General features: G+C 37.0%; 3 protein-coding genes and 1 pseudogene across 3 annotated transcripts; 2 read left to right on the top strand and 2 right to left on the bottom strand.

Moving 5' to 3' along the window:
- Nucleotides 1-17523: 17523 nt before the first annotated feature.
- Nucleotides 17524-57974, bottom strand: LOC127659799 (protein FAM149A-like; annotated as a pseudogene).
- Nucleotides 57975-60388: 2414 nt separating this feature from the next.
- Nucleotides 60389-119607, top strand: LOC127659837 (sorbin and SH3 domain-containing protein 2-like). The gene is made up of 30 exons (XM_052149789.1): nucleotides 60389-60756; nucleotides 66759-67020; nucleotides 78573-78626; nucleotides 80706-80801; nucleotides 82651-82677; nucleotides 83085-83206; nucleotides 84216-84488; nucleotides 85903-86256; nucleotides 87859-88000; nucleotides 89932-90086; nucleotides 90784-90850; nucleotides 93688-93750; nucleotides 94313-94514; nucleotides 95550-95664; nucleotides 96546-96629; nucleotides 97213-97269; nucleotides 99107-99156; nucleotides 100804-100982; nucleotides 101312-102757; nucleotides 104167-104252; nucleotides 104404-104450; nucleotides 104559-104673; nucleotides 104770-104898; nucleotides 105376-105558; nucleotides 107544-108407; nucleotides 110004-110204; nucleotides 110914-111027; nucleotides 112528-112577; nucleotides 112739-112845; nucleotides 117254-119607. The coding sequence occupies exons 2-30, from the start codon at nucleotides 67014-67016 to the stop codon at nucleotides 117313-117315; spliced, it is 5451 nt and encodes a 1816-aa protein (XP_052005749.1). The 5' UTR covers nucleotides 60389-60756; nucleotides 66759-67013; the 3' UTR covers nucleotides 117316-119607.
- Nucleotides 119608-125356: 5749 nt separating this feature from the next.
- LOC127660148 (PDZ and LIM domain protein 3-like) lies at nucleotides 125357-138312 on the top strand. Its single transcript, XM_052150243.1, has 7 exons — nucleotides 125357-125625; nucleotides 132035-132186; nucleotides 132700-132784; nucleotides 133553-133740; nucleotides 135824-135951; nucleotides 136817-136928; nucleotides 137073-138312. Exons 1-7 carry the CDS (start codon nucleotides 125533-125535, stop codon nucleotides 137260-137262), a joined length of 948 nt encoding a protein of 315 aa, XP_052006203.1. The 5' UTR covers nucleotides 125357-125532; the 3' UTR covers nucleotides 137263-138312.
- A 358-nt stretch (nucleotides 138313-138670) lies between these two features.
- Nucleotides 138671-143791, bottom strand: c19h4orf47 (chromosome 19 C4orf47 homolog). Its single transcript, XM_052150245.1, has 8 exons — nucleotides 143715-143791; nucleotides 143275-143404; nucleotides 141634-141853; nucleotides 139710-139847; nucleotides 139549-139624; nucleotides 139220-139399; nucleotides 138942-139114; nucleotides 138671-138802 (listed from the first exon to the last, which is right to left on the bottom strand). The coding sequence occupies exons 2-8, from the start codon at nucleotides 143369-143371 to the stop codon at nucleotides 138751-138753; spliced, it is 936 nt and encodes a 311-aa protein (XP_052006205.1). The 5' UTR covers nucleotides 143372-143404; nucleotides 143715-143791; the 3' UTR covers nucleotides 138671-138750.
- Nucleotides 143792-144179: the final 388 nt, after the last annotated feature.

Here is a 144179-nt window from a genome sequence, read left to right on the forward strand (position 1 = left end):
TCTAGTGCCTTTCCCCTCCACTGAGGCGATCACGTGTGCTCTTATCCCAGGAGATCCCACTAACTCGGCTCCCTGGATGACTCCTCCCTAGCCCTCTGGTCCACGAATTCAGCAGAGGATTCCCCGACCAGACCCATTACTAGAACTGAAACTACTCTTACTGGAATAGGGGCTCCACATGATGGGCCCCCATGTGGATTAATCCCCCTGTGTGTATTTTCCGCAGTACGGTCCCCTTGCGAGTGGACCCGCGTCGCCTTGGGCAGTCCCCGCTGCCCCCGTTCGTTGTGTTTGTAGCAACGCCTCCCTCTCAACAGGTAGGATCTACCACTATGCGAGAAACATAGAGAGAGAAAAGGACGAGGCTGGAGTTGCTTGCTCTCATGCTTGGCACGTCGCCTTGTTCCCCCCTTCGGAATGTCGGGAACCAGAAGGCTATGGGGCATTTTGGGGTATTGGGGAAGGGTACGTGCAGTCTGACGCGGCCTGTCATTTTGTCACGCAAATGCCTACCCGCACCTGCATCAGCAGTGCGTGTACAAGGTTCAGCTATGGACCCCTAGTGCCGCTTCTTCGACACAATGTCAGAAGAACTGCGACAGACGGGGAACGTCTAGGTTACTATTGTAACCTCCATTCCCTGATGGAGGGAACGAGACGTTTTGTCATCCCGGCCACGACGCTGAACTGAGCCACTGTTACCGAGCCTCATTCTTGGCTCCTCAGGGCAAAATCCTGAATGGACAGATGCATTTCCCTCCCCATACCCGTATGTCCGGGGGTGTGACATGCAAATTCTGTCTGCCAATTAATTATTTGCCTTTTCTCAAGTTCACAGATGCACGAGGATCTCAAGAGAGACCCCTAGTCTCGCTTCTTCGACACAACATCTCGTTCCCTCCATTGGGGAACGGAGGTTACAATAGGAACCTAGACGTTTATGTGTAGGGTCTAAACTTTCCTTAATGCTGACAGAGAGAGTTACTGTTGCACATATTGATTAATTATAAATAATTTTATCATCTCTACTTTCCTGGTAATTTATTATATAAATTAACAAACTCTCTACATCAGGGGTCAGTATTAAAAAAAAAAAAATAAAATAACAATATTATTAAAACATATCACTGTTTTATTCTATTACATTAATATTTTTAAAGCTACTCAAGTAATTCAGCCAAAAATAGTGAGTGGTTTTCTCGTTTCCTTGATATTTTTGTTTGATTAATAGCCTTTATATGACATAGTCTACTAGACAGTGCTCAATTTGGTTACACGTACACTTCAAGTCCAACATTTTTATGCAAATACAATTTTTAGTCCTACTGTTTACGCTCACTTTAGACAAAACCAACTCTGTTTACATTAATGCCTCATCAAGTTGGGCATTGGCAGAATTATAAAGTGTATTTGTTCATTTAGGCACACAAGCATTAGCGCACAAACATTAGCCGCCTGTCAATCAAACTGCACACAGCTACAGATGTCAGGAAATAAAAAGTCAATCTTTTATATTTTATCTAGATCAACCAACCAGTGGTTGTATTGCTATCGCAATTTATGTAATGAACACCCCTGTTCTAGATGTAAAACATAGGCTATATACAGAAAATTACTCAACATTTATCACTGATATCGATCTCTCTTTCTTTTTTTTCAGATAAACATCAAGATTGTTTTATCGCCCAGCCCTATTAATAACATTGCATTAATCTCTCACATCAAACAATAATCTCAGTGATAGAAAGTTAATTTACAGGCTACATTATAGGCACACAGAATATAGTAGGCAGAAATATGAAATTTACATTGATATGTTTCTTCAAATTAGAGGCAAGATTAATGCTGATATCTGGCTTGAGCAATTTAAAATCACAGTCAAGCTATTGGCCTTTTTCACTGCGAAAATCCCTTTCAGGTGCCGCCGTCTGAAGTAGCGAACACAGACGGTGGGAAAATAGCGCAGTAAAAGTACAGTTACAGCACTTAAAATATAATCAAGTAAACGTATGCAATTTTTAAACTACTTAAAAAAGTTACATTCCTGGGAAAATCTACTTAATTACAGTAATGTGAGTTTTTGTAATTCGTTACTTTACACCCTTGATTAAAGGTAAGTTTCCCTTGGATTCTAAAAGCAATTATGTCTGCTTTTATTCCAGTTTTACCTGTCAAGGCCTTAGGTCAGGAAGTAGATGAGAGAAGAAAGCAGAGTCGTGCACAAGCATGCATTACATTATAAATGTCCTGTGTTAAGAAATAGGCTTTCACAGGTCCATTTAACTGGATATATCTATTTAATAATGCTGTCTGCAATTACAGTAGTTTTCAGTTGGTAATGAAAGGTTTTGGTAAATATAAGGCTAAAGAGTCTACCATGTCTCCCTCAAGTTTTCTCAGGCCCCAGATAATTTAAAGGCTCAATTCTAGTTCGTTATTTGCAGGAGAAGGGATTTGACACTCTCCTTTATGTTTTGGATCGCATTGATCTCTCCCTTCTGCAGCAGCCAATGTAGGTAGAGGAGCTTGATGAGACATGTCCTTTGAAGATTGGAACGCTTAAGACTCATGTGTTATCTCCTGTAATCTCCCCAGTGCTATAAAGACTCTGCCAACCAGCTAAACCTGACACATGGATACGGTCACCTTCTTACTACATAGTTACAAGTATACAGTACCATGTGTTTCTGCATATGTTCAGAAGTACATCTTCAGAGATCACTTTTCATTTTCTCTTTTTCCACAGTGCTCTGTATTTTAATGTAATTTTAAATGTAAAATTTGGTATGTATTATATATTGCTTTTAAGTTTTAAGTTTTTGTCCAATACTTATTTGTAACCTCAGGAGTTTCTTTCTTGATGATTGATTTACTCTTAATAAAGTTACAATAGTGGTTTGGGGCTTGAAGGGGGCAACTGATAATTCCATCAATCTGATTGTCTAATGTGCCCTCCTCTTATCAGCCCTGCCCAGGGATGATGAGGAGCAATACTGCCTCTGTGGGGAGAAGTCCAGCTCTTTATTATCAGCCCTGAGTGCCTCTGAATGATTGGGCTCAAAGTGGACAAGGTGCAGGCTTTATTATTGAAAGCGTCATATGATAGAATACAATATTAGACTCAGAAGCAGTATGCCCCTTCATGAGCCCCTCAGATTTTTGAGCCAAGTGGATTTTTAAAGCAACTTTCAAAATAATTTGTGTCAGACAATTAAAAAATTACAAATCTGTTAACATTTACTCACACTCATGTTGTTTCAAACCCATATGAATTTCATTCTTTCCTACAACACAAAAGATCAGGCACAATGACAGCTTCAGTCACCCCATTCAGTTTCATTACATGGGAAAAATTAGCAATGAAATTGAATGATGTCTATTGCCCGTATCACACATAATCCATTTGCAGTACATATGCGGTGTATACGCGGTGCGGAAGCAGCACGCGCTGTGCTTTCACAGTCAAGCTTTTGTAGTGCGCAACTGATCCACGGCTTCTGTTTACAACAAATACAACAATGGTTAAGTAGTTCACCATTATTTAAATTTTAAACATTTAAACATGGTACTTCTCTTACGTGAAAAGATAGTATCACAAACATTATAAATTAACACTTACCATCTACACAAACAGCAGAGGAAATTGTCTCCCATGCCTTAATACAAGAAATCATGTGGGTCATAGAGAACTTCATGTTTTTTTAACTCCAGGATGAGACTACACTCTAGTGCCATCCATTATGTCTTGTTTTTCCAAATGTGAGGTAAGGTGTAGTTCTCACCAACAGCCTGTCACGTGATTGCCACTTCAGGATGAGACTACACTCTAGTGCCATCCATTATGTCTTGTTTTTCCAAATGTGAGGTAAGGTGTAGTTCTCACCAACAGCCTGTCACGTGATTGCCACTTTCTTCTGTCCCACACCCAATATAATTGTTGTTTATTGTAAATGGTACTGCTATGTTATTCGGAACTGCACACAAGACTTTCACCTACTGTTGCACTTGTGTACACTGTAGTGTGACAATAAAGTGATTTGATTTGATTTGATTTGATAACATGATGTGTAGTGTATTTCACATTAAAAAAATGTTAAGATATACTTCTGATCGCATTTGTTAATTTTGCAACTCCTGATTTTCTTTGCTTTACCCAGGGCTGAAAGTCACATGGTGACCTTGAAAAACAGTAGACTTTAATTATATGCATTTATGGTTAATTTGCTACATTTTCGTGTCAATCCATGTTAATTTTGACCATGAACAATGCGCTATCACTTTAATTCAGTGCGTGCAGCACAGCGAAAACAGACTCGGTGCTGAAACGATTGCTGCACTGCTGCTTCTGCAACGCTCCTGCGATTGTCATTGTCATGCTGTATCTGCGTGCAATCCGAATGCTCTAACCTGGTAACATGGGCACTGAAAAAAAATATGTACTGCAAAAGGATCATGTGTGAAACGGGTGTAAGGCTAGCATACTGCCTAACATCTCCATTTTGTGTTTCATGGAAGAAATAAAGAAGGAAATTCAGTACTGGACATCAATTTCACCACTAAAGAGCACGAGATAGACTGAGGATTGTGGAAACTTACTCATGCAAATTCATATAATTAGCAAACTCTGCATGTGTTTCATCTGCCCTGAGGATGAAAAGAATGGTTTGATTGTTGCTCATGCTCCAGAATAAACAAACAAATTCAAATGATTGCTCCAGTTAATATCAAGGACATGGCCTATTTTACATCATGTTGCCATTCCTGTGCTTACTGAATCTTTTTGATTAAAAATTACTTTGAGCTTCTTTTTAAAACATAAGTTGTAAGTTCACTGGGACAAAATACACATTGGGATTTAAATTTCTCATTTAATATATATTAATAAAAAACATTTCCAATAAATGAAAGCCCCTAGAAATTCCATTAAGATGAATGTCAGTTTGATTAAAGGTATCACTTATATTTAATCTGTGTATTTGAATAAGGTGCTTTTGCTTCTGGAATGGCTGGGTGGGCAGACAATATTTAGTCTGAAAATTACTTTGCCAAAGATTTGTTTTGACCCTGTGAATCTAATGAGGGCTTCAAATTGCAGTTATTTTAATGCTTTATATATCTGCAATAGATCCATGAATTTAAGATTAGCCAAATATTGAAAAAGTACAATACTTGGTGAATTTTATATAATTCTGCAATTTGTATAAAATAAATGACAAATGTTGTACATTGTCTTCCTTAAGTAATCAACACCAGATGTGTTAAACAATCAAGGAAAAAAATAAATAAATCTGATATCAGCTTTAATCTTAAATCCGATAACAGTTATTTACGTGGCCAGAATAAAAGTGTGCAAGCTTAATGTTTAAGGACAAACTGTAAGATTTTATCTGTTTGAGGTTAATTGGTATAAAATAATATATCTATATTTACAACTAAGGTATACAGTCTCATGTGTGAAAAATATTTTTGTCTCAATTGAATTGGTTCATACCACTATTTACACAGCTCTCTAAAAATACATGATTCTAATGGGTCAATTGCACCATTCTGCAGTCAAATAGTCCATAGTACCATACAACCCGACTTCATACATACAGTAACTGTGCTAGTTTCATCCATCCATTTTCAATAGCCACATGTCCTATGTAGGGTGTGAGGAGTTCTGGAGCCTATCCCAGTGGTCTCGTGCCAAAGTCAGGAAAACACCTTGTACAGGTGGACAGTCCATCTCAGGGCTGACACACAGACAAACACATTCACATTCACACTCTCACTTACACCTATAGAAATTAATTTTGCAGACAAAATATAATTGTGCCACCATATTAATTTATTTCATTAGAAAACTAAAATGTAACAAAAAAAAAGTTGGACCAAATTATAAAGAAAAGCAGCCAATAAGAGCCCAAAATAGATGGGAACTACTTCAATACTGTTTAAAAAGCATCCCAGGGTGATACCTCAATAAGTTGGTTGAGAAAATGTCAAGAGTACATGTCTGCAAATGGCAAAGGCTGACTACTTTGAAGATGCTAAAATATTACACAGTTTTAATTTATTATGGATTTTGTGTAGTCACAACAAAAAGTGTTTCAAAACTTTTGACCAGTAGTGTATTTGGATTGTGGGGGGAATCTGGAGTACCTGGAGGAAACCAACACAAACACTGAGAGAACATGCAAACTCCACACAGAAAGGTAAACCCGGGACCTCCTTGCTGTGAGGCAACAGTGGTACCCACTGAGCCACCATGCCGCACTGTGTGCTAGTTTCAATAAACTAAAATCAATATTTCATGTCTATTTATTTGCTCCTTAGAAGGCTGTGTAATAAGGGGATTAATATACAGTCAGTGAGTCATTATGACAAAATTAACCTCTTCAGGGGCATACAAGACCCCTCCACTTCAGGTTGGGGGTCACTGATCACCCTGTCATGATGTGTTGTGTGATAATGAGTAGCTTACTGTGCATTATCATTAACTTATAACTAGCGACACAAAAATGTAGGTTTGTCACTGATGTAAGAACAACTTTTATGGTGGTGGGAGTCATTTGGTCCTTCTTTGTAGTTTGATCCAAATGCCCTTCTCAGGATGCATAATGAGATCTCCCAGAGGCTGTAGTTCCTCATGGCTCTGGCATGCCTCTATTTCAAAGTGACGCAAGACTGTTGCAAGAACTAACTTCTCCACCATCATAAAGAAGCATTGGCCTGAAATCACATATGCAGAAAGAGGGAAAAGGAGAATAAGATCTCAAAATGCCAACAAGATTAAGAAAATTATACATTTATGAAACATATTTCTTCAAAATGCTCTAATTTGGAGCCTTCATTCCTGGATGACTAAAGAGTGCATACATAAATCCCCAAAGGTGTTTGGCTCAGTTTTGCTGTGTGTGGCCCGTGGCCTGTACCTGCGAGCCCCACTTGCTGAGATACAATCTGTCTTATTCAGTGGTGGGACAGAGGCCCAAACACTCTGGAGATGAGTGGGAGGATAAGTACATAACTTGGCTCATTGAGTCAGCCATGTTAAGCACATTGACTCTGGGGTAAGCAGACCTCCATGAAGCATAAAAATGTATAGAAATGACACTATAACAAGTTCTTATGATGTCATATGGCCTATCTAATAAAATGCAGTACATTTAAAAAAGGTAGCTCGCAGTTGATCTAACCCTGAAAATGTATTTTGTTGATGTAACCGAATATAGGTTGATTTAAGTTGATTCAGTGATATTAAATAATATTTTTGACTTTTTAGGTTAACATTTGTTTTGTCTACTTTGCGTCCTATTTTATAAAGTTATATTGTGAAACAGATTTTTAGATATGTATTATTTCAGTAATTTATTTGACTTTTATAGCATTTGAGGACTTTTACTGTGGTATTTCCTCTGTGAAGAATCTGGGGTGAATTGCGGCTACTGATGTAGAGGAGATACAGTCCAATTTTATTTTATTTTAATTTCTGGCCAATAACATTGGTTAATCATTTAAAGTTCAGTGACATTATTGGAATGTAGAGCTAAACAGAGTCCATGTACCATTTTTAAGCCCTCAGACAACTATAAACCCTACACTGAAATTTTTTTTAAGCTAAAGAAATTTGCTTGAAACATAAATTAACTGGTTTTATTAAGTCAGAAATGTAATTCAATCTGACCAAATCAACCAAACAAATTAGTTTACACCAATAAAAGTGATTTCTGTGGGTAAGATCAAGTAGAATCTTACCCACAGAAATCCTTAAAATAGATCCTTAAAAGTTAACAATTGCAGGTTTTTCGTGTATAAAGCCTCATATATTATATAACCTTACATTATAACATGTTAATGAAAGCTGTTTAAAGACAATTTCCTTTGAGTTTCTCTAAATTCCTCAGGTTCTGGAAAGTAGCATGGGTCCTGATGAAGTGCATAAGGTATGATGACAGTTTTAACTCCATTTGAGACTTTAAAACCATCTGTAATCAAGCAACACAAGAAAATAGCAGCAGTCTTTTAATTATTTTATACATGCCTCAGAGTTTTGAGAATTAAAAAAGGACATTGCACCACAACAGATGCTAGCACATGCAAAACAACTGCTGTTTAAGAGAAAGAGCAAAGCTTTAATAAATAATTGATAAACGGATGCATTTATTGCCTTTTGCAACATGTTCTGCCCTGAAAAGTTACTGTTTTCCACCCAGCTGCTCTTTTTTTAACTTTGGTGTGAGAGATTCTGAGCTTTGAGTAGAAATAAAGAATCAGGTTGCTTCATATATAACAATGGGAGATGGAAATAGAAGCTGTGACAGTGCTGGGATGCAAATAATGAGAGTGACATCAAACACTGCAGATCTTTGTGATCTGGCAGCATTTGGTGCACTGTTTGGCAACTTGACAAACTGCTGCCACCTACTGATGTGACAGGCCTTGCAGATGCTGCGTGCAAACAGAGGCACAGCAGGGAAGAGAGGCAGACTCTCCTTGATGACACACCAGGTAGCGCTACCTACCTACCTACCTACCTTGTTGCTTTAAAGCTCTTAAAATATTTAAGTACATAATGGCTATATAACCTCCAAACTTCTAGGCTTTCTCAGACATTTTTTTTACTTACAGGCAAGACTTTGTCTTGACAAACTTATCTTTTCTAGTTTTATTTGTACCTCAAATATGAAGGAGCCCACTTCCTACTGAATATCCTCATGACTCATGATTCTTTCCATTCTCATCAGTAGATTTTAAAAGCATGTCAAGGAAATCTTTTCTCTTCCAATGTCCCCGGTCAGAGTCGCTGTCAGATTCAGAGCTCATTAACTTTGCTCTATCCTTGATAACCTTCAGGTAAAACAAAACAATTTAAACAAATAAATAAACAAACAAAGAAAATTCAGTATTTCATAATTTGGTGGTTCGGGTGTAACTCTCGTCTATAACTCTTGTGCCATACAGAGACTGATGCAACATTACCTTGACAATACATTAGAGGTCATGACATCAGCAATCAAATTTTCCTTGATCTTTAGACATTTAAGAGATAATTTTACTATAAAAACATAATGTAACTTTGAGAACTCAAAACTCAAGTGGATTATTTGGAATTTGTGGATTTTGTGACATCACAAAGACCAATACGTCAGCAAAAGTCTGCCTCTACAGCAAGACATCAATGCCAACTTTTGCAGTGTTGCACCATTGGCCATGCCCACTGGTACTCCTCTTCACCTGGTCAGACAGGTGAAGAGGAAAGAGATGGGCATCATCTGTCATGGGATATTCGTCTACACCAAAGGAGACTTACAGTAAACAGGACACCTTCCTAAATGTTTTACCACATAAACATGCACTAGACAAACTGCTTTGACATTATCATGCATCTCGCCCTGCTTTTGAAGGGGTCATGAAATGGAGAATCTAATTTTTCTTGATACTTAGACATATAAGTGGTAACTGTACTATAAAAACATACTGTACATTTCAGAACTCAAAACATCCTCCCCAGTCTAAAAAGAGCATTTAAAATTGCCATCCTGCTGAAACGTCTCATTTTGAAATCTGTCTGTTCGTGATGTCACGAAAATATTGCTCATTTCTGTTTACACATCCCACAACATGCGTAATTGCACCCTTGGCCCCACCACTGGCATGCAGTTCAAGTCATGAGCACACCTTGTGTGGGTAGCTATTCCTAAAATAACACCAAAGGGGACCCATCTGGACTATTTTGAATTATTTTGAATATAAAATTGAACTACACAGACTTTTGACCACTGCTATGTATCTCGACACTTTTAAGACACAGTGTCAATTTACAACTCTGAAAGGGAGAAGCAATTGCCTTTCATTGAGCTGCTACCCATTTTTTCAGCACAAGCGTATCATAGACGTGTTCTTTCGCACATCTGCATTATTGTATGTTGGAGTATGTAAACAAGTACTAAGATGGACGTCTTTGACCATTTTTATGTTTCTTGCCATGTGTGCTGCAGTGCAGGATGATAATGTATCCAGCGCAGGAACTCATTTTTAAGTGGGGTGGCCGCAAACTGGGCTGCTTGTGATGTCATCACAACAACATTCTGCAATCAATTTGGACAATTAAAAAAAGCAACAACAAGTAATTAAAAAAAAATGATATGGTCAATTTATACCAGACCAGCTTCCAAGATTGTCAAAATCACAGTGACTGACTAGATATTTATCAACGTACATAGTAAGAGTGCTGACGTAATCTAAGGAAAGAGATTCAAATCTGCTTCTGCGGTGACAGAGAGAGAGAGAGACTGGCTATAAAGTTGTCACTGCATAGTTCACACATACCTTTGATGAGGCAGCTGTTTTCGGTTTCTGATACATCTGGAACGCTGTATTGGTTCAACTTCGTGTTCTTATGTATGGGTCCCTCTCTATTATGTGTTTTATGTAATTTACTTTTACAGTTGTTTTATAGTTTGTGTCTGCATTCAACAACATTACACAAGCATAATATGCCCTGTGTTTTATACCTTTTAAAAGCAGCATATTACTTAGTATTACTTAGTATTAGTGTTAAGGGTTCAAGTTATTTCTTCATCCCCAATAATAGGATACAAAGCATTAATAGGATACAAAGCACACTTTGTCTAATTCTGCTGACTTTATGACTGATCTTCCATATCAATCTTCTCTTACTGCCAATTTAGACAAATTTCCCTCTTGAAAGAAGAATAACAGGAAACGCTGGTTACGTGGTGATGGAGCACGGTCGGTGCTGAATCAGCTGATCAGCAGGAGAGCGAGATAAGTGTCAGCCAGAGACGCAGGCTCGAGGGAGAGAGACACACGCGGCAGAGCTGCATGTTAGTTTATGTTTGTTTTAAGTTTACCATTAAACTTTATTTTTACTGTTCAGCCTGTTCCCGCTGCCTCCTTGGCCATTCCTTAACTGTTACAGTGGTGCCAAAACCCAGGAGGGAGGAGGGATCTTGCAGAAGTGCATAGGGAGGACCAGATGGTTGCAGCACAGATGTCCATAAGGGAAACACACCTCAAGCAAGAGTCATTGAACCTTCTTGTATGCCATGGTGATGACCTCCACAACCCACCATGACAGCCTCTGTTTGGATAGAGGGGTATATTAATGCTTTAATGCCCCCAAAACAGACAAACAACTGATCAGATCATCTTCACTGCTCAGTAGCCTCTACATAGCAAAGCCTGGTTGGGGCACATGGAAGAAAATGTCCATCATCACTGGACTCAAGTGCTGTTGGTTGGAACTGATGCAGAAGCACCTTAGGAAGGAAGGTCGGGTTGGGCCAGATGGTAACAACAGCACCTTCCGATTTCCATCTCATACAGGACTGACTCATGGACAATGCATGAAGCTCACTAACCCTCTTAGTGGAAGCAATGGCCAGGAGGAAGGCCACTTACAAAGACTTCCACTTAAGTTCTGCATTCTCCAAAGGGATGTAGACAAAGATATTCCAACACCAAAGGTAAGTCCCACACTGGGGAATGGGGAGTGCAAGCATGATTAAGATGCCTTGCACCCTTAAGGAAGCTGCAAATAAAACTGAAGGAATTCTGGAACAAGCCCCCAATGAAAGAGTGGTGCACCGAAATGGCTGCCACATGAACCTTCAGGGTGGCACAGTGTCAACTTGAACAAATAAGCTTCCAGCGATGTGCATAAAGCAGTCATGTAGAAGTAGTCCTCTCATTGAGAACAGTGTGAACAACCGAAGGCTCACGGTCTGTTAAGGGAATTGGTCCAAGAGTCCAAACCCATAACTGAAGATGGGCTGGTTCTGGGTGAAAAATATGGCAGCTCAGCTGGGATATCAGGCCCTTTCTGGGAGGAAGCCACCTCAGTCTGCCCACTAATAGAGTTAGAAGTAGGGGAGACCACGGTCTGGACCTCCACTGTACCAAACTCCTTCCAAATCCCATGGACTACATCTGGGTGAAGCCTCCATTCCCCTGGATGTAACCAGTTTCCATAGTGGGTGAAGCCTCCATTCCCCTGGATGTAACCAGTTTCCACAGTGGGCAGTGAGTTGTGTCCTCCGAGGCAAAGCAGTCCACCTCCGCTGTACTGAACTCCTTACAAATCCCCTGGACTACATCTGGGTGAAGCCTCCATTCCCCTGGATGTTACCAGTTAAGACATCTGCATTTTTTCACTTTTCTTGGTGCAAAGGGCACATTTACATATTTTAAATGAATATCAGATGCTAAAACTACAACGAATTATAGTCGGAATATACTTTAACGTCTGTTGTTGTTTATGCTTGATGAGTTGCTATTGGCTATTGTCATTGCATAATTAACAAGGTACATCTTTTCAGGATTTGGGGACTGTTCGAACCCCACGGCCACCACAATTGTGTCCTTGAGCAAGACACGTTGCTCCGGGGGGATTGTCACTGTAATTTGTGCTTTGGATAAAAGCGCCTGCCAAATGCGTAAATGTAGTTATGTTTTAAGTTCCATTTAATGATAATTATGTCGTTTTATGTTATGACATGTGTTTATTTTTTAGTTACCATGGGTGAGATAAGTGTTTGAGTTATGTGTGATACAATTCGAGTATTATTGGCTATAACAAAAACTTCTGTATTCAATAGTAGATGTATTACTTCTGTTATAGACTCATCAATTCTAGTTGTGTGCCTTGCCACACTCTGACTACACCTGCGGGTAAAATCATGTGATTATGGCAGTGCGATACTCTTTTATAAGCATTGATATGAAACAAATGATTCATTAAGGTGTCAAAGCTGTTAGAGGCATGTTCTTTAAGCACTCATCTCTTGTTCAATTTGCCGAAGCCTGACCTGTTGATTACTTGAGCAAGACATAAGTTTGATAATTTTTATCTCCCTGGAACAGGAAAGCAATGACACAAAGAGGCTAGTAGTCACTCCTTCTCAGTCAATTCCCATGCTATACTACTATTAAAGTGCCGAGGTTGCAACTTCAGCCGAAGTTCAGTTGAGGTGTAGGCTAAAAGTGCGTGGGCTGTGGTTTTAAAGAGGCGCTTAATGATCATATATTACTAAATTGTATTGTTTTGGTGCAAAATTAACATTATCATTGGAAAATAATAAAATAAAAATATAGCACTACACGACCCCTTTAAAAGAATCAATGTCAAGTTAAAAATCTTAAAAGAGGTCCCGATTCTGCTTCTTACTGTTTTGATTATAAACACGTCCAGAATGCATTTTTGCTCCCACCTGCACTAAATGTTGGTCTATGTAAACATTCACTAGATGGACATATTTGATCGTTTTGAGGAGTTTTCGGCAATGTGAACCACATTCTAATTGGTTCAAGTGGTACAATCAAAAATTTTAAAGGCACGTTGGTTCTACTCCTCCGCTGGTTGAGAGAATTGCATGCCGTCCTGTATGTAAACAGACATGGGAGATGTCGTGCCTGTGAAGACCATTGTCTCTGCTTTGACCTGCTGAAGCACATAAACATAAGAAAAAGAGTAAAAGAAGGCTAACAGTTTCTGATCGTGTCAGTGCAGGACTGTTTTACCATGGATTGTATTAAATTTGTGTGTTCAGAACATTTCAGCATGGATTGTATGTGTTTTTGGCTCATATCAGCATGTATTGCTTGTGAACCAGTCACAAAATTATTCAAGCTTTGCAAAGGAACTGTTATTGATGGACGGGTCAGTTAAAACAAACACTATTGGACCTGCTTGCAAAACCGGAAGTAACCTGTTTCATTCACAAATGTTTCAAATGTCATGACTGTTTGATAGTTTATGGTGCTGCTGCGCTTGAGTGAAGAGTGTAATGCATTTAAAGGCAATGTGTTGGGTATGTGTTATGTGTGAACCCTGACATTTAGTTTTGTATCATTGTGTTTTTGTATTGGTTCATTTCCTTCCAATTGAGTTTCAAATATATATGGCTGTATTCAAAGGGCTGTACAATGTTAGCCAATCATAAAATTGGGCATTAACATTGGAGTTTAAAGGAGATGCTGAGGGCCAAACTGAGCATATCAGACAGAGGGCCAGAGACAAGGTGGAAAATTATCATATATTACTAATTTATGACAGTTTTGGTGCAAAAAAAAACAAACAAAAAAAAAACTTTTCTAACATTATAAGTGGAATTTAGGTAAGATAAAAATATAAAAATAACGAAAAGCGTTTGTCATGAGCCCTTTAATTGTTAATTGATTACTCATACTTGCAGTAAAGGAGTGGAGAATATTCAGTATTCTGGAATGCTCTTTGCCTTCCTCTGTCATTTTGTAGATCCAGATGGAGCTCTCTGTCTCTTGGTGATGATGTCAATCATTCTGCAAGAGGAATATTAACACTCTCTAACACTCTATAACATGGCTCTTTTATTTAGTAGTAAGAAGCTTCAAAATACAGTATGCTCTAACATTGGAACTTGGTTACTTAAAGACATTTTGGACATACTCAGAGTCAGCATTGCTCTGTGCATAAGATTTTCTTGCCCATTGCAGTTTCTGTTGTAAAGAAACACATCCTATTTGTATTATTGGTAACACAGATGATTATTCATGCCCCCTTATTGAAGGCTGTTATCGTATTATCAATTAATATTGATAATATGATCATTGAATTTTGCATGCAAAAACATTAGTTGATTGATTAACAATATACAAATAACTAGAGATGCTTAGTTAAACAATTCTGTTGCTAATTCACAATATTTGTAATTCAGTGTATGTTCAGGAAATATTTTATGCAGCACTCACAACATATGATGTCCAAAGCACATAATGTGATGTGATGAAACAATAATTTATCAAAATATCTGTTTGTTCATTCATTACCTCCAGGAAGTCAGAGAGAATGGAGAACTGTAGGAAGGAGTCAGCATTTTTTACACCAGTTGTGCCAATTTTCACCTGTGCTGTTTCCAGTGGGAAGAAAAGTTGGGAATGACAAGTCTGTGATGTCAACATTAAATATAAACATTAGCTTTTTGTCCATGTCTATTAGCTTTAATGCTAGTGCAAAAAAGCTAATAGTCCAATAGTAAAATAGTCCAGAAACCAGGCAGCATCACTCCACAAGACACTGGTGGTTAAATCTGTATCTTCAGAATCGATATGATAGGTGTGGATGGGAAGCAGATCAATATTGTGGTCTTTTTTTACTATTAATTCTCCCCCCTGGCCAGTAAACAAAAACAAAACAAATGAAGTATACAAAAGAAGAAGAATGAGAAAGTTAAAGTGGAGACTACTTTAAGGGACTAAAATATTGATATGTTTCTCACCCACACCTTTCACTTCTGAAGACATGGATTTAACCACTGGAGTCTTATGGATTACTTTTATTCTACATTTATGTGCTTTTGTGCTTCCAAATTTAGGTACCCATTCACTTGCATTAAATGGGCTTAGAGAGCTCAAATATTCTTCTAAAAATATTTGTATGTGTTCTGCAGAAGAAAGAAAGTGATACACATCTGGGATGGCATGAGTATGAGTAAATTATTTGAGAGAATTTTCATTTTTGAGTGAACTATCCCTTTAAGTAAGAAACAATGTATGAACATCATTGCATAATATAATAAAAAAATTAAGCTAGTTTGAAACTTTTTAGCTAAATAATTAAATAAAACCTGTATCATTCAAAACTTAATGCAAAAACTGTTTAAAAGTCAGTAGTAAGGAAAAGTTAAGCATAAGAAAAGGCATTATATGTTTGTATAGTGTCCAAATACTTTCAGAGGTCACTGTAAATATGTGTATCAAAATGGAAATAGTGAGGGGAGATATTTGGGTTAAAGACACCTCAATATTTTTTGCATGATATGAGATCAGAAAGGGGACTGGTCCCACCCACGCTTTTGCCAGAGGAAGGTGACCGTTTTCATTCGTTCCTTCAATAATCTGGTTGAAATTTGAACAGAAACACACTTTTATAATGTTGCAATATCACTGTTATATTATACATACAAAATAATGACAACAAGATGAAAACACAGACCTTATGCTAGCTGAAAAGATCACAAACCTTACACCCCGCATTGGCTTTAAACTGCAGTGCATTGCCAAAGATTGGGTAAGCGCCCACCATTCCTGGAATTGGCCACATTTCATTCCATTTTTCAATGTAACCTTTAGGCGGATGATATGCAGTGGATGCCAGTAGTAGTATTAGTAGAATGGTTATAAATATGATCCCCAGAATGTATAATCCAAAAAGGATGCCCATTTTGTTGGATGAAGCTGGCCGTAGCTAAAGCTCTGAATGAAACACACAGGCTGCTTCACAGTGAACTTCAGACTTCATTATTTCAACTTGCTTCTTACAGATAGAGAAAAAAAAAAAAAACATTGGTCTGATCAAACAGATGGAGTTCTAAAAACTGGGAAGAATGAGGTTTATCTGTGGGTGAAGTGCTTCCTGCTTAAACATTAACAGACAGTGAAGTTAATTCAGGAATATATAAAGATCGGTCTGATTTATGGCTTGCATGTGTGTGTTTCTAGTTAGTTGTGTGTTGTAGTTGGCACAAATGTAGTGGTCAGTAGTGGTCTGCCAAGTCTTTTGATTCGATACAAAAAGAGCAGCAAATGGGGTTTAGGGGGATAACTCATTACCCTAAATGGCCAATACAAGTTATTTTTATTATTGTAGTCTTCTGTTTCATCAAAGAAGGTAAAAAGTGTGATTTTAATAATAATAGAAAGACAATATAAGCTTAGACGGGGAAATAAATATTCTGAAATATTTTATTGCAGGGATAGAATTGCCAGGGACCAAATAACTATAATATTCTCTACCAGTGTTGATACTTATATTACTGAACCTTTGCCAAATTATATAATAATTTTATTGCAAATTACTCTGCCAAGAAGGCAAAAGTTTCAATGAAATGTCTTTGATTCAAATATTGATCTTCAGTTTGGTAGGTCAAACCAAGAACATCTATATCTAAAAGAAATAAATATACTATATATTGAGTTTTGTATAATCCTGTTGGCCTCAGACACTTTTCTAAAAGCAGTAAAAACCTAAATTAATATTAAGCGTTACATGATGTATGTATTAACTTTTTAACAAAATGTTTTTGCATTCAACACTGACATTTAAAAAAATAAATCAACAGGGATACATCCAGTTGGAAAAGTCCAAAAAGCACATAAAGGCAGCATTAATGTAATCCACAAATTACTTAAAAAATTGACTGTTTCTCACCCACACCTATCTTATCGCTTTTTGAAGATATTAATTTAACCACTGGAGTCATATGGATTACTTTTATGCTGACTTTACATGCTTGTTGGACCTTCAAAGTTCTGGCCACCATTCACTTGCATTGAATGGACCTACAGAGATGACATATACTTCTAAAAATCTTTGTTTGTGTTCAGTAGAACAAAGAAAGTCATACACATCTGGGGTGGCATGAGGGTGAATAAATGATGAGAGAAATTCAATTTTTGGGTAAACAATCCTTTTTTAGCAGCAGTGTTTGCATTGTTCGATAATTGCAATTGTGTTCAATTACAAAATTAACTGGTCCGCTATGGCATGACTGGCTGAAATTTCTTCCTCGCATGCACTGGAAACCGGCTCAACTGTTTCCGATGACTCTGGCCACCTGAAAGCAGATTGTATTGATGGTTTATTTGAACTTCCTTTTCATTTTGTTTTCTCTTCCCTACATTTCCACATTTTCCTTTTATTTAAGCCCCATTTGTCACTGCTTATTGTTTTCATTTGTTGAACATACGTATCAAGACTATGCAGCACAGACTGCAAAGTTAATGGCTTTTAAGGCTGTAATTCTATTTGAAATAAACATCAACATTTGAAATACTCATCAACATTTAAACTTTGAACTGTTTGTGAATATAAGTATTCACATGCGTTTGTTGAGAATAAACATAAGTGCTTAGCAGCACATTTACCTATAGAGTTGAGCAGGGGCATGTTCCCTCCCTCCCCATCAGCACAGGTGGAGATTGCTATATGCCTTCTGCTGGGTGTGGGACACTCTAGGAACTCACTAGCTGTAGAAGAGGTGATACGCATACTGAACCCTGTCACTCCCATAGGTGTGCTCTCACCTACAGTACAAGACATCCAGATAAATCTATCAGTGACTGTAATAACATACACAAGATTACATACAGTCCGTGTACATACCATATATCATGTACATGTGTTAATGGATTGCCATATATTCAGGATAAAGCCAATATTCTGTTTTCCAAAATTAGAATAATGCAGCTGGTATATGTCTGTATTAATCAAAATTATATGTCATATAAACACCTTATTCGGAATATGCACTGTAATAGCGTTGGGAAATCCAATCATTTGAGCAGATTGTTAGAAATGACGGTTGATTCAACAAATTAAAAAAAAAAAAAAAAACAGATGCACAATCGAGTCCCTACTCAGCATTTTGAGCTTCATTTTTGTAGTACAATTGCTGTTTATCACTATGTTTGCACTATTTGTATATATAGATTGCCTCAATGTTGTTTTCCAAAATAATTTACAAGCATTAAAAGAACTGAACAGTATAAATATAGAGCTGGTTGAAACATTGCATGATTGTCATGGCCTACAGTATGTTCTGCACTCTTGTGTGCTGTTTTTAAGAAAAGGGATGAGAATTTATGACTTAAATAACATTATGTGAAGAATTCTAAAATGGATTATAATAAATGGCCATAACCAGTTTTTCCAGAGAATGTGCACGTAATTGTTTATTTGGTAAATGCTGTTTGCCATATTCACAAGAATATTGTCAGTTTGTTATCATATTGCTAATGGAAAACTGTATAAACTCCCATTCAGATGCAAAATTTTAAAGCCATGATGTGCTTGTGTTGTCTCTCTGACATCTGCCAAATCAGGCTTGTGTTTTGTAAAAGTGACCCACCTTTGCCAGGTCCTCGACCTGTCCTCATATTACAGGCAAAGTCCATATGTGTGAATGACCTTTTTATGGGTGTGTCTGACTGCAGAACAAAAACATGGCATGAGTTACACCTAACAAGAGACTCCATCATGTTTAGAACCTATTTCAAGCTCTGTTACCACAGCAGTTTCTGAGCCAGGAAAGTATCTATATCACTTCCTGGTAGGATATGGTATCAGGTTTCCACAAAGTTGTATAGAAACTCAGTTTTGGTATGTGGTTTTGTAGCACTTAAAACCCTTAACTTTAGTAATAACTAACAATTATCTGCCACAACACAATGACCCTGATAGCACGTATGTTACACGGAAGGAACCAAACTTTTTCTCTTAACATGCAGTGAAAGGAACTCAAAGCTTAAATTCAAATAGAGTCAAAGATTGAATTTGGTATTTTAAGAATCAATATTGTTCAACTGAAGGTTTCAATTAATCTAATGCCTACAATTTTCATGTACCCCCTGGAACCTGCTAACATACCCCTCGGGAAAAGTGTGCCCCGGTTGGAAATCACTGACCTAATACACACACATCCCTTTATACATTATAATACATTTCTAACAATGTTGATTAAATAAAAGTCCATGTGCATCTCAACTACCCATATCCAGTTAAAAGACATGCTTCACTGTAAACATTAGAATTGTAAGGGAGTATTACTCTAAATGTGTGAGTAGTATTGGGCCGGGATAGAGACTCCAGCATCAACGTGTGCTCTCTTAAAGGTGGGAGGTAGTTTCCTGGGTGCATGGCACTGGTAGCTCCACTTCTCAGGGTCCTCCCTCTGAACTAAGAGACACAGAGAAAGATCATAAAGACCCTGAAACCAAATTAAATATGTGCAGAGTTCATATCTTTTAAGAAGATGTTAAAATGATATTAGTTTAAGGTATTTTAACTTTCCACTGAAGTATGTAAACAAGCAAATGGCAACTATGCTTACTATTTCCAATGTCATGTTGACCAGACTATGCAGACAATAGTCCCTTTCTCTGTTTACAGAGTTCAAAGTCTGGACAGCTAGCTGTTTGTGTGTCGAATGATGCTGAAACCCATTTGTCCCAGTGGATTTAAAGATAGGCTGTTGATTGGTCTATGGGAGAGCCGGGGCTTAAAACCTTTACCAACCTAGGGCAAAGTCGGTAAGACTAACCTAGATTCTGTTTCTCCTAGTTGACATTAGGATTGTGGCGAATGTTAAAACCAAAAGAGTTTTACATTTTTTCCAAATTAAAGAACTGCAATGACCTGCAGTGTGGCATTAAAAATATAAATCCAGCAAGATAAGGCAGATCAATGGTCAACTGAACAGTGGATTGTTACCTGCACAAGCCTGGAAACAGGCATGCAGATCACCTGCTCTGGAGACTCGGAGTGAATGTGAGGAAGCCTGTGGTTCTGAATGGCACTCACAGGTGGAGAGGGCAGGCTCTCATTCACAGTGGATCTGCAAGAAACAGATCCAAGAACACACACACTCACGCTAATTAGCAGTCCACTTGTTTACTCATGCCTGATACCACTGCAGGAGCTCAGGGCTACTTTTGTGGTTTTTCCAAGTGAAGACAAGGTTAAAAGTGTTACAATTAATTAGGTGCAATGCAGCTTCGGGGACCAATTTAACAAGCGTTTTTTAAAGGAGCCTGCATTTCAAAAAAAGACCTTTGCCTGTTATTAACAGGACCCCAGAAGACCTTGCATTGAATAATCTGCAGCCACATATTTTGAAATAGTTGCATCATGATAAAAGAAGTTGCCGCAATCAAAACTCTTGTATCACATTCATTTTGTAAAACCTAATAGGATATGAAACAGTGAACTTAATTGGAATAATGTATTTTTTTATAGCAAACATTGGCTATTGGTAATTTTTCTGGCATAGAACATTAAATTGAATTCTAAGATAAAAAAAAGGGCCCAAATCAATTTCCAGCTTATTTGTGTTGGTCTAGGTCTGGATTTTCATACATGGGTTTATGGCCAATGAACACCATACAATTTGTCTCAAAACAAATGAATTCAAGAAATGTGTTACATTAGCTTATTTTAATTAACTGAATTAAACAAGCAGCCAAATAAATTTGTTAGTGTAAGCTATGCATGTCATGATTGCTGCGTTATATCTCACAGTCTTGTTCCTCGTAGGAGTTGGCTTCCATTTCCTGTGAGGCTATGGTACAACCGAACTCTGCCACTGAGTCTGGGGAGCCTGCGCTGGGCTGCGGGTTTTTGTGTGAGGATTCCAAACCCTCTCAGAGCCTGGGTCTTCACACACATCAACATGCTTGCTTCATAATCTGTGTCATATCTTAAAAGGATCAAAAAACAGATCAAGTTAATTTGTTTTCATGCTGATTTATCCGTAATCAAAATACCTTTTAATTATTTTCCTCATTAAATAAGCACTAATATCTTGAGAAAAACAAAACAAATAATGTTATTGGCCATCAACTACGCAAGTATATGCACTGCTCACATATCATTGGTTGTTGTTATGTAGAAATATCTGTCATAGCAGCACAAAAAGGTCAGACAAAACTTTCCAAAATCCAGCAGACTTACAGGGCTTTCTCACCAAATCCCTGATGTCTCTGTTGCAGTGGCTTTGCTTGGATTGTCATTACACCATTTAAATTGATCTTCAAGGCACTTGAGTCCTTAAAGAAGAAATTAAGTGGCAAATTCGTAATATGGAAACAAAGAAACAGACAGGTCTTTATCTTTATAACAAAGTTTATAACATGTTTGAGGTTGTCACCCATACATTGTTGCTGCAGGTTGACAGGATTGTGGTTCTACTACTGGAACCCCTGGACAACAGATTGTGATGTCCTTTAACAGGGAGCTGAGAGGAAGGTTCTTCACTGGAGCTCTCCAAAGTTCTCCTCTGCATCGCTTCATCTGATGCCAAAAGAGCTTTAGATATCAAAGGAATTCTCCAACAGCGCACTTCACTGCTGGCAAATTAACAACTCTGAATTTCATATGATACTCAATAATGCCATAAAAAACAGCAAGACACAAAGTAAGGTTCAAAGATGTCTGCCTAGAGCATGTTTACATTGAAAAACAAATTAAATGTATTTTATTTCATTAGAAATGCAATTTCTAGTTGGTCTCAAGTGGACACAATCTCACTGTAGAGAGCATTTGATTGGATGAAAAATTGGTTCTGTCCTCTGATTGTACGATGATAATAATTTTCATCAATTATCAGCAATAATTTTTGGTTTGTTTTTCTAAAAGAGAAAGGCTGAAATTTTAAATTGGTATATCTAATTAAACTTTATTTTGACCATTTATATAAGTACAATAGTATATATACACTCACTATAGTCCTAATAAAGTGCCCGATGTGGTCTTCTGCTGTTGTAGCCCATCCACCTCAAGGTTCGATGTGTAGTGTATTCTGAGATGCTATTCTGCTCATTACAATTGTATAGAGTGGTTAACTGAGTTATCTGCCGCTCACTGGATGTTTTTTTGCCACCAGTAAATTCAAGAGGCTGTTCTGCATGAAAATCCCAGGAGATCATCAGTTACAGAAATACTCAAATCAGCCGGTCAAGCACCAACAATCAAGCCATGGTTGAAATCACTGAGATCATGTTTTTTCCCATTCTGATGGTTGATGTGAACATTAACTGAAGCTCCTGAACCGTTTCTGCATTGCACTGCCGCCACATGTTTGGCTGATTAGATAATCTCATTAATAAATAAAGAGTACAAATGTTCCTAATAAAGTGCTCAGTAAGTATAGATGGACTCAATCCCAAATACATTTATTATAATATAAATGAAAGGGCCTATTGAGCTTTGATAAATATGAATGGTTTTATTGGTTTAAGTAATGCAGACAAACCTGGGAGTTGTTTCTCCCAGTACTTGTGTAAGAGCTCCTCCAGAAGACACACCACCACCCTCCATATGTCATCAAACAGCTCATCTGCAACTGCGTCACGGATGCATGCTTGGGGGGACACTGGCGGAACTCCACACTTGGGAACCACGTATGAGGACTTCCTCTGATCCACCTCCTCATCCTCCCTACGGTTAATGGAATAATGCAAGAGTTACAATATACTCATATTCTCTTCAAACAATCTGTTTAACAAAAACAAACATGCCATACAGATTGACCACCCAACCAGTTGATTAATAACAATTTACAACTAATAAAACTACAGGAAAGAGGATTTATAGAGAAGTGGTTCTCAAATGGTTGGTCATAACCAGTGTTGAGTGTAAGATAATGACCAAGCAATTTGTTACTGTAATCTGATTACTTTTTGGTAAAAAAGAAAAGTAGCGGAACACTTTACCTTTTAAGTTCTAGTAATCAGATTTGAACTATTGAACTATAGACATTATTTTGAATTCTATGAAATGTTTTAGAAAGTAATTTAAAAGCAAATTAATTAGAAATGTGAGTACTTTTTATATAATTAATTAGTCATTTGTTGTAGATTTACTTTTTAGTTACTTTTTAGTAACTTACCCAACACTGGTTACAACCCAAAAATAGGTTGCAGCTCTGTTCTGATTGGGTTGCGGACAACAGAGAAAAAATAATTCTAAATTCAAATAATAAAACACAGCTAATCATATAATTGTGTACATACGTTGGATAGTAAAAAATATAGGCTTATCAACTTTTAAAAGAGAGATGAAAATGCTTCCCATATATTTTGTTGTTCGCATCAAAGGCTGTACTTCCAATCAAATGCTGCAGTAACAAGAAAAAAAAAAAAAGTTTATTTTGCTTACCCCATTGGCAAATTTATTTTCTTGTTTTGAGTCTAAAGTTCACTAAATTTAGTCAGATTTATCTTAAAACAAGACTTAATATCTTATCCCATTTTGCTTGACAAGTAAATAAATCATGTTTTAAGAAAGTTTAGATAATTTGTCAGGAAAACAAGACAAAAACACTTTTTTATCATGTTTTGCAGTGCATAAGTTCACCTGCTAGAAGTGACAGGCTCAGACATGAGCCAAATACGGCCGATGCCAACATCGACATGGGCATTATAGAAAATATGGATTCTCTGGCAACAAGGATAAACATGGTTTGCACAGAACACAGCGTTTTGTGCAGTGAATTTTTGGCTACCAAGAGCATGAAACCATCAAATTAAAACATTTTAATATTTAAACACATTTCAAAAGGACATTTTCGTTTGTACAATAAACAGTTGTAATACTTAATTGGGTCACCATTTGATGTTAAATGTAAAATCTGGGTCCTCAAGGTAAACCAGTTGAGAACTACTGTTTTACTGTTTAACATTTGTACAGTTAAGATGTCCAGCTACTGAAGGATTTTTCTGTTTAATGAAATGTGAATGTGAGGAAATTACCAAATGAGTGAATATCAATGTTCTGCACATGAAAACAAAGGTAAACTGCTTTTTCTTTATATAATAAATAGATTATATAAATAGATATTAATGAGCTTGAATCTGGTAATTTACTGCAAGAATACCAGTTTTGATGCAATACCAATGGAAGGTTATGTAGATTGTGCAAAAGACAACTCGTGACCTACATTTCTTTTCCATCATACGCCAGAAACTCCTCTATATTGCCCTCTGCCTCATACACCTCCTCTTCCTCAGTGAGGTAGAGTGAATCCTCAGGCAGTGGAGAGCTGGAGCTGAGGACAGACGGTTCAGACCAAAGGCCTAGGGCCAGACTGTGGCCTTCTACATACAGCCTGCAGGCACAGAGAGGAGAGGGAGATGAAAAAAGCAAATTCCTGCCATAGCCAGACCAGACTGATAAATGCATTGCTTGTGGGTATGTTCAGTATTCTCATAGCTCCAAATAACATATTTTTTAATCAGGTGAGAGGTTTCATCCTTGAGGTTTGTTTTTATGTATTATATCAAATGTATAATGTATGATAGGCTTCAGTGCATATTTCAAAACAATAGATAAGTGCAGTCAAGCAAAAAGAAAGAGCAAGCCCAGAAACCAAACAATAGAGAGAGTCAATTAATCAAGAGATAAAGCACCCCTAACATTTATTTGTAAGATAAGACTGACCTTAAAAGTTCAGGAGTAACTCCAGAATTTAAACAACACCTTAATACATTAGTCTATATATAATATTGAGGGATTTTTAAAGAACAATTATTTAATTTATGAAACATATCTTGATGCTGAAGTCTTTCATATTGTACCAAAATAGGACTGCAACTAACGATTATTTCGATAATCAATTAATCTTACGATTATTTGAACAATTATTCGACTATTCAGGCAATTATTGCAATGATTAATCATTAGCTCTTAACTGACTATTCAGCTTGTGCCCCAACTTGTATTAAAAGTGCTTATTAACAATAAAGAAGACAAAATCATTTTAAATAAATGACATTCACTGAATTTATCGAAAAAAATACATTAAGTTTAATTCAGTAAAAAATTCACTACAAAAAATTATATTGTTATCAAGAGTTTTGTCTTGTTTTCCATTTACAAATATCTAAAATCCTCAAAACAAGATACACTTACTTGAGAAGCAACATACTATAAGATATTTAGACAAGCTTTCAGAGAATGTATTTTGAATATAAGTGTATTTTATATATAAGTATATTTTTCACTTGTTTTCACTTGCCAGCACAGTTAAGTGAAAATATACTTATATTCTCGGGATGTGCCTGAAGCCAAATGCCTTATTCGAAAAGGCACGAATACTGACTTAAAAAGGAATAACTGATTAATCTGAATAATTTAAAAAATATTTGTATGACTGATTATACAAGAAGTACATGGATGAAGTGACATTTTAAATAAACATCCAAAATGACACCTAATTTATGACTCTGTGCAGCCAATATTTCTAAATTGTAAACCTTATGAATGGAAATGTGCACCTTGATTTTTCAGATCGGATGGGCGTGGTCTCGACTCAGTTTGATGTCGCTGTTAATTGTGTGCATCTGGAGCTTGTCATATACATTTTTCACTTCTTGAAATGTCTATGTTAATGTATCACAGATCCACAAGTGATTCCCACATATTTATTTGTAGCCTAAACCTGAGCGCAATGTTAAATTACTGACCAGAAGTGATGATTTCACGTCGGAGCTTGTCTATCCGTCTCTTAAAGTTAACAACATTTATAGACACATCAGCTAAGGTAATTACCTGGTTAAGACTTGATTCCAATAAGTAAATTCTTACCACCTCAATAGAGTAGCCTATCCATCTATTAGGAATATTCCTCTTTATGTAAAATTAAGAAACTGAAACATACTCTGTCTTTTTCTTCTTCTTCTTTAAAACGGTGCTAAATTTGAGAATGTTAAGTGTTCTTGAAATCTGGAAAGCTGCTATATAAATGTAACATTCTTATTCTTCTTTTTATTATTATTATTTAAATAAATAATGGTGTCCTGTCTTAAAAAAATCGTGATAAAATTTGTAGGCTATATTGACTTTATTTTCATTTCTTTTAATGTTTGAATTTGTATTTATTATTCGCTGCAAATTCTCTGCTTGACATTTCACATTTTCCATGACACCTCCTGCCTCCAGAATAATGTTGCTATACATGTACAGACAAATGAAAATTCTGTTTCATGCAGATATTAATATCAGAAATACCAAGAGAAACCACAGTTAACAACATATTCCACAGTTAATGTTGTTATGGTTCTGGTGAATTCATCGGTTTGTTCTGTTATTTCTCTCCCTTATGTGTCTCAGGTGCTGCCGGCATGCATGATCAGTATTTCCATGGGAACACAGATTGTTCCCAGGGAAAGGCTGATCATGCCACTAATTAGCATGCTAGGTGCACCTGGTTCTCTGCTGATTCACTGCCTACTTAATCCCTTCATTGTGTCAGTATCTTTGCTAGATTTCTGTTTGGTGTGAAGTAACTTAGCTCACACTCTCTGCCTAGTAAGTCCTATCTCGTGTATCTCTTTGGTTATCCATCTCTGACCGGGCTCTGGAGATGATGGCGTCACAGCTCACTGAGCTCACCTCTGTCGTTCAACAACTCTGCCAACCTCCTGATGCTGGTCTCACTCAGTAAGCACCCTCACCGGCTCCGGTGGTTCCCCACATTTCTGGATGCTCAGAGGCTTGGATCTATCCTCCAACCCCGTTCTCAGGTGAGGCGGGATCCTGCAGTACATTCCTTTCACAATATTCCTTGTTCTTCACATTACAGCCCTCTGCTTTCCCATCAGACAATGAAGGTGCCTTGCATTATCACACTCCTCACCAGAAGGGCCAGTGAATGGGGGACTGCCATGTGGGACAACAGACATCCCAGTTGCGCATCATTTCATGCATTCTCCACGGAGTTCCGCCGAGTGTTCGATTGCACGGATCAAGGTCGGGAGGCGGTGAGGGTTTTATTTGGACTGTCTCAGGGATATTGGCAAGTTGCAGATTATGCTATCGAGTTCCACACACTAGCTACTTCTTCTGAGTGGAACGATCACACCATGTGGGACCGGTTTCTACATGGGCTTTCCGATGACATCCAGCCGTCACCACCGCTCTCCACCTACCCGGCAGCTTGCCATCCTACCCAGTCACCTTGTTCAAGGATTATGCTTTCATTGTGTCTGGTCTGGTCATTTCTCCACTTCCTGTCCAGTAAAAAGACACCACTCCTCAGTAGGCAGGGGGTTTCTGGCGAGCGCAACACCATTAGACAAAGCCCCCGGATTATGCACACTTCTCCCGGCCCGGCTGAAGGTATGGATCAACTAGTCACACGGGCTCTGCATTGGTGGTTTCTGGAGCCGAAGGGAACTTTTTTTGACATCGCCATTCCAAAGACAAGTCGGGTTCCTATGGTCCAGTTGGATGAACCTATCACTGCCCACACCCTCAGTGACATGCCCTGGACCGTTGTCACACAGTCCACCAAGCCAGTCACTTTTGTCTCTGGAAATCATACAGAGCAGTTGTCCTTTTACCTGATCCAAACTCCATCGGCACCAGTAGTATTGGGGCATCCTTTGTTGGTAATGCACAACCCAAACATAGACTGGTCAACCAGCACTGTTCTTGCTTGGAGTCTTATCTTTGCTGTCTCCCCTGTCCAGTCTGGTGTTTCATTGCAGGATGAACCAGAGTACCATTGACATATCATGACATGAGGGCACTTTTTTTTTTCTCCAGCAGAACAGAACAATGAAGTCAGTAACAGAATTGCTGGCTGTCCTGCTGGCGAGAGGTGTCATTGGTTAGAGGGTTCGGGGGTACTTTTCGTGGTCTGGACTGATCATAAGACCCTAGAATACATTTGTAGCGGCAAACATCTTATCTCTAGACAGGCTTGTTGGACACTAGGATACCATGGCCACTCAAGTGGTGGGCATGGTATCCTGAGAGGTGGAGGCTAATGTCCGCGCTGCACTACAAAATGCTGCATCTCCTGCTACGTGCCCATCAGGTCGGTTGTTTGTTCCGCGGTCAGTTCAGATGCACGTCCTACTATACCATCAATAAACACCCATCTCCTGCTTAAAGAAGCTGGTGCCAGGTTCTCCACTCTTCACCAGCCCAGTTGAAGTTACAATTTATTGTAAATAAATTATTTGAACTGTTCCTCTGCTCTTGGGTCTCTTTGTCTCACTTTCTGACAAATGTAGCCTACAAATTCAGCTTAATCTAGAATAAAGAATAAATTTAATACTTTTTACAATAATAATTGTATAATGATAATAATACTGCTAATAATATTCTTATTAGGCTATTGTTATGAAAATGTATATACAAGTCATATTTTATTAAAAGGAACTGTAAATGTGAGAGTAACATTTACAAATGGGCATTTCATTTAGTTTTGACCTACTTCCGGTTTAAGTCATGCCCACACCCTGTTCTGTCCGAATACAGAGACAGATAATTCTGAACAGTCATATGTACAGATTCAAATACAGATGGGGTGGGGGGGTTGTGAAATGTGTCGCTGTCCTTTTCTGCATATTGTGGGCCCCTTCGGCATATCATAGCACTGTTTTGAGGCCCTCTTCAGTCAGTCACAGCCGGTTCAGCTTATTGCCACCAATTCGGCCCGTTTCGTGGACGGCCAAACAGAAAAAATCTGTTTATCCATATGGCCAATGTGCCCCTGCCCCTATTATACTGTATTCAATATATATTCTCTAAAAAGCAAGTCTAAAAATATCTTATATGTTGCTTTTTAGGTAAATGCATCTTGTTTTGAGGATTTTTTTATGTTTAATATTATATTCAACATTCTCAGATAAAAAAATGACTTCTGCAGTATAGCTCAAAAAGTAAATATACGTTGTTTTAAAGGAGTTTTAGATATTTATATTGGAAAACAAGCCAAAATAGCAACAAATCAAAAACACATTTGGTGCAGTGAGGGTATAATGGGTGAAGACTACCCTCTCTCACCTTTTTGTTCACTTCTATCCATCTATAACTCACAAAAAAACTAACCCTCTCTTCTTAATAGAGCTGCGTATTGCAGATGTTTTTCAGGATAAGATACATTACACACAGCGTCACATATTTATTATGATTAACTTCTTTGCGAGCCACCACATTATAATTTAGCCGCATCAAGCGTGCAAGGTTACGAACGTCCCCTCGCCAAAGTGAGCATCAGCCGGGATGCAGTTTCAATCTCTCTCCCTTAGATCATGTCGCTTCACGTGACTCATAGTAGAGGCGCTGACAGCACACAGAAATGCCAGTTTTGGAGTTTGTACTTAATAACATGACCTGCCTCCTTATTATTTGGACTTTAATAAAGGATGCATTAAAGACATAACGCTGGGGTGTATTTTTGTATAATTTCCTGATACTTTGCTTTCTACATCACCTTAAGCTTTTTGGAATGTTTGGAGTGCCAAACACTGTGAGCTGTGTTTTCTTCCTCTCCTCAGTCATGTACTCGAGCTGCAGTGATCCTCTTGCTTGGCATCATTAGTTTCATATGATCTCATGTTACGTTAAATGAGATCAAACAATTATTCGACAACGAAACATTTTTGTCAACAATTTTTTATTGTCGACGTTGTCAATAACGCAGACTAATCGTTTCAGCCCTATACCAAAAGGAGTGAAATAAACAGCAAGTAACCAAATAATAAAAGGGAGTTGCTTGGAAACAAATAGTTTTTATTTGTACTTTTTTTTTTTTTTTTTACATGTGTTTTATGACCATCTGCACTGCACCTCTATCACGGCTCACTGAGTGGGAAACTAAACTTAAAAGTGGAAACTAAAGTGACACCAGCATTTTCAATCACTCATTAAAAATATAAACTATGAAAAAGAAACTTTAAAGTATTCAATGGAAAGGAGGAGGCGAGAACCGGCTTGAAAATATAAATCATAGTTTAATGGTAAACTTAAAAGACAACAAAAACACACATGACGGACATGTCCGCTAACTCTCTCTCTCTCCCGCACGGCCCTCTGCAGTCAGCCTTTAAACCTCACGGAGACATAATTAGCCTAATACGGGACCGGGTGTGTAGGATCACGACCCGGCCCTGCCCTCCGCCCTGCCACAGAAACAAATCAACTACAATTTCCTTATTTTAAACAACACTCGGTTTTCAATGGGAGGAATGCTATTTTATACACTAACATTTTTCAGAATTTTAACATAAACAATATAAAAATGTCACTGTGTGACCCATGACATTTTGTTAAACTAAATTGTACATGTAATTTAAAACTATTAGGTCACATGTGACGATCACTCTGTCCTTTTATTTCATGACCTGTGTTATTATGGTGGTTACCTGTACAATTTAAAGTATAAAGCAAATGTAAATAATTCATGTCACTTTGCATACTTATGTTATATCAGCTACATACAGTGCATCTGGAAAGTATTCACAGTGCTTCACTTTTTCCACATTTTGTTATGTTACAGCCTTATTCCAAAATGGATTAAATTCATTATTTTCCTCAAAATTCTACAAACAATACCCCATAATCACATCGTGAAAGAAGTTTGTTTGAAATCTTTGCAAATTTATTAAAAATAAAAATAAAAATCACATGTACATAAGTATTCACAGCCTTTGCTCAATACTTTGTTGAAGCACCTTTGGCACCAATTACAGCCTCAAGTCTTTTTGTGTATGATGCTACAAGCTTGGCACATCTATTTTTGAGGCAGTTTCTCCCATTCTTCTTTGCAAGACCTCTCAAGCTCCATCAGGTTGGATGAGGAGTGTCGGTGCACAGCCATTTTCAGATCTCTCCAGAGATGTTCAATCGGGTTCAAGTCTGGGCTCTGACTGGGCCACTCAAGGACATTCACAGAGTTGTCCTGTAGCCACTCCTTTGTTATCATGGCTGTGTGCTTAGGGTCGTTGTCCTGTTGGAAGATGAACCTTTGCCCCAGTCTGAGGTCCAGAGCGCTCTGGAGCAGGTTTTCATCAAGGATGTCTCTGTACATTGCTGCATTCATCTTTACCTCGATCCTGACTAGTCTCCCAGTCCCTGCCGCTGAAAAACATCCCCACAGCATGATGCTGCCACCACCATGCTTCACTGTAGGGATGGTATTGACCAGGTGATGAGCAGGTGCCTGGTTTCCTCGAGACATGATGCTTGCCATTCAAGCCAAAGAGTTCAATCTTTGTTTCTCATTGTGTGAGAGTCCTTCAGGTGCCTTTTGGGAAACTCCAGACAGGCTGTCATGTGCCGTTTACTGAGGAGTGGCTTCCGTCTGGCCACTCTACCATACAGGCCTGATTGGTGGAGTGCTGCAGAGATGGTTGTTCTTCTGGAAGATTATCTTCTCTCCACAGAGAAATGCTGGAGTTTTGTTAAAGTGACCATCGGGTTCTTGGTCACCTCCCTGAATAAAGCCATTCTACCCCGATCACTCAGTTTGGCCGGGCAGCCAGCTCTAAGAAGAGTCGTGGTGGTTCCAAACTTCTTCCATTTACTGATGATGGAGGCCACTCGTTTGGACCTTCATGCTGCAGAAAGTTTTCTGTACCCTTCCCCAGATGTGGATGTGCCTCGATACAAACCTGTCAACTGTGTTAATCAACTGAACTTACCACAGGTGGACTCCAATCAAGTTTTAGAAACATCTCAAGGATGATCAGTGCAAACATGATGCACCTGAGCTCAATTTTTAGTGTCATTTCAAAGGCTGTGAATACTTATGTACATGTGATTTTTAACAAATTTGCAAAGATTTCAAACAAACTTCTTTCACGTTGTCATTATGGGGTATTGTTTGTAGAATTTTGAGGAAAATAATGAATTTAATCCATTTTGGAATAAGGCTGTAACATAACAAAATGTGGAAAAAGTGAAGCGCTGTCAATACTTTCTGGATGCACTGTATATGAACCTTAAAATATGCAGGCACTTAAATGCTATTACATAATAACTGAAAAATTGTCACTATAGTTTTTTTTTATATATATTTAAATTTAATTACCTGTAAACTGAATGTGAATTTTTACAATGCTGTTTTAATAAAACAATTTAACAATTAATTTATTGGAAACATTTTATTTTATTATTTTTTGCTATTCTAACTGGTTGCTGATGGGAAGGATTGCCTGACAGGTTTGAGAGACTCATTGAGGAGCTTACTCGCTGTGGTCTTCTCTTTTGTCCAGGCAGGAGGTAGATGGAAACAATGAGGTTCAGGCACGGGATTCTCGCCTGCAGATGTACTGAACACCCTCCTGTTTGGGAGGCTCTAACTGATTCCCTAAAATTCTGTGGTCAGAGATGAAACTTGAGCAAAGTTTAAAAAACAGACAGTGTCAGCCACAGAACAGTCAAATTTCTCTTACAAATCTCACTTTGCTCAAAGGCTCTGAGACTATAGAAAGCAAAATGTACTTTTTTTCATTAGCAGGACATTGTTGATATCAATAATAAAATTTTCCCTAATAGAATTTCACAATGATCTGTCATTTAATTCTATTCAAAGCGCCATTACAAATATCTCAAATTAATTTCTTACTAGTTGAAATTCCAATTTCACATATCAGCGATGCACTTCTTACTAGTATAAAGTATAATTTTTTATATCATTCATTACATTGTTACTAGGACAAATATCCATTCCTGATATTAGCTATTAAATTACATCTAATGAAAATGCAATTTTTTTTTTAATAAATTACATTTTTATATCTGTACTTGCGTTTTGAATATGAGTAAAAGACAGATCATTTTGAAATTATACAAGTTAACATACAGTTACAGATATGAAGAGTTACAGTTTTTACTAGTTGAAAGTCAATTTTGGATATCAAGAAAGTGTATTTCTGCTTGTGATGATGTGATTTTTATATCAAGAATTAGCATTTTAACAATTGAACATTTAATTGTTGATGTCAATTATTCATCATGTGAATGATTAAAAATCAAATTTGCTTGCCATACTGAGACTGCAATATATAGTTAAATCCAAAAGTCTGAGACCACACTGAAAATCTGATATTCAAAAACAAATTTAAGCCTGGAAATAAACAGAAAGGGGCATAAATGAATAAGAAATATATACAATTCTAAGTCACTAATCATATAAACACATTTGTGACACTGACATTGTTAATTTCTTTGTACAAAATTGAAGCACACAAGATGCTTTTTGGAAAGTTTTCAAATCATGCTGGAATTATAAGGATTATCGTGATGTGGAGTCCATGTCAGCAAAAAAATTAAAAATAAATAAAAAAGGGGGCTTACCAAATAATATGAATGTCTGATATTCATGTATATTTTCACTAAATTTGTTATCATTTGGTGAAAAATTTATGTTAAATAAGAAATGTCAAATTAGAAGCATTGTCACTAGTGCTCTCAGATTTGTGGACCCCCTATAACTGTACAAAGGTGTACCTAAGATGAGGTGTGTGTCCATTCCACTCCTCACACTCTTCCTGTAGAGAGTCAAAACAGCTGCTGACTCTCCCCTCGTACAGAAGCTCATCCACAGAGTTAAAGAGCTGATGCACACGCTGCGTATTCACCCGCTCAAACTCCTGCACACAAGTCAGTCCACAAACTAAACCACTCAGTGCAAATACAGTAGACACTCAGATAGTACACTCTTACAAATCTGTAAATGTACAAAAGTGTTGATTAAGGATTCATAATGATTAAATATACTGTATAGTCAAATAATGATTCTTATTTTAATTCACATATCCATAATATTTTCTGGAAATAAAACAAAGACAAAATCCATGAATTCTTATGATCCAATGTTTGAAACCCTTAACACATTCTAGAAATGTTTCACCTGGCAACAAGAAACTATTTGAGTGTGGACGGCTCCCGGTATAATCCAGTTACTTTTGCTTCTCAAAAATGCTTAATTAATTCTTCTTTACATTGCTGTCATGATTCCCTTGTTGTCTGCCCTGTGTTTCACTAGTCTTTGTCTCAAACTCCTATTCCCTTTGTAAAACTACACTTCCCATGATTCCCGGCCCTCATCACTGCCAGCCCTGTGTCATTGTGCTCACCTGATCGTCGTTTGTCATCATCATGTCTCCTGTGTATTTAAACCCTGCTGTTTCTCCATTTCCCTGTTGATTGTTGATGTTTATGGATGCTTGTTTCCGTGCCCTTTGATGTTTATCCTGTCTGTTAAACCTTTGTATGTTTTCTGTGTTTTTGTTGTGTTTCCTTTGTTTTGGTTTTGTCTATTTAGTTTTTCACCCTGTCAAATAAATCTAACTCTGCAATTAGATCCTCGCCCCTCGTCTGCCTTCCAGCTCATCGTAACAATTGCAGGCTTGCAATATGTTATTAGTTTTATCATTATTATTTTCATAAACACATTGGTTCGGAGCACAGATAATTCTAGTGTAATTTGACTTTGCTTCCCTGTGCTTTTCAGTAGATTCAACAGTTTCAGGTAGTTAAAGTGGTGTTTGGGAAAGCATGTATTAATGTAACTTTGAATGAGAGATTGAAACACTGAAGCTTAAGGTACGTCTTCCACTCTGTTTGTGTATATAACACCTCTCTCTCCCCTCCTTCTCATGCATCCACAAGCTTTGTACAACCAACAGAGTCTCAGTACTCACAGACTAACTTTATTACATCAGCTTTCATTGCTGTTTCATCTTTGAAAAATAATAAACTCAGTATTCCCTCTTTTCTATGAATAGTCTCTCTTTCCTTACAGATGTATAGTCCATAGATCATAGGTTCACATGGAAGAGTCATTAAAATACAGGAGTGATACTGCATTGTCACGCTTTCCTTTTAAAAGTTTTAAAAACAAGAAGCAAGTAGTAGAGTATCATCATCTCTGATTTAGATTAATATTAACATATAGTGCTGCTGTACTGTACATACTGTTGTTTTGTGACAGATTAGAACACCAGACAACTACATTCTGGTACTTTTCTCATTCTAGTTACTTACCTCAGTAACTGGATATTTACATAGCAGCTAATGACAATGGAACTCCCTCACACTCATCAGAAGTACAAGTTACTTATAAGTATACTTATGTATTCCAAAATGAGGTAGGAGTTATTTTGTTTAAACCCTTACATGCTCACAGTCTTTAACATAATAAATAGGAATGTCTTGTTAAAGCAGATATCTCTTATTGGTTGTGGGTGTGTGCTAGTGTTTGTTACCTACCTAATTTGAATTCTGATTGGATGAGCCATGCTTGAAGTAGCTGAAAAATGTATATGAATGCACTTCTTGCATAGCACATTCTGTATTAATGCACCAAGCTGAGTAATGTGTTTTTCCCTAGGTTAGTGAAATGAACTATATAAATTGGTTTAAGAGTTGTTTATTTAGACAAATATTACGTATTATTTAGATTAAGTATTAATAATACACTGTTGTTGCCATTTTATAAAAGCAGTAGCCATTTGAATCCATGTGTTACAATGAACGTACCAAGGGTGAGGGTTACCCTAAAAACACCCCTTTCCCATGGTAAAATCACTGTACCACAGCCTTTAGTGGTTTTCGATTATCAGGGCATCATTCAGAATTGAACTGAGAATGGCATTTAAATTCCAATTCAGCCCACAAATTATCCTACATTTAATTTGATTTAATATCAATGCATTCATCATTAAATTATTAATTTATGGACCATGGTGATTGAACACATAATTTTGCTCAAAATGCTCTAATTATCAAAGTCAAAAAACAGGGGATCACTATTCACTGAATCCCTCTTATTATCATTTTAATTCAAATTTCAATTAAAAAACCTGTGGGGCATGGCTAATTTAATTCAAATTCCAATTCATGCATTGAAAGGGAGCCAACACTCAAATTCAGAATTTTGCCCAACACTGATAAATAGGCTACAAATCATCTGGAAGATAGATAACATAGAGGAATATTACATCATATCTCCAGGAGCAGATGGAGCTGTGCTCTGTGGAGAGACCGGGGCAGGTGCCTGGGCTGCCGGAGCGGGAAGGAAGGTGACTCACAGGGGTAGTGTCACCGGCAGATGACTGACCACATGATGAAATACTACCAATGCAGAAATTAGTCATTACATATTACTCTGAGGACATGTTTTCTTCTTTCAAAGGCCACAAATCCTTGGGTACTTACACTACATGCTCAAAATTATGGACACCCGAACAACACACCCATAGGTTTAATTTAAAAAAATCTTTCAGTCCTCTGGGAAGGCATCCCACTATTCCAAACCTGAGAGCATCAATGAAGGCGCTGATGTTGGCCGATGGAGTCTGGGTAGCAGTAGAATTTCTACTGTAATTCATCCTAAAGGTGTTCAATGTGGTTCAAGATTTTTCCAGCCCTCTTAATTAAAAAGAGGTATCCACACACTTTGGCCATGTAGTGTATATAAACATGGTCTGAATATGTGGAAATTAAAATAATGAAGTGTTACCTGAAGTCACTGGTTGGGACCCTGTTGACACTTCTGGTGAATGGTGCAGGCACTGCACTAAGGCTTTTGTCAGGTTCTTTGAACAGCTTTTTTCTAATGCAATATACAAGAAAATAAGCATTTATTTGATTTGTTCATTCAATTAATGGAAAGAAAGGCCAATTTGTCCAGTTCACAGAGCACATGCTGGAGTGATACAATCAGGTATACTTTTGAACTGAAATAAGATGCACGATAAGCTGCCTGGTGTAATTACACGCAATAACAGATCACTGAGTACAGAAATTCATGGGAATCAAAAGTTGAAGTGACTGATGGAAATGATTTAATAAATACCATGATTTATGGTAAATTAAAAAGCTAAGTAAAATAAGAATGTTTTAAACAACAATTTTAGAACAGATATAAAGGGGCGGTCCTGACATAATCTGGTAAAATGTTCCACAGTTTGGGGCCAGTGATACAAAAAGCATGATCACCTCTATGCTTTATCCTGGATCTAGGAACAGACAGAAGTCCACGATACCAAATCTGAGTGATATGCTTGGGTTATGCGGATGAACCAAATCACAGAGATAATGGGGTGCCTGATTGTTTAAGGATTTAAAGACAAATCTTAAAATCAATTAGAAATCTGATGCAACCAGATCAAGGAGATCAGGATGGAGTGATGTGTTCATGTTTACGAATGCCCGTTAAAAGTCGTGCCGCAGCATTTTGGACCATCTGCATGCATGATAATGCTGATTGGGGCAGGCCAGAGTACAGAGAATTACAGTAATCCAAGCATGAATAACTAAAAGCATGGATCACAACTTTTAAAATTTTTCCTGGATAGAAATGCTTTTGTTTTAGCTAGGCGACATAGGTGGAAAAAACTTGATCTAAGCACTTTGAAAATGTGTTTCCCAAACTTTAGGAAACTATCAAAGAAAAGTTCTTCTTAGCTTGAAAAGTGAGATGTTCACTGTTTTAAGTTTGTTTGGTCCAAACAGGATCATTTCTATTTTACTCTCATTAAGGTGTAGGGAATTATCTATCAGCCAGGTTTTGAGTTCCTGCAGATAAGCTAAGAGAGGGTCAAGAGCTTGTTTTTCATGACGTTTTATAGGTACATACTGTAGATATGTGTGTCGTCAGCATAACAGTGAAATGACACCCCATATTTGTTAAAGATAGCACCCATAGGAAGCATATAAAAAGAAAATAGGGCTGGAGCGAGGATCGAGCCCTGTGGAACACCACAGGTAAGCTGTGCCAAAGAGGAGGTGTGCTGGCCCACTGCACCAGAGAAGCTTCTTTCTGATAGATATGACCGGAAACAATTCAGACCCGTACCTCGAATACCAACACAATGCTCAAGGTGTGAAATAAGGATATTGTGGTCAATCAGATCAAATGCTGAGCTAAGATCTAAGAGGATCAGGGCCATGGCATTCCCAGAGTCTGTAGTCATTTAGTACTTTTAGAAGGGCAGATTCTGTACTATGCAAAGCCTTGAACCCCGACTGGAGAGGTTCAAGGATGGAGATAAATTCAGACTTTTACCATTTAATTTTTAATGTTGTATTATTCTAAAAGACTAAAATTTAACTGTACATTTAAATGTGTATAGCATGGCTGAGTGTAGTAGCCAACATACATTTAACTTGATAACCAGCATAAATGTGTCAGGAGTAATTAAACAAAATGTAAATTGTCATATTCAGCGTTATGTAAATTGATTTTGTCTTTAATTTGCTTGCTAGCTTGTAAACGTTGGCTGTTGATTAACTTTTGAGCTTTTTTCTATGCAGGAGTGGATAATGCTACCTAGCTAATTTGTAGTGAGCCATTTCCAAAGCTACCATGAAGCGCACACGTGCAGCTCAAAAGAGCATAGTTTATTTTTTCAAAAGATTTGACAAGGGATGTGGGAGGCTAAAAGATAATGTCAAGAATTAATTTTAAGTGACTTGAGGTGGGCAATATACCAATTACAATGTGTCAACTACAAGACATTTTAGTGTATCCTTGATATCACAGTGACACAAAGTGCCGCTGTTTGGTAGAGAATGTGCATTTGTAGCCATTGTTAGTTGGTTTTACGTTATTTTACATTTAAATGTGCACTTTTCTCAGCATACAGCATGGGGAGATTGAAGACACCTAAAGATGCTTAAAAAGAATACTTACTTAAATTTACAAATAGAAGCAGACATTAACCTATAGTTTCCATCCACTTTTCACGCTATTTTGTTATCGACAAAGTGAAATGCGTAAAAAAAATTGCGAAATTTGCCATCCTCTGCCAATTTCCATTCAAATGGCCTTTTATCGATAAAGATGTTGTTTATGATGACGTCATGCCTAAAAAAAGTTTTGGTTTATCATGAAATAAATCTGCCCTTAAGCCGTTTCCATTCAGAAATGTGTGTTTATCACTACTTCGCCTCCCAGATGTCCCTAATTTTTTTCCTCTGAAATTTTTGTAAAATGGGGAGAGCATTGAGACAATTAATTGAAATTAGCCAGCTTACTGTCATTTAATTTCACAAATAAAAGCAATCAGAAGAGGAGGAATTGCAATCATAAAGGAACAGTTGCCCTTCTGATAGGACTGTAATATTGGTCCTGATGTTGCGTCTATCGTCATCGAATTGTCATGGCCCTGTTCAAGCTGGCATCCTGCACCAAGTAATGGGGGCGCATTGCCATCACAACTGCATTATGTCCCACATATTTCTCCAGCAACTTTTAAAGACCAACTGAACTTGATTGTCATCTAAAATGTATTTTATTGTCATAATGCAAATTAAATTTTCTGAAGAAGCTCAGCAAATGCGATCCAAGGTAAAGAGGGTTAGATTTAAAATGTTAAACGTTTTGAAAATGTTCAAAATTTGTTTTCTGAAAGTGAACTCAGCATTGGACCAATAGTTCTGATAGGCTTGAAAAAAAGTGCAGATTTCAGCAGATTTTTTTGTCAACAGAACAGGGTAAAGCTAATTTAAGTTTGTGTAAAGAAAAGGCATTTATAGGTATAAAAATATAATTTTTTGCATAAAAATTTTGCAGTAATTTATTAATTTAATACAGCGAATTTTGCTGGCATTTTTTCATAAGTAACCTAAACAATATTTTAATAGAATTAGCCTGTTAGTGTTCCAAAAATGCACACTGATGTTTTTCTCTTAGTATTGTGTATTTATTTTAATTTAAAACATTGTTGTATACAGAAATTATATGTTTTTTGTATTGTGGGCTAATTCATTGACTGCGGTCTATTATTTTGAATGGTGTAGTAAAGCAACTTTAATAAATAAATGGATGTCTACCATGATTAAATTAATCGCAAAGAGTGGCCATTCATTTGTTCTCTGTGCACTTGTCGATGTGCATGATACTAAATATTTGTGTTCGCACTCCTGGAAGTGTCATGTTTTCAGCATCGGATCTGTGCTATGCCGTTAAGATCAATCCATAATAACGTATAATAAATTGGCTTTCAAGGATGTATACCTTGTCGTCATGATTAACACAGGCAAAAAGTGTTTCCAAACCAGTTTTTCGTGACACCTGAAGTATCGACAGAGTTTTATGCTCTAGAGTTAAACGGAAAAATATTGTGTCGACGTTTGTGAAATTTTAGCGATAATTTGCGGAATTCTACTGGAAGAGGTTTTAGGGGTGCTCTTCCTGCAGTCAGTGTGGGTCCTAATGCCCCAGTATAATGATGGGGACACTAAAGTGTAAAAAAAGGCACTGTCCTTTGGAGGAGATTTCAAACCAAGGTCCTGACTCTCTGTGGTCATTAAAAATCCCAGGGTACTTCTTGTAATGTGTAGGGGTGAAACCCTGATGTCTGGCAAAATTCCCCCCATTGGCCCTTTATAAGCATGGCCTCCTAATAATCTCCATCCATTAATTGGCTCTATAACTCTACTCTCTCCTCTCCACCAATAGCTGGTGTGTGGTGAGCATACTGATGCACTATGGCTGCTGCTGCACCATCCAAGTGGATGCTGCACACTGGTGGTGTTTGAGGAGAGTCCCCTGTTCACTGTGTAAAGCGCTTTGTGAAAATAATATATAAATGTAATGTTCATTCTACTCTAGACATTGTTTTACATAAAAAAGGAACTTGATTCTTTCAAAATTCATCTATGTTTCCATAAAAATGTGTGTATTGTGATATATGGTTAACCAAAATGTTACGAATTTCACAGTAAATTATTTGCTTATATCGCCCACCCCTAAAAGTGACAATTACAAACATCAAACTTAATGAGTGCAGTAAAATGTCCGGTTCAAATGAGTAAGTGGTGTTTTTGCAAACAGACAGAAGCAGAAGTAGAGACAGCTGGTATCTCATCACCCAGCAGTGAGAGTTTGAACAGGTTAGTAAATAGTTTAGTAAGTTAGATGAAGTAAATGTCCAAAACAAGTAAGTTAAGTGATGATTAGAATCATTCAACCTAGTGTGTGAACATGTTAGGTCCATGATAGTAGCCTAACTATATTTGAGCAATTTGTGTTTTTGTAAACAGACATGAGCAGCAAAAGAAGACAGATAGGATCTCATCACCCATCAGTGAGAGTTTGAACAGGTCAGTAAGTTGCGGAGTGGTGGTGGCGTAGTGGGCTAAAGCACTAAACTGTTAAGCAGAAGGTTATAGGTTTGATCCCCACAGCCACCACCATTGTGTCCTTGAGCAAGGTATTTAACTCTATGTTACTCTGGGGGGATTGTCCCTTGTAATAAGTGCACTGTAAGTCGCTTTGGATAAAAGAGTCTGCCAAATGCATAAATGTAAATGTTTAGTATGTTAAATAAGTAAGTGTTCAAAACAAGTAAGTTAAGTGATGAGTAGAATCATTAAACCTAAAAACACCTTAAAGTGAACAGCAGACAGTGAAAACAGTTTAAAAATGTGTCAATACTACTTTGTGGAATGTAATGGCACCCCTGGTTGTTGTCATGAAAAGCATATCCACCTGCAGGGAAAATAAGTTACATGATACTTTTGCCTCCAAGCTTCACTCTTTTTCTTAAATTGCCCCAATACAGCTGACAATTATGTCATGAATAATTTAAACAGTACTGTACCCAATCAAAGTACAATTTACAGTCATGCTGGAGTGCCACATTTATCACTAAGACAAAAAGAAGCTAGAATGCCTGTAACAGTCAAAGTAAAACAGAGTAGCAAGAGACTGTCAATTTATTTGAAACAAAATAAACTTTGTTTTGTGCTGCTGGTTTTACATTATTTTTATAATTTCAAGGTCACTATTGGTCTCTTAGGATTCATCAGTATTATTCATTATTAAATGGTAGCCTATTTCACAAGACCCCTGTTAATAAAACACATCTTGGTTGTGACTTTAGTAAAAACAATGTTTTCCTATTACTAAATATTTAATCAAATGATAATTCACAACGATGCCAATTGTAAGATTGTGAGAAGCGTTATTCACTAGTTCCCTAAAGTAATAAAAGAATGTCAAACTACAATAATGCATCATGTTTATTATCATGAGCATCAATTATCATAAGTTATCACTTAAAAAAGGAGCTTTAAAATACCATAACTGTACAAATAACATACCCAATCACAATAAGTCCAGCATCTATGTCCCAGTACTTTGTCTTGTAGCTAGTATAGTGAGCAAGCACAGGAGGCAGGGTGGCCAAACATGATGCCCAACCAAATCCCAGTGCACCATGCACAAAATACCCTTATCTATGGTGCCCTGTTATGGCAGTCAGGACAGAGAGCATTTCTTAGCATTGTCCTCATCCATAAATGCATTTCTAAGCCCAACAGCTCAAAAAAATAAAAAATAAAGACAGCAACATTCATATTCTCAGATCAGCCAAGAGCAATTTGTAATTGTATGTTTTCCTCCACAGGTCCATATGAAAATCCCTCTCTGCCTTGGGCCCTAACAGAGGCTTCTTGGATCTGTTCCTTTGTGCCCCATCAAGATGGTGTTTAGACACACTACAGTGGCACAGCACAGGTGCCAGATATCTCCCCACCCTCCCCTGAGTGACAGCCAGTCACTTGTAATGCATGCCTTTTCCCCAATTTCTTTTTTTTAATTGCTCTATGTCCATATGGGGGACATTCTTTAAAACCCTTTAGATAAGAAGACGTTCCAATAATAAGACAAACATAACATTTAAATATTTCTAAGAATATCCAGTAGCCTAAATATAAAAACAATTGATGATAAAAAAAAAAGTTAGGAAGTGGAAGGATGACACAAATAATTAGGTAAGCTCCTCCCTTTGAAAGGAAGGCTTTTTGGCTTGTGCTTGTAATGGTGGTGTATGTTTATACTGTTTGTGGCCAATACTGTAGGCATACAGGATGCACCAAGGGATGCACAAGCTAGTAACTCCAGTCCCTGGTCAAACTATGCTACATTTAATGTGAAAATATGCAGGCCCAATTGACCTGGTTTTAAATTAACTTTTGTTTGAGAAACCTAATGTAATATAATTGAAATAATTTTAGATAAAATAATCAGAATTAATCTGCTACCACATTAAGCAATAAAATAAAAAAATAATACATCATTTCTACAGTGCAGATTAAAGGGTTAGTTCAATGAAAAATTACAATTATCCCATAATTGACTCACCCTCAAGCCATCCTAGGTGTATATTACTTTTTCTTTCAGCCAAACACAATCTGAGTTATATTAAAAAAATATCCTGGCTCTTTTAAGCTTTCTAATGAGAGTGAATGGTACCTTAGATTTTGAAGCCCATAAAAGTAAGCCCCAGGGGGTTAATAAAGGCCTTCTGAACTGAAGAAATGTATTTTGTATGAAAAATATCCACATTTATAACTTTATAAACTATAATATCTGGCTTTCAGTAACAGCCGTCCATGCGTTCACGAGAGAATCGCGTTCCGCCGTATGACATAGGCGTAGTGTAAGCTCTGGTGAGAAGTGATGAACGTGGAAGTGCAGAGGATAGAGGAAGGCAGTGATTATAATTTTATAAAGTTATAAATATGGATATTTTTCTTACAAAACACATCGCTTTGCTTCAGAAGGCCATTATTAACCCCCTTGACCCATATGGATTACTTTTTTGATGGATGGATGCGCTTTTTTGGGCTTCAAAATCTAAAGTACCATACACTCCCATTATAAAGCTTGGAAGAGTCAGGATATTTTTTAATAAACTCAGATTGCGTTTGGCAGAAAGAAGAAAGTAATTTACAGGATGGCTTGAGGGTGAGTAAATTACGGGATCATTTTCATTTTTGGGTGAACTAACTCTTTAAGAAGACAACACGATTCCTGTAGAAGACAGCCATTGCAATAGTGAATGAAAATAAGAAAACAAATCAAACATAAACCACAAAGAAAGCTGATAAAAAGAAAAGTGGGGAGGGCAGAGGTGAAAAACTGTTTGTGCACACTTGAACACAAACTGACACCGCAGCTACACAAGATGTAGCCAAAAGAAAGGGGGAAAAACTAATTAGTCCAGGGTGAGGGCTTCAACGGTTGGTAGAGGTCAAAGAGGAAGCCCAGCATCAGTAACGGCTCATATATCTTTCACAAGGCAAACAGCAAATAATTTCAGCAGGTTGCCCAACAGCGCCTAATGAAACATGCATGAGCAGCATGGCTGCAGAAGGGCTCAGCTGACTAACAAGGATTCTTTCTCTTGTCTGCCTTTTAGCAGCAAGCACAAAGGGACAGTGATTTCACTTAGGTACGAGCTTGTCAAATATTACGCCATTCCAAGGAGAAGCTTCAAATAACATCAGACCTAACACATCAAATCTGTAGATTCCCATCAGGCATTTTCAAAATAATTATCTCTCAGAGTCAGTGGAACAGAATATCAAATTACTAAATAAAAACTTGAACTGCAAGTAGTTTAACTTGCTATATTTGTAAGTGAATTTCAGGGTGTTGGTTTGTAATATCTTTCTCTTTTATCAAAGTTTAGGTACATTACGGCTAGTATTGCATGTACTTGATGAACTAGAGCTTAAGTAAAGTTTATTATGTTCTGAAGTTTCAGTAAAACTAGACATCTTGTTAATGCATGTTGCATCTGTTGGTATGTAAGTGAGGTCAGGTCAGTGACAAGATGCTCATTTAAAAAATAAAAAAATCATAAAAAAAATGGAATTCACACAAAATTATTACTTGAATAAACATCTTCTGTGATGAACGTGTTTATTATTATTAATATTATTATTATTATTATTATTATTTATTTCTGAGTTTAACGTAATTTTGATATTTATTTCTGGGTCTTAAACTAAAAAAATAACATGTGGTGTAACCGTCCGCAGAGAAAAATAAAATAAAAGAATCAAAGTCTCATTAAAAGCTGATTTTTTTTTTTCAACAGCTGAAAATAGTTTTAAAAAAGGATTAATATTTGTAAAACTTTTGTCCACCACATCAAAATCATGTGGTGTAACCAACATGTACTGTGAGTACTATTTATTTTATTTTTTTTTGACAAAAACCATAAAATAGAGAGGACCCCTTTAGACCTGTGTGAAGTTTCAAGAATATTTTGACATTTTTACTCAAAATTCATGATATTTCTAAAATAATATATTTTTTTACCTTGAATGTGTTTGAAAACTTTTTAAATTAATGATTAAGTTGTATACACTTTCATGTATTCAAGATGCAAGATACCTTTGGCTTGATGGTTACAACAACATATTTTAAATTAATTGAATCCTTTTTACTTTTTTTTTTTTGTAGAAATGCTATACATGTTTTTATTTTTTTATTTTATTAAAACAATTTGGACACAAAGAATACATTTCTATGAACTTTAAAAAAAATGTAAGATATCTATTTTTTTTTTTTAATCACCTAGGACAATCTATTTTGTCATTGACCCAGTCGCAAGAAATACTGAATTGATCAAAGCCACAAAAGTAAAATAATGTAATAAGAGTAAAAGTAATAGTAAATAAATAAAAAGTAACTGATTGCGTATCAAATTGATATACACTGCACTTAAAACATATGAAGTGCATAAAAGTGTCATCATTTTCATAAATGATGTCATGAAACTTTTAAGTGGAAGCCTCAATATAGAACAAATACTTCAATTAAATGGTTATCTATAACCATATGTTAGATAACTACACAACAAATATATTCTTAAAGTTATAGTTCACCCAGAATGAAAATGAAAATCTGTCATCATTTACTCACCCTCATCTTGTTCCAAACTTGTTTGCCTTTCTTCCATAAAACATAAAAGGAGTCATTAGCCAATTTGCATTTTGTGTTCTGATGAAGTAAAAAGCCATACATTTTTGGAACAACATGAGGGTGAGTGAAAAAATGACAGAATTCTCATGTTTGAGTGAACTATCCCACAGTGCTTATTCAGTGTTCTGTTTCCAAGGTGTTGAATCTTTTTAAATACAAATAGAGAAAGACAACAATCACTTTTATTCTTGCAGTTGCCTTTAACTACATTATAAGTAAACTACAAATTCGTCTCCATCAGTTTTCAAAGCTCAGCTAATACACTCTCACGACTAAATCGTCAGGATTCCTACGACTTTTCTAAATGTGGCTAATTCCTATGATATGGTGCAGCTGCACTCGTTTGAATGCTTACGACTTTCACTACAGCCAATGACGTCACTGGACAGCGTTTCCATCTAATACACGACAGTTGGATAAGATAAAAAAAAAAAAAAAACACGACAGTTGGATCAGCTCTGAGAAGGGACTTCAGTCGTAACTAAATGCTGGTGTAGATTGGGCAATCAGATATGCTTGTGCCAAAGGAAAGACTATACCCTGATTCTATGACATTAGTCTTGTATTAATTAGTTATCTAAATGTGTAACACCAAACACTTTTCAATTAAATATTGAAGCTCTTAAAGCTCTTTAAGTTATGACTGGATTTCTAGTTGTAGTCCTTGTACACAGCTCTAAATATCCATTTTGCTGCATTATTACTCAAGTGCATGCATAGTGTATCATGAGAGTAGCAACATAAATCTGTAAATAAGAAGGCAATGCATACATATATGTTTCTTGATCTTCTTTACTTTTCAAAGAATCAACAGATTGCAGTTTCTTTTTAAAACGTCATTGTCTGTTTTGACATGAGGGCAGAAGAAAGAGAAAGGCTTACTTTAAGCTGTCCTCTCTGTCTTGTACTGGACTCATTTTGTCCTGAGCTCGTCTCAACCTCTTCCATTCAAGTGTTCGATCCGAGTTCTCCTCAGGAGTCTTATCGAAATCGCGATAACTTTTGTCCGTGGAGCCATATTTGGATCCGGTAGAATGCGCAATACGGTCACCTGCATTAATGAATGTGACTGACAGCTTCACCTTCTGCCAGTCAGATCGCGGAGATGATGAGAGCCGGCCAAGCAAGTGACGAGCTGTCAGTCCCCGTACGACACACTGTCTCACAGATCTTATTGTCAATGGAACCTAGTCCATGGCCATTTTACATAGGTCAAAGTAACACATCACAATTAAGATCTCACACTTAAAAGTAAATATCTGCTGACAAATAGTTGTGTCATGCTGTCCACAGTTAACCATTTTATCTGTGGCAAAGTTGTTCGTTAGGCTACTCTGTCAAAAAACTGAAAGGTCCAATTGTATGTTTTTGTTCTCCACCGAGGAAATGAAAGTTAAAGTGCCTATCATGGTTAATACTGATTTTATTCTTTGAGTTTAATCATGTAATCACAAAATCCTATAAAATAAATCGAAACTGACATCAAAAAGTTGCAACTTTCATGTAGTACACTAGGTGGAGCCATAGAACAGCAAATGCCACTGTAAAAGGAATATTCGGGGTTCAATACAAATTAAACTCAAATTAAGCAGCATTTGTGTCGTAATGTGGATTATCACAAACATTTATTTCGACGCGTCCCTCCTTTTCTTAAAAAAAATTACAAATTGAATTTACAGTGAGGCACTTACAATGGAAGTGAATGGGGGCAGATTTTGGAGGGTTTAAAGGCAGAAATATGTAGCCTATAATTTTTTAAAAGCACTTACATTAATTCTTCTGTTGAATCGCATGTATTATTTTAGCTGTTAAGTTGATTCAATAAAAAAAAAAAAATGTACAGTCATTTTAGGGTTTTAAGGTTTGTTTACCTTACATTGCCATGGCAATGAAGTTGATATTTATATTACTTTACACAGAAAAGGTTAGTAAGCAATTTTATCACACTTAAATCATGATAACTGCATATTGTTTACGTCTTGTGGTTATACTTCTAAAACAGTGAGTATTTTACAGATAGTTTTGTTTACAGATTGGCCCCATTCACTTCTATTGTAAATGCCTCACTGGAATCCTTTTTTTTTTTTGTGTGTGTGTGTGAAGTACAAATATTTATTTTTTTGTAATCAACATCATGCTACAAATGCTGTCGTTTGAGTTTAACTTGTATTGAACCCGGAATATTCCTTTAATCTCAACACAAGACTGCTTTGGTACTGTACATGAAAGCAAATAATAACTCTGCCTGTAGGAATTATTAATACATACATGAGCTGTATCATCAAAAATCACTCATTAATAATACATTAGTTATATACTTATACATTTAAACAAATACTTAGCAATGTCATTTCTTATATTTTACCTATCAAGGATCTTGTTTCAAGTAAATAAATACATATAATTTAATACTTAAATAAATATACCTGAATAAATAAGTAATTTCATAATATTACATCATACCGAACTTAACAGACCAGACGTTCATGTGGCATACAATCAGTTTCTATCAGAATGTGCATTTAGTCATGTTAAGGATCTGTAAAGCATTTCAATTAAATAATTTTTGTTCATGTTATTAATAATGTATTATAACGTGTTACCATCAATAAATAAATGAAGTAATACATATATGAAAAAAGAAAGAAAAAATACATTAGCTTTAGGTTTTATGCCATTGAACCTCCTGGGATTTTCTTAATTAGCTTGGTTTCGCTTCTGTTTAAATTGGTTTTGAGAAAATGGGACATGTATTTACAGATGAAAACGTATTTATTGAGATATACATGTACAAAATATATTAAAGATGCAGAGGGAAATGTTCCTTGTGTATAGATGCACATTACAGCAGACATTTTGTTATCTACTATTTCATACATCTCATTAGCTAAATATTTATAAATGAAATACAGAGGGGAATGAAAAATAATAGATTTATTTATCAATATACAGATCTGACAATAACTCAACATGTGGTGGAAATCTAGCTCCTGTACTTCAATAATTGGAAATATAACATTCTGACCCAACTGCAAATAGGCTAATATATATATATATATATATATTATAATTGTTTTTACTCAAATCTGAAGAGAAAGTGTAATCCACAGGGTCAAGTCCTCTGAGGACCAACACTGTGGGCTCGGGTGCTTCAGTGGCAAGTTTATTTATGAAAAGTGTGTATAAATAGTGCAAGTGGATACTGTGTGGTTGGGGTCGTCAGGTCGGGAGCTGTGAATCCTAGGAGGTGGATAGATGAATAGCTGGCGTCGTCTTGGGAGGGCCAGCGATGAGAGGTACTGAAAGGTCATGATGAAAATGATATACTCATAACTCAAGCCCCCTGGTCACCCTCCATTCACACTGTCCACTCACTTAAGGTGCCGCCAGCCCTAGCATTACGTCTTTGTTACGACTTTTCAGTAGCCAGTGGCGGAATGTCTAGTGTCCACTCTGACTTGATGGATTCCCTTTCCACCCTTGCATGTTTTGGTATTGATGACATAAATAGGCGTCACTGACTGGGATTGCTTGTAATAGACATTATTTTGGACTCCAGACATGAATGTACTGCAACGTGTGAAGTATTTTTAAACTGTACTTTAATATACAAAGTGGAGAAACATTGCTGGAAAAAAAACCTGTATATATATATATAGATTGAAAAAAGAAATGTATTTTTATTGAATATTGATGAAGCAACATAATTTGTAAAATAAATAATTATGAAAGGTTGTTTTGATTAAGATTTTTTATTTTATTTATTTTTTGGTGGTGGGGAGGTGGAGAGGGAGACTTTTATCTCACACTCAGGTTAAAAGGCTCCCAGAGGGGATTATATTGATATTGTGTAAATAAAGGGACAATATTTATAGGGCAAAATTTGTGAACTTGGGCAAGTGCTTTTGAGACATTAACATGCTTTTTTTTTTTTTTTAATAAGAACTTATGATAATGCTTATTAAATGAACCACTTCATGAAAAAAATTCTGTTAATTTCAGTCACATTTAGGATTTCATAACATCTCTAGTATTCTATAAACAAATTAATCTTCATTGTGATTGGATCAGTCAACATGAGACCACTTTGAAAAATTTTCATTGCAAATCTATTAGCCCCATTTAAGAAAAACAATGTGTTTTATGGGGGCCTTTAGTCCATGCAACAGAGTTGCTTTTTACCCCAAATGCTATCCTAACATATTGGATAGTTATTAAAAACTTTTGATTTAATGACCTTGAAGAAAACTGAAAATAAAAAATATGTTTTTTGTCTCAAAATAAATGTGATAATTTACAGGATTCTTATAGACAAGACAATGCAATCATCTCATGCATCAGGAATATTGTAGTCTATAGTGGCAAACAGGTGTTAAGGAAAGTACTGTGGTGTTTTTTGCTGCCGATTAGTAGAGAAAATAAAATGCAAAAGTGTCTTTTACCCGAGGGGTAATTTAGTCCATGGAAGATGTTTTGTCAGGTAATTTAAAATGTCCTTCAAGCAGTAACATCTAAACTAACTGGCTTACCTTAATTTAAAAATAGCATTTAATTTATGAGAGGCCATGCTATATTGTTAATATAGTTACAGCTGAAAGGCAAATATAAAGTAACTTAGGCACAACACGAAGCAGATTGCCTGCAACCCATTTAGCCGTGACTATATTCACAATATGGTACAGCCTTGACTGCCTTATTTATTTTATAAAACTATATAATATAAAACAAATATTAAGGACACAAGTGTTCATTATATGTTGCAAGTAAAATCATTGTATAGCAGTAAACATTAAACTGAACATTGCCAGGCAACAAGAACCCTGGCTATGGGTGCTGAGGACTGATACAAATAGAAGTTAGGTGAAGAGGTCAGAGCTGTGCTTTATCATGAATAAAGCATGGCTGTTGACCAATCAGCACCCAGGAATGGAACTTTCCATTTTAAAAATATCATGCTTGTTAATACAAAATAAATCTCTTGTACTGTACAGAACACTTAAGGCTTTTTTCAGGGTCAGTCTGGTTGAACTGGTAGAATATTATGGGATTTGTTCTACTATGCCTCTTACATAATGTCCCAATGATTCTGATTAGGTTGTGGGTCATGTAATTGCAACTACTCAGAATCCTGAACAATTTATTGCTCTATTGCTTTTTCTTTCTTTCTTTCTTTCTTTCTTTCTTTCTTTCTTTCTTTCTTTCTTTCTTTCTTTCTTTCTTTCTTTATAAAGAAGTTATACAAACGTGTCATATAAAATGACTCTTCAACTTTGAAACAGAAATAAACTGCAACAGAAATAACCTTGCAGGATAATAGGGCAGGTATGCACGTAAAAGCGTCAAAGGCAAAGGCTGCAGGGGTAAAATGGATTACTGCTGCCCGTTGCCACTGAGCAGCTCACTGCCACCACTAATAACCTTTCATGGTATATTCAGTCATTCCCATCTGCTTTGATTTAATGCCGATTACCCAGCCTCCTCCATAGCCTCTAAGCTCTAATTGGTCCACTGACGTGCTAAACCCAGGCAGCTTATAGCATTTGTAAAATGTGAGACACAAAGAATGCTTGGTCCATGGCTGAAAGCCGTGTGAATTTACCTGGAGTGACATGAGCTCTTACTAGCTCAGTAGCTCAGGGCCATGAGCTCAGTAGCTCAAACCCCCTACATACAGGTTGAGCATCACAGACTGGCTTTGCACAACCACTGACAGCGAAGTTGTCGGCATCCTGTGGAACCTAATTCTGCAGGGGAAGGTGAAGCACAAAGAAGGGCACTCTGGCAGCTGAGAGTAAAATAGAGGACATGCAGGAGTTTCGGATTGGATAGCTGGCACTCATTGAGAGGACCTGGAGTCTGGAGCTAAACGTGAACACTTTGGCTGGTTTGTGACTGACATATATGTTTTGGATAACAGCTGGGGAATGATAAGATCATGTGGAGGACGCAGGTGCTGAGAGCTTTATCAAGGAGCTTGTGCTCCTCTCTGTGAATCAAGAGACACAACCAACATCACTGCCAAGCAGAGCCAAAATGCCTTCACTTGAAGGTAATGTGTCTTTTTGCTTTGAGCAACATTCTTTTCTATTTATGTTTGTTTTGAATTAGACACAGTAATTAATTTAATTCTAATACTTATTTTCACAGATTTTATAACACTGATTTAGCATAAACTCTGACATTAGAGGGCTTTAACGAATCTGTATATATATATACAAACATTTATGCTAGGTAATGGGGATAGATGTATACGTCTTGAAATACTTATCACATTAATCCTTGTTGCAGTTAAGGTATTTATTAGAAACAACATTGACGTTTAACTCTCAACTGCTGCTTATGTAGACAGATATGAGCCATTTTGCCTTCTGGAAAGACATGAAATGACATGGGACATTGATGTTTAATCCCTGTCATGGGTATATAACAACATCATTTGCACACTTTTTGATCAGTCTTGGACAGTTTCATGCTAATTTTAATTGTTCATTTTTCTAAGCAGTAATAATCTATTTACAGATATATATAATTTAGAAACTAGTCTATTCTGATGCTGTTTTTTGCTTTGTCTATACCCAAATTGAAAGATTAGCCTATACATTGTACTTGCTTTAAAAATACTAAGTTTGACTGTACTCTAGTACTATAAGAGCTCCACTGTGCAGCATGTAGTTACATAGTAAGTTACTGTGACAGCTAAGGAACAAAGTAGGTATGAACCTAGTATTACATTTCCAGGAGGTGACAAAGTCAGACAACCATCACAGGGTATATTACAAGACCTCCGACACACAGCTGAGCCGGCTTTTAGCTTCTAAGGCCAGGCCACACGTCTGGTGCCAGGATCCTGTTGCTGCCAAAGTCTCCCAGGACTGCTTTGCTTAGTAACTATATAGCCAAAACTATTCTATAGTTGTGACTAGAACTACAACATGAACAATAAGACCATGAAGAATTGTCTGTCTGTATGTTTGTCTGTTTGTCTGTCTGTCTATTTACTGTATCTTCACAACTATGGCAACAGATAAGGTTTTACTTGTTTTATTGATTGACTGATTCAAGCTATTTTGGATATGTGGACACAGTATGACGTGTTGCTAAAGAGGGACAATGTGAAACAAGTTAAACAACATAAAATAAATCTAAAGATCAAATGTAAAGTAAACATTGATCTTCAGGTGCATTATCATGTTGCTTTTCAGTGAGTGTGCACTTTCAGTATGCCTACACCTGTTTTGTTTGATTCACAGGGGTAAATCACTGTTCAGAGAAACTATCAAATAAAATGATTAATCTGATCCGCTGTGCTGATTTACCCTTAAACAACACCCACCTGTAAAACTTGTACCTGTGCAGTAATGGAGTATTTTATAATTTTCATGAATTACAAAAACACCCCACAAAATGTAATTAAATGATAAAATGTGTAGTGATCAAATTTATTCACTTGTTTTTCTCCCTTTCACTATACAAAAACTTAATACATTATTTTGGCATTTAAGGGGACTGATCCTTTGGAAACAAATCTACTTCAGAGTTTTTTAATCTGTTAATTCCCGTTGTTCCTTATTCTCCTTGCGTAAAACAGGTGTTGTTAGCACTCATTTGCCTTAGGGGAAAGTGATTGTTAGCATTAATAATCACTTAACATGTAATTATTTGACCGATCATTTGAAATTTTGATGAATAATTCCAAATCCTGTCTGTCATTTTTACAGATAAAAAAGAAACAAAATTGTTTTTTTACCTAGTGCATCAGTTTTGACTACACTCTTTGTCCCTCACATTCCCTCTGTGGATGTTCACTGTTTATTCCCTGGTATTACTATGCGTATTAGATGCGTATTAACTGGCACCATCATCATTTACACCTGGTAATGTGCGGCTTTTTCGCCAGATCTCCGTTGATTAACATTGAGGATGAAGGGCTAGCCCCACGCAGAGCAAATAAGAATGATTAAATGGCTTTTACACAACAAACTTTAATAATAATAGAATTTATCAAAGAATATCCTTGTATAATGGAAATAAAATACTTTTAAAATACAGAAAATATGTTCTTTCTTGAAGGGGTAGTTCACCCAAAAATGAAAATTATCCCATAATTTACTCACCCTCAAGCCATCCTTGATATATATGACTTTATTCTTTCAGCTAAACACAATCTGAGATATATTTAAAAATATCCTGGCTCTTCCAAGCTTTATAATGGGAGTGAACGGTACCTTAGATTTTGAAGCCCAAAAAAGCACATCCATCCATCAAAAAAGTAATCCATACAGCTCCAGGGGGTTAATAAAGGCCTTCTGAAGTGAAGCGATACGTTTTTGTAAGAAACTATAATCACTGGCTTCCGGTAACAGCCATCCGCTTGTTCACGAGAGAGTCGAGTTCTGGGTTATGACATAGGTGTAGTGTAAGCTCTGGTGAGAAGTGACGAATGCGAAAGTGCAGAGAATAGATTAAGCCAGTGAACGTGGGGACGGCCATTACCTGAAGACTTTTTTAACCCCCTGGAGCCGTATGGATTACTTTTTTGATGGATGGATGCGCTTTTTTGTGCTTCAAAATCTAAGGTACCATTCATTCCGATTATAAAGCTTGGAAGAGCCAGGATATTTTTTTATATAACTCTGATTATGTTTGGCTGAAAGAAAAAAGTAATATACACCTAGGATGGCTTGAGGGGTGAACTAACCCTTTAAATTTATGATGATGCCATGAAATTTGCACAATAGTCCACCTCTGGTGTAGCTTAGCCCCACTTGCCCCTAATGTAGAGATGTGGCTGCTTATGTTAAATTTGCCATCAGCCATCGGAATGGGGAAAAAAATGTGATCTCAGTGATTTCGACCGTGGCATTATTTTTGGTGCCAGATGGGCTAGTTTGATTATTTATCTAACGGCTGTATCGCCTGTTATTTTCACACACAACAGTCTCTAGGGTTTACTCAGAATGGTGCCAAAGCTAAAAACATCCAGTGAGCGGTAGTTCTTAATATGGAAATGCCTTGTTGATAAGTGAGGTCAATGGAGAATGGGCAGACTGATTCGAGGTCACAGAAAGGCTACGGTAACTCAAATAACCACTCAATTGTAGTGAGTAAAATAGCATCTCAGAAAGCACACCACATTGAACCTCGAGGAAAATTGGCCACAACAGCAGAAGACCATGTCAAGCAATTTATTAGGACCATTGTGTTCCAAATAAAGTGATTAGTGAGTATATAACGATTCATGGTACAGTTTGCCACATGTATTTTACAAAAAAGAAGGCTGGTAAATTTTTTTTGTAGTCTGTGAGTCTCCCATATTGCATTACTAAGACTTCCCGGCAACATATAGATACTTCACGTTGATTTAAAATGTTCTTATGCGTTTAGGGCTCTTGTTTTCATATAAATGAGAGAAAATGAAAATTCACCATATAGCAAGCTACATTTCTAGTTTTCAGGCATATGTGCGGCAGCAACGTGTCTGTGAAACCTAAGAATCTCACAGTATTCTGTTACAGGAGATTTCACTGGTTTAAATTTCCTGTGAACTCCAGGCCTTGGTAGGGTTTTGTGGGTATTGTGTATAGGTGTAGGGAGGTATGACCTGCTTTTCCCAGCCTGTGGCTTCAGACTAGTTCCTCACCTCTCTTGAGTCATTGTGTAGGACTAGATTCCAATTACAGCCGGAGTTGCTGTATGAGCAGGCCAACAAAGGGAGAGCAACATGGAAGCCTCTGTAAAGTGGACAGAGGACTCTCTGTCTGCAGGTAAAACTATCCTTTTAGGGGTCTCACAGTAATCACAGGGCTAACAGGGCTCTGTTGCAGGGGGGAAGGGGTAATTTCTTCCATCCCTGATGAGGGAAACTTTAGTCACTATACCATCTAAAGAACAATGGAGGGAATCCTGTTCAGTATGTCAATTGATAAGCCATGGCAGGAACTTGCGGAAAATTTACTTTGGTATAAGTAAATTGTTATAAATTTTTTGGTGTAATGTTCATGAGGACTATCCTCTTGAGGAAGATTCACAAATACTGTTAATGTAAGATATTTTGAAATTCCCAAAGCATTCTCTTTGATTTCACAAAGTTTATCTGTGCCACAAAGTCTTGTTATTCCACTCAGAGGTCTTAATGTCTTGAATATGCCAAGATCCCCTTATTTACTGTAGACCTATTTGATTTAGTTACGACACTTGGATTGCACTACTGTTGTTTTTTGTTTGTTTTTTCTCCCAATTTGGTATGCTCAATTCCCAATGTGCTTTTAAGTCCTCGTGGACACGTAGTGACTTGCCTCAATCCGAGGGGCGGAGGACGAATTTCCTCCCATCAACCTGTGCATCTTATCACATGGCTCGTTGAGCGCATTGCCATGGAGACATAGTGTGTGTTGAGGCTTCACAACATCCACCGCTGCATCCATGCTCAACTCACCATGTGCCCCACCGAGAACTAACCACATTAAAGCAACCACGAGGAGGTTACCCCATGTGATTCTACCCTCCCTAGAACCCGGGCCAATTTGGTTGCATAGGAGACCTGGCTGGAGTGCACTACTGTTGTTAAATTTAATTTTATTAATCTAATATCACGATGTTAGATGAAAACATAATTTTGTTAAATTATATGAGCGTGACATGGAGGAGGGCGTGGTCATGCGTCCTCATCCTCCTCACAATGAGGGATGTAATAAAAGGCATTGATAAAAACAACATTTTCCCAGAGTCAACTCTGTCCTTCAGTGAAGGAAGAACTTCTAAAATATTTTAACTTGGCCTATGCAAGCAGCAAACTGAATGAGAGACATACACAGAGAGACTGTAAGAGCACTGAACAGAATCAAATTTGTGAAGCAAAGTTTGTAAGCAAAAGTTGCCAGTCCAATATTATTTGAACTTGTGTTAAACCAGGGAATTACAAAATTTTTGATTTTGTTACAATTTATCATTTTATAATTTTGACAATTCTTGTTGATTTTTTAATTGTCCTTTCCCTGTTAATGCCATTTTTAATTTTCTTTGTTATTAACTGTGCTGACCCACATGTTTGAGTCCTCTTTATTTGTATTTTTCTAATTTAATTCAGTTTATTTTTCATTCCCAATTACTTTAGAAGCATAACAGTTTATGTAAAAGTTTGTGTAAAACCCGAGTATGTTATATGAGTATGATGTATGAATGTTCCACAGGATCTTGTATGCTTCTTCAAAGCAATAAAACCTGACCTTTTGTACAAAAGTTAAGACTGTTAATATCACAAATTTGCTTGATTTTAGTGATCTACAAATTGTGGAATCCTAAATATTTCTAATTCATTCTATGTCATACATTTTTCAATATCTTGAAAATGTATTTCCATGTTTGATTTAGATTTTCAAACAGACATAGACTTTTGAACCCCACTTTGTGTGTTTGTGTTTGCTTGTTTCCCTTAATAGGCTAATGCATTTTTGAGAGTCCACATCATTGTGGTTTAAAAAGCGTGAATGTGAATTTTGTTCTTATTTGCATTGTGTTTTTTTTAAAAGCAAAAAGCAAAAGTCTACAACAAAGGCTGAAATGCGCTCAACTTCGCTGAATAGCTGACACGTTTAGAGTATCACCTAAATGCAAGCGCTGCACTCGTCTGTTGATTAGGGCATCTTTTAACTAATCTCATCACACTTTTATAGTTTAGCTTCTCATTCAGCACATAAATATATAAACGTGATCGCAAGGAAAAATTACATCAAGAGGTGGACGGGCATGCAGGTGCGAGAGGGATCTAAATAAAATCCATACTCCTCTCTCTCACTATTGCTCGTGTGCCTGTGATTACCCCTCAGTGTACCAGCTGATGTTGCACAACTTCTCTGCATCCTTATCAGAGTCTCCGCTGAAAGCCTCTACATTCGCCTTTATACGCATTCCTCCCACGATGTTTGGAGGTGGAGAATTTGGTAGCGGTAGACGTCACGAATGGGGGCCCCCTGTGAGTTCGGGGCCCTGGTCTTAAGCCCAGGTCAGCCCATGCATTAATTCGGCCCTGGATGGGATGCCAATTAATCTCTGCTCTCATTTCCTTTCTAAAATATAGCTATTATTTGTTGACCTTATAAAAGTGTTTCAAATTAGTGTGCATCCAAAGCCCTTGCAGCTAAGTATTTGTATAATATTTCTGATTAGTGGCTACTACCAAGCATTGCATAAAAATATATGCTCATACATGTAGTTTGCCATTGTATTCAGAGATAAGATGGGTGATTTGTGTCTCAGACATTACGTTTCCGAATTTTGAGGTGCCCTATATTTCTGGACCAGCTTATACTGAAACAACCCTATAAAGAAATCAAACATTTCCATGTGAAAAAGATTAACACAAGTGGAATTTAGCAATCCTTAAAAATCTGAATAAAGCCATTGACCTGTTTCCTGTGCTTTGAAATGCCGTTCTGCTTTGGTTGCTGTTAAATGGTACACAAGGTGCATTGAGACAGAGGTCAGGTCAAAATCTCAGGATGATCTGTTAAGAAAGTTGTATATTAAAATACACTGTGAGATTAATCATATACAGGACCAGTAAAATATGTTGATATACAGAGTACCTGCTGTTGATATAATCAACATTTTGTTATCCGAAATGCACTGACTATCTTCCATGTAATTTTTCTATCAGGCCCCGTCTCTTAAAGTGCAACATGTAGAGACAGTTTGCCAGTTAAATTTGTGAGCAAATGTATGACAGCATCAATCAATCCTATCAGGGACAAGGAAATACCCAAAATGGTACTTGATTAAAGATGTGGCACGTCTACAGGAGGACCTGCTTGGCACAATCAGAGTATAATAAAAGTTAATGAAGGTATCAGTTTATTTTATAGTGATTTTTGTCTCATTACACACTATTTTGGCACACAAATAATGGACAGTGCCAGGTAGGTAATTTTAACCAACCAACCTACTTTCTTTTTCACATGCCAGCATATTTCCCAAAGCACAAAAAGTTACAACTTCCTTGAAGAGATTGTTCATCCAAAAAAAAAAAAAAAGAAAAACCTCACTCACCCTTATGTCGTTACAAACTTCTATGGCTTTCTTTTGTTTGGAGCCCCTTAGAGGGAATTTTTGTTCTGAAAGTTTTGTGTTTCCTCTTAATACGTTTTGCATGCCTTAGCAATACTTTGCATTTCCTTTTTAAGGTTTTAATACAGTATAGTATAGTACATTATGGTGACCATGGTAATTATTGTGGTGTCTATAGTTTTACTACAAATAATAACCACAAAATAATGATTTTATTATCATAGTTTTCATTTTCGTGTATTGTTATTTTGGGTTTACTGCGAATTTCAAGGTAAAAAATATGGTTAGTAAAACCATTTTAGACTTATAGCGAGGGCACACAAAACAATTGCGATGACACGCAAAACCTATTACAAGGGAATACAAACTACCGGTAAAGGGCACGCAAAATGTGTTGCGAGGGAGTGCAAACTTTGCGAGGGAACATAAAACTTATTGTGAGGACACGCAAAATAATTTCCCACCTTGTAATTCTTTAAGGGGCTCTGTAATTTCGTCAGTGGAAAAATAAAGTATATGTTTTGAAGAATGCACTGGGACTGATGCTTTCAAACTTATATGACTCATGGGCTATAGTCTAAGTCTTCTGAGGCCATGCGATAGTTTTGTGTGAGAAAGAAAGACATTTGTTGTTATGACTTCAGAATACAGTGCACAAGCCACTATTAGGTTTATACATTTAGTAATACTTTTATTGTGCTTTTGCATCTTTTTATTAGACTTCAAAGTACAAGTCCCTATATAAAGAAATTGCATGGAAAAAAGCCACCAGCAAATTCCTCAGAATTTCTCCTTCTTTGTTCCATGGAGGAAAAAGTAGTACCGGATTTAGAATGACACAAGTGTGAATAAATGCTGACAACTGAACAGTTGAACTATTCCTTTAAGCATAGGAGATAACTCAGTTGATTGCAAAGTATAAGATCTGAGAGATTCATGGGCCATTAAATGCTAATATTCAAGACAATTATATACCATGCCATAATTAATAATTTTTAATAATGCCATAAAATTGTCTTGCACAGTCAGCCAAAGCACTGTCATTCACAAAAAATGTACTGCAATTACTAGAGGCATTGACACTTTAATTAAATATCCATTGTACTGTTTCACAATGAACTTCCACTAAACATCATCACATAACGTGTAACCTCCAGGAAAACATTCCTCAGTAAAAATCCACCACAAGGGAGGAGTACTGCGCTATTCATTACGGATGCCACGATAAAGCATGCTCTCTGTTGGCTGTTGCTATGACTACCAGGATCTTCTCCAAGAGCCCTTCACTTCTGTCGACCCAAAACAAGTGCAATTGAGAGGGTAGTCGGCATGTCTCGTCATTGATCCGTGTTTTCCATTTCTAGAGTCAAGAAAGCGCGTCTGAAACCAGAAAATTGAGTCTGGGCAGCCATATTGCTGTTAGTGCTTGTTGAGAAGGACAATATTAATAGATCGTTGCTCGCGCTGTTGTTGTTGTTGCTGCTTCGCCGCGCGAGACTACTGGCGCGAGAATGGATTCATGATTTTGATACAAACACACGTGTGTGATTTCGCTCTGCGGGACTAATGCATGAGGGAATTTAAAATCACTTTTGCTCAGTTTGCTGGACTGGATAGCATATTGGAGGTATGTGAATAAATCAAATAGCACTTAAGTAAAATTTCACCCCTTGCGTTTTTCATTTATCAATACACTATTGCATTTTGCTACTATGCAATATGGATACAAATTCGTGCTATTTTACACAACTGCTGCATTTGATGGTTATATAGTATCCTTTCACAAATAGGAAACTGACAGGCTCATGTACAGTATTATTATATGAAAACACACTGAGGTAGTAGAAGTGTCAAAGAGATTCGTACAGACCTACTTTAACACATATTGATTTGCACTCAGCACACAGATATACTGTCTGGTGCAAGGTCTCTCATTTGTAACAAGAGGGTGTGTTTTAATGATTAAAGTAAGTCAGGTCTCCACTGGCGCTTTAAATGACCACTTAGTCAATGGTTGCTGCGCAACTGTCAATACTATATCAAAATCTCTGATGTGGTTGAGCAGGCTCAAGGTCAGGGAGGTCATTACAGATGTGCACAACAACATTGACTAGATGTGCTATGCAATAATGGTCTGAATTTACATAGGAAACATGATATTATTGTGTCATCTTTTACAGAATGATACCATTTTTATTTTGTAATGTAATACACAACTTCCACCATTCTCATCATAGTGTCTTTTGTTGTGAATTGGAATATAATAATTTATACTAATTATTTATGGCAACCCAAAAGCTGGGTAGGGATAGAGCAGAGGCCTTTCCATTTGTGAGAGTAATAGGTCAAAAGGCCTTACTACTTATTATATAATATTGCTTATGTTTTAAAAAGACAAAATAATTTGTTTTCTTTTTTGGATACTTTTTTTTTTTTTTTAATACTCCAAAGTAAACTAGCCTGCATTCACAACACAACATCTTACTCATGGGTATGTCTTAATTAAAAAAAAGCCATTCGTGGTATACATTTATTTTATGTCTCAGTAACAGGGCTCTTGTAGGATATGATTCCATTAGTACATCTGTTCTATTAGCCTGGACATACCTAGAGATGCACAGAAGTATCGGCTGCTGGTATATTTATTGCCCAATTATGGACCAAATGAAAACATTTGGCATATCCGTTATTACCACGAAAACACCAATAAAAACCTTTTATTTTTTCATGATGTGCTTGACATTTCCTGGGAATCGCCCAATACATGCATGATAATTTTTTAATATTTAATCCAGTTTTTTATTTCCCAATTAGAAGCTTTGACATATTAATTTGCATGCACAACAACAAGAAACACTCAGGTGTCCCATCACTTATGTTTTCTCAGCGTAGATCTTTTTAATAAGCATTACAATATGGCTTCAATTTATGTATTTTATATCTGCTTTCAAACATTGTAGCATATAAGCTGTTTGATGAAGTTTATGGTTCACAGTTCCTCGTGGTGAAGCCAGATGACTTCACATGACTGCTGAGCAGGATGCAAAAATGTTGTCAGGCTGACCAAGTCCAAGGGTTAACAAACATGTTATTAGTTAACAGGAACATTTAACAAGGAGATTACTTGGTATTTGATTGTCTGTAGCGATGGATTGTTTGAACACTGCATCTCTGCTTGTTAGTTTTTTTCCAAATTGTCTTTAGATCTGATTGTAAATGTCAATTTGGTGAACTTTTGCCACCTTTGAAATCTTTCAACATTTATGCTTTCTTGTTAAATGATAGTTCACTCAAAATGTTGTATTTTGTCATAATTTACCCACCCTCTTTTTCTTCCTAACCCGAAAGCCTAGCAAAATGTTATCCTCAGTCACCATTCACTTTCATTGTCTATTTTTTTCCTTACAATGAAAGTGAATGGTGACTGAGGCTAATTTTGTCTAATATGCTTTTGTATTTCATGGAAGAAGGAAAGTCATGCGGGTTTGAAACAACATGAGGGCGAGTAAAGGCTGACATTTTTGAAGGATCCCTTTAAAAAAAAAAAAAAAAGGTTGTTTCACAAATATGTTGTGTAAGGAAATTGTTAACCCAGAATGTGTCATGGTTTTGGCTTTGATGAACAAACATAGGCGGAAATCGCAGGAGGTCGGGGGGGTCAGGACCCCCCCCCCCCCATCTGAGGGTTGTCCCCCCTAAAATATCATTAAAATATGTGTATTGTAAATAATATAATGATATATTCTTAAAATAATTGTTTAAGAAATAAAATAATACAAATGCAAATGGGGCAACAACAAAAAAAACCTTGGTGTCCCCTTCAAAAATTGCTCTTGAGAATTGTTATGTTTATTGTCCCCCCCAACATTTTGATGAAATTTTCGCCCCTGTGAACAAATGTCTTTTCCTTAAAGAAAAGCAACATCTAAAACATTTAAATAATGCCAGGAATTCTTGAAAGCCATGAAACTTTGTCAAAACAATTCATCTGCACTTCCTTCCTGTATTGTCAAAGACAATATGACTACACCTGGTAAGCTTGTAAGGCTTAATTCCTGACATGGAGCCAAAAAGGTTCATTACCAATTGCAGAACGTCTCGGTTATGTCAAGCATAACCCTGGTTCCCTGAGTGGGAATGCTGCGTAATCACATTGGGAGAAGCCCCGAGTGTCACGTGGTCTGAAGCTCTTATACAATCACACCAATTTATTGGCTAATGGTCCTTAAGTGACGCCCCTAGGTAGCTACGTCATGAGCTCCATAAAGGCGCTCACTTGACACCATTGAGTCAGATTTTCTGCATGAAGGCATGAGCCTATGCAGCTGCTAGAGTGTATGGCCGGTTTACGCAGCATCTTGTTCCCTCTCAGTGAACCAGGTTTACGTAACCGAGACATTCCCTTTTGTAGGAACTCGAGCTGTGTAATCGCATTGTGAACTATATACATTCATGCCATGCGAACAGTAGCTGCCAACTGTATATGGCCTTGTGGCAAGCATATTGCAGTGCACAAGTGATCTAAAGCATCTAAATAAAGTAAAGGGAATTATGAGATTATTCCTGTTCCAACAGAGAGAACCTGGGAAGCAGGAGTCAAACCCTCGTCCAGGTTATAAAATCTAACAAATGTATGTGAAGAGGACCATCCTGCCACCAAACAAATGTTGTCCTCAAAGGATGCACCTCTAGTCAAAGCCCATGAGGATGCCATAATTCTTGTATAATGCACTCAAATACCCAAAGGCAAAGGTAAACTGCACGCTTTGTAATAATTTGAAATTGCATCAACTAGCCAATGAGACAGTCTTTGCTTGGACATCGCTGCACCCGAACTTGGGCAAATCATATGCAATCTTTCAAGCTCCTCTGATTCAAATAGAGGATGATAGAAAGCCTGAAAATGTATAGTCTATGAGTCAAATTATGTAGAAACAATCTTGGGCAAATAGCCCAAGCAAGGTCTTAGCACTACCCTTGAACACCCTGGTGCAAAATCCATACAAAAGGGATTAATCGACAGGGCATGCAAATCACCTACCCTTTTAAATGACGCCAATGCCACCAGCAGGTCTGTTTTAAGAGACAGAAACGTATCAGCGACTGTTTCCAAGGGCTCGAACAGAGCACCTGAGAGCACCTCTAAAACAACAGATAAATTGCATTAAGGAACGCGGATGGGACGAAAAGGTCTAAGCCTGCATACCCCGTGCATAAAACAAGAGAGAAGAGAATGTCTACCGACAGAGACTCCATTAATAAGCACATGCTCATCCTCTATAGTGGCAACATTGCCAGGGCAACCCCGGCCCCAAAGTTCCAGCACGGTACTGAGTGAACTGTGAGCCGTGGTGGAAAAAATGAGGGAAATTCCAAATGAAGCCGATATTAGCTCAAAGTCATTCCTTAACGCGATGCACTTGGTTGGATCGCAAAACCATTGTGTGTACAGTAGATCCAACAGCTGACTGAAAAGAGTGACATACATGCCACCACTGAAAAATTGAGCAGAGATAGCAGTGCACATCTTTTGTCTCATCAGAATGCCCCGGTGGTCCACGAATGGGTGAAAGACAAAAATATTAAAATTAGTTAAAATACTTAGCATCTCTTGATAGCATCCCGAAAGAATAATGGTATAGATGAATCACTCGCGCGTTGGTTTGCCATCTCTCCGTTGGGGAATATTCTCTTATTCCAGTTCCCTCATTCTGTGGCCGGGCTCATGCATGATCCCCTCCGCTGTGAGCAGTTCGCTACGAACAGGGAGGGAAGAGACAGAAAGGCAGAGGTCACACCTCCATTGCCTTATTCATGTGCATTCTCCCAGAACGACACAGAAAAAACTATTGGAACAAAGGGGCCAATTTCTTTCCTTACCTTCGAATGACGAATTCTCTCATACAGCATTTTTAATAGCAACGCTCAAGACATATGGTAACTCTTTTGCATGCTCGTTCATCAGAAAATGCCCGCTGAGCTAGTCCTCAAAGCATGTCCAATAAGACTTGCACTTTCACTCAAGAGGAGGATGACAAACACAAGGAGAAATCAGAAGTCCATTTGCACTCCAATTTTCTCAGACACAATGCCAAATTCCCAAACTGTCCCCGCACACGGAGCTCAAATATGAAGGCCGTGGAACTGGAACAAGTGGGGATAACGCCTTGTGGTGAGAAATTGCGAGCCTCGAACAGTGCCACTGTGCCCGTCTGACCCTTGTAATATATATATAAAAAAAAACATAACATTTGCTCTGAAATTACACTGTATAAAATTGAATTGCTTCTTAAATTCCATCCTGTGTTGCCACTCAGATGGGAGAATAATAATGATCCCTGCTTCGACATGAGTCATTGATACAACATGGGCCAGATGAGATTGTGCACTGAAGAACAGAAAATCTGACTCGATAGTGCAAAATGTGCACATTTATGGAGCCCATGACGAAGCTCCCTTGGGGCATTGCTTATGTGCCATCAGCCAATAAATTGTCGTGATTGTATAAAGGCTTCAGACCACGTGACACTAATGGCGTGTCCCAATGCGATTACCCAGCTCAAGTTCCTTCGAATGGATACTTCACTCATCTCTGGGTTTTAAATGGCCTGCATTATAAAGCTACCTAATTCTAGGTAGTTTTGCTATTCATTGGTATTATATCACAGAAACAGGGCTCTTATAGGATCTCAGGATTCCATTATCTGTCCTATTAGTCTCAAAGGAACTGAGCTAAAAAAGCTTCAAAAGGAATGTATATCTAAGTCTTCAATCTCTCTAAAAGATTTTAGGGTCCATTAAATGTTTGGTAACTCTTGGATGATGATCTGATACCTTCCTTAAAGGCTTTAGTTGATGTAACACCTAAGCCATCCCAGGCACGGGCTTATGAGTGATGTTTAGTGGGTGGTTTTCTTTGGCTCAGGTTCGTGCTGACACCTTCATTCTCTGAGCTCCTGGGTGATGGCATCTCTCACAGTGGGAGGGGGCTGCCTTAGGGAGACAGGTTAGAAGGTGTCAGACCTTCTGTATAGATGTCACTCCCTTGATGCTAGAAATAAAAGTGAATCTCAGTATAGAAAAAATCTTTGCAGGGGCAATCAAGTGTGAAATTTGTCCTGATGTGGGATGTGATGTTTTACACAAAAGGCTGAGAAAAAAGTTGAAAGAGTGTAATTCTTTTGCCACCTCGTCACCTTGAGGTATTAGTAGAGTTCATTTGTTTTGTGTTATATTGAGTGCAAGTTAATTTGTCTTCATATTGTAGCAGCATGACTCCAGGATAACTTTCTTTACTCTAAACTTTAGTTTAGCCTCAATGATAAATGAGAACTGTCATCAGCATAAAGCTTCAGAGACGAAAATAGAGCCAGCATCATGAGGCTTGAATGGCCAAAATGCACATATTAAGTGTGCTTGGAAATTAAAATGCTGCATTTGTTAGTATCTGCATGAATGAGACCGAGAAATAGAAAAAAGTGGCTCTAGAAAACAAAAAGTGAATAAAGCAGTTTTATTTTCTTCTTTTGTCTTGATTTAAACTGACTTTAATTGTAATCAGACATGGCACATGGTAAGCAATGTATAGACATGATTTCTGACCACTCTCACAGATCTCCTTGTGCACAGATCTGGATATGTTGTCACTTTTCCACAGTGGCGTGGAGTAACTTTCCAGCCTGCAGACGTGCATGTCTCCATCTGAAAATAGCTCCAACTTCGGCACTTGCTCAGAGAGGGGGCTTGACTCTCACTTTCTTACATCGTTTACCTCCAGAATCAGACCGCAGTCTGGGACTTTAACCCTGAAACATAGTGGATCCTCTAGGCTGAAGAGAGTAGTGTGGACATAGAGCTCAGACCCAGCATCTGCCTTCAGTCCTAATGCCTGGTGAGGATTTTTCCTTTACCTTTTAATTTTGTTTACAGATGACAGTTTGTGAAAAATATTTTTTTACATAGCTGATTTTATCCAATTTTGTTCTTCTACAAAGCCAACTGTGAAATACGTTTTTCTCTGTTGATAAGTTTGAATTATTATTATTTTTTTTTTAATATATAGCAAATAGTAGCATTTTTGTAAATGCAATAAGTAATCTGAATCTTTTTACAGTCTGTTAATCTTTTTACAGTGCAGTTGTGAGTATATTTTGTGATGTATTATAATTATTTGTGATGACAAAGACAATGCACTCATTAGGGTTACTTTAAAGTTTGATTGGCATCCTGGTTGTGCCTCTACCTGACCAAAACCCATGTTACTAAAGCACCATAGGTAACAATGGGTCAGATACAGACTGATTTGACATGATACGGAACCAAAATATAGTGCATGTGCATGAAATTATTCATGTGGAAATGTTTAAACAAAGCATTTCAAAATATGTACATGAATTTGTCTTTTAGTACTTCTTTGAGAGTGCACGATTTGCATATTCACATAGCCCAACAACGACCTTTGTTTTTTCAACCCACACTCGCTTTATCACATAAGTTACCTCATACTTTCTTACAGTATATTGGAGTTTCTCATTAAATGTTTGAAATGAGACCTCGTTGTCATACTTAAAAAAGAGGCTTTGTTGTAATCGGCCATCTCTCTGACAACATTCATTAATATCAGCTAAATTCCATTTCCCCCTGTAATGTAAGGCATCCATTGATTAACTGTCCATCATAACACTAAAGTCCTTTCAACGTGACCTTATGTTCTTTTTCCTAATTTTAATTTAATAAAAATGGACATCTGTGCACTTTGATGATTTTTGCTCGAGAATGTTTGAGACATAATTGAAGCAGTATTCATTTGGTGCAAAATCATCACAGTACGATAAAAAAAAGACATCTTAAGGTAGGCACGCTAGCAGACTTTCAGCCAGCTCCTGTTTTTGTTACGGGGGAGGGCTCCTTTGTGACTGTGGTATTTTTAACTTTGTATAATAAAGGAGTGCCCAGTCCCTGTTTCCTGAAATTGAACTCTTGTCATGCTTGTAAAGAAACCCACGGTATATACCTGTTGAATGGGGCAACTGTTGAATAGTGTGAATCAAAATGTATAATTCCTTTAGATCTGCACAGAAATGTAGTGTGAGCCAATTAGTTGTCCTCTAAAAACATATACAGATCAAAAACTTAGATAGTTTTGACCAGTGTTGATATAATGCTAAAGATTTTCTAGTAGAATGCAAAACATTGCCTAGGCCCCTTTAACCTCTCTTTGATATCAGGTAGCTGTTTAAAACAGATTGTTTTTAATTATGGCTACTAGTTAGGATGTCAACCAGTTTGATACCATACACATGGTGATATCATGTCAGAGGTCTTCTCGTAGGACTGTTAGCTCTCATATTCTTAGCAGTCTGTCACTTTCAAAGCCCTCCAAAGGTTAAACACCTAATTAGCAGATGGATCTTCTAACCCAGGGGAGTGCTTCTCAGAGGAATGGGTCCAACTTTCTTTGTAAATGTCAGCCCATTTAGATATTTGTCAGATTGCTTCAAGAAGAAGTTGCTGGCATGCTGAGTGCTGGCTGCTTATCTTGGCTCTCTGGTTTGGGTCAGTATTTCTGTTGCTGGACATTGTGTGTATACATTATAAAGCCCTCTAAAAGCATCCCTTTCTTTAAAGATCACAGGGCTTCTTACTTGAAGATGAAAAAAAAGAAAAAAAATTCTGTTGTTTTGAAATACTTTTAATGTGATAGCTGTGATATTTATGTCTATATACATCAGCTCATGTATGCTTCATCAGACTAAACATTAAAATGGCAGAGCATGCTGAAGACCATAGATGGCAACTATACCAAAAAAGGAAAGGTGCCAGTGTGTTGTTGGACATTCTCTGGGATGTCTAATATGATGAAACTGACATGAGAAGTAATACGGATATGCTAACCATATCTCATTATTTCATTCATAGTCTTGTTGTTTTCCAAAGTAGTAATAATGTGCCTGAATATTTTCAGCACATGATTTACAGTCTGTTTGGTTTAATCGCATCCTTCCTCATGTCTATGGAACCAAAAATGCCCCCCTTTGATACTGCACAGTCTCTATTAAAAGAGTTAAATATATACGTATTCAGGGCTCAAATACATAAGATGCAATGTAGATAAGTGCTATTATACAAGAGTGTAAGGACTTTACATCAAGAAGGAAGGAGGACATGGGGATCCAGGTTTCTTCAGTCACCGGTAACTCTTTTCATTGCCAACTTTTCTAGTTTACAGCTTCACAATAATTCATCAGCTTCACAATAACTCGTCAGCTTTACAATAACTCATTAGCTTCACAAACAGATTTCTGGACCCAGGCTCTCTCTCTCTCTGCTGGGGGTGTGGCTGCTTATATGCCACTGTCCCCATGCTCACTGGAATTAGAGACAAGTGTTAGACATAATCTAGTTTAGGTGCTCGACCACGCCCCCGCTGCCACAAAGAGTATGAAAACTATTGGCACTAAACATAGGGCAATATTCTGAAAAGGTATTTTATTTAGCCTGATTTACGAGACAATGGCAGTATTTTTGCAAACCAAAATTATGTACTTCATTACACATTTTGCTGCAGTTTCCCAGTGAAATGTCCTGCAGGGGTGCCAAAAGTGAGTGAAATTTTTCCGTAATCAGACAAGGTTTTAAGGTGAATATTAGATGTTTGTTTTAATGAGTAAAACATACATTCCTAACCTAAAACTTTACCCTAAACATAACCAATTGTCAGGGTTGGGGAGTAACGGAATACATGTAACGGGAATACTTATTTAAAATACAAAATATAAGTAACTCTATTCCTCTACAGTTACTATTTAAATCAATGGTATTTGGAATACAGATACATTCAAAAAGTATTTTGATTACTGAAGAGATTACTTTGCATTTTATTGTAATTTAATTGTATCATTTAATATTTAGTCCTTTCAGATGGAAAGCATTTATTCATATAAATAATGTGATCTAAAGAGCATTTGAGCAGCGGTGAAACACTTTCTTATGACGTGTTACATTCATATGAGTAGACAGTGAAGTAAGTTTGGAGCAGAAGAAATAGTCAGCTTATGCTAAGCTAAAATGCTATTTCTAACCATTTTACATGCACGTTACCAGGCACGATCATATTTGTTTATCAAGAAAATTCACGTTGGATCATAATACATTTTTTCTAGTAAGACCTTTGATAATAGGGCAAAAATCATATTCTTGATAATAATTTTTGTATTGTTGTCCTGTAAAAGTATCTAAAAATCCTTAAAACTAGATCAATTTGATTGATCTTGTTTTAGAAACAACACTGAAAAAGATATTTAGGTTTTTCAGAGCATGTATTTTTAATGTGTATTTTGTCTTACTGTACTGGAAGAGTTTTTATAGTCAAAATAAGTGAAAAAAATCTACCAGTGCTGAAGAAGTATTCCAAAGTATTTAGAATACGTTACTGACCTTGAGTAATCAACGAAATACATTACAAATTACATTTTACAGCATGTATTCTGTAATCTGTAGTGGAATATATTTCAAAAGTACCTCCCAACCCTGCCAATAGTTTTCAAAAAGATAAATGAGAGGTGAACAAAACAGATTTTACAACTTTTAACCAACACCTAAACCTAACCGATAGTGTTTTAAAAGCAAATTCGACATGAAAATCACATTTACTGGAGCAACCGTCATACCTTGTCGCTTCTATGGCACTTTCGCTCCGAGCATCCTTGGCTGGGCTCGAGGCTTGGTCCACGAGTCCAACACTCTACCAGGTGAGCAACTGCGCAAACTAGTTAGAATTACTGTGTAAATGTAGGTGGGTCTTTAATACATACAAGTGTTAAATTGTACTGTATCGTTTTTCAAATGATGCATTAGACTAACATTTTTAATAGTGCTGTCAGTTGATTAAAATGTTTAATCGCTATAAATCGCATAATTTTTCATTAGCAATTAACAATTAATTGCAGATATTGAAAGAAATTAAATGAAATTGTATTATATATAGGCTTTACTTCTTTTCTTGTCAAAATACATTTATTTCCTTTTTAGGAAAGAAAGCAAAACAATATGTAACAATATAATACTTTATTAACATTTCCCAAACAAAGCCTTCCTTAGTATAAACAAAGAAATATGAAATAAAATAGGACCAATTCAAGTAACATTAAACGTTTCCCAAACGTTTCTAAGTGGGAGTTTGATTAATTGAAAGAACTAGTCCCCTCATAGTTTGCATATTCATTGCAATAAGCATTAAATCTCTTAAACTCTCATCCTCCACAATTTTAATCACCCGGCAGAATGTGTTTTCTAAATTTTCTGAATTCAGTTTGCTAAATTGTTGTTATAGTAGCATTAATTCAATGAGACTAGTTTGATTTTATTCACTGGGACGGAGATGTTTCCTTAACATTGTGCTTGTGTACAATGTCCTGTACTTTCTATGATGCTAGACATAGAAATTACCTGTACACTTTTATTTTGATTAAGTAATTAATTTATTGTGTAAATCCTCATAAGCTGCTGCAAGGGAATATAAAAGCAATGTTTTATCACGAAATATTTTGTCCTTGAGGATGAGAATGGAGCAAGGTAACATCTCACTTCTTTTGATTATGATACACAATAGTCTGATTGCCTACTTAAGAGGTTTTTAAATCCTTTGCATAGCTAATTATAGGCTTCCTAAAAAGAGTCTTATCTGACATTTTTGCAGACAGCATTTTACCGTAGTCCAAGCTTCCTTGCTTTGGCATGCTTTAAATTCAATAATGGAAAAAATAAAAAACATCATTTTACACTGTCCTTTCAACAACAAAATAAGGTTTAGTGAATGGTTGCACATAACTGTTAATCAGAAAGTCACTGGTTCGATCCCCACGGCCACCACCATTTTGTCCTTGAGCAAGGCACTTAACTCCAGGTGGCTCTGGGGGGGATTGTCCCTGTAATAAGTGCACTGTAAGTCGCTTTGGATAAATGCGTCTGCCAAATGCATAAATGTAAATGTTATTCAAAGCAACTCACATTTAAAGAATATATTTATCAGTATGTGTGTTTCCTGAGAATCAAAACCATGACCATGCTCTACCAGCTGAGCCACTGGAACACTGAAGCAATGTTACGATATCAGTGTCAACTTTGCTTTGAGCATTGGGACGCACTGTACATTTGGCTGAACATTTTGTATGTTGTGCCAATGTTTTTCTTTTTTTACATTAATTATGAAGCTCTTAAACTTTAAAGCGTTTGTGTTTGTGTGGAGCTCTCGAACTACTGCTGTTTATGTGTTAAGTGGTTGACTTAGATTTTGCAGATCACTGTTTTGACCGTACAGCCCCTCACAGACACCTTCTTATTCCACCAGCTTGAACACACAGGGACACCCATGTTTTGGCTTATGTCCCCATATTCTTCACTTACAGACTCCCAGCTGGGGCCCATATCTAACTTCTCAAACCCTCATAGGTGCCAATGAACCTTTCATTGACACACGTGCTGAATCACAAGGGGCTCTTTTAATTCAATCCCTTCTCTTGTGGTGAGATCATGTGCTATGCACTTTGCACAGTCATTTAACCTCTGTGGGGAACATGTAGACTCGCAGTCCCCAATCAGGAATGGCCCTTGCCATATTTGGATTGTGAGCCACAGTTGCATGTACCAAAAGTTTCAGCATGATCGGTTTCGAAAATAGCAGTTGTTTAATGATCATGCGCACAGTTCGAGCCTGCTATTCATAAAAACTTATTGGATCATGTATTAGCCGACAATGTTGTTATATAGCAGCAATGTTTCAAATGTTTTTTGGGGTACATAATTATATTTGGAGCAGTTATCAACATAATTTTAGGCTTTTGTGTATTGTTTGTTCTTCTAATTTCAATGCAACCATCTTTCTTATTTCAAAAGATAATAGAGCTGTCAATTGATAAAAAAATGTAAACTAATAAATACATTTATTTTTTGGGTGATTAAGCAATGGTTCATGGTACATTACATAAAAAAATATAATCATAAACATTGTATATTTACTTTATACTTTGTCTCAAGGAACTTGCATGAAATTGGTTAGCCATCGTTTATTTTAATTATTTACTTATGTACATGTTAAAATGTTTTTGTTTTTTCAGATATAGTTAATTAGACAAATATTTACAGGTATAAATCTCTGATACAAGTATATGTACTCATGCTATAAGATCACTGGACATGATGTAATTACAGTTTTTCTAAATTGATTTAATACATTTCTCAACTATAGTCAATGCTCTCAAATGATTCACACAGCCAACAAAACAGACACTCAATATTGCAGAACAATTCAATTTAACAGCATAATAAAGCAACGTATTCTTGTCTGATAACGCATTGATTAAAACTAAATATTTACATCAAATCTATAGAAATGTTCTCTGTTGAATTAATAACATTTTCAGCAATAGACACATAACTCTACTATTGAAATAACACATTTATCATAAAAATCCACAAAAAATATATGTTTCCACATATTTTCAAACATTTTCTCTACCTTTCCAGTTGTTCCTGTTCCTGCTCTTCCTCTGGAAAGAGGATGAGGAAGTATGCTGTATAAAAAATAAAATAAGATAGCAGTCCTGCTATATTGTATGGACCGACGTAAAACAGCACAGTACTGTAAATCACAGATGGTGATTGTGGGCAGTGATTGTGGCATGCAGACCAATTCCATTTCTTCCTCTTTTTTTGTTGTTGTTGTTGATATTGAAGTCATTGTATATCTGCTCGCATTAGGTTAAACTCTGTGTGTCAGAGTGACCGTGATTGATAACTTGATCAATTAGAGGGACTCTCAGATTATTTAAACAGCTTCTGTGTCTTCTTTATTCTTCTACCCTGCTGTCCTCTTTCACTCTGCTTATCGTCATTACACATCTCCATTTGGTCTTTCCTCCACTCTTTCAATGCTCACCCCTGAAAGAGTTGAAAAAATCCTTCTGTGATGGTTTACAAGCTCTCTCATTGAAGGAGGAAGTGGGAGCCGGATAAACAATTTAACGTCTTTATTTCCCATGCTTTCTCAGTCTTACACACACTTCTGGAGTTTCAGCCGAACATTCAACACACTCACAGGCCGCTTGTTTGTCGCTCTCTCTCCCCTCTGTCAGTATGGACTTTTCTTTTATCCCCCTGAGCTCTCACTGCAAACACAAACAGCTATTAGAGATAATTTCCCACAAGTGTCAGTCCTTACAGTTCTTCCTATTGTGGCCTCGCTCTCCACAGACTTCGCTGGGCCGTGCCCCATCACCACACCATCCTCTTTTCGAATCACCTTATCCTTCTATTTTCTCTTCCTTTACCCACTCTACCTCTTCTAAATTTGCAACTCTTCTTATTCATCCTCATTGTTTGTTTGCTCTGAACTTGGACCATAGTTTTTACAGGCAGGAAAGGCAGGAGCCTTCATGTAATCATTAAATTGTGGTACAGGACATCTATTTCAAGACATTCATAACTCATTTTTTAGCAGGTAGGACTTCACCGTTGATGAGCGTCAGCAGAATCTGTTGATATTAAAAGGAAATCTAATTACTGTTATCACATTATGTTCAGAGTAGTATCCAGAACATAAAATAGATGTCATCTGTAGAAGAATATTTATCATTCAGTCAGAAAATTTCAGCTTTTTTTTTTTTTTTAAGACATTTTTTGATTATGCTCTAAAACTTGTTGCTGAAATAACATCACTCAAACAATTACGAAACCTATGTTATTTATATTTGGATAACTCTAATTTTAGAAAAATAATCTTAACTGATTGTGTCATAAACACTTCTGGATTAGCAGTCTTTCTGGCCTCCAGCTACAATTTTAACTATGTAACTTGCATGTACAGTCTCTGCATAGATAAAGTATACCTGTATATTTTAATAGGTTTGCATAAACTGCATTAAAAGCATCCATAAATCTGCTTTAAAGATAGCAAAATATAGCCTCTTAAAACATGTACCTGTCTGGCCTTTGTGCTATGAATACTTCATTATAAACAAACAGAGTCAATTTTTTCTAAAGGATATTTCACCCAAAAATGTAATTGATTTCATAATTTACTTACCCTCATGCCATTCCAGATGTGTATGACCTTCTTTCTTCTGCTGAACACAAAGATTTTTTGAAAAATATCAGCTCTGTTATTCCATACAATGCAAGTGAAGGGTGACCAGAACTTTGAAGTTCCAAAAAGAGCTGCATAAAAGTGATCCATATTACTCCAGTGGTTAAATTAATATCTTCAGACGTGATATGATATGAAACAGATTAATATTTAAGTCCATTTTTACTACAAATCTCCACTTTAACTTTCAAATTCTTCTTTTTTGTTGATTTGCATTCTTTGTGCATATCAACACCTTCTGGGCAGGGAGGAGAATTTATAGTAAAAAAGGACTTAAATATTTATCTGTTACTTACCCATACGTGTCATTAAGAGGATATAGATTTAACCACTGGAGTCATATGGATTACTTGTAGGCTGCCTTTATGTGCTTTTTGGACCTTCAAAGTTCTGTCTAACATTCACTTACAGACCACAAATCTTTGTTTGTGTTCAGTAGAAGAAGAAAGTCATACACACCAGGGATGGAGAATTTCATTTATGGGTGTGCTATCTCTTTAAGACTGAATACATGAATGCATTTAGTTATCTGGTAGCCCTTGACCATGGACTAAATTGACAACATTGCTCTTTTTTTTTCTTTTTCTTGTCCTGGTACTTAAACAGTGCTTTTGGAGATGCATGACTTGGTTTCATCTCTAATTTTAGGCATTTAGGTTCTAGAGGTGAGAATAAATGCAGAAGTTTGGCCAATCTATCTATAAATAAGCCATTAAAACAGAACAACACTGATCACTATTGGACATGACATGTACAAGGCTGGGTATCCTGACAAGGTTGCAAATTACGCTCTTAAGATCATCTTGACTTATGCTGTATACTATTTTACATTAGAGCAATGCCCTGTTCACGTTTTTGTGCAATTATTTTAGTATTTATTTTTGTACTTATTTATTTTGATGCAATGTCTTATATTATTATTATTAAGTATATGTCACCCCTCTTATTGCATTTTGTTGATTATGCTTACTAAGAAGTTGCCCTTCATAAAGTTAAACCCTATATTATACCTATATTTAAATTTTTTTAATTCTCAAATATACAATTTACAATGGCTTTAGAATAATCAAAATGCAGTCAAATGCATTCATATATATATATATATATATATATATATATATTGCATTCTGTGAAAGCCTGGGAAAAGAATACATGTAAGTTGCATGTAATGGACTTATAAGTGATGTGGGGTTCTCAATTTAAAAAGCTTTTTTACATCAGCATATTACTTGGATATCAATATTGGAATTGAGATTAAGAAATTAAGTACTACATAGGTGCTGCTACTAACATTCTACTTAGTGCTTCGGGAAACCCAGCCAAAGTGTGTATTTTACAAACTGTCAATGCTTAAGTGGAGTGGTGTCATGGTGGATCTTTGTATTTGACGAGCACATTAAAATATTGGCGGTATGGTAATGAGTCGGCTTATTGTCTTGGCTGGCCAAATTTCCTCAGATAGAACGATTCCTAATGTTACGATAGATAAATAAATGACCAGTGTGGGCTCTGCTCATGAATATAAATGGGGAACTATGACCGAGTCTTAGGCTTGTGTCCAGCTCATTTCCCCTCCAGCTGTTCTGTCGCCACAAGTCTGCACCCTTGAAATCCAATATCATAAACTTTTCCTCATTCACTGCTGATGTCATTACAACTTGTGATTTACCCCAGTCCAGTGGTGTCACAACAAATGTGTCCCCTATGTTTTTAACCAGATTTACTGGCTGTAGTGTCTGAAGATTTACACAGCAAGGTGTAGTACTGTTTGGCTTAATGTTTAATAAGGGTTTAAGATTAATGTATGTTTACTATTGATTACTAAAAAATTATAATTGATTAAGAACAACAACACCTATTTTTCAAGTCTGTTGATTCTTAATTATTATAATGTAGAACATTAAAACTAATACTTAACCCAAAAATTACAATTTTGTCATCATTTACTGACTTTCATGTCTTTCCAAACCTGGATGTTTTGCTGTATTCAGTGGAATACAAAAAGAGATGTTTAGTAAAATATTGACACTCGTCTTTTCTAAACAGTGAAAGTGCATGATGACCAGGGGATGCCAAGTTCCAAAAATGCAGAAAAGCACCATAAATAGTTTTTTTCTCACCATAGACAGTTTATTCCAAGTATTCTGTAGCCATACAATGAAAATTAAAGTGAAATGTTTAAAATGTAAGTCATTATTTCCTCAGTGATTAATCTTGCAGCTGCTCTCAAAGCTCATTTACGTTCACATATATTCAAATATTGCACATCAAGATGTGTCATGCAAGGTTTTTGTCATTTTTGGAGTTTGACCCACTGGTCACCATTCACTTTCATTGTATGGAAAAGAGGAGCATGAACATCCTGCATAATATCTCTTTTTGTGTTCCACAAAAAAAGAACTTCATAGGGGTTTGGAATGACATGGTGGTGAGTAAATGATGACAGAATTATCATATTACTTAAGCTATACCTTTAAAATGTAATAGACAAAACTTTAGAATAGCAAATTTTAATGCCTCTCACTTGTTGTGACCTGTAAATGCATGTCATACTATTTCCAAATGATCCTCTTAGGTGAAGCATTTGTTGATGTTTGAACAACAGGGTGGTCTACATTTGTGACAAAATATACACGTGCCAGTCATGGCACTCTGAAAGGGCATGTGTGTAGCACATAAGAGTACATTATATGGTGTCACCTATGTCGCATATATTTGCACCGCTCTGCCCCTGCCAAAGAGTTAAGTAATGTAATTAAATGACAGTGTTCCTTTCATAGCCCATCCTTGAAATATTCAGCTCATGCTAAAATAAGTGAGATATTTTCGGAAAAGGGTCACATGGACTGTTAATCCATCACTGAAAAATTAGTAATCTAGGTCAAACTAAACTTGGGTTTCATTTGTTACAATAGCCGCCCAAGCAGTGTACGACTGCTGTATATTGCTTGTGAAGAACTCAAAAAGTTGTTAAGCTCTAACACACCAAACGTGGCAATGAATAAGATCTGAGAATGTGTCTGGATATATGTGTATCTATGGTGTGTATTTTGATACTGTGCTGCGTGTTTCCTTGCTGAAACGCCAGGCTTGTATCACCTTTCTCACCAGGGCCTCATGTCCCGAGAGCGATGTTAACCAGCCACATTAGACACTTGCTAGCATGCTGTTGCGCCATGCAGAGATTGGACGCCAATACCACACCACCTGCATACATACATGCTGTACACATGGATAAATCAGTGTTCTATTGACCTAGGAACAAGGGTTGCCGATTGATTCTCAATTATATGCTCTTACAGGACTGTGCAAAATCAAGAGACCACTACAAGGAGAGATCATCAACATGCACACAGGCAAGATAAAATCTTTTTAATTTCTCATAGTTTAAATAATTCAAGTAAAATCATCTACACTAAGAAAAATTACCACGGTATTACCATATTGTTTGGCCAAGGTAATATAATGGTTTTCAACCATGGTAGACATATGATAATCATTCAGTACCATGGAGTATATCAAACTGCCCTTTTATTTCTATCTGATACCATAATTTTACATTGTTAAAATAACTGAAGACAAATCATCTACATTACCAAATAGTACTATGGTACTATTGTAATACTATGGATTGTTGGAAATGTTCCCTGTGAATGCCATGGTATATGAATATGATAATCATACTTTATAGTGTTACTGTATATATCAAAGTACTATGGTATTACAATATGATACAGTCACTGTAATATGAAAGTACTATAACACTATTTTATAAGGGAGTAGTTAGACCATTAGCATACCAGCCACAACAAACTAAAGAATTCTCACAAAATTGACTTTAAATAAGATTTATGAAGCAGAAACGAGTCCATGAAAAAGTGTCTGACCGTATACCCACACAGCCCTAACACAAGCAGACCCGACAGGACTTGTTTTTGTAGTACAGAGCATGTGATTTTGTATTTATCTCAGGGATTCTAGGAAAGGCAGTGCAGGGGGTGTTTCTTGGCTGACTTTCTCTGAGAACTCTGTCTTTTCAGAGTCGGACAACGACTCCAGCATCCAAACTGCCTTATTGACATCCAGAAGTGTTGCAGTCAGTGTCTCATTGGGAAACCGCCAGGCTACGTCTGGCAACACCCCACCCTGCTTATCTGAAAGACAGTGTTGTACTCTTTTTAAGTTTATGTTCTGCTTGGATTGAGGCAACCTTGGTTGCCAGAATTTCTAAGAAATATTTTAGGCCAATATACTATTGTAGTTTCTTCCACAGATTGTGTTATGAAGGTATTCATTGCCAACCATGCACCCCCACCTCACCCATGTCAAGGAATTAAGCTGTACATTGCAAGATCTCACCCAGAAATTATAATTCTCTCATCATTTACTAATCCTCGTGCCATCTCAAACTCGTATGCCTTTCTTTCTTCTGCGGAATACAAATGGATGGAGATATGAAGTGAATATATGCAATGTCAAGATTTATAGTGAAAAAACAGTTACATTTTGGTGTGTTCTCACCCAAAACCAACCGTATTGCTTCAGAAGACATGGATTAAACCACACTAATCATATGGATTAACTTAATGTTGCCTTTATTTCCTTTTGGAGTTTGGAGGACTTGGAACCTATTGCCTTGCATTGTATGAATATATTAACATCATATCTCCATCAAAATAACTTTGTTTGTGTTCCACTGAAGAAATAAAGTCATACAAGTTAGAGACGGCACAAGTGTGAGTAAATGATGAGAACATTTTTATGTTTGGGTGAACTATTCCTTCAAGACTAAAAGCACATTTACTAATTTACTATATAGTCAACTTTGTTTATTGACTCTGTAACACCTTTTCATTGGCACCCTGTCTAATGAGAACACTGGGCTTGTGTGTTGTGCAGCAGCTTATCACTGTCAGCAATGGGCACAAATAAGTGCTAACAAATGATAACAGCATTTTAGGGCTCTCAGTCAGTGACAATTATGTGCATTCTCTTGTTATGCCACTGTAACCTGCTCATTACATTGTGTTCATAGTTATTGTCATGTTGCAGCCTACATTTCATGTTATATTTTATGCGCAAGAGAAGTTAAATATTTCATAAAGTATACAGGTCTAGCTTACAAAATGCTTATACTATGCTCTGTTTTATTTTAACGATAAACGCAGGTCAAATAATCTATATGATTTTTTGATAACCTCTGCAATAGATCATACATCTGTCCGTTCAGTTATATACAAAGCATGTTGTCACTCAAATCCAGTGTTTGCATGCATAATAATTTTTAAAGCATATTTATGTTGCTGAAGACTTGTGTTACATTACCCTGCTTGCATGTACTGTATGTAACTCACATTATCACACACTTCTTGCCCTGCAGCTTTGTTGATGCATGTGCATTTATGTGTCTGTACATACTGCTCCACTTTTCACAGACAGTGGAGGATATGTCCGCAAAAGCACCATGCTTTCACTCACTCTAACCCCTATGAAGAGAATCCAGAGCTCACCAAACCTATACACATTCACAGGTACAGGAAACTCAATTCATTCTTCAGCTCCAGTGGTTTATATAAATCCACGTATAACTTGAACTCAGACAGAGAGATTCAAGTAAACGTTCAACCAAAAATGTAAATGGATAGCTCAGCTCTGTAGGTCCATACAATGCAAGTATATTGTGACCAGACCTTTCAAGCTTCAAAAATAACATAATCCATACAGTCCAGTGGTTTAATATGCATTATGTCTTCTGAAGCGATGCAATCACTTTGCATGAGAAACAAATAAAACAATTATTATTATTTTATTTAATTTTTAAGATTATGAAAGTGAAAGTGGAGATTTATTGTAAAAAATATATATATATTGCTCTGTTTCTCACCCAAACCTATAATTTAGCTTCTAAAGATAGATTTAACCACTCAAGTCTTATGGATTACTCTTATGATGCCTTTATGTGTTTTTGGAGCTTGAAAGGTCTGGTCACCATTCACCTTCATTGTATGGATCTACAGAGCTGAGATTTTCTTCTAAAAATATTTGTTTGTGTTCTGCATAATGATAGTCATGCACATCTGGGATGGGATGAGGGTGAGTAAATGATGAGATAATTATAATTTTCAGTATTGGGTGAACTATACCTATAAATTCTGTCATAATTTACCCACCCTCATGTCATTTAAAAATAAATATGATTTTCTTTCTTTTGTGAAACACAAAAAGTATTTGCTACTTGCACAAAAAGTATGAGATGCTTCTCATCTCATACTTTCACTCTCACAAGCAGCTCTGTAAGGAATGCAGGAACGCTCCTCTCCTTTGCTTAAAAGGAAAAAGCAGCTCACAGTGTTCAGATTGTTGCCATAGTTGTACACTTCCATGGCAACAATTGTTTACTTCAGGCTTTTTTCTCCATCTCCTCTCAGCAATGTTTCCTCTGGGGGTGACCCTTTTTGTTTGAGCGGTCTCACAGACTATATGACCTCACACACATATTCTCCATTGTTTAATTACACAGCGGGTGGGCGAGGAGCTGTAGGAGTGAGCTAACAGGAAAAAAAATACACATGCCATTCAGGATGAAGTTTGAGCACTGTTCATTTACTGCTGTTAATGAGCAAGGGTTATTTTGTGACATTAAACTCAAAATAAATAAACTTAACAGTTGTGTTAGCCTTTCGACTCTAGTCAAGTTTTTATTTAAGACAGAAGTGCGTGTTTTTGAAATGAGCACTTAGTTTTGAGTGTTAGTGTTATTCGACTGCCACATTTCTTTTGTAAAATGTATAAAAAAGGGGAAACCTCCTCACTTCACCTGTCCAATTTTTTGCAAATAGTTATTGAAAGATATGACACAAAAACAATACATACTGTATACACTGTTTATATACTGTATAGATACACACTGTATATATATATATATATATATATATATATATATATATATATATAATCACATGCTCAGACAGAGTTTATTAAAAGTAACAATTTAATTCTAAGGATTGGAAGGAAGAAAATAGAAACAGGTTTTTAAACGTTGAATGACTGTTTAGCTGTTTTGACTTTACCAACATTATAAGTAGACCTCAAGGGAAAAAAAAGAACAATAATAAAAAAGAAATGTGTATGATATGACCATTTTAAATGCAAAAGCAGTGGTTTGGAATAAATTAAGAATGAAATGTAGTGCACTTGAGCCACACAGTCCCCTAAAAGCATTATACATGAGCATTATACTTTCAAACAAATCTATGGAGGAGTCATATGACCTCTACTTTGTGAATATATTATACATCATTTGCATTAATATACTGTGCAAAGTGGATCCCTTGCTACTGGTAAACGTTTTTTTTTCTTCTCTTTTTCACCTGTGCATAGACACTGAATCAGAGCCAAAAGATTCAGGTAAGCAACATTCTTTTTTTTTCTATTATTGCATGGCTCTATGGAATATTGGATTGAGGTCAACAGAGACTTTTTTGTTCTGCAGAACACAAAAGGAGATTTTTGGTAGAATGACAGACTCCGCCACCATTCACTTTCATTGTAATGAAAATCCTGCTTAACATCTCCATTTGTGTTTCACAGAAGAAAGGAAGTCATATGTTTGGAACTACATGAGATTAAGTAAATGATGAAAGAATTTTCATTTTTGGGTGAACTATCCCTTTAACTAAGAAATTATGATTGTAATTATTACTATTTTATGGTTAAATAATTGGTTATCCTCTTAGCAGATGAGTATAAAGCAAGGTTTAGAAGAGGCAAATGTTATGCTCATACATTCAGGTGCTTTGTTTTTGTCTTGTTAGATTTGTGGTCCAGCAGTACCAGTGATGATCTGAGAAACGGTGACTTGTGCTCTTCCTCTCTGGCAGCTAAAGGCTACAGAAGTGTCAAACTCAACTTTCAGGATAAAAAGTCTCCCAAACCAGTAAGTTCTGCTATGTTTAATTCACTCATTTGTTTTTCATATCCTTTCTGGAGCTTTTCCTTCCACAGGAAATGCCATTGGAAGTCCATTTGACAGGTTTTATTAATGACATTGTAACTGTACCCGTCACACCCTTTTCTAGCATACTGGCCAATTTGAAAGCTAAGAGCAAAGAAAATCTTTTAACTACTTTTAAAAACTTGGCCTATTATGGCTTTTAGTCCATTTATATTAGCTTTAATGAAATCTATATACTAATGCACTTCTTAAAGTTGACAAAATTAACTTTACACAGATATACAACATATTGAAATTTTACAGTTTTTCTCTTCCAGGAAAACAAACTATTTGTTAAACTTCTCCTTTATAAATATTGATGACTCATCTTGCACTTAACAGATTTTTATCCAATCAAAATGCTCTCTAGCATTACAGTAGAATGCCCCCATATGCACCTGAAACCAACTAACAAGTAGCAAATCACGTTTTATGGCTGTAACTAAAGCCTGTTGGCCTTTTTTTTTTCCTTTGGGGGAGCTCTTTGACACGTTCCCCAAAAACGTCTTGTGTCAATAGGAAAATATATTAATATAGGACAGAAAACTGCACTCGTCAAACCATTTTATGGGGTCTTTAAAACCGCATTGGACATTATAAATATGTGTTTATTAAAAAAAAGAGTTATATACAATTAACTTCTATAGATTCTAATATTATTTTAATCTACCTTCTCTCCTTCATTATTGAAATAAGTTTGTGTTCTCGTGATCAATTGATCAGCTCTTGAGACCTCTCAGTTGCACCCTGTTGAAGGCAATACAGCAAAATATTGCAATCATGATACATTTCCACAAGATAAAGGCCAACTGATTATTCTGAGAGTTCATTCCCCATTTAAACCATGTTCGCATACTCTTATTTAGTGAGAGTCTGACTGCAGAATAACTTTAGAGATCACTCAAGATCTGACCCACACTCTAATATCCCAAAACCCACTTTCCTTAATCAGGCACAAGCGCATAGTATCCATTCCCACAGACTGCTGTCCACCGAGAGCCAAATATTGTCTTCACAAGAAAAGGAGCCCTACCTGCACCCTCCGTTTAGGCAGATGGAGAAACATGTAGCTTCCTTCTCCATCCTCATTAACCCCAGGCCTTCGATATCAACGCGACACACCCAGGTGCTGTCTTTGAGACCCCCTACACCTCCTAAAAGGATGGGCCTCTTGAATAGCAGCTCACAGCCCTGCCTTCCACTTCCATCTGCAGCTCCGCCAGTGGTATATGTTATGGATTTTATAATGACTAATGTGGAATAATGTTCATTAGCTTAATAACACCCTCCCTTACATTTCCATGCTGTGCCTAAGCAAACATGACTAATCCTATTTCTCCATTTTTGCTAATGCACATTGAGGATTTCAAGGTCAGACAATGTATATGGTAAATCCTTTTTTTTGTTATTAGAAAACATAAATTACAATGTTTTGGCATTTGAGTTGTCATTATGTAACATTTAATTTTTGTTTTTCTAGTGACAGACCAATATATTGTCCAAGCTAATTAATCAGCCTATACTGTAGTTAGCTATTTTAAGATGATCAGTGTCCACCGTTAACCATTCCTGTTTGGTCAATCAACAGAAGGCTTTGTTTTCCTTTTTGCTATTTTTTTTTTCTTGCCATTTTTGTGAATTTTGTATAAACATTGTGTTTTTACACATCTAATTTTTCTCTCTAATCTCAATTTATTGCATTATTTTTGTATGTCTCTTTTGCTATTATTATATTGTATTAGATCAGAATTACATATTGTCATTTTTAGCCATTAAAAACTCACATCAGCTGACCACTAGTTTTTATTCCTCACGAGCCCTTTTAAAACCTTGCATATCACTAATGTTCATGTGAATTTAACAAATTTTCACTGTTGCTTTCACGTAGGGCTGCAAGATTATGACAAATTATTTTTGTTGATGATTTCTCTTGATATTGTAATTGCTATTATTTAATTAATTGTAATTCATAGAATTTACATTAAAATACTTGTTTTGTGAGGGGTATCTGCATTCTGTATTTTTTTAAGCAGGCTACACATTCAAAGTACACCAAGAACTGTTACTGATTTTTTTTGCTGTCAGTTTATTGTATTACTGCTTATTGATTATCAGTAAATCAAGACGCATTGGCACTATTAGCAGCATGACAAAAAAAACAGTTATTTTGATTTTTTTATTAAGTTACACAGTTACTTGTCCCACATGTCTGTAATTGGATAACATGCTCAACTGCTTCAAAAAACAGTTTGTAAATAGAAAGAGGGGGGTGGACCTAAAAAGAATGCTCTAATTGACACTTTTCATGATTTGTAAATTGAAGCGATTGTAATTTCGATTATTTGTGCAGCCCTTCTTTAATGCAGGTACATGACAAAGAGCAAACCTTTATAAAACTAGAATTTGTTGTCACTTTGTTTTAATCTCTATGCAGTTCTGAACTTTATGTTCAAGGCCATTTTCAAGAATTTGAAGAAGCATTGTGAATTTTTTTTATTGTATTTCTGTAATGCATCCACTTTTTCATCACCTCATCACGTTAACACAAAGCCGCCATCTGCGTCAAATCACTGCTGCTTTTACACAAGCTGTGCCAACTGCTGAGTCTCATGTGTGCCAATCTCCTCTCTGTCATTCAGCCTGAGGTGCCAACCCTTCTCAAACAAACCTATCCTGGAACAGCTTTGACTTTACCACCACCCCCTAACCGGCCACGAATCTCCCCTGATTTCACCATCTTCAGAGCACCAGACCTTCTGCCCACGGCCCCATCTCCAGGCCCTCCTTCTCCCGGCGGCTCGGAGCCTCTGCTGGGGCAGAGTCGCTGCTCTTCTCGCACTCACAGCGAAGCATCCACAGCAGTGCTGGAGGAGTTGAGGGCGTGTGGACTAAGCCAAGAGGGAGGCTCTCGTACCCCCTCTCCAACCCTCAGCCAGATGAGTGCGGTCACAGACTGCATTGGGCTACACTCCTCTGCAGTTAGTACTGCTAATGTAACTATTTTCCAGCAGTTCAACACTTTAATGTCCTGTTCTCTTCCTCTGTCCTACATTCTTTAAAGGGGTCATATTCTATAATTTTGTAGCAATTTATGGTAGTGTAACTCCGCCTATAATCCCTGCTGAAAGACACACTTAACCTGAATGCAATGTCCATGCTGGTCTTTAATGGTTTAGGCTGGCTAGTGCTGGTTCAGTGCTAATTTAATAGGTTGACCAGCATAATGATGTCATTCACAAGCAAATCTGAAAAAAAAAAAATTAGGTGGTCGACCAGTATGTTTTTTCTGTTAACGCTGGTTAACCATTTAGTTAACCGTAGATTTTTTTGTGGCACTGAGATGAAAGATGGGTGCTCAATAGGGTCTAGCTATGTTTATGCATTGGAACATGCACTTTAATTTCAGAATGGCAAGGAACATTGTGTTTTCCATTATATAATGTATGTCCCCTTTAATTGTATAAATACTTTTTTTTATTTATTACCTATTTTCTCCTCTCTTACTCTTTTGACACTTCCAGTCATTGTTTCTTATTCTTTTTAATTTCTCTGTGCATTTGTCAGGGGGCTGGTCAACAGAATTTGGTGTGTCACTTGTCCATTGTTATTCATGTTTAGCAGTTTTACCATTTCTTCTCAGTGGAACATCTAGCATAATAACTAAACTAACAGCACCTTTGCTCTAGATTCTCACCCAGGCTGTTTCTAGGTCTTCACTAACACATTTTGCTTTCTCTTGATGTTGTTGTGTCAGTGCTGGGTTCTCAATTACTTTATGTCTTTGTCGAAGACTTTGGGTACAGGATTAAACTTGGGTACATGGCTTTGTTGAGACTCCTCTCCTAACAGTACTGTTGTGTGTATGGGATGTCACACTGTCATGCTCTTGTCATATTGCTTTTTGTTGCTAAACCAATTTAAAGCTGAAGTGTGACATTTCTGTGCCATAGCATCAACAATTGAAATTACAAAATGAATAATTGTTTTCAGAAAGGTTTCTGTACACTCTCATTGTCTTCCATTGGTCAGTTAACAGATAGTCCCACCTTAATCTCACACATTGGTTGGCCAATGTTGCTGTGTTGAGCTGGATGGAATGCTCAAACAAACAGAGCAATGTTTTGACAGCGCCACAGTGTTTACAGTTTTCAGAAAATCAATGTAGAAATTTCTTACTTCTAGTTGTTTATAGTTAAGTTTAGAAAGGATTAAATATTGAAAAATGACATACTTTAGCTTTAATATGAACAATTATGTCCTGAAATATATATATATATATATATATATATATATATATATATACACATATATATTTTTTCTGTTTAAAGCCAAATGATTGAACACGCATTACTAAAATATACAATGTTGGTGTTTTTATCTTCCCTGTGGGAGGGATCTGTATTTTGTCCTCTTATGTTACTAGCCAATCCACCAGGCTGTTGGGTTTTTTTTTTTCATTTTTTTCTGTTCTATATTCTATACATTCATCAGGGGCAACAGATAATCATGACACACAAATCTGATTTCAACTACTTTTATTTACCATTTCAAAACATGGTTGTTCCATTAACATAATCTCTATGTTGTGTATTCAGGGCCAGATGACTGTGAATGGGGGTCTGAGTGGACCAACAAGTCCACATAGTCACCTCCAAAGAACTTTCTCCCCCTCAACATACCCCCCACCTCCATCCTTGAGCCCCAGTATTACAGCCATGCAGCAGGCTAAAACCACTGGTGAGTAACGAGGTGCATCTTACACTCCGCTATGTATCTGTTTGTTTCATGAACATGAGCATATGTTTGTTTGTTTGAGTAAAGTTTTCTGACATTCACTTTTTGGATTATTATTGATGAAAGCATTTATAACAACTACGGAATGGAACTGGCTAAATACAGTTTGCAACAAGTTTAACCACATTAAGCCTTTAATGTGTTGGGCCCTATGAAATCAGTTTTATTTTTTACAATTTCCTTTACATTTTTCACCAAATTATTTGTTTTCTGTTAAAAATTTTTATTCTGAGTTTTAAAGCTACACTGTAATGTATGGCTCTGTTGCGGTTGCAGCTTAAAACTGTAAGTTACTTGCGAAGGAAACTTTTGGTAATTATGTGAGTTGGGCTTTGACTCTGCTCATTGCATATATGAATCTGATGGTTTAAGGAGTGTCAGTGAAATCATGGTTACAGGTAATCATTTTATCAGAGCGAATGTCACTAACGACAACAAAACCCGCCCCTCCCCTAAAAAAAATAATAATAAAAGGAAGAAAAGATGGATATACAACTTTACACTTTCCCTTTAAAAGTGTGAAGTACATTCAAACTGTATATTTATTTAATTCAATCTCAGCCTTTGTAGTTTATTTAGCACATTAGGACATTAGGATATCTTGATTTAAATTTGATTAATTAAACATTAATACATTAATTTGATCCCAAAATGGGTATTTTTGATGTTTAAATAATTCTTAATGTTCTCCTTTACCTGGAGTATGAAGCTGCATTTAAGGCATGTCGAAATAATTGTTTTAGCACACATAAACACCACCATAAAGTTTTATTTATCACAGGGAAACTCTGGATTATCTTTAAGTGTACTTAACAAGTTGTAAATATAGTGGAAATAAAAACATTTTAATTTTGAATGTTGACGGCACAATTTGGTGTATACGCATTTTATGTTGATGAAGAATAGCAATAAAGTTAATTAAAATACTAATTTAGCCAGTTTATGAGATGACCGGATTGTGCACAAGAATGATAAAATACAGTTAAAACATAAAATGCACACCTAATGTGCATCCTTTGCTCAATGTTTTGTTGTAAAATACACAAGTGAAATTGTCCAGCGAATCCAGTTTCATTCCAACCAAAATTACGTTATAATTATTTCATTCTGTACAGCATGGTGCTAGCAACACCAAGGTCATGAGTTCAGTTTACAGAGAGCACACAAACTGATAAAACACCTTAAAAGCACTGTACAGTAAGTCACTTTTGGATAAAAGCATCTGTCAAATGCCTAAATGTATATGACTTTCAAAGTCGTAAGTAGGAGCTTCCCATTCGATTTGAATGCCGCATAACTATAATGCTAATTTAAGTTTATATGCTGTACTGCCGTGAAAATTTGGCCACCCTGGTCTCTGATAAGCCACTTGTGTGAGGTCCCAAGCTTAACTTGACTGCAGTTAAGCAGCGGTGTTTACCAGCCATGTGATGCTAAGTGTGTCACAACCGGTCCTCTCTTGAGTGCCCGCCCAGCGATCTCTCTAATCCCAAGTGACATTAAGTTCAAATCTGAATGATGGAGTGTTTGGGGATGAGGGCGGAGCTAAAACTCTGGGATTAGAGCGTCTGTGTTCATGCGTGATGCTGACCTTTGTCTCAGAATTACGGTTTTACCCTAAAAGGCTTCAGTTTGAATCTCTGGACATGCAGCCTGACTGTACCTGGAGAGCTGATTTCTGTGCTTATTCCATGCTAGAGTACTGTAATCAACATATTTATGGATTCTTTCTTCTGATTTGGATTTACAATCTGTGACGCCTCTGTATTCTTGACCTGGCTGTATTTCACAGTAACTGACGTGGGAACGTTGGTTAGTCCCAGGAGTAATTAAAACTCAAACACCCTAACCTGACCCTGTCTTCCTCACTTTAGCCTCTGGGTCTAGCACTCCGATCTACACCAACGTGGATCCTGTTTGCCCTGCACAAGCTGCACAGACTGACAGGAAAGGAACAACAGGGAAAGCTCCACTCTATACTGGCATCGGTCCTGTGGATGAATCTGGGATCCCAATTGCCATACGAACGGTGAGTGACTGCTGTTGCAGAATCTACTCCTTTGTTCCATAGTTATGCCATGGAATTTATAGTATTATTTTGAAAATTATTGTTAATCAAACACTTCATAGCACCTCACAACTACATTTCTATAGACATGGTTTTCTTAGAATTATTAAACATTCAATAGGGTTATTGAACTATTTATTGAAATCACTGTAACTCAAAGCCTCTTGTGGCCAATGGCTTTATTAATCAACAGTATGAAACTAAAAACTAAAACACTATTTGCCTAAAAGCATAGTTTACTGTACATTTGTTTTAGAGGGTTTGTCCCTCTGGTTCTTTATTGACAGGGGATGTGTCATCAGAAGTGAATACTTAAAATTGGCTATTCTAGAATTAATCCTCAATCGTTCTCAGGTCACATGGGACTGGCTGTTTTGATTTGTGCAGTAAATTGCATTTTCCCACACTGAGTTTAATTTAGCCCCAGGGAAACATGGGCAACTGTGCTCAGCATCCGTGATGGGCCAACAGACAGTGATGTGTCTCTCAGCTTAACATAGTGAGGCACAATGCATCAGCATTTTTATAGGAGCCTTTTGATGGCAGAGTTTTGCACATAAGGTCACTTAGGGTTTTTGGTTGTTATTTCTTTTTGAGACTATAATTAAATCTGGGGAGGCCTGCAATCTAAAAAGCACATGTTTTGTGTGTTGCTTAGACTGTTGACAGGCCAAAAGACTGGTACAAGACCATGTTCAAACAGATTCATGTGGTGCATAAACCAGGTAAGTTTGAATCTTTTAGATTGATCGACTAATTTTTACTAATATTTTATTTATTGCATTTATTATAAACACTTAAAGGTGCTGTAAGTGATTTATCATGGAAAGATATGCAAAAAATGTCCTACACCCTGAAAGATATAAATGAAATAAGTGGCTTAAGAAATCTCACCTGTCTCTGTGACAGCTCTAAACACTGTAAACATCAAATAAAAATGTGTTTATGGACTTTGGACAATGACGCTTTCAATCTGTCAATTCATTCTCATATTATTGTAATCGCAGCAAATTATTGAGGCTTACTGCCATTTTTAAGCCATTTTGATAATAAAAGTTGTCTGTTGAGGGCGCTATTTTGCTGCTGTTATTTTTGACAGCCGTTTCTTCTCAATAAAGCTCATTTGTTATCTTTGGAGTGCAGGGTTTTGGATAGAGGGGGCTTGACTAATTCAAAGGCTCAGTCTCGTCAAAGTAGAATAGCTAAAATCGCTTACAGCACCTTTAAGTACTTCCGGTCAAAGAATGTAAAGACAATAAGTAACTACGTTTCCATCCAAGGATTTTTTGCGCAAACATTTTTAGAGCATCAAAATAAAGCTGATGGAAACGCATATTATCGCTAAAATGTCACAAATATCGACATAATATTATTATAATATATTGTTCCGTTTAACTCAAGCGCATAAACTACTGTCATGAAAAAATGGTTTGGATACACTTTTTGTCTATAAAATTGGCATTAACGCAAAAAATGTAGTGTCACATGAGTTAGCACATAGAGCCGATCTGCAAACTTGACACTCCAGGAGTGCCAACACAAATATCTCATGCACATTGAACAAATGAATGGCCACTGATTAATTTAATCGCAGTATCCATTCGTTTATTTATTAAAGTTGCTTTTCCACACCATTCAAAATAATAGACGGCAGTCTATTATATATAGCCCACAGTACAAAAAACATATAATTTCTGTGCATAAAGATTTTTTAAATTAAGAAAAAATACACAATACTAGGTGAAAAGCTTCAGCGTGTTTTCTTGGGGGGAGTTTTTTTTTGGAACACTTACAGCCCAATTCTATTAAATTATTGTTTACTTTTTATAGTCTACTTTTGAAAAAATGTTGGCAAAATTCCCTGTATTAAATTACATAAATTACCAAACGAAAAAAGTATTAAATAAAAAAAAAAATTATTACCAAATGAAAAAAATGTTTTTTAGACCTATTTATGCCTTTTCTCAAACTTAAATTAGCTTTACCCTGTTCTGTTGATGAATAAAGTCGGCTGAATGATGTTCTCAGAATATTTTGCACTTTTTTCAAGACTATAAACTATCGGAACTATTGCGGAGTTCACTTTCAGAAAAAAAGCTTTTGAACATTTTAGAATGTTTAAATATTTTAAATCTAACCCTCTTTACCTCTGATCGTATTTAATGCTTCTTCAGAAAATACACATTTGCATTTTGAACCTAAAATCAATTTTAGATGATAATCAAGTTCAGTTGGTCGTTAAAAGTTGCTGGAGAAATATGCGGGACATAATGCAGTTGTGATGGCAATACTTTAGATTAGATGATTGTTCAAAATATTGAATATCAGAAATGTATCATATGTAAACTTTGATATTACACCTCATCAATGTTCTTTAATAGCTGTGCACACAGCATATACACATCGATGGATGGTGCTTATACTGAGACTGAAAGTTTCCACCAATATTTGGTACAGGTTGCCAGCTTGAACAGGGCCACGACGATTCGATGACGATAGGCGCAACATCAGGACCAATATTACAGTCCTATCAGAAGGGCAACTGTTCCTTTTTTATTGCAATTCCTCCTCTTCTGATTGCTTTTATTTGTGAAATTAATATGACAGTAAACTGGCTAATTTCAATGAATTGTCTCAATACTCTCCCAATTTGACCAAAACATCGGAGGAAAAAAATGTGGGACATCTGGGAGGCGAATTAGCAATAAACACATATTTCTGATTGGAAACGGATTCAGGGCAGATTTCTTTTTCACTAAAACAAAACTTATGCTACAAAGTGTTTTTTTAAGCCAGGACGTCATCACGCACACCCTTTTTATCAATAAAACAGCATTTGAATGGAAATGGGCAGAAGGCGGCAAATGTCGCAATTTTATTATTCGCATTTTCACTTTGTCGATAACAAAATAGCGCGAAAGGTCGATGGAAACTAGGCTTATGTTATGATAAATAGAAATTTGCTGGTCAAACTCCTGAAACTTTTTGATTTTTTTTGTTTTTGATGTTAAACTATAAATTGTCAATTTAGATCATATCTGATGCAGGAAATCACATTTTTTATGTGTCATTATTGATTTTCTTTTTTTTGTAGTTTGTGTACTTTTTATATTTTTATATAGATATGATTTATATTGTATGATAGATACTTCAGTTGTTCATTAAAATTTTGTCATTTTAAGGGGTATACAAAAACAACATTGCCTTCCTACTGTGGCTTTAATTAAGGCAGACATGATAAAGTACTGAATTTTCTGTATGATTATAGAACTGTCTACTGAGGGTTTAGTTTTTGCAGAGAAGGGCAACTTCGGGTCACCTAAAGAGGAGTGATAATAAAAGAGCTTTACTCAGCAGACTGAGGATTAGAACGGCATCATTACTGGAAATGGACTGTCAGGGGGTTGCTTCAGGGATTACAGGGGTCACCTTCCGTTTGCATTTTATTATGTCTTTCTAATTACCTTACTCCCAAGCTGTTCTTACAAATTAGTTTGTTAAAATTATCAACTATGTTATGTAATCTATGTTAATTATCATATTTGCTTATTTGTTTTCACAGAGAATGACTGGTCTGGGTCCCATACTGCCACAGATCCCATTACAAATCCCATTACAAATACTGGTACTATATATATAGATACTATTTCTTTTCACATTATAGTAATGCAAACTTAATGAAATGCCAAAAACTGAATACAAACAATAAAACTAGTGCAAATTCCAACCAACATGAAAAATAAATATTAATGCAAACTTGATGAAATGCCAAAAAGTATTTAACTGCAAAATCCTTTTGCAACATTAATTTATATATATATATATATGTATATATATATATATATATATATATATATATATATATATATATATATATATATATATATATACAGCTTTATAGCACTCAAGGTCAGCTTTACAAAAAAAAACACTGAACAAAACAAAACAGACAGATCAAATAACAACAATCAACAAACACTTAAAAGCATAATAAAGCATGAGAATTGCATGTGATTATTTAATCCCTGAACCAATATATATATATATATATATATATATATATATATATATATATATATATACACACACACACACACACACACACACACTTTATATATACACTTTATAATGTTTATGCTTGGTATCTTTACATTAATGTTGTTGTTGGCTGTTGTTTTTTGTTTCAGATAAGCATGGCCCATCCAATCCTGTTCAGGCCCATCCTGCACCTAAAACAAGCACCTACCAGCCCATCACCAAGCGTGTCTCTGATAACGGCATGTACAGTTTCAGAATGCCTACCACCTCAACCCTGCCCTCTTCAGCATCAGCACAGTACAGAGCCAATGACAAAAACACAACACAGAGAGGCAGGAGCACACCTGACATGTACGAATCATCCATCCATTCACATAGAGTGACAAATCTTTACTTTAGGTTTTCAGATTTTACAGATTACAGATTTACAGATATGATTATGCATTTTAAAGAAAAGTTCACCCGAAAATGAAAATTCGCTCATCATTTACTTACCCTCATGGCATCCCAGACGTGTATGACTTTATTACGTCTGCTGAACACAAACACAGGTTTTTTTTTAAATATTTCAGCTATGTAGGTCCATACAATGCAAGTGAATGGGTACCAATTTTTTTTAATTTAATCAATAAGACTCCAATGGTTAAATCCATATCTTAAGAAGTGATGTGATCAGTGTTGGTGAGAAACAAATCAATAATTAAGTCATTTTTTACTATCAATCTCGACTTTCACTTTCACATTCTTTTTCTTTTATTTTTGGCTATTCACATTTTTCATGCATATCACCACCTATTGTGCTCAGAGAAGAATTTATAATAAAAAAGGATTGTATCATATTGATCTATGTCTCACCCACATCTGTCATATCACTTATGAAAATATAGATTTATCCACCATATGGATTACTTTATGCTGGCTTTGTCATTTTTGGAGCGTCAAAATGTTGGTACCATTCACTTGCATTGTGAGGACCTACAGAGCTGAAATATTCTTCTTAAAATCTTTGTTTGAGTTCAGCAAAAGATAGAAAGTCTTACACACCTGGGATGGCACGAGGGTAAATATGTGATGGGAGAATTATCCCTTTAAAGCATAACAATTAAAGGCATAGTTCACCCAAAAATGATTGCTTTAGGCACAATGCTAGCCTTAGTCACAATTTACTTTCATTGCATATTTTTTCCATTCAATAAAAGTTAACAGTGACTGGGGCTGCCTAATATACCCATTTGTGTTCATTGAAAAAAGTAATTCAGGTTACTCAATATGGTTGAGTTAATGATGACATCATTTTCATTTTTAATTAAAGTCGTGATTACAGACATAGCCTATTAATTTTTCTTTGTAACACACATATCCATTTCAATATTTCATATTTTCAAGGAATGAGTGGGGGCCTCCCGATAGGAAGGTGGATACACGGAAATACAGAGCTGAGCCCAGGAGTATCTTTGACTATGAGCCGGGGAAGTCCTCTATTGTAGAGCAAGAGAGAGCGGTATGCCATATGTGTATTTTGGATGATATTTTCTGTGTTGTAATTTTGTGTGAAGCTTTTGAAAGACCATGATAGAATGGGGAAGAGTAAAATGCACTGTGAGCTTAGTTTTAAAAGTAATAATATTTTACTTATTGCTTGTTTAAAGTCAGCTACATAAAGTTTCAGAGACAATTCATAAAGTCTACGAGGTATTTCATACAGTATAACTGTACTTTGTATGAATATGTAAGATAAAATGCATTGATCTTACAGTTAATGCCACATGGCTTTAATGAAAGAGAAAATCCATGCACCAGGCATCAGTTTACATGTTCCAGCATAGCCACAGGCATTTAGATACACAGTGGGCAGCATTGACTAAACTGTTCTACTATAATAATAGAATTGAATTGAAAAAAACAGTTGCAAATGTTTTTACGTAATGGGGTTTCTGTAAATATTTAAAAAATTGTCCTCTAATGCTGCAAACGGAAGTGCTTCACTTTGCAGGGGAAAAAAGTTTTTGCTTAAACTTGCCTAAGATGTTTTAGCAGGGCAAGCCTCAGTAGTGTACCGTAACTCAATGAGAGAGGACAGCTAAATTACTGGTTCCTTAAAACATAATTTGGTCATGGTCACAAATAAGGTTGGGGAAACCAATTTGCTCCATTCTTCTGCTTTGAGAATTTTTGGTGTACTCTTGCCCTCTGCTGGATAGGAAGTGAAATTATAAACTTTATAAACTTAATAAAACTATTTTAGCAATGCTTTACATTTGTTTAAAATTCACATATCAATACACCCCCCCTCCCCCATTTTACATCTTATTGTTACATTTCCATGACTACCATTTTCATCCCTTTCTTCTTCTTCTTACTGCCTTCCATTCTCATCACCAGACAATTAACTTAAGACCAGAGGAGATAGATTTAGAGAATGAGCCGTGGTATAAGTTCTTTGCTGAACTGGAGTTTGGGCGGCCGGTAAGTGTGGCTAATCGTGTGTGTTTGGTTTGGTCCTGCTGGTATGCCGCTTGTGATTGGTGTGCGGGTGGAAAGGTCAGATACGTGCGGTACATGACATCGGCCCGTGGCAGTCACATATGAAATGACTGGATGGAATGAGCAGACAATTCCGGACACCGTAACTCAACATACGGTTCATTTTGATGAATAACCAAGATCAGGTTCTGTGTAAATGAGCCCTGTGTTCATCCACCAGCATTTTAATCTTGTGCTTGTTTTAGGCTTTGTCACCTTAGATTATTGCACTTTTTACACGCTATTGTAGGATTAATTTCACCAACATTATTTTGCATTGCTTCCACTGAATTTGTAGCATAACTCTTAATCCTTGTGCAAGGTGTGTGGAGTGTTTACTTTCATTGATAAGGCTTGGTGTGCAATAAGTTGTGATAATATAAAAACTACAGGGTTTCTGTTGCATGTGTATCTTAGTCGAAGGTCATCACATTGTTCCTCTCCTCAGTTATGTGACTTAACTCTCTTGTTATGTCACTCTCCCTCCATCTCTGCTTCTCCTCCTTTATCCCATCTTTGGGCGAAGCCTCCAAAAAAGCGTCTTGATTATAATCCAGAGAGCTCTCCTCGATTCCGAATGGAGGTAAAGAAAGAATGAATGAATGAACGAGCGAGTGAGTGAGTGAGTAACTGGTTCACTGACTAAGAGAGTGTGAGAGAGAGAGAAAGATGATTAGACATAGAATAATTTTGCATTCCTGGTGTCAGTTTTGTTTTCACTGAAAGTTTTTTTCTATCAACACTCCTACTTATTGTTAACATCATTGATTTTCTTTAAAGGCCCTACAAAATCGCTTGGATTGACTTATTTCCTATTGAAAAAGGCAGTTTGAGCAGGACATATCAAACTGTGTCATATTTTTAATAAATAGCCAAAAAGGTTTAGTTATGTCACAGCCTTGAACCATGATTTGCTACTTGCTAGTTGGTTACAGGTGGCATTAGGTGCAGGGATATTGTTATTATAGAATGCATTTGATTGGATAAAATCTGTGAGTGTACATGGGTAAATTCTTTGGTCAATTTTTCCCAAAAGGGAACGATAAGCAAGATGCGAATATCTGCAATAGGTTAATTTAGTAAACTTTTAGCAGTATAGTAGCATATAAATGGCTTCAAAGCTGATAGACATTGACTACAACAATAAAATTCAAATTTTGATTTAAACACAAAAACCAAGTGGAGCAATACGCTGAATATATTACCACATCAGCTTCACCATTCATAATAACAGTTTAATCTTTCTTATAGCATTATATATTTCATAATGAGACAAGAGCATTTCCGCCTGCTTGTCATTCTGTTAATTCTGATGTGCTTATAGTAGTTTAAGGATGGACAGTTCCCCTGCAGTGTCATATTACATATCCTGTTACAATCGGGGCTTTTTTGGCACTGTAAACACAGTTCACTGACACCTTTGGCAGATAACAATGTTCAGTTCCTTTGTTTATATATATCCCAAATTTACTCAAAATCCCTAGTTAATTTTTAATGATTTTATTTCAATGCATTCGTTTTATAAGACCATCACCAGAAATAGTATGTTTTGGTAAGATTTAAAAACAAGGTTTTATACGTTGAATTAAATTATTAGTTAATGATTAAAGTAACACTCTTGGTAAATTGGTAAAAATAACTATTGTTCATTTTTAGTTCATGTTAGTTAATTCATAATGCTTGTTAAATAATCTAAACACAACATTCAGCATTTAAAAAAAAAATATTTGTAGAAATTAACATTAACTTAGATTAAGAAATGTTGTATTGTTCATCATTAGTTCATACTACTGCTTTAACTCATTTTATCGCATAGAAGTTTAATTTAAAGTATTAGCAATGTTTAAATGGGTCTTTAAGAAGAAAGAGTTAAACCATTCTGTTGATCATAAGAACCAACATAACTTGTTTTGGTTTGAGGAATGCTGTAAATCCAAAAAGCTTGAGCTGGCCAGTGTGATGTATGTCACTCAGAGCTGTATTCATGTTGATTGGACGTACGTAAATGTGTCACACTGAGGATGCATTCCAGGTACCGCATGCTTGGGCTACTTATAAATAGGGTTAAAAAAACGTGAGGGGCATCTGCTGCTGGTCTATAGAGCAGCTCCAGATAACACTGCACAGAGTTCCGTCAAACAGGAAGATGATTATCTACTTCCGCCATTCATACAAGGAATTTCCTGCTTTGTTTGATATAGAAACGCTTGTAAGTGATCTATCGTATCTAGCGACTAATGGAATGGCACATCCATGGCGCATCATCCAGAGATAGGGAGTTTCACAGATTTCTAACCAATGTTGGATTTTGGAAGGAGAGCACTGAGTATCCAGAGACTTGTTCAAAGCTGTTTGCCATGTAATAAGTGTGGACATTAAATGATGAATTCACCCTGCTCTTTGTTCATCATCTGTTTCAGACCTCCCTTTATCAGCCATCTACAGAAAGAAGCCTTGAACTGCCATCATGGTAGGTCTATTCACTCAATGCTGTTATTTATTGTGTATACATTGACCCCAAAATGTATTTAGACATTTAAGCCACACTTAATACACTTTGAAATATATGCGTTTAATTCCATTAGATAACAAAATCTAAAACCAAGAAACATCTACTAACAAATTATGCTACACCTTTTCTCAAAACTAACTTCACTGTCCTTAGCCATTTTTGCAGTTGCTTTTAAGCAACTGTTTTCAAGGTCATTTAAAGTGGTGTTTGAGGTCAGTTACCTTTAAGTTCACACAGGTGTACTAGCAGAGTAATTACATGTGTAGTTCATCACATTTACTTTGGACATGTTCCACAAATTTTATCAAGCAGGTGTCCAAACTTTGAATCTCAAATCTTTTTTTTTCTGAAATGTTTTTCTTAAAAAGTGTGCTTGTGATATAACAAATGCTACTTGATTTTATATTTTGTTATTTAATGCAGTGATATTCATACAGTACATTACAAGTTTCCAAGAGTCAATAAGGCACAGCTCTACGCACAACGACTGTGCGCCACGTCTTATCCCATTTTCGTGAGGGTGCTAATTCTAAGAACAATTTTCATGCCAGTGCAAGTAGGCATAGGTGGGAAATTGTTGCACTTTCGGTGGGTGTATGCATGCAAATTGTGGGTGTATTCTATGTTAATACATTCTATGCACTAAAATGATTTAGAACCACATTGCAGTTTGGCAATTTCACTAGCAGATGGTATCAAAGAGCTATTGATCACTTTAAATACTAGCCATGTTTTGTGGGTCAGAATATCAATATGATTAATAATAATAATAATTATTATTTTATTTTGTATAGCACCTTTCCAAAGCTCAAGGGCGCTGTATAGAAATTAAACTAAACATTAAACAGAGAAACATAAAAAAAAAAAAATTTTAAAACAATGAACAATGGGAGAGAAGAAAAGCATTTTTCAAACAGGTGAGCATGACAAGAACACTCCCAGAGAGGCAAAATACAAAACACAAATCACGGTTTGGAGCAGCGCAGTCGACAATACAGTCACCAAGCGCAGCCCATTTACACTACCAAAATCTTATGACTGGGCTGTCTTCATTTTTATCTACTTTTCTTGACAGGAAATTATATATATAATAGGAAGCATATGGTGCATTAGATGAACCTCAGAATTAAATTGCCTCAGCTCATTAGTGATTTGCACATGCAGTTTTACCAACCCACTTGCGCCTAGACTTATGATTTTGTGCATTGACATATAGCAAAAAACTGTGCTTATGGCAAATGACATTAAAGGGACAGTTCACCAAAAGAGATACAATTTTGTTGTCATTTATTTACCCTAATTTTGTTTCAAACCCCCTATGACTTTATTTCAGAAAGTAAGCCTGTCACCATTCATGAAGGTTGACTTAGGCTGTTATTTTGTCTAACATCTTAATTTGTGTTGCCAGAAGAAATAAATACATATGGGTTTGGAACAAAATGTGGGTGAAACAATGATGACAGAATTTTCATGTTGGGATGAACTAATAAGTCACCATGTAACCGTTATGTCATTTTCTCATCAATTCTTGGTTTTATCTTTCTAAACCCCTTCCACTTAATTTTAACATGACAACTCAGTCTTTGTCACCCTAACACACTGCAGTTCTGCCAGTGATAACAAGAGAAGACGTAAATTAGAACCTGCAGTCACTCAGCCCTGGGCTCAGAGCAGTGTGGGCACAACACAGAGTTCAGTCAGACCACCAGAGCCCCCCAGGAGTAGCAATGTCCAGAGGAATCCCCTCACCAGCCCTAGCTCCCCTGCCTCCACCAGGACTAAAGGTAGGCATCAGAAACGCAGTCATACTTTATTTCATACCATTTTTGTTTTACACCTTGCAGTGCAGGAAGAATTTTAAAAGGATTTCTCTTTGCATGACTAAAGTTCACTGAATAATTTAGTGTTTACAATCTTGCCTCGGTGTTGTGTAGCATTTCAATTGCTGCTTCTATATTCAGAGAGGGCTTGTTGATCAAGATGTCTGATCTCTTTCCCCTTTTCTTCCAGGGTGTTGTATAAACACTACTGACTTTTCTCTCCTATGGGTCAATTACCTTTTAATGTATTTTTATGTCTCTTTTTACCATGCTGCTTGTGGTGGATTTCTAAGGTGGGGATATGAGCAATATGCACTCAGCACTTTTACATTTTCAAAGTCCAAACCATGCTACCTCAGATTGCACATATCAAAACAAAGGGAAAAATGAGGATTGTCTCACAGTCATCCCTGTCTCAGAGGGCTTCTCCAGCCTCCCGGATGGCTGGGGAACCATCCAACAGAACCCAGAAGACTGGATAAGCACAGAAGAGTCTTCTCCTAAGCTTAAATTCTGGAGCTGTGATGACCTCCTGTCTGAGGGCCAAGGCAGGGAAAAAGAAGTGCAGACTCGATCGGAAAGCACCGGCTCATTGTTGCATAATAGGGAACTAGAAGAATCACAATGCAGTGACACCCATGAGTCTGAGAAACATGGAGAAAGGACAAGGCATCGTTCAGCCCATGATACATCAGGATTTCTCAAACTGTACAAGAAGATGCATCACATCAACCGGCAAGAGCTGATAAACACTACTGTGATCTGCTCTGTCAAGGCCAGAATTCATAAGTTTGAGAGTGAACAGCGTAAGGACATGCCTACCAGCAACAGGGGCTGCAGCAAAGAGGTGCCTCGTGACATGGTGCACAACAGGATCTCTGAATTTGAGATTCTGATCCAGAAATCCAAATCCATGCCAAATCTTGGGGATGAGTGCTTGACCAGGAGTTCCTCTAGGAGGACCGATAGCTCCAAGCGTAGCCACTCCATTGAGTCATTACTGGATGAAGAAGCACAAGCCAGGAACCCACCTGAAGGACGACCTCAATATCCCAAGATAAATACTCATGTGCCAATCCACATTGAAGTCACCAGTGACCAATTACAAAACTCTTCCATGCACCTTGACTACTCGGACAGTGAGCATGATGGAGTCGTGTCTGATCTCAGTGACTTCATCCAGATAGAAGGCTCATCCTTTTGCAGTGAGAGAGACTTTGACCTATGTTCATTCGCTTCCTCAGAGAGCTTCTGCGGCTCTGGACACCATCATCATTATCAAAGGCAGCTTGTGAGTTCCTGTAAGGGTCGCTGCCCAGCCTCTTACACACGGTTTACCACCATGATTAAGCACGAGAGGGCCAATCAAGACCGAAGGAAACATTTGCGAGTGGAAGAATCCGAGTTCGATCTCAGCAAGCTTGCCTTCCTGGTTAGCCCAGTGCCTTTCCACCAGAAGAACCCATCTCCGTTGAGCTTCTCACAAATGCCAAAATCACGGAGCTGTATGTACGAGGCTCTAGATTCAGCTCTGAAAGACATCTATGAACACATCCATGCAGAAAAGCGCAGGGGTAGCCTGCCAGACAACAGCATTCTCCACAGGTTGCTGGCAGAGTTGCTGCCTGACATTCCCAAGAGGAATTCCTCCCAGCCTGAGAACTTGCGCATGTCCCACAGTGCCTCTCGCCACCATATAGACGGCAACAACAACCAGAGGAACCGCAACTGCGATCAAGGTGGATCCCATAGTCTCTGGTGTCCCAAATCCCCTGCTGTCCCCTGTGTTTGAATTCTCTCTTCATCTGCCCTCCATCTGCTCCTCAACAATTGCTATGCTCCATATGTGTTTGTGAATGTGCTTGTTTAGAACAAATCATTATGTTCAGAGGAATGTCAGAGATGCATGACTCATTCCCACATCGCCGGTTTATTTATTTATTTTTTTTCCACTTGTATTTTATATTCTCATTATGTCATCTTTTTTCTTACTGTCTATTTATTCATGTAATTATTGTCAAGTGAACATACTGTTATTTTACACACATGGTTTAGGGTTTTCCAAACTCTTTAAACCAAGACAAAATGATTAACCTTAAACTTCTCTAAGAGCATTCAAGCTAAATCCACCAAACTAGGCACAGACCTTCAGACTGTTCTGACTTAGTATGCTATATCTTTTCGAACTTTTAGAACTGTTTTCACACAGTGGACTATCAAAAATCTGTCTGTCTGTTACAGTGTGTCTGATCATTAATCTTACAGTCTGCCTGACAATCCAGCTAGCTAGCTGATTATTTGTCTACTTTAATCTGTATAACCAACAAACTTTTAAAACTACTTGAAGATTTCATACAAGGCTTGTCAAGCCAACATCAACATTTGTCTGGACAAACTTTATCCTATTTAGTTTGAATTTATTTTCCTTTGACAATATTTATGGTTAATTTTCATTTGGACTATTTGTGTGTGAACTCTCCACAAAATACTTTTTGTGTACAAAAATAGCTTTGGATAGATGACTTGAGCAGCTGCTGCATGCAATCTAAAAACAGATTTGAAATGTTATTGCCTTGGGATGAAACATACTCTCTTTTGCATGTTAACGCAGTCCACTCTCTGACAGACATTGGTGCATGGATCAGCCACGGGCAAACTATTTTGTGTGAACTTAAATCTTTTCATTGTGATGAATTTTAAACGAGTCATTTGATGTGTTATGCGTTTGCATGCACACAGTGCTTATAAATGAATACTCTTCAGAGCAAGTGGGCATGCTTGCAGTTGGCACAGATGCCAGTTCACCATTTGGGGTTTTAGTATAAATACACTTGCTGCATACTGGGAGTCTGTGTCTGAAGGATGGGTATAACATAACTGCAGGATTTTTAAAGAGAGGGGAGAGATGTTTAGCAATAATGCTTCATGGAGGATTAAGTCTACTTCATGCTTTGTCAATAAATTATGTCCATATTTTTATTTACTTTATATTTACTGTTTTTTTTAATGTATTTTGTTGTGCATTTCTATCATTAACCCCAGATGAAATCATTATTTCCTTGATATTACTTCTTCCCATGCATGTAATAATGTTAAATGCTTGATTTCTATGAGGCTTTGAATCTCTTTTTTTCTCTGTTTGTTCTAGACCAGGACACATCCAGAGGATATTCTTACCCTGATGTGGGTCACCACACACCACCGAGCAGGAAACAGACCCCTGATGTCAGAGAGGCAAGGGGAATATGTTTTGCTCTTTAAAACGTTTTAGTAGAAAGACTATATTCGTGCATAGACTAGATTGTTAATCAACCCTTATCAGTATATCATGTAGTGAAGTTTAATTTCTATGCTTTTTCCTTTTCTTTTTGCATTTACCCAACAGAAACTGACAGCCAGAGCAATATATGACTTTAAAGCACAGACGGCAAAGTATGAACCGCCTTCAAATCTGTCACTACTTTCTTTTTATTTGCTTTCTATTGCACAATTTTGTTATTTCACAATATGTTATGTAGTCATTTTGAATTTTTCATCCAGAGAGCTGACGTTTAAGAAAGGGGAGTCAGTGTATATCACCAGGCAGATAGATAATAACTGGTATGAAGGAGAGTATCGTGGACATGTGGGCATCTTTCCCATCTCATATGTGGAGGTGTGTGCTCAGTGAATTTGTGTTTCTGTAATACTAGACATTAAAATCTTTCTTTATATGTACAGTATTTATCCTTTTCTTCACCTGCTTTTTCAGAAAATCCCTCCTTCAGAGAGACATTTGCCAGCAAGGCCTCCTCCTCCAGCTCAGAGCAGAGAAATCGGAGAAGCGATTGCCCGCTACAACTTTAATGCTGATACTAATGTGGAGCTTTCATTAAGAAAAGTAAATGTTACATTTTCTCAGTACTGATCCTGCTCATTAATGTGTGTATAAACATTTTAAGAGCATGTTTTTGCTAAATTACTACTTATTGAATGCTCAAGTTCTACAGCGCAATGGAATAATGTGCAAAGCAATAGAAATTGTTCCACATCAAACCATGAGTTTTATTCTAACCAATCGCAACCACAAGTAATGTCAGTTTCTATTAATGTTGAAATATCATTGGTACAAAATCAAAATTGACTTGGCTGTCTATTAACATTTTAATATGTTTAGACTGAGTGCTATTTAGTTGCTTCGTGCAACATTTTAGCTTTCACTGTAGACAGAAAAAACACAACAAGTCACGCCTGGACACAATGTGAAACACAATGTCATTATTTCACAATACCTTTGATTTTTTATTGGGGTGTTTGAATATTCTTGGATCATGTGTTTTGGGAATGCCATCAAACATTTTTTGTTGATGTCTTTCAGGGCGAGCGTGTCATTCTCTTGCGGCAAGTCGATCAGAACTGGTTTGAGGGCAAGATTCCAGGTACAAACAAACAAGGGATTTTTCCAGTGTCTTATGTAGACATCATGAAGAAGTCATCAGTTCAAAGTACTGGTCAACCTCCTGGGCCCACTATACCCACTAGTGACAGAGTGCACAGTAGGGTACGTTCTCACCTTTTCCATTTAAACATGTCACTTGTGCACTTAAAGGTGAAGTGTATCATTGTTTTGATGTTAAAATAGTTGTTCCTATCCCATCTAAATATACATTGACAACTTTAAGAAAGTAATTCATAGGGTTATTCCCTTGAAAAGTGTATAGTAAACACTGTGACTTGATTGAGCATCCTGACCCACCCGACACAACAATATTGGCTTAACCAATTGTGTGAGGTAAGTAATTCCATTTGTTGATGCTAGTGGTGCAGATATTACACACTTCACCTTTAAGTTTACACATCACATATTACAGTTTCAGTTCTGGATAACTTGTATCCACAAGAAATATACTCAGATCTAGTTAACTGGCTGTATAATCTTATTTGGATAAGTATTGATTTATACCTTAAATCCATGATCCATGCCGACAAGATATGGTGTCAACGAAAGTAATACTTCTTATTTATATTGTGTAACTCCAATGGTTATGTACAGTACCAGCTGTGCCAACAAGGTGGCAAGTACATAAGAAATCCTTTCTCATATGACAACTTTCCAAGTGCCAAAATAGATCACCTCTGACATCTTTAGATTACCTTTGGGTTGTTGTGTAAAACAAGCCTTAGTTCAGATTAAATGCCCGTCAGTTGTAATTCCATCAAAGAACAAAGTAGTAAAGGCTTATTTCTTTGTCCAGCAGGACCTGGATTAGATCAGATTAATCACACTGTCATGCCAGTATCCAGTGTAGGCTAATTAAATGCTGTAAAAGGCAAACATGACTTGCTGTGCTATACATATGCTGCTCAGGTCCTGCTGACATTGAACAGGAAGTTTCTATAGAGGTGAACTAATGTGACACAGATAGGACAAGTTCACGTCTGTCGCACGCTTCAACGTTGTGTCGCAGAAGCGACACTAGGGGTCTCTCTTGAGCGCCATCCACAAACACTGCCTCTGTGTGATCGCAACCCAGACACACGAGACAACGCCTGTGGCCGTCTGAAGCGGAGAGCACTCTCCCGCATCCAGGAACTACGTAGGGGTGGAAGGGCATCTTTACAAAGACGCATCCTGAAAAGGACGTTCGACGTATTTCTCCGCTTTTATACCCGTATGTCCGGGGCGGGGTATGCAAATACTGTCTGCCTAATTCCCATTGGCCTTTTTTCATAGATCAGAGGCATATTCAGCGCTCAAGAGAGACCCCCAGTCTCGGTTCTTCGACACAATGTCTCGTTCCCTCCATCAGGGAATGGAGGTTACATCCGTAACCTAGACGTTGCTTGCTGTGTTAGTGTTCAGTTTGATCTTTTTCTTATTTTAGCGTACAAAGCTTTTTGCAAACATTGTAGCTAATACATGTAAATGTTGCACTACATACAGTGGTTTTGACACTTAAGACACTTAAAATTATTTCAACGTCACTGCTTTATATAATAAAATATCAATCCAAGAAGCATATATTATAGAAAGAGTATATTGATACAGAGGGCAGCATCATTTGTTTTATTTTATTTTATTTTATTTTATTTTAATGTAGATAAAGTTAAATACTTTGTGGAGCCTCTGTCCCTGTTAAAAATTCAAGCTAAGACCAGAATTAATTATCTTGCTGGTTCAGGTTGGTTTATGCTGATTAGTGTTGGTCTGGTGTTGTCGGTCTAGCTAATGGACCAGCATAGCCATGTGATTTAACCAGCATAGTCTTTTGGTGAAGCTAACAGACTAAGGAAGCCTGGTGGGGACCAGCATTCAAAACACAATATGTGCTGGTGACCAACTATGCTGGGGGTATCAATTTAAATGTCTATTTTTTTAATGGTTTTTCGGTTTGCTTTTTCCTCTACATAACACTGCAGACTGCTGTTTCATCTGTCCTACTGTCAATTTCATGATCTATTCCATCAGTTCTCATATTTTCCAGTGTGCATCATCACTATCACTCTCTATTTCTCTCCCTCTCTCCCTCTCTTCTCTCTCTGAAGCCACCATCTGCACATACCTTCTACAGCTCTCCATCCCCAACTCTTCGTCCACTCTCCTCATACTCTCCCAGCCCGCAGAGAGAAGCGCACCTCCATGCTATTACAAGCGAGTGGCTGGCCCTCACTGTTGGTCTGCCTCCATCTGGAACCCCTGCTCCCACTCCTCCTCCCTTTCCTTCCAACTTCCAACCAGACTATGAAGGGCTGGATTCTGCCATCTCCCCCTCTCCTGCCTCTTCCATGCTGGGCCACTTTCCGGCCATCACTCCCCACATCTCCACTCTTGCGCTCAAAGAGGGCCACTTCATTCCCATCTCCTCCCCAAAGTCCTACATGTCCCCTGAGCCCAGCCCATCACCACAACCCTACCTCACCTCTGCATCCTTCACTCCTTCCCCCACCTCACCCACATTTTACTCCAGTCCCAGGTCTGGCAGTGTCATAGAGATTCTCTGCAGCCAAAAACCATTAGACCCACATGAAAAAGAAGTGGAGTTGTTCACAGATAGCAAAGATCAGCACAAATCAGGCAAGACAGACTCTCCTAAATTGTGCAGCCCTATTGACTTGGTTGTTTTTGAGGAACTTGAATCCCAATTGTCCCTTAAGGACACCTATTTTCCAAAAGATCCTGATGATGACCTGTGCGAGGAGTTAGTGTCCATTATTAAGGCCAGCCAATCAAAGGGTGTGTTTGTAGAAGAGGAGAGTTTTTATCACCAGAAACCAGATGTAACTGAAAAGCTTCCAAGACTGTTTATTGAGGAGGACCCAAATGAAGATAACAGCTTCTCAAATGAACCCCTGACATCAAATATGTTTACTCCAGTCCAGTCCACCCATAGTGAGGGGTCAGATATTGAGGTAGTGCTTGCTGTGTGGAGTGCCCAACTGAACACCCCCTTATTTATGCAACATAACTTAATTCCATAACCTGTAAAATTTAATTTTTTCCATGGAACAAAACAGGTTGCATCTTGAAGAGTCTTCTGTTTGCTGTTTTCTATGCAGTGACAATTAATTAATTCTCTAATCGCACATCCCTATTTATTCTCATAAACGTTCCACAGAGAAGTAGGGTGAATGTCAAGATTTTCAGTATATAACGTTTTTAATTTTGGTCTGTTCCTCACACAAAGCTATCATATGACTTTAGAAGACTTGGAATGTAGCATATAAGTCATATGGACTATTTTAACCTCTTGCAACCCTGTGTCCACATGTGTGGACATTCTATTTTGGCTTCACTATATGCAACGCTTAATTTAAACCCACTTATCTCAGTTCAGGAGACCATGTGCTAGCAGTAAAGGGTTAAACTTCTGACACACCAAGTAATGTGACCAAACAACATGGCGTTGATCAAAGCTAAGTTTGTGTTTGGGAGAAATGCCAACAAAACTACATCTTGAAGAAACCTAATTAGGTTTTGACATTGAAACCTAATTGTAGTTTCAATTGTACCCTAGTTTCATTCTAAATGCCTTTTATTAATTTGAACAATTTATCGCAAAACGGCACACTGTTAAACACAATGACCAGATATGTGGACTGTATGCTAATTTTCATTTTAAATATTCTATAATCACTGTGCATTATCACATTGAGAATCAATTAATGCATCCAAAAGCTGGAAAATGTTGCATTCAGAGGGTGTCTATGGAGTAAGAATGACTATAAGGTTTATTTCAAACTGTTCTGAGACCAATGCAGACAGCCAACACCCTGGAGGTTAAGTCATTCACTAAATAGGGAACAATGAAGCATCCTATAGCTCTCTGCAGCTAAGTGCGTTCAATCCAAACTTCTTATCAAAAGTTCAGTTTAAAGCTGCAGATGATGTTTGGATCACTCAACATGTTTTGCAGACATGGGACTATGGTAATCAGTACTTGGATTCAGAATTTTTCATGCAAAATTTTATTTTAACATGGATGATTGGATGATGCTGGGCATTACTTTGAATCAACATAATTGATGCTAATTTCTGATGTAATGTCTGTAACATCTCAAAAACTTGAATAACCAACACTCCTGGAAAAAATAAAAAAATCTGACTTTCTATAGCTTGGTATTATTTAAATTTCACAACTTAGTCCCACTGTCCACATATGTAGACATCAATTTTTAGGAAAACTAATTTAATTTAGCATGTTTGTTTGGGTCTACTAGTTACAAATCAAAAAGTGGAATAGAAAATGCACACAGCATTGGGTCTTGATCCTTTTTTATGCTAGACAGCTCTAGTCTCCATTCATCGTAATGGAAGGGTAGGGGTTAGGGTAAAGGAAATTCTCCTCATGTGTTCCATGGAAGAAAGAAAGTCATATGGGTTTGGAACAACATTATGGCGAGTAAATAAAACAGATATTTTATTTTTGGGTTAACTATTCCTTTAAAATACCTACATTCTCTGGAGCATTTGTAGAGAATGCTAAACTTACATTTTCTCCCTATCAGCAGAGTGAAATTTCCCAGAATGCCTCTCCACGTCTCTCCCCCCTGTCCTCACAGATGTCCATGCCATTCATACTTGCCACATCATCTAAGTACTCTCCCTCCTCCCCATGCACCACCCCTCCATTGCCTGGGGTTTCAGAGTCCCCCCCTCCCTCTGCCAAACTGTCCTTTCGACAGGAACTCCGCTCCTCAAAGGTCAAGGTAAAGACAAGGTGTTTGTTAGTGACTGAGTATTAGCCCCACCCCCATTACCCACTCTTTTCTGTAATACAGACACTAAAATACCCTATTGAAGTGACCTATATAACTTGCTGTTGCTCTGTATATTCAAGTCAACATCATCATTGCAGTGTGTGTTCCCATCATAGATAAAGATTTATCATAATGTGCTTGTTTTGTAAATAAAACTCCAAATAATGGAGCTTATATGTCTGGCACAAAGAGTTAGAGTCATTAATTATTATTAAATCATAGTGAGACATTGTTTAATCACCCATTCCACTCCACCCTTTTTGAATCCACTACCCACTATCCCTGAATCCTTTAATAAGCTCTACAGACATTTCCCTAATAGCCCTGTGCACTGGCATGGGAACAAATGCATCATTAAAAAAAAATATCGTTGTGGATGCTTGGACAGAGCAACTGAATATTGTACTGTATATAATAAGAGAATTTTGTCAGAAAAGAGAAATGCACTATGGACATAATCTGGATAGCATTGCTTCATTTGTGTCAAATTAAATATAGCATCTACCCTAATATTTATTCTCTTCATGCGTAAATAGTAAAATAAATTTTTTTAATTCGTTGTGGTGGTTTACTCATGTTAAAAAAAATTCAGTAATATAAATTGTGTTTATATGTGATTGCACTTAATCTTCATGTAAGCTTCTCCCGGTTCTTTCAGCCTGTGTTGAGGCGTGATGTTGTGGTTGTTGGTAAGCCCCCTCGTAGCCCTGTGATGTCTAGGAGATCCTGCGGCTCGCCTGTTAGAGGTCAAAACTTTTCTCCATCTCATAGGGTAGGGAATATGTGCACCTTGTGTGGCAATGGCACATGTGGGAAATCAAACTTAAAAGTTTGATTAAAAGAAATAAAGAAAAGGTTACTTTAATGTATTTGACCTGGGAATTCACATAATCATTCAATTTTTGCTGCTATACCTGAAAATTATGATTTTCTCAGGCATGAGACAAGATGCTATTTACTGGCAGAGTTTTTGTTTGATTATGGTCACATGATACTGTATTCAGAATGTCATTTCATCAGTACAGTATGCAGGAATACTGATTAATGAATGAGGAATACTCTTAAAGGGACCGTTCACCAAAAATGAAAATTCTGTCTCTCTGTTTGCTCTCTTTACAAACCTATTTGACTTACCTTTTTTCTGTGGAACACAAACAAGAATGTTATGAAATTTTTTATTTCCACACAATGAAAGTGGATGGGGACAAAAAAGTATAAAAGTCAATATGATTCTTTTGAAGACATACTGTGTGATAATTTTGTGTCTAGAACAGAGTGAAATTTAAGTCGTTAAACACTGAAAATCTTACCCCGTTGGTTGAGGTCACCATTCTCTTTCATTGTATGGAAAAGAGCAGCTTGGACATTTTGCTGAAACTTTATCATTTTGTGTTCCACAGAAGAAGAAAAACTTGAAAGATTTCGAAAGACATAAGTTATTGATATAAAGAATGTTCATTTTTGGGTAAATTACCCCTTTAACACTACGGCCTTGTCTGTCTATATGCAATAGTATATTTTGGGTTTGAGAAAATAACATTTAATACTAACTATGTCATAGATTGATAACACTTAATTTGTGATCGGCATGCTGAAGAGTGTTTGGAAGTGGATTTCCTGCATGTGGATGACTGCTTGTATCAGGAACAGTTGATCTCTGCAGCCTTGTAGTGTGTGCTGGACAGCCTGAGAGTTTCGTACCTCAAACCAGAAGAAGAGACTGGCTTTCTCATACAGTAGCCTACTGGTTAAACCGTGTGTTTCAAGTGTGTCTGGATTACTCATGGGAATGTCCCAATGATCTTTCCTGTACACAGCTTAAACAAGGTGTACTCCCCGGGGCCAAGCAAGCGGCCTATTCCCCACATTTTCATCCAATCAAGGGGAGAACAGTCCTCGTTTTCAGAATTTCAAGCATCTCTCAAAATGTCTAAGTGCATAAATCAGACATATTTCAGGAAATATGTTGGCTAATGGCTTAGAAGAGAAACAACATTTGAGGCCCGGTAGTCCTGGATCTCATATGTATTTGAATATATGTTCGCACAAGTAAAAAAATGTAACTTCATATAATCACATAAAGGCTGACTTTCACAAAATTTTCACACATTTCAGATACACAGGTGATCCAGGTCCTGCCATAGTCTTTGCATTAATGGTTCTTTGAGAGCACAATAGATTCATGGCTGCTCTCTGTATCAGATGGGCATACAGCAGAATGAGCAATGAAATATTTAAAATATGTGCTTTCCTGTGTTCTTTTTGTTTTCAGTCCCAAAGACAAGCATATGTTAATGATCCTCTTCCAAGTATAGGGGAACCGTGAGTATCTTATCAAGTTTTTCTTGTAGTTAGCATTTCTAAATATGTACCAACAGTCAATAAATTAAATGTGGAATATTGTTTTGATATTCATTTTGGGAGTTTTAGATGCCGGAATCCTGTGACAACCTAAAATGTAAAACACTGTTTTCTTCTTTCAGATTTCAAGCTCTTTATAACTACATGCCCAGAAATGAGGATGAGCTAGAATTAAAGGAGAGTGATATTGTTGATGTCATGGAGAAGTGTGATGATGGATGGTTTGTGGGTAAGAGTAAATTCTTGAATCTTGCTTCTTGTTAAAGTGTTTTAGTGGTGTTCTTTTATTTGTCACTAGCTGGCGGTGTTCTCCAAAGAAAATCTGCTTCTAAATCTGTAGTGTGAATCTATGTCTAAGCACCCCCTAGACAGACAGACAGACAGACAGACAGATTGATAGATAGATTTGAAGTCAGAAGTTACTTACACCTTAGCTAAACACATTTAAACTCAGTTTTTCGCAATTGCTGACATTTAATCATAGAAAACATTCACTGTCTTAGGTCAGTTAGGATCACTATTTTAAGAATGTGAAATGTCGGGGGCTGGGTAGCTCAGCCAGTAAAGACACTGACTACCACCCCTGGAGTCACAAGTTCAAATCCAGGGCATGCTGAGTGACTCCAGCCAGGTCTCCTAAGCAACCAAATTGGCCCGGTTGCTAGGGAGGGTAGAGTCACATGAGTTAACCTCCTTGTGATCGCTATAATGTGGTTCCCGCTCTCGGTGGGGCACGTGGTGAGCTGTGCGTGGATGCCACGGAGAATTGTGTTCGCCTCCACACGCGCTATGTCTCCGCAGTAACGCACTCAACAAGCCATGTGATAAGATGCGCAGATTGATGTCACAGGAAGCAACTGAGATTCGTCCTCCGCCACCCGGATTGAGGCGAGTCACTATGCCAACGTGAGGATTTAGAGCGCATTGGCAGTTGGGCATTCCAAATTGGGGAGAAAAAGCAAGTAAAGATGCTAACTACCACACCTGGATTTGCAAGTTCAAATCCAGGGAAAATCAAGGGGTGAAAAAAACAAATGTGAGAATGTCAGAATAATAGAAGAGATCATTATTTATTTCAGCTTTTATTTCATTTATCACATTCCCAGTGGGTCAGAATTTTACATACAATTTGTTAGTATTTGGTAGCATTGCCTTTAAATTAGCCTTCCACAAGCTTCTCACAATAAGTTGCTGGAATTTTGGCATATTTCTCCAGACAGAACTGGTATAAAAGAGTCAGGTTTGTAGGTCTCCTTGCTCTCACATGCTTTTTCAGTTCTGCCCACAAATTTTCTATCAGAGAGAGGTCAGGGCTTTATGATGGCCACTCCGATACCTTGACTTTGTTGTCCTTAAGACATTTTGCCACAACTTTGGAGGTATTCTTGGGGTCATTGTCCATTTGGAAGACCCATTTGCAACAAAGCTTTAGTAAGTAAAGTAAGTAAAATGTATTTCTAAAGCACACTCAAACACAGCAAAGCTGACCGAAGTGCTGTACAGATGAATATACAATACATTCAAATAAAACAAACAGGGCAAGTACAGATGAATCTACAATACATTAATAAAAAAAAAGACAATCTCATTTAATACTGCAAAACGCTAGAGAATAAAAATGTGTTTTATGCCTACGTTTAAAAATAGACAGTGATGAAGCTTGTCTAATGTCAAGTGGTAGCTGATTCCACAGCCTAGGGGCAGCAACTGCAAATGCTGTGTCACCCTTGCGTTTGCGTATACAACGTGACCGAGGAATATGCAATAACTTTTTGTCTTCAGATCTTAAAGACCTAGTTGGCAAGTATGGCTGTATTAAATCCCTAATATATGACGGGGCCTGGTTATTAACCCTTGTGCATCCTTGTGGACATTTTTGGCTTTTTCAGTTTTGTTTTTTTGATAACTTTGTCTGTGTTAATGCTAACTGCATAAAATTTTCCACAGGTGTGAATTTTTATTGGAATTTTAATATTTCACCCTATTTTCTTTAAAAAATATATTTTTTGCACTAGTTACACAAAATATACCCTCTTAGCGTCGTTTTGGACAAAAATGGCACATTGAAACCCATTAAAACTGCGATTTTTAATCCCAGTGCCATTTAACTATACAATTATGCAATCTTGTTTAACATGCTTTCATTATGTTGGCAAGGCTTCAAAATTTACATTTTAAATATTTTTTACCAGATCGTGCCATTTTTTCAGGCTTGGCATATCATCGCTTTTGTTGTTGTTTTCTGCTGTTTTTGGCTTATGCATATTATAGAGCCAATTAGATACATTATGAATATATAATTGTGTGAGTGTGTTGGTATGGATTTCAGAGTGTGGTTTGTATGTGTCTGAGGCTCTAATAATAAAAATAAAAAAAAATCTGTTTAGCATTTATTAAATTGAAAATAATTATAATTATTATATTTTTTATAAAAAACAACAGTGGCATTATGTAAACAAACCAACGTTTAAAGTGTTAAAATTCTGAAAATAAATGAATGTTTGGTAACTATGATTAGAACTGATTCTGGTTAAAATATAAGTCAGTGAAAGTAGAAAAAAATATTATTCTATAATATTTCTATGACACTTTTTTGACATGGCCATTTTTGTCCATTATGGACCTAAGTGGTAGCTTTTTTTAAATCTGATACTGCATAAAAAATATGAAAGCATCAAAATGAATGTTGTTGTTAATCATTGACATATCCGAGGCTCTAATAATCAAAGAAAAAAAATTCTGCTTAGCATCTATTAAATTGAAAATAATTACTATTTTTCATTTTTTCCTAAAAAAACAACAGTGGCATTATGTAAACAAACCAGCGTTTAAAGGGTTAAAATTCTAAAAATTAATGAATGTTTGGTCATTATGATTAGAGCTGATGCTGGTTAAAAAAATTATGTCAGTGAAAGTGGAAAAAAATATAAATCTATAATATTTTTATGACAGTTTTTGGACATGGCCATTTTTGTCCATAATGAACCTATGTGTAACTTTTTTTAATTGATGCATAAGGGTTAAGAGCCTTAAAAACAAACAACAGTATTTTAAATTTAATCCTAAAATAAACAGGAAGCCAGTGCAGAGAGGCCAGGATTGGTGTAATATGATCCCTTTTTTTAGATGATGTCAAAAATCTGACTGCAGCATTTTGAACCAGTTGAAGACGGAAAAGAGAGGATTGAGGAAGACCAACATAAAGAGAATTACAATAATCCAATCGAGAGGTGATAAAAGCACGATTAACAGTCTCCAGTTCTTGAAAAGATAAAACTGACTTAAATTTAGAAATCATTCGTAACTGATAAAAACTATTTTTCACTACTGAATTTATTTGTCGGACTAAGCCCAAGTCAGAATCTATAATGACATCAAGATTCCTCACATGCGAATTAACATGGTGGAAGTGTTGGCCAAGCTTGTTAGCAAGTTAGTTGAAGCTTTAACTTCATGGCTGATGTCTTGAGATGCTGCTTCAATATATCCACATAATTTTTCTTCCTCATGACCAGTCCCTCCTGCAGCAAAGCATGCTTCACGGTTGGGATGGTGTTATTCGGCTTGCAAACCGAAAAAGTTAAATTTTGTCTCATCAGACCAGAGGAAATTTCTCCTAAAAGTAAGATCTTTGTCCCCATGTGCACTTGTAAACTATAGTCTGACTTTTTATGGTGGTTTTGGTGCATTGGTTTCTTCTTTGCTGAGCAGCCTTTCAGGTTATGTCAATATAGGACTTGTTTTACTGTGGATATAGATACTTGTCTACCTGTTTCATCCAGCATCTTCACAAGGTCCTTTGCTGTTGTTCTGGGATTGATTTACACTTTTCGCACCAAACTACGTTCATCTCTAGGAGACAAAATGCGTATCCTTCCTGAGTGATATGATGGCTGCGTAGTCCCTTGGGGTTTATACTTGCAAACTATTTGTACAGATGAATGTGGTACCTTCAGGTGTTTGGAAATTGTTCCCAAGGATGAACCAGACTTGTGGAGGTCCACAATTATTTTTCTGAGGTCTTGACTGATTTCTTTTGATTTCCCATGATGTCATGCAAAGAGACACTGAGTTTGAAGGTAGGCCTTAAAATACATCCAAAGATACACCTCCAATTCAGTATACCTCCTATCTGAAGCTAATTGACTAATTGCCTAAAGGCTCAACATCATTTTCTGGAATTATCCAAGCTGCTTAAAGGCACAGTTAACCCACTGGAATTGTGATATAGTTAATTAAATGTGAAACAATCTGTCTGTAAACAATTGTTGAAAACATTACTTGTGTCATACACAAAGTAGATGTCTTAAACGACTTGCCAAAATTATAGTTTGCTAATATTAAATATTTAGAGTGGTTAAAAATTCGTTCAATTTAAATGATTCTGCTGTTACTTTTGTATGAATTTGTAAAAGTACAACTTTTCTAACAAGTCTCTCATTTAATATTCATAAAAGCTGGAGGTCATAAAAGCAGCATGCATGATCATTATAAAATAATTAGTAAAATGCTGTTTAAAATAGTTTTTTGATTGAGTATATCATGTCACACCACAGGATATGTCAACTTAACAAAAAAAAATGTCATATACACACAGGTTTTATGTCAGCCTCATATCATATTTAATATATTTTTAGGAACGTCCAGGAGAACCAAGTTTTTTGGAAGCTTTCCTGGAAACTATGTGAAGCAGTTATAAATTGACCCATGCTCTAATTTCCCATTCAAATATCTGATGGTCAGACATCTACAGAGGATAGATGGACACTGTCACCTACAGCTTCCTGCTGGAATAAGCATGACATATTCCAGTCATCAGCATGATGGACTAATGGAAAAAGAAGCCAATGGACTTGGAAGGGGTTATTGCCCCATGTTATTTGGCTCAAATATGTGGATTATTAAATTCTGAAACCATTATGTTAATATAGGATTTCAGTAAAGGCTAAAATATTTGGTTGCCTACATTTTTAACTCTATTTCTCATATTTGGGGGGAAAAAAAAACCCAGAATGGATGCCTTTTAGTTTTGTCTGATGAATTTCAACATAGTCAAGTGCCCTATTTATCTTTTATTTCTTAAGAGGCATTTTTCTTGCATTGGAAGGGTAAGATACAGTAGGGTGAGGAATGTTCTACTGGTGCCCCTCTGTAAATTGGGCCTGATGTCTGATCTGATCTAGATCTAGATTATTAAACAGTATTGCAGTGTCATGTTTGTGCCAGGCACAGTGGATATTACAGATTCCTGCTCACACATGTATCTTTTCTTCATGTAAACTCTCTGCTTTAAAAGAATGACCTCTGATTTTCTAGGGCTCCATGTTTTTTCTCCAGACATTCCTTTGAGCATTTGAAGGATTTTTCAGATAAGAGAAAAATATTTTTAAAATTTTTCAATTAAAAGAGATAACGTTTTGCATGAATGAGTGCAATACCCTAAAAAAAGTCATTTTGGCAAAATTGGGTATGATAAACTTAGTACACTTAAGCATATTAATATTTCAACTGCCTAGAATAAATATTCTATTGGGTGACCTTGCACATCACTTTTAGTTTACACTCTGTAATCTCTTATTTATGGCCAATAAGAGGAGCACATGATGTCATAATTACTGAATTGCCTTTGGCAGCCATGTATTTTGTATATGATGTTTCGCCTTCCAATTCTTCATATTTGTTGAATTTGAGAGAAAATGTTCTTAAAATTTATTTTGTTTATTTTTTCATTTCAGCAAACATTTTTTTTTTAATTAAGATTTTAATTATACGAAATATATTTTTAATTATTCACTTTCCATTTATTTTTATCTGTTCATACGATTACACTCTCATATTCAAATATATATTTAAAATTTGCAGCATTGCAATCCTTCTATGAAACTGTATGACTAATGATATTATTCCAGTCAGTACAGCAAGAAATGTAAATGTGTCAGTCAGTAGAAAGGTGAACCAATAATATATGTAATCTAGGCAATATTATACCTCATGGAATTATACAGTCTGTGTTGTCAATAAGCTTCATTGTACCAGTAACATAATTTGCATGTTGCTTCATAAAGAACTGTTCATTAGTGCAAATTTTGTTTTCCAACGTCCCTCACAGAATTATTTTATGACTATCAGAGTTTATAAAAACACTGTGTTTATATGTGACACTGATATAAGAGATTAATATGGTAGTACTACTAAACTCAGCAATACTTTCACTAACACTTGGCTCTGTCATGAACCATCAAGACTGCCAAATGTCTTAATTGTGGTTTTGTATGACTGCTTGTTAAGACCTGGCACCCCAGTCTTCCATTCGTAAGCACTAGAGATTCTCAACCTTGTTTCTGGAGACCTGATTGAACTCATCAGCTCGTTAGTGGAGACACCAAGACCTGATTTGGGTGTGTCAGAAAAGGGAGATTTACAGTGTTAAACATTGTTGGGGGCCTCCAGGAACAGGGTTGTTCCAGGTGCATAATTATACCAAATATAATTTATGCAATGTCCTGAATATTTATGTAATAGTTAACAATGCTAATAGAAAGCACGATTCAGAAGGTTATGTTTATAAATTATAGAACACTGTTATATGTTTATTAAGTTAATTATATGTAAAAAGAAACCGTTCACTTCAGGTGGCCACAGCAAGCACCAGCGTAAACCTGCCTCACTAATGATTGATTGAATTAAAAAGTGATTGTTGGTTAAGTGTAGACATTATTGCATAACTGAAATATGAAAAGGAATGCAATTAAAAGCTCTTCTTGGAGAGAAGTCCTTAACAGTTCCCATTGAAGGTACAATTAACAAAATATATGTTTACCCCCTCATTGTTAAAATAAATAAATGTTATATATTAAACATTCTGAATATATTTAAATATATATTCAATTTCTAAACAACCCCTCTGAAATCAACGATATGTTCAATGTAATGTTTTTTTTTATTATTTTTGCCATCTCTCTCTCTCTCTGTGGAAATCAATAAATTCAGTCTGATCTAATGTTTTCACTGTTTTCTCTGTTTCAGTCATGTTTTCAGACTATGTTCTCCTCTATGACTATGTTTTTCCTCCTAGTAATTATATTATTAGTAAAAGTATAGTTCACCCACAAATTACAATTCTGTGATTATTTACTCACCCTCATGTTGTTCCTATCCCGTATGATTTACTTCCGTTTAAAACCAATAAATATATTAGGTAGAATAACAGCCTCAGTCACTACTCACTGTCTTTTATATGGGGAAAAAACGATGCATTGGTAGTGAACGGTGACTGAGACTTACATACTGTGTAACACATTATTTTGGGTTCCATGGCTGAGAGAAAGTAATAAAGGTCTGGAGCAACATGAGGTAAAAGGTTATTTTCATATTGGGTGAACTGCCCCTTTAAAGAGCACATACAGTGGGATTTAAGCTCTCCTTCAGTACACTGGATAATCATGTCATCGTGAACATCATCCCTGCTAGCATGTTAGTCCCTGCAGACTGTCCAGTCTATAAACAGCCACATTATGTCCTGAAGTTGTCCCTCTTGCTGTCATGGAAACATGATAAACAGAGCGTCAGTGAAGAGCTGGTCGGAGTATTTCCTCCAGTGAAAGAATCAGAGCCATCCAGCTCACTCAGGGGAGGCAGGAGTTTCTGTCTAGAATTTTCCATCTATTTTATTTAATATTTTTAATAGAGCAAATTCTCACATGCTCTCTTAAGCACCTGATAAATATTTCTGGAAACAGACCTCAAAGTTAAAGGAATAGTTCTCCCAAAAATGAAAATTCTCGTCATTTACTCACCCTCATGCCATCCCAGATGTATATGAGTTTGTTCTTAAGAACACAAATTAAGATTTTAAGGAAATCTCAGCTCTGTAGGTCCATATAATGCAAGTTAATGGGGTCAAATATTTCCAAACTCCAAAAAGCACATAAAGGCATCATACAAGTAATCCATAAAACTCTAGTGGTTTAATCCTTGTTTTCTGGATAGTCCAATCTATTTTTGGTGAGAAAAGACCAAAATGTTAAAAGTAATTTTACTGTACATCTTAGAAATCTCTAGGCACAATCATGATTTCAAGATCGATTACACTTCCTAGTGCTTGACCAATTGGAACACTTTTAAAGACATGGATTAAACCACTGCAGTTTTATGGATTACTTTTATGCTGCCATTATGTGATTTTTGGAGCTTAAAAGATTGGGACCCTATTCACTTGCATTGTATGGACCAAAAGAGCTGAGATAGTCTTCTAAAAATCTTCGTTTGTGTTCTGCAGAAGATAGAAAGTCATACATTATCTGGGATGGCATGAGGGTAAGTAAATGAGAGAATACACATTTTGGGGTGAAGTATCCCTTTAACTCAGATGCCAATCCTCTCAAAGTTATTTCTTAATTTGTCTTGGACACTTTGTTTATTATGAGAGTATAGGATATTTTAATAATGTCATTATGTATTATCGATATTCATATCACACCACATGGTACGGTATAATGGATTGCAGGGTTTCCCACTAGGGGTTCGTGAACACCCTATGTGTATTTATAATGGAACTGCATGGGGAAAATGACATTGTGATAGAAATGTCATTGCTAAAATTAAGTTAAATTGGAAAACAAAACTAATCATTTTTAACATTAGAACATGACGTTAACAAAAATGTACAATGGTAATATCATGTTTAATCATGATATTCCTAATTTTAAGACCCCAGGAGTACCATATATTGAAAATATCATGGCACATAATTGTGGCAATCACTCACTACTATAGTATTACCATCTGATAACACCAATTGTACCATGGCACTTATTTGTAAGGGTGGGCCTACTCAAGTAAATAATTTAGGTTATAGGGGCTGAAATAAAGATTGAGAACCCCTGTTGAATTGTAATATTATATTAATTACACACTATTACATAGCATGCTGTAAAACTTATAGGATGCATAGGACAACAAAATGAGAATGTTGGGACGGAATTTTGAAAGTTTAGAGAAGATTTTTCTGCTGTCTGAGTTTCTTACAGTAGGTTTGATATAGCTCAGGCCATGCCAAACAACCCATCCTTGGCACCCCAAACAAGGAGCTGTTGAAGCCTACATTACAAGTGCTCTCAGGCTACAAAGTTTGGCTTTAAATCTATAGAGAACACACACTCTAGTGACATGCACATAGCAGGCCCTCTCTGTGTAGTTACTGAAAATTTACTTTGGAAACAAACATCACATGCAAGGTATTAACTAAGCCTTTCCATTGTGTAGGAATACTGTATTTCAAACATATCTTAAGCAGGATTGTAGGACGCTGGAAAAACAAATTGGGATCCAAAGTGTCTGCTGCTCCCTGGTATATGTGCAATGTAACTATGACATCTAAACAGTAACAAAGAAATCTTTTGTAGATCCAGGGTTTTCGACAGGGGTCTGTGGAGAAGATATACATACAGACTTATTTTTTTTAAGATTGTATTCATTTATATTAGTTTATGCAGTAGTTATCATGAATTAACTTTTAACTTGTACAGGATTTATTAATCTTGGTTCCCCATCTGTCGCTCACTTCGACATTGTGTCGAAGAAGCGACACTAGGGATGTATCTTGAGCGCCGAATATGCCTCTGATCTATGAAAAAAGTCCAATGGGAATTAGGCAGACAGTATTTGCATACCCCGCCCCTGGACATACGGGTATAAAAGTGGGCAAATACGTCGAGTTCATTCAGAAATCTTCTTCGGAGCCGATGGTCGTGTTGCAGTCAGCTGCGATTCACACACCTGTTTCTGTTTTCCTCTGACGCTTGCCTGTTGGATTCGACGGCGCATTACAGCGGCTTTCTCTTTCTCTGCTCGGAAGTGCAGTTTGCCCCTGGGCGCTTCGACAGTGCAAGAAACTTAAGATAAAAGAGTGATTTTCTATGAAAGACCAAATACGCAGCTGGCATTGAACATCCTTTTCAGGACACGTCTTTATAAAGATGCCCTTCCGCCCCTGCGTAGTTCCTGGATGCGGGAGAGTGCTCTCCACTTCAGACGGCCACAGGCATTGTCTCGTGTGTCTGGGGCAGCGTTTGTGAATGGTTCATGTTCTCACTGCGAGAGCATGACCATGGCAACGTTGTGGTCGAGGCTTGCTTTCAACCGAAAGCACGCCATTCCAGCCGCCCCGCATTGCTCCTTCTTCCCACGGGATTGAGGATGGTGCGGCTGGCGATGGAGGCGATCTGGGGATGGCAGCGGGTGCAGCTCCGCCGGGTACGTCCCCTCGGACCACCCGCCCCCCGGCATGTTCGTTGACTCCCATCCGTGCTCGAGGCAACAGCGGCTCGCCTCACGGCCAGTCTGCCTATCCTCTAGAGCTCGAGGTGGATGAGCTCGCCGCTGGATCGGAGAGCACGGTATCTGACGCTGAGGACTCCCCTGGGCTGCCGCCTTCGGGCCTGCATGCCCAGGCTGAGGCCGACGCGCAGATGTCCGATATGCTTGTCCGGGCCGCCCCAGCATGGGGGCTGGACTGGAACCCTCCGTCCTCCCCACAGCCATCACGGTTGGATGAATGGTTCCTGGGAGCTCTGCTCCGAGCCCCCGCCCCGTTCCCGTGTTTCCCGGATGTGCATGATGAGTTGACGTCTGAATGGAGAGCACCCCTCTCCACACGTCACAAAGCCATTTGCTCATCTGCTCTCGCTACCCTCGATGGCGGAGCGGCCCACAGGTACACGGCGATTCCTCAGGTGGATAGGGCTGTTGTGCTTCACCTATGCCACTAAAACCCTACCACCTGGTGGGGTCGCCCTGTACTCCCCTCCAAGGCCTGTAGGACAACATCGTCACTGACGGCCAAAGCCTACAGCGCCGCCGGACATGCCGTTTCTGCCCTGCATTCCATGGCCCTCCTGCAAGTCCACCAGGCCAAGGCACTTAAAGATCTGCACAGGGGTAGCTCTGATCCTGACGTGTTGCAAGAACTGTGCTCAGCGACCGACCTCACCATTAGAGCCACGAAGGTCACAGCGCAGTCACTCGGGCCAGCGATGGCCACTCTCGTGGTCCAGGAACATCATCTTTGGCTGAACTTGGTCGAGATGCGTGAGGCAGACAAAGTGCGCTTCCTCAACGCCCCTGTCTCCCAGTTCGGCCTCTTCGGCGACACCGTTGAGGACTTAACCCAGCAGTTCTCTGCGGTGAGGAAACAGACGGAGGCTATTTCACATATTCTGCCCCGCTGCAAGCCTGCCGCCATGGGCCATGCCCTGTCTGCTCGCCGAGGGCGTCCTCCTGCAGCGAAGAAATGCCCTGCTCCGCCTCAACCCGGGCCCAGCTCTCAGCCCACGCATCGAGTACACTGCAGGAAGTCGACGCCCCCCGCCTCACGGACCCCCTCGGGGACCCGTAAGGCTCCAGGCGCTCCTGAGGCGATCGACCCAGGGACCAAGACGTTAGCTCCGGAGCAGGTAAGCAGACTGCTCCGTCCCCCGAAGCAGGGCCAGGAGGAGAATCCTTTGTTGAATTTATTTAATTTGCCGCAGCCCCATGAACCCACATTCTCAATATAAGAGCTATTTCCTTTGTCTCTAGGTCACCTGGCCCGCAAATGCAGTTCTCAAAGCACTCTGCTGCCACACCTCAACAGTCCAGGCACGCTGGACGCACACCCTCCGCCCTCAGCCCCATGACTGTTCACCGGCCGGCCGGTTCTGACGAGTCCAGAGGACGCCGCTACAGGACCTCCTTCTCAATCACGACCCTGCCCCCTGCCAGGAGTGCGGAGCAAGGTAAGTGCTTCAAGTCTTTTCTCAGCACTAGAGCCTTGGGATGCGTTCACGCCTCCTGAGGCCATACTACCTGCTCCGCCCGCTGCGAAGCCCCGCCGGGTACGTAAAAAATAATCGTCCCCTTGGTGCTCCTAGCACAGAGCTTGGATGCATGGCTTTCACTTCCCAACCCTTCATGCTGGCTAGCCCGGACCATCCGACTCGGTTTGTTTTATAACTGGGTTGGCAGAGTCTGAGGGGAGAGACTTTAGAATACCCCTGGTTGTTTTTTATTTGTATTTTTTTTTTTTTGTGAAAAAGTAGTAAGAAAATGATCAGTTGAAATGAAAGAAACATAAGCAGTTTTCATATTTCTCTTCTGTGGCTGTGGTATTGAAATGGTTTACATTTTTTAGAAGAGATGTTTAAATGAGCAACACATGCTGTGTTGATATGACAACATGACATGATATGGTTCTGTTAGTGTGCTCTGTAAATAGTTCATAATTTGCTCATCAGCAGCAAAAGCTCTGACTCAACACACAATCTTAATTTCATGATGGAGTGTCTGGCCAGCGGTAAGGTATGAAAAATCTAGACAGAAGATAAGGTGATAGTGGAGAGATTCACTGGTGGATCATTTTAGTTATCGACTAATTCAAATGGCTTAAAAACACACTAAACAATGTTTTTCTTTTTTTATGTAAAAATGCCACAAGGATTCATTGATGTTTGTGGGGTAAGGTTACAGTTGGGGGACTGAATAGTACATTTGTACTGGATAAAAATTATTATGTCTAGAGAAAGTCCTCGTAAACTACCAGTGTGTGTGTGTGTAGAGAGAGAGAGTTTGTTACACACAGAAATATAGAGAAGGGAGGTGGACATGTATCAGTGTAAACCCTCAGTCTACCCTATGACCTCACTCATAGGTGTGGCATCCTGGCATCATCTTTCTTTCATTCACTAACCCCACACCAAAAAGGGATTCACAGACAGGCACTGACTTCCAATCCTTGTTGAGTGAGTGATTGGTTCAGGGTAGGCGGGACAGAGCTGATTATTTTGTTCTGGCTGCAGTTCTTCAGCCCACAAATAAAAAGAGACAGTACTGAAGAACTAAGAAGTTCAACTTTGGGAAAGAAGGTAAAGAAAAGACAGTAATGCCACAGAACGTGGTGCTGGATGGGCCAGCCCCTTGGGGATTTCGGCTTTCAGGAGGTAAAGACTTCAATCAGCCGTTGACCATAACACGGGTAAGTAAAATATCTTGTCTATACTTTGATGCTGGGAAACACAACCATGGGCATGAGAAACCAGTGGGTAGATAAAAAAAAAAAACAGCAAAAGATTCCCAGGCCCTCACATTAGACATAACTGGGGAGTACAGAGAGAAAGAGAAATATTTTTAGAATCAGAAGGTCAAACTGACATTCAGATTTAGAAACATCTGTTGTTGTCATAGAATTATTTCCCAGAGAATTTCCATGTTAGTTTAGTTTACCCAGTTTGTATCTCTCTTTATATGGTTTAGTATAGAATTGTATACAAACCAAATACAGGTAAGATGGCATATAGTTTACATGTGGCATCATAGTTCAATGATAACTACACTTTACAGTATAATTAAAAAAATGTCAGATAATTTAAAAATGATAGTGTAATGGTTCCAGTCACAAGCTTATTTTTTCAACAAGAACACTACATTTTGTGAATGCAGTAAAAAGCCCAAAGCATTTAAATGAGTTTTAAAGTAGCTTCCCCAACAATGTTCAAAAATTAGCTTTTACATTGAAGCATTTCTTTAAATATATTTTACGGCTGATTCTAAAATTGTATACTACGCTAACTGCAAGGCATTCAATCTTCTAGTCATAAATACACACAAAAAGACAAGGACAGACACACTTAAACACATCTAGTGCTTGGCTCCAGTGGGGATCTCTACACCTGTTGTCTGAATGAGTCACAAAGCTCATGGTCCAATAGTATTTTAAACAGATGATGAAGCATCAGCATGTGTGCTAACAGAAGAGGTTAAAGGTTAAATGAGCACTTACTGACAGTGACATGTGTGAGATGAATTGGACCGCCATTTAATTTAAGAAATCATTGTAGTACCATTTAGAATCTTTTCATATTATTTATAAATGTCTAAAACTAACAAATAGGCCTACTTCCTTAAAAAAAGATGGTGTTCATCTATTTGATCAATGGTTATTTTGAACTGAAGAGGAGGAGGGTACAATCGAGGGCTAGATGTTTGAGAGAATTCAAGCTCAGCAACAGGACAATTTATGCGCATTGGCGAAGGCTCCTCACAAATACTATGAATTTTCCTTATACAGAAAGACACTGCACACACTTTCGGCTAATTTACTGTCTTTATTATGTCTCTCTTAAGAACTCTGTAGGGAGTCTGGCTGGGAGAAATGGTATGTAAAGTAGCTACATTGCAGTTACATAATGAGATCTGTTTCCTTCTCATGTCTTTTATCCAGGTCTGTGTTAGAACAAAAAATAAGCTCCATCGCTCAGAGGAACTGCAGTATTCTAATGCATGGAATGTATCAGTATAATTAGTAGCTCAGTCTCATCAAAAGCAGCTCTTTGATCATGATAATAAAGAATGTTCTTGGTGGAAAGCCAGTTCTGACATTCACAATACATTATTCAAAATAACATAGCAGAAACAGGACACACCCTCATAAAACATAAAAAGTTTTCATGGTCTCTGATTAGAAGCAGAACATCAGGTACAAACTCCTAAAAAAAAAGTGCAGTGGCAGTACCACGGGACAGTTATGGTATCAGATGTTAATACCATTAAAATTTTAAAATATACTATGACAGACAGAGGTCCAGGTCTGGATCTCGGCTTGGTTCCATCCGGACCACGAAACATCTTGACATTTGCTGCCCCATCTCACCGTTTCTATACTTCAAGTGATCAGCACGACAAAACAATGGAGCTGTGTATAGTGGAAGCTCTCGGGCGCAGAGAGCACTAACCTTTCAGCACTGTAAAGTCTAATACTTTTCTCTTTTACAGAACACGTTTCATTTATACCCTTTCGTGTGCTGCGCGCATAGTTGCAGATGCACATTTTAAGGACATTAGACCTTAGCGAAGAAATATAAAGTGAGCAGCAATATAGATGGATACTGGCACCTATAACACGATAATGAAGCGAAGTTAATTAAACTTCATGTGTCTGAAATGGATCCAACCAGGGTCGTTTCAGACCATTCTGGCACCCTAGGCGAGATTCCTATTGCTGCCCAGATGGGGGGGAGGGGTTGTTTGTGCGGCGGCCTCTTCTTTGGTGTTTTTTGGTGTAATTAATCAAAGATCTCTCGCAAAAATGGCAAGAAAAACTAAAATGTGATTTTACTAGTAGCACAGTGGAGTTCTCATGAGATCATTTCCATTATTTGATAGTCTGACTATTTTTAGGCCTACTTAACTTTTGCTTTAACATTATTTTTAAGCTTCACTTTTGTGATGTACATTGTTTGTTGTTGGTAGATCTTAATTTTAAGGAAACTATTCAAATGGCCCATTCAGAGTTTTACATTTTCAAAATATTCTCTCAGGGGATACCCTGAACCCCCAAACAATATATTTCTTTAATAGTCACAAGGTCCCCTATACCCCTTGAGTATATTAAAATATTCAAACAAAAAGTACTGGACTGTTGTCATTCAGCTTCAAAATGAACAGTTGATTTGATCTTTTAATATATATATACCAAAGTGCTCTCGATTGATGAACTCTTTTAATCTTTTGGTAGAAGATCCCCCAAACCCCACCACTTTGGCTTTGTCTCTGGAGTCCCAATCCTAATCCTTACTCAGTTTTAAAGATACTGTTTTGACTTTGATGGGTTTTTTTCTTCTTCTTCTTCTTTTTTTTACAAAGTACTATTATTGCCAACTTCACATTTACATTTACTAATACATTTAGTATTTAAAAAAGAAAATGCATTCCTTATGTCATTTCATAGCTATACTGACTAATAACACCATGCAAGTTATTTTCCGGGCATTTGCTGGGAAGGAAATCTAGAGACCGGCCCTTCTGGAAACTTAACTTAATACCCCTGTACTATGGTATTGAATGCTTACCATATTCATATACCATGGTATTTACATGATACTTCAACGAATCCCATGGTATGTTCCACCCAAAAAACAAAAAACAATATAACCCCAAAGACAATGCCATGGTACTTTTTTGGTATTGCACCAGCTGGATACAGATGAGCTAGACTTGAGAATTCAGTTGAATGCAATGATGTCATTCTTAAAATAAATTAATTAGGTTTATTTGTCAATCCTAGCTAATGCCTTAATCAAAAAGCAACAAAAAGATAATTTAAATGGATTAAAACAAGCATGTTACTGATTGAGGTTTATGTCTGTGCCAGAACCTAAGAGCTAAATATATAAATGAATGCCATGTCTTCCAGTAGAGAAATACTGATGACTAATGTAGAATGTGTGTGGTTTCTTTGTACTACTACCATCTGTAATCATGCATTTATTAATGCCTTCAAGGTGGCTCTTTTGTCATTCTATAAATCACAATTTTTATTTGGGTAATATTAGCCTCTACCAATGTGGGCATGCCAGCACAGATGGTGCTTTTGATGTGAAGCCAAATCAGACACTGTAAATTATACTGTTGAATTAAAAATGTAAATGATTGTTATATAGCATCATCCTACATAGTAGTTTAGTGGACAGCTTAAGCCAAATCAATATAGTACTTTAAAGAAAGGGACAGAAGTAAAATCTTACAACAATAGTATCATACATAGTGCTTCTGTAGCTCAGATCACACACAAAAATAAACACAGTTTTTTCAGACTGGTTCAGCTAATTCTCAAGTTGATTGACAGGCATTGTCCAAGTGGTGATTGGCTCTTTTAACTATAAGGCAGTTTTACCTAAACTGTCTCTGTCTCAGCTTTCTTTAATGCCTACAGTTAATATATTCTGTCCCAATGTTGCTTAGAACATAAGTGTAATGTTTCTGATTATACTAAAGCATTCTTTGGGCTATGATATACTAACAACTTCATAAACAATTTACTTGGTAGTTGTTAAAGAAGTACCTTACAACAGCCAGAATAATTTTCTCGGTGCCTACTGTAGACTACCACTTACACTTGAAAATAGCCATTTGGATCACCATTCTCCATCAATTTATTTAACTTTAAAATCTTTTGAAAATCAAAAAGCATCCACTGGTTGCACATTTTAGAATCTCACCAGATGCAGTACACAATTTTTGCATTGTTTGCCTACCATATCATAAATACTGAGTATATGAACATCCAACTAATTTGACGTACTGCTTTTTGCAGAGAAGTTACCTTAAATATGGCCAGGGATCAATTGTAATTTATGGTGTACTCTGAGGCCATAAATACAGGTGGGCATACACGATAGCTCTGTTGTGTACACAAAGTGAAGATACTGACAGGAAATGATATACTGCACTGTGACTGTTATTTGAAGGGAAAGTCAGAGGTTTAATCACTGCTAGCTTCATCGGTCAATTAATTATGAGTATGGAATAAAACATCACAAATCTTCAGGACATTAAACACTGATGATGGAAAACTGAACCCTTTGGTCTTAAATAACTGGCATGACTTGACCTGGTATAAATCTTCCCGTCTCAAGAGGCAGACTTAACGAGAAGATATGGGTCAGCGGTGTAAGGATGTAATAGACCAGTTGAGTCAGGAGACAGGTAGAGCAAGGCCTCCACACAGGACGAGGTTATGAGATAAACGACTAGGGGGAGGAGGAGAATACCTAAGAAAATGAGCCTGCCAAGATGAGAGCAATAAGGGATGATGTCAGATACAATTAATGAAAGAGAAGATGAAAGAAGGAGAGGGGAGAGAAACACCGGGCAGCAGGGCGAATGCCAGAGCAGTCACATCATCATGACACCAATAAGCCTGACTATGTTCCCACTGAGAACACACAGTGCCCTGATTGACACATCCATGCTGCACTATTTTTAGCCTACTTAAAACCCAGAGTGGGTCAACAGATAATTAAAGGCATTTGTTTCTACCAGTTTCTTGGTGTTTACTTCTATACTTTCATGGTTTGCTGTATTATTTTGGTGTCTTCGAAAGAAAGTCTTTGAAACATCCGATCCTAAGAATTGGATTCTTCTTGATCAGAAAGTTTCTTCTACAAAGAAGATCAGGCATATTTAGCAAGTAAACATTTAGCAGATATATTTATCAAAGTAAATGTTCTAAATAACATGCAGAAAGCACAGAATCGTACTTTATATTCAATGGAAATTCATTTGTAAAAACATTTAGCCTACTTATTATTGTTATTATATTAATAATATTTTTGCTTAGACCACATATACATATGGTTAGAAACAAAAGAGTATTTAAATGAATAGTCCAAAGACCTGCAAAATCACAACCTGGCTTAAATGTAACAGTCAGAAGGTATTTAACCTCCCGAGACCAGAGTGACTGCTGTGTGCATTTTTAATTTCCCTTTTTGATTCGTAACAAGTAGCACATAATAAACATGCAAATAAAGAAATAAAATAAAATTATATTCTAGAGCAAATAGTTTTCCTAAAAAGTTATGGCAACATATAGACAGTGGGTCTAAGTTGTGAAATTTAAAATAATACCAAGCTATAGAAAGTCATTCATCAAATTGTATATGATGTTTCCTAGATTGTTGGCTATTCATATTTACATTACAGACATTAGCATAAATATTTCTGATTCAAAGTAATGGCCAGCATCGTCCAATAACTGCCAACCATCTTAAAATAAAATTATACATTATAAATTCTGAATCGAGGTAGCCTACTGATTACCATTGTCCCATGACTGCCAATCATGTTGAGTTGTCCAAACATCATCTGCTGCCTGAAAGTGAACTTTTGACCGGATTCTAGAGAGTTATAGGATGCAACCTTGTTCCCTATTTAGTGAATGACTTAACATCCTGTGTGCTGTCTGTCTGCACTGGTCTAAGAACAGTTCAAAATGCACCTTATTTCAAATTCTTCTCCCCCCTCCCCCCACTGTTGTCTAAGAACTGTTCAAAATGCACATTATTTTCAATTTTCAATCTAGTGGTATTGTACACATTAGTGTACATTGTGTTTAGCAGTGTGGCATTTAAAAAAAAATAGCATAACAAATTAAACTAAAGACTGTAATTTTTTGACTCAAACAGGTTTCAATGTAAAAACTTAATTAGATTTCTTATCAGATGTACTTTTGTTGGTGTTAAGTCCACTTACTCGAATAAAAGACACTGCAGTTCCAACCTGAGTGATTTATAGAGAACCACAAGTTTGTAAACACTAATTCACTCACTTTTCTTCTTCTACCCATTGTCTATGTTACTTTCTCAAGAATAGGTACATAGCGCCTCTAGTGGCAGTACAGGGTATCCACATAATAGGACACAGCATTTGGCATTTCTCCCAAAGACAAACTCCGCCGTGATCAGCACCATGTTGTTTAGTCACATGATTCCGTACGTTGAAAGTTTAACCCTTTATTGAAACCCAGAGACTTTCGTTTTAGCCACTATGCTACATCACTCTTATTTCCCATTTGGAAGGAGCACTAAAAAGGTCTTTGTTTTCAGGTGACACCAGGCAGTAAAGCATCACAAGTCAATCTGTGCCCAGAAGACATCATCCTGGAAATCCAGGGAGTTTCTGTAGAGGGTATGACTCATGCTGAAGCTCAGAACAAGATCAAAGACTCCACCAATCAGCTTTTCCTCAAGATAGAGAGGTACCAGAAACTTTTCTCATTAAAGAGGGCATTTATATTATGTTATCTTGCCTTCCTTATAAGTAATTATAGCCAGAGGGAGGACTGTTAGCTGGACGCTATGGTTCCCAATCATGTTCCTGGAAAACACCACACATATTGGATATATCCCAAATCAAACACACCCATTCAACTCATCAGCTCATTAGTGGAGACTCCAAGACCTGAGCCGGGTGTGTCAAAAAAGAGATATACAAAACATGCAGTATTGGGGGACCTCCAGGAACAGTGCTGGGAACCACTGAGCTAGAGTCCCAAAATAATTGGTCTTTATCACTTGCTATGAAAATGTCTGCCATTGCCCACATAGTTTTATGACAGCAGTGTACATGCTTAATATCTCCTTTTTTTTTTTACTAAAACCTCCCGATAAACCACCTGGCTTGAACATGCCTGGCTGTTGACATTACTGTTCTATCTCTAGACATATTGTGAGTATATTGTGTTTAACTGAGTGTGCGCTATGTGTTGCAGGCCAGAAACTAAACTCTGGTCCCCTAAAGTTGTAGAAGAGGGAAAAGTGAACCCATTCAAAATCAATTTAGAGGCAGAAAATCAAGTAAGTGAAACAGAGGGGAAAGATCAGTTTGAAATATACAGTAGCTGCTATTTTTTTTTTTTACCTGCTTATATGAAGCTTACATGGGCCATTATCAATCCTGTGGTGCACGAAGCATGTCAAAAATAATTTGGTTTGACCTAAAGTAGTTTTGTCCTTGTCTAACAAGACGCATGTAATTAAAATAAAAGCTTTTTGCATGTTTAACGATAGCTGTAAAGTTTTAAATTGGCTTACATGCAATGTGCATTTATTAAAATGAATATGAGTATGCTCTTTCTTACCATAAGAATCACTTGAACTATATAAAAGGTTAAAAAACAATTAAAAGGAACAGTTCACCCCAAAATGAAAATGCTATCATCATTTACTCACTCTCATGTCGTTCCAAACCCGGATGACTCTCTTTTTTCCATTTCCATAAATGTTTTTTTTACATTTGTCATATGTTTTGAAGAATCTCCAAGCTGCTCTTATCCATACAACATTAAGGCCAAGTTCCAATATGGACAAAGCAGCACAATTAAAGTCTCTTAAAAAAAAAAAAGATAATTCTAACTTGGCGACCTTTTATGAAACACGTAAGCAAAAATGACATTATGTGTTATGGTGAGGATCCAAAAGACTTGGAATATAGGGCACAAACCATATAGACTACTTTTATGGTGTTTGTTCCTGGTCAAAATCTGCTTTTGTTGTGTTATGGGGGAAAAAAAAGCATGAACATTATTTTGCAAAAGAACATCTCCATCTGTCCTATATATGCAGGAGTATAAACCTATCGGCACAGGCCATAACAGAAGAGCACAGCCCTTTATGGCTGCTGCCAGCCTGGATGACAACAAGCAGGTTGTGAGCTCCACCTACAACACACCCATAGGCCTCTACTCTACAGATAACATCCAGGATGCCCTGCAAGGACAGATCCGGAGTCTGATGCATGAAAAGCCTGAGGGGTGAGTGCCGGTTTGATCAACCCAAACATATGGAGATGCCTAAGTTACTTGCCTCTGCTTGCTGAAGACTGCATGGCCACTAACGTCAAATACACAATGATCATCTAGAAGTCTTCCTGCAGCCCAAATAATGATATATAAAAAAAGCATAGACTGTTTTATTTTACCAATATATGTACATGCACATGTTAAGGAAATGTCGGTAATCCCCTATCATTAAGTAGCAGTCAGATAGCAAGAGAAAAATTTATTTGAGCCTGGAATGTTGGATCCTGGAGAGCTTCTGCTCCTTTACCTCCTCCCTCTTATTGTCTATTAACATCCTCCCTTATTTCTTACAGGAAGTTGATTACTTCGAGCACACATTTAATGTCAGACCAAATCCATTCATATCTGCAACTTAGATTTATGAGTACCCTGGCATGAACTTACATATGGTGAAATATTCAGAATATAATTAGCATATTTACACATTACATTAATTTGACTTAGAATTCATTTAGCTTAGATTTATTTCAAAGCAACAACAAATGCTGAAAGAATTCTGGGGTGAATTCACTAAACATTTGCACCACTTTGGCGTGTGATATTTCAGCCCACAATAACAGGCCTCTTCTTTACTAACGACCTGTAATACAACTTAAACAGCCACTAACTGCACTGAAATGATGCTGTACCATATTTAAATTAAAGAATTGTCATTCTTTTCAGTGCAAAAACACCTCTTTTCTATGTAAATTTAAAAACAACTCAGCAATTAGTGTTACAATGGTGACACAAAATGATGGAGAAGAGCATTATAACTGGACATATCTAGACCACGGGATTCAGTTTATGTAATCAAGCATATTAAAATGCAGACTCAGCACTAAGTTTTTGGATGTTTGCACCTGTACCTGATTTGTATATTTTCTTTAATGAACCGGGTCCTAAACAAATGCAGAGGAAAGTGCAAATAAATGATACTACAAGTGGCACAATTAATTCTTAGTGAATTCCCCCAACTCCAGTAAAAAGCAGCCTTCTAGCTAAATATTTGTGTTTCTAAACTACTTCTTCATTCTCTTCTGTTTTGTTTGTCCTTTACTTCTATGTGAACATTCCTGCCTCTTTGTGGTCAACCATTATGTAATTTGATTGCTTCCTGGTTTGGTTTCCATGGCTATTATACACTGTTTTGAACTTACACAACTCCAGTGATGGTGCCTCCCACAGTTTGTTTGGTAATGTATCTCAGATGCCAGGCACCTCGTCAACTGGGTGCAATGCTGCTGCTGACCCCAGCAAAAATGGAGGACTTGCTCCTTCTGCTCAGTATAACTCCCCCATTGTATTATACTCAGCAGACAATGTCTCAAATGCACTGCAGCAGGCTCAAATGTCCACTGCAGTCAGGCAGGCATCACCCAGGTAACCAGAGCTTTGTTTCCATCATGCTTGCTTTATGCCACATTAAAATGCACTGCACATTACTGCTAGATTGTGCAAAGCTGAATAAGGTCCTGATGGATTAAAGGAATTTTCTTTGGTCGATACAAGTTAGGCTCAATCAATAGCCTCTTTACCACCAAGAATCATTTTGACTCCCCCCTCGGTATGCAAAAACAAGCAAAAAACATGTTCACAGTAATGCTTTTACTCTTAAAGTCTCTGGGGCAAGACGTTCCTCAAACATTAAAATACAGTTTTATTTTTTTTTAATTTAGCCACTAGATTTAAACACTGTTGAAAATCACACAAATTCATCCCACTGATAAAATAAAAAATGTAGGTAATTCTACAGCTCAATTAAGTTTTTGGTACAGAAAAATAAATATAAGCCCTTTAACAAAAATATGAGCTCTCACAGAGTTTAACTTGTTTTAAACTCATAACTTTGATTCTATTTATTCCAATGAAGTTTATTTTATGTACATCTACAACAGTTTTCTTAGCCAGTATCTTATACTCATAATACTTGTTTGTGCACTATTGTGTCTATAGCGTTACTAAATTTGAGTCCCAACATTAAAACTGTTTGTATACAATAACCTAGAATGAGTGGTTTCAATTGATGGAGCTTCAGCCATTTATCTGTTTTCAGCCATAAAACGCTGACATCCATCGAAGACTCCCATGTGTACCGTATGCTTCAGGAAGACCACGAGCAGCCACATGAACCACGCCAGTCTGGCTCATTCAAGGCCTTGCAAGACTTTGTAGAGAGTGATGGTGAGCTGCCTTTATGTGTGAAGTTACAGTGCATGGTTTGGCAAAATTCTAAATTTAAGAATTGGAATGAAAGTAGATTGTTCGAGTTAAAGAAATTAATCAGTCACAGAAAAGTTTAAAATATTTACAAATATTATAGACATATTACTCAACATCATTTGAATCTATTGATTACAGTACATACTGATATTTCATTCCATTTAAATTGACAGTATTTATGGGAAATTAACTGTTCTCCCACAATCGTACAGTACATAAAATAAAAAATAATTAGTTAAATATAGTGAAATATATATGAATAATCAAACACTGATTTCTAAAATCATTAACATTTTCTGCAAACACCCCAGAGTGTATATGATCATGTTTGTGGGTAATGAATTCTGACATAGAAGTTATGTGAATTTTGTTCCATGTTTATTCTTCTTCCGTTTTAATTATAATTCAACATAATGTCTGTTACCTCAGTTCAAATTAAGTTTGAATTCTGGAATTGATTTAAAAGGCATTCTTAATTCAATTCTGTTCAGCGACATCATAATCTTGAGTTCATACATTACAGTTGGCAGCACTGATGCAGGCTCCAGAGTTGTAATGCTTACATATATATATATATATATATATATATATATATATATATATATATATATATTTAGAATGTACAGTTATGCTTGGGAGTAACATTGTTTCAGGCTCAATTTGACTTCTCATGATGAGCTGCATTTAATAATCTCCACAGCAATCATGCTAATGATGCCAATCAAAGCCTGCTGTGCTCTTAATGGTCTGGAATCATCTGAGGGTATTTAAGGGAGCATTTTACATTTCCAAAATGGATTTCAGACTGTTTTCTTTTACACTTCAGGCACAAAGCCCCTAGTGACTAGAAGTGTAAAGGCCCCAGTGACAAAGCCCCAAGCTGGCACATCCTCATTGCAGAAGCTGCCGCTCTGTGATAAATGTGGCAACGGCATTGTGTGAGTAAAACATTCAGAAGGAGACCTCACAGATGTGGTCTTCTTCAAGAATATATTTTCGATTTTCATGAAAATTATTATACACTGTATTGTGTTCATGCATCCTAAAAAAATCATTAAACTTTTTCTACAACTGGCTAACAGTGGACCAGTGGTGAAAGCCCGGGACAAGTACCGTCACCCGGCCTGTTTCGTGTGCGCAGACTGTGGCATGAACATGAAGCAGAAGGGCTACTTCTTTGTGGAAGGACAGATGTACTGTGAAACCCATGCTCGAATCCGAATGGTTCCACCTGAGGGACACGACCTAATTACCGTATATCCCACTGCTTAGAGGGACAGCACAACTCAAACATTAACTTATATTAAATGATTTCACATAAAAATTAAAATTCTGTCATTATTTACTCACCCTGTTTTAATTTAAAACGTATGACTTTCTTTCTGCTACTGAACACAAAAGGATATATATTTTTAAAATGTCATGATCGCTGATTTCCATACAATAGCAGTTGATAGTGACTAGTGACTCACTCTAAAGCTTGAAAAAGCACACAAAAGTGTCATATTCCATCTTCTAAAGGATTAAAATCACTTTGTATGAGGAACAGACCAAAATTAAGTTCTCAAATACAGTCATTGAACGACTCTTAAAGAGTGTAAAGCTCAAATATGGCGACACGTCAATAACATCAAACCTCATTGGTTCTTGTGTCATGACTCCATGACATTTGGTCATAAGACGCGCAAGAATCAATGAGGTTTGACGTCATTGAGATGTAGCCATATTTGAGTTGTTTACTACTGTTATTTGCACCGTTTACGAGTTGATCAATGATTTGATTTGAGAGTGAACAAAGACTTGAATTTCCATCTGTTCATCATACAAGGTAACTGTATGCCTTCAGAAGACTTGGAATACGACACACGGGTGCATGGACTATCTTTATGAACATTTTGAGTGATTTTCTAACCATTGAAGTGTCACTTTCAACTGCCATTGTATGGAAATCAGCGATTGTGGCATTCTTTAAAATGTATCTTGAGTTCTGCCGAATAAAAGAAAGTCATATGGAATGAGGGTGAGTAAGGAATGCCATCATTTTCATAATTAGGTGAACTTTGACTATGGTTTAAATGTCAAAACTTCTCATTGCTTACACTTATTACTTCTTGATGTTCCATTAAAATACAATATCTGGGTAATGTAAGCATAAAGCACACATCCATAATTCAGAGGGGGGTTTAGTATATCAGCATCAGGCCATAGTAAAAAAGGAATACTTTTTTTTAATGGACATATTGACTTTTCATTTACCCAATATTGCCTGTGCTGTATTTTGTGTTTCTTACTCTATGTAAATTAAAGCCACCTCTAAGAACAAATAAGAATAAAGTTTAATTATGTTACTTCATTGTAAATTGAGGGACTCCAATTTTTCAAATATAGCCATTGCTATTCAGTTATATATCCAAGCCACATTTGTGAAACAAATGCTGTGGTCACTAGGGTCAACTTTGGGAGCTTCCTGAATTGGCCAGTACCTCACTGGTTCAAAGCTCTCACTGATTTTTTATGTTTAATAACTAGTAGTGTGGTCTTGACCAGTTCTCTGTATTACTGCAAAGTGGTACACATGACTAAACTCTACCTGTATAATGTAACATCTCTAGATGCTAATAAACTAAGTATTTTATTATTTATTAAAATTAGCTCTCTTAAAAAAGTAAATTGTTTTAAATTAAGAGAACAACATTATAATAACAATAAATCTATGACTAATATTTACATTTTCATTCATTCACCAGAAGACAAAAGTTTTCAATATGCCATCACAGAGGGGATTCGGTTGTAGTTTGTGGAGTTCACAACCCTGTAAAGTAAACGATTAAAGGAAAGTTGCATTATTGTGACCCAGGAATTAGGTCAGCAACTGATGTTTGTGATTACTCATTTATGAACAGCATTACTGTGCAATATGATATGATGTCAGTTGCTGTACCCAAGCTTACTTGTTAACATTGAGGCTGATTATGCTCTTGACAGGTGTGCTTTTTGGGCCAGGTGAGGGGTGAAATATCTTTCCTTCCTTATTTGTCATCACTGATTTGGTCTTTTTGGTGACATAGGGTTCTGCAGAGTAGGTGGGGTAAGAGTCAAATGCTCCTGCTTTCATGCCTCCAGTCTGCAGAAAATAAGTCAAGAATTGCTCAACACACTACTAAAATAATATGCCATGAAATGTTCTAAAAACATTTTGATCTCTTTACATATTAGGCATATTTCATACCTTTTTACTGGGTGAACTTGGTTTGAAGGGCACGACAAAGTGCTTTTTCTCCTCAGTCTTCTTTGGAGGTGGTTGAGGTTTGTCAAATTTGTAAGGATTGCTATCAAAGCATTCATTTGGATGAAGGTTTAGACGAAATGGTCCACCTTTCAACATGGATTTGTGGGCTGTGATCTCGTGCTGGCAAACAAATTATCTCTCTCATTAGAAAGAGAACACTTGCGTAGAATTAGAATTATCTAGTTAATTTCTCAGATCATGGCGTACCTAATTTAAAACGAAGACCTCAAGTCTGTTTAAAAATCTCATTTAGATGGACATAAAAATACCTTTAGCATCACCTTGGCTCGATCATAGGGGTCGGAGGAATAGGAGACCATTTTGGAGAGGGTGATGTCAGGATAGCTTTTAGAAAGCAATACAACTTCAATATATCTGCCAGCAAAACTATAGAACATTTTCAGATGAAAGGATAATGTCCATATCCTACCCATAACCACTGCCTTTCTTGGGTGGATTGGTGTAGAAGTTCTTCCCAGGTGATTTGTATGGTTTCCTTGAAATCTGCAGGGCACTCATTGCTTGAATGGGACCTCCAAATGTTCCATAATAGCTGCCCACTCCAGCTCTACAAATCAAAGTGAACTAATAATGCAACTGTACTGTTAGTGCCAGGACTTATTAGTGAGGAAATTGTATTAGATGTATTTCTATGCCACCTATTTTGAATATAAAATACAACTACTTCTAATAATAATAATCAGAAATCAGTGTGGTTGATTTATATATGATAATATATATATATATATATATATATATATATATCAACCACACTGATTTCTTAAGAAATGTGACACTAGCAGCCTTAATGACTTATTTTTCACACATTTTTCCTTTGGTATTCTGTGTATCTTGTGTACATATTTCTTTGGTCTCTCAGATGTACATGAAAAACAAATCATTTGCATTTTAATTTTCTAACTATTATGCAATATGTTGAAATCCTAGTCTTTGAATATTTAAAAATTGTATCTTGGTTTCGAGCCAACAAGCATAATTTTTTCATGTTAACTATTGTTAACAAATGGAACCTTATTGTAAAGTATAACCAAAACTCCTTGCCTCAATAGTCTCACACTAATGAAATAGCCTCAAACTACATACATTTCAGGTGTAACTTTGTGCTCCTTGATGTGCGAGATTGTAGTCTACCACTGTTAACTTGTAAGAAAATGTCCATTATTGTGTCTGCTTAATACTACTGCTACTACTTTATTATTACATAACAAGTTGAAAATAATTAAAAGTTAAACTGATACCAAAAAACCCAAATATGATGATGATGATCACCTTGCGAGGGACCCCCTGTGTGAGAAATATAGTAAGTGTATTGTAAAGACAACATGTCGTTTGCTAAACTAAATAACTGGCTTTTATGTTGTTGTTGTATTAAAGCCAAAAATAAATTTTTAAATACTATCTGGGATAATATAATAAAAGAAAAATTTCAATTATATATACACTACCGGTCAAAAGTTTTGAAACACGTGACTGAAACACTTGAATGTTTCTCATGATCTTAAATTGATTAAATGTTAGAAATTAGTTTTGTAGACAAAAATATAATCGTGCCACCATATTAATTTATTTAATTATAAAACAAAAATGTTATAATAAAAAAAACATTTTAGAAATTGATGACTTGGACCAAATAATAAAGAAAAACAGCCAATAAGTACCCAACAAAAATGAGAACTCCTTCAATGCAGTTTAAAAAGCATCCCAGGGTGATACCTCAAGAAGTTTGCAAATTCTAGGCAAAGGGTGACTACTTTGAAGATGCTAAAATATAACAGTTTTTATTTATTTTTTATTTTGTTTAGTCACAACATAATTCCCATAGTTCCATTTATGTTATTCCATAGTTTTGACGACTTACTTTTTTCCCACATTTTAGAGTAATATTTGTGTTTCAAAACGTTTGACTGGTAGTGTTTATGTTTATACATATATATGTAGAGAGAGAGAGAGAGAGAGAGAGAGAGAGAGAGCACTTTTCACAATTAATATTATTTCAAAGCAGCTTTAAAGAGAATAGTGCCTTACAATCCTTATTTCTTAAAAATAAGAAATATTTTTTCATAATATACGAAAATGTATGCAGATTTATTTAAATGTTTTACTGTTGAAACAATGACCTAAAATACAATAAGAAAAACTGATTAATCTCATAATTTCAGAAAGAAATGGTAACAATATCAAATATTGTCAAATATTTATTTTAACACTTTTACACATTTCTTTTCTCTGAAAATGTTTGCAGACCCCCTAGCACCCCCTTGTGGCCCAATGGGTCTCCTTGGACCACAGTTTGAAAACCTCTGGGATGGAGAAATGTATAGAGAAAGACTCACATTGTTTTCTCTCCATTACTGGGCAGAAAGGCTTTGCCTAAGTTTCTTTTGGCCTGTTGTATCCTGTATTGTCTCTCAATTTTGACAGGATCTGTAAACGCCTCACGCTCAAAGATCCGCTTAAACTGTGCATCGAAGTAGCCTGTCTGCAGCGCACACCTTGTTTTTGGTCCTCCGGATAACATCTGTTTGTTCTTGTGTGCAGATTCATTAAATGTCCCTTTTCAGCAACAAATGAAGGACATTGTTACACCGACATAAAATATTTTATTAGACTAATAACAATTTTATTTCCATTGTTAAGTATGGATTAAAGCAAATCTTACATAGTTTTTGATCAGCCACAACATTACCATCCACAGAACAGCCACTCACTGGATGTTTTTTGTTTTTGGCACCATTCTGAGTAAATTCTACAGCCTGTTGTGTGTGAAAATCCCAGGAGATCAGCAGTTACAGAAATACTCAAACCAGCTCGTCTGGCACCAACAATCATGCCACAGTCCAAATCACTGAGATCCAATTTTGCAATGATTTTATGCACTGCTGCCACATGATTGGCTGATTAGATAATCGCATGGATGATAGTTGGTCCCAGACCAGCTGGTTTGAGTATTTCTGTAATAGCTGATCTCCTGGGATTTTCACACACAACAGGCTCTAGAATTTACTCAGAATGGTGCCAAAAACAAGAAACATCCAGTGAGGGGCAGTTCAGCGGATGGAAATGCCTTGTTGATGAGAGAGGTCAAAAGAGATGGCAAGACTGGTTCGAACTGACAAAGTCGATAACTCAGATAACCAATCTGTACATTTGTGGTGAGAATAATAGCATCTGAGATGCGGGTTGGTGCTGATTAGGTGGCATGAGGGGGACCTACACAATATAAGGCAGGTGGTTTTAATGTTGTGGCTGATTGGTGTGTGTGAGCGTGTATTTATCACTTTGTGGGGACCAAATGTCCCCATAAGGATAGTAAAACCCGAAATTTTTGACCTTGTGGGGACATTTTGTCGGTCCCCATGAGGAAAACAGCTTATAAATCATACTAAATTATGTTTTTTGAAAAGGTAAAAATGCAGAAAGTTTTCAGTGAGGGTTAGGTTTAGGGGTAGGGTTAGGTTTAGGGGATAGAATATAAAGTTTGTACAGTATAAAAACCATTATGTCTATGGAAAGTCCCCATAAAACATGGAAACACAACATGTGTGTGTGTGTGTGTGTGTGTGTGTGTGTGTGTGTGTGAGAGAGTATGTATGTATGTATGTGTATGTGTGTGTATATATATATATATATATATATATATATATATATATATATATATACACATAGTTTTTGTCATTAACTGCATATATGACAAAACATATACTATTGCTAAAATTAAACTGTGCGTCACATGGATTTAGCCACCAACAGGCAACTGACCTCAAGAAAGGGACAAACACAATTTGATTCTGAAAGCTTTGTATGCTCTCTGAAGGAGATCCCATATTAATGTATTATGAATTAACAGTAGTGACATTCTAATCATATTTGTAATTTGGTGGTTTTACCAAAGATAAAATATATTTAAATTTTTTATGCAACAAACTCACCATTGCGCCAGTCATTTACTAATATGTTAATATAGTCACACTTACGGTAAAGTAATGGTGTATATTTGTCCCCTATGGAGATGTAGCCCATCTCTTTAAAGAGCCCAACCCGCTCCATGTCAGATTTCCCCTCTGGAGGCATTTTCTAAAGCTTGCAGTGTTTCCCCACACTGCACTAGTGGAAACAACAACAACAAAACAATAACTAATATAAATCGAATTGTCTTCATGTAATATATATATATATATATATATATATATATATATATATATATATATATATATATATATATATATATATATATATATATTTATTTTTAATGTTGTAATATGCCAGTGCAACCATGCAAACCAGTTCTAACTATGCATATCACTGTGCAGTGTTTGTATATAACATGAACTGTAAACTCTCATTTATACAGGCTACTACCACAATAACATGCAAATCAAGCGATGGTCCACTAAATATGTGTCCATAAACATACCTTGAATTACGTAATGCTTTTGGTAATGGTTATAACTCCACTGCAACGGTGTTTCTGTAGGTTGTGTACAGTTGCCATGGTGTCCAGCAAGTCAATCAATTTTTACACACGATTTTCCCGATGCACATTTACGCAAGTACCCAGGAATTATGGGAATTGTAGTCAAACACCAAAACTTTCTGCACATGTGAGAAGCGCCAATACATTATTATTACATTACGTGCAATAAATCCTCAGCATTATTATTAAATTACATACAAGAAATGTTTTGCAAGGGTCTCTGCAAATGTATTACAAAAATCTAGTGGTAGAAGCAGAAACACTACAAAGTAAATCAATTTAAAGTTAAACAGCTTCTTGCTTTGAACACAGTTTATTGTAGAACACAGTTTATGAACACGTTCTATTACACATTTACTGTACATTATGAACAAGCAAATATGCAATTCTGAACAGATGACTGCA

Source organism: Xyrauchen texanus, chromosome 19, assembly GCF_025860055.1.
Source record: "Xyrauchen texanus isolate HMW12.3.18 chromosome 19, RBS_HiC_50CHRs, whole genome shotgun sequence".
Classification (NCBI taxonomy): Eukaryota; Metazoa; Chordata; class Actinopteri; order Cypriniformes; family Catostomidae; genus Xyrauchen; species Xyrauchen texanus.

Bases quoted from the DNA above. Each gene is read 5' to 3' on its own strand.
- LOC127659837 (XM_052149789.1), top strand. The intron at 86,257-87,858 runs GTAACTATTTTC...TTGTGTATTCAG, and splicing joins CTGCAGTTAGTACTGCTAAT to GGCCAGATGACTGTGAATGG. The intron at 112,846-117,253 runs GTAAGAGTAAAT...ATATATTTTTAG, and splicing joins TGATGATGGATGGTTTGTGG to GAACGTCCAGGAGAACCAAG.
- LOC127660148 (XM_052150243.1), top strand. From the start codon at position 125,533: ATGCCACAGAACGTGGTGCTGGATGGGCCAGCCCCTTGGGGATTTCGG. The intron at 133,741-135,823 runs GTGAGTGCCGGT...ATCTGTTTTCAG, and splicing joins ATGCATGAAAAGCCTGAGGG to CCATAAAACGCTGACATCCA. The intron at 136,929-137,072 runs GTGAGTAAAACA...ACTGGCTAACAG, and splicing joins AAATGTGGCAACGGCATTGT to TGGACCAGTGGTGAAAGCCC.
- c19h4orf47 (XM_052150245.1), bottom strand. From the start codon at position 143,371: ATGCCTCCAGAGGGGAAATCTGACATGGAGCGGGTTGGGCTCTTTAAA. The intron at 141,854-143,274 runs GTAAGTGTGACT...GTTGCTGAAAAG, and splicing joins ATATACACCATTACTTTACC to GGACATTTAATGAATCTGCA. The intron at 139,400-139,548 runs GTATTTTTATGT...TTTGTTTGCCAG, and splicing joins GAGCCAAGGTGATGCTAAAG to CACGAGATCACAGCCCACAA.